The sequence below is a fragment of the Anopheles gambiae genome, chromosome 3 (genome assembly GCF_943734735.2).
Source record: "Anopheles gambiae chromosome 3, idAnoGambNW_F1_1, whole genome shotgun sequence".
Classification (NCBI taxonomy): Eukaryota; Metazoa; Arthropoda; class Insecta; order Diptera; family Culicidae; genus Anopheles; species Anopheles gambiae.
Genome location: NC_064602.1, coordinates 52,921,436 through 53,065,614, shown reverse-complemented (window position 1 = coordinate 53,065,614; position 144,179 = coordinate 52,921,436). Strand labels below are relative to the sequence as shown.

Genomic DNA, 144,179 nt, shown 5'->3' with positions numbered 1-144,179 from the left:
CCGTGATGCTCCAATAAAGTTCGTTCCCCTGTCACTTATAATCTCGAGCGGTGTACCCCTTCGCGCGATGAACCGTCGCATTGCTAGAATACAAGATGATGTAGTTAAGCTGTGTGCAACTTCGATGTGTATACCTCGTGTGGTCATACACGTAAAGAGAACTCCCCAACGCTTCTCTGCGTGACGTCCTACTGTAACGCTTATTGGCCCAAAATAGTCTACACCCGCGTAGGAAAAAGGGCGTTGACAGGCGGCTAATCTAGCACGAGGAAGATTACCCATCGGCGGTGGTTCTGGTTGCGCTTTCCGAATCTTGCAGTGTTGACATTCATGGAGAATACGGCTGTATTCAGCCAACAGATGGGAGGTATAAAAACATGATTTCAGCTCATTTATTGCCGTGCTGTGGTTATGATGACGATACCTTCGATGGAAACTATCCAACAGTAGTTTTACTGCATAATGTCGTCTCGGTAAGATGATCGGTTTTTTGGTATCTTCACCAACCCATGTACACTGATCGATTCTTCCCTGCATTCTTACTATCCCGTTCTCGTCCAATGTCGGGTTAAGCTTGTACAATGGACATGTTTTCGCTAAAATGGACTTATGATGCTTATTTACTTCCGATTTTTCGAGAAGACGTATGTCTTCATGGAATGCTTCTAGCTGAATTTGACGTATCACGGAATTCTCAGCTGCAATAAGTTCGGTTTGGGTGAGTGGACCAGTATCCTTTGATATTCGGCGTGCCTTTCTTTTAAGATTTTCACAAAATCTCCGAACATATGCCATGGCTCTAAGAAGCCGTTCCCAACGCGAAAAACGGTGAAAATTCATGAGGGTTACACTCTGAGAGTGATATTGCAATTGATGGCGTATTTCTTCCAACGTTTCACCTGCTGGTTTATTTTCAAAAGGCCATAATTCTTTCGGATTCCAAAGGAATTCTGGACCCCTAAACCAACGGCTGGTAGGACTGAGGTCTGGTGAACGCTGCCACTTCGTCCCGTCATCATCAACATTTATTTTTGTTGCAATCCAATTCCAATCTCTTAAATCTGTTGTTTCCAGAATCTCACTGACTCTAAATGCTACAAATTGACTGTAGCGTCGATGGTCGGACTTTATCCAACTCATAACATTGCGTGAGTCCGTCCAGATAAACTGTTCTTTTATGTTAATACGATGGGAGCCTCGTATAACATTTGCTAAACGGGCAGCGATCACTGCTGCTTGTAGCTCTAATCGGGGAATTATATTTTAGTGGAGTGGGAGAGATATTTTAGTGGTGCAACACGAGTTTTAGATCCGACTAAGGAACATTCAATAATCCCATTTTCTTCAAAGCGAAGATACGCCACCGCTGCCATGCCTGTTTCGCTAGCATCACAAAACACATGAAGCTCAATTTCGTTGCTACTACTAACTGAGGTGGATGACCGATAACATCTTGGGATACTTATGTCTTGTACTGCAGGAAGAACCGATAGCCAGTACTGCCACTTCTCAGCTAATCTTGTTGATATTACTTCAACCCAGGAACTCCCTTCACGCCAGATTTCTTGCAGAAGGACCTTTAGATACATAAGAAAATTACCTATCAATCCGAGTGGGTCGTATATCGACATGAGGACCTTCAGAACTTCTCTTTTTGTAGGGGTTTTCTTTTCAATCAAGGACGTAAAGTCTTGCCGGGTTGAGATGTTGAAGACGAATGTATCCTTTGCGGTGTTCCACCACATTCCTAGAACCTTCTCTGGGGTTGCCTCGGTTCCTATTGAGACGAGTTTGTTTACAAAATCGCCCTTTAGTAATGCATTCTTCACGTTGTAAGAATTAGTCACCCAGTTTCTTACATTAAATCCTCCTTGTGAGTGTATGAAATGTACCTCTCTGGTCAATCTGATGGCTTCTTCATCGGTTTCAACGCTCGCGAGCATATCGTCAACATAGTGCTCATTCTTAATACATTCCACTGCTCTGGGATATTGGTGCTCGAATCGCTCAGCATTTAAATTTTTAACATAGTGAGCAGTGCTGGGGGAGCACACCGCACCAAAACAATAACTGTTAGAACGTACTGTTGCGGAGGGTCGTCAGGTTCACCATCGTTCCAGAATATTATCTGGCTACGCTGGTCCTGTTGCTTCATTTGTACTTGAAAAAACATTTCCTGAATATCGCCGCAAATTCCAACCTTGAATTCACGAAATTTGTACAATATGGTTTGCAGATTAACTAACAAGTCAGGGCCTGAGACAAGGAACGAGTTTAGGCTCACCCCGTTTGACTTTGCAGCAGCCTCGAATACGATACGTATTTTTCCCGGTTTATTAGGGTTCACCACAGGGAAAATTGGTAAATACCTATCATTTGGATGCCTCTCTAAGGTCTCGTCGGTAGTTAGCTTCCTCAAATAGCCCTTTTGAACGTACTCTCGAAATTTTGTCGTCATTGCAGTGGCTAGTTCTGGGTTTCGCCTCAAATTTTTCACCAGACAGGTATGCCGTTTTAAAGCCATAATTTTACTTTCTGGTAGGTTAATATCATCATACTTCCATAGAAGGCCAGTGTTATATACACCTCCGATATTAAATACACACACATCAAATGTACAGCAACCGGGCTTTACACATCCAAGAGGTACAGCAACCTTGAGTGAAAGATCTAGAGCGGTTGGCGGTCTTGCTATGTGAGAGGAGGAAGAAAAAGGAACAGGGTAGAAGAAAGGCAACGACGAGAAAAGACACACGTGTAAAAACCGAGGAGAAATATATATTAATTAAAAGCTAACTAACAAAGTCACAACATCCAGTTTCAAAGCGAGTGTCTCGTAAGTAAACAGTTTTCTGGAGAATTTTTAGAGCACGCTCTTCCTCAGTTGATCTAACATGTTTAGATGAGTGGTATATTCCGAGCGAGTCCAGTGCAAAGTAATTTTTAAGAGTCTTATCTAGGTCGCCATAACATGAGCAAACGTGGACATTTATATACTCCGGACCATTTCTGCTAGTGGCAATTGATGCTGCACCTGCACAGCTTGGTCCTTACACAACCCAGCCGAGGCGAGTTTTGGATGCTGCTGGTTCGTTTTTATTTCCCTCAACCGTTGAAAGTGATCGCGTTAAATGTGAGTTATCTAAAACCGGTGTGAGTTATCTAAATCGGTATCTAAAACCCATCTTGGATGGATTAAGTGATTGCTCTCATAGTCCAAGACTTTTCACCGTATGTACGTTATTCATCGAATAAATTGTTGAGTTTAAATCCCGTGAAACCCCGATCGCTGCCTTGATTGACTCATCTTCAAACCTACTTTGGTTTCCCGTCCACGATAGACAAAGTGGTTGTGGGGTACCATCGAGCCCTAGTTCTTTGAACAGTTCATGTTCTAAGAAAGTCCCTGATGAACCATCATCAAAGAAGGCAATCACTTCTATAGTTTTCCCTCTACCATGGAGAACCACGGGAACGTACCTAAATAGTACGACTTCGTGTGAGCCTGAGTGAGTATTACAGGTTTCTGCTTGACGTGATACAGGATGATCTATCTCGTCTCGTGACGTCTGAATTTCTTCTTGGTCTTGTGAATTAGGGTGTGTGGTAAGATAGTTAGGGCGATTAATTACCTTGCTTAATGGTGTTGCTGTAGTCTGCGGTGTCCAGTGCAGAAGCGAGTTGTAGCGTCTCGAGCATCGATTGATTCCGCAAAATGTTTTCACATGGCAGTGATGAGTATTTTTCAAAAGGCAGATACGGCAGATTCGGTGGGATTTTATCAGATTCCACCTTGAGTTGACGGACATCTTCAAAAAGTTTGCACACTTCTCTAGCTTCGGACAGTTCCCTTCATATCCTCGACAATTTTCTGTAAAGGTCTCACCTGCACCCGCTTCTTTGGAATCATTATTTGTTAAATGAGCGTTACATTGTTCATACTTGCGGTTATTCTGACGATCGGTACTGCTTTTCTGTTGCCCTTCGTAGCTGTTACGATAATTTTTATTTGGCATGTTGTGACCAGGTTCAACTCCCTTGCAGGCTGCCTTGGTAAGTTTCTTCATCCACTCATTAAACTGGCTCAGGGTTGGTTCTCCTAAGGCTTCACACTGGTAAAACCAAGTTAGTTTCACGTTAGCAGGTAGTTTACCCACTATCTCATCTAGTTAAGCGTCGCCATTGAGATACTCCACCAGTCCAGAAGCACCCATTGCTGCGCACAGGGTCCGCACTGCGTATCCATAATCTGCAAGCGATTCGAAATCGTTCGCCTTCGGAGCTGGCATTGCACGAATCTTACTCATGAGAGCCTTAACTATGAGCGCTGGACGTCCATAGCGTTCACGAAGTATCTCGATGGCTTCAGGAACACTCGATGGGTGATAGAGACAACTCTCGACAGCATCAAATGCCTTGCTCTTTAAACACCGTTGAAGACGCAACATATTCTCCTCATCACTGCACATACCGTTCGAATAGTCATAGCTGGCGATGAATACTGACCACTCTTTAGGGTTGCCGGAGAAGCTAGGCAATTCCCAGCTGGTGCAGTGGTGCGCAGACACCTGGCTTTGATTAATGACTTGTTGACCACTGAAGCCGTGCCATGGATGCATATGTTCCTTATCGAGCCGGGTATCACTCTGCGAGCCCGAAACGGGCCTCGGGTGATGCGTTTGAAGAAAACGACGCCTTTCTTCTTGCCGAAAACGCTCGCACTGTTCCTCCAGCAACAGTCTCTGTTCAATTCGAAACTGTTCCTATCTTTCGTCGATTCGTCGCAGCTCGTTCTGTAGATTACTCGCCGAACGATCCATATGCACATCACGCTGATCTAAAAATAAACGCGAAAATTGTGCTCAGCGTTTGCGGGCCGTTGACACTTTACGCTTTTCGCACGGCCTTTCTCGTGATGCTGCCTACCTGTTGGAATCGTTGCAGTCCGATTTCCGCGATACCTCACGTTCTGTGCAGGCGACATCAGCTGGCTTGCGACTCGAACTTTCCTCTTCACTGGATTGTTTTAGAAACGAGATAGCTTTGATGAAACAGGAATCAGCATCATCAATTCGTTCCGTGAAAGATTTCATCGACTCACTTACTGCTTCTCACTCAATGGAACGCAACTACTCACAGGCTCCACTACTCACAACGCTTGATGAAGTTAAGCATGGCATCAAGGGGCTTGATCTGATGCACCGTGAGTTTCTCACTTCCTTCAACTCACTAATGAACAAGCTCAACTCTCATCTTGCCACGCAAACTACTACATCGAGTGCTCACCATTCCGCGATTCCTGCTACGCACTCAACGACCACGAATCCAATTGCGGCCTCTAAGCTCACCCATCAAGCTGTTGGTGAGAATCCTTCCAAACGTCGATTGATGGATCGCTCTCCCGACTCGTCGCCTACCAATACCGTTACACGCGCTATGCTGTCATCGGGTACAGGGTTGTCCTACAACAATATTACGACCGTTCCTGAACGCCCACCCCGTACTTGGGTCTTTATCTCCCGTATTGCTCCTGATACTCCGATTGAAGCGATCCGTGAAATGGCCTGTTCCAACATAGGGACAGACGACATCTTGGTATACAGCCTTGTACGACGCGACCGGGATCTTTCTACGCTCTCCTACGTATCTTTTAAAATTGGTGTACCGGATTCGCACCGGGCTATTGCTTTGGCTGCTTCAACCTGGCCTCGCGGGATCTCTTTTAAGGAGTTCATCAACCTTAATCCCCGCTCCGTCAATGTTTGGCGACCCACTACTGCAGCATCCCATGCACCTTCTGCGCCTGTTACCCGTGAATCGGATCATCATTCATCGCCACCTTCTATCAACCACACGACACAACTGCGAAACGCTGATTTCACTATTTCGCCCGATCATGGTCCTATGAGCTTGCCTTATACGCAGTACTTTCAGCAAGCGTAAACCGGCTGATCCGGCTGAAGATTTTCATGAACTACCGACTTTACCCGAATTGATGGAAGCTAACCCTGCATCTAATACACACAATCCGTCCGACTCTCTTCCGCCGTTAATAACTTGCAGCGAGAGCACTCCCGGCGTATCTCGCTCTCTCATTCCTTCGATCGATCGACTAAACATCTACTATCAAAACGTAAGAGGATTGCGCACAAAACTAGACGAGTTACGCCTCTCTCTATCCGAGCTTGATATGGATGTGTTGGTGTTAACTGAAACATGGCTCGATGGCTCAATTCCGTCCTCTCTTATCTCGGAGGATGCGTATGTCATCTATCTCTGCGACCGAAACTCTCTCAACAGTAACCGTTGCCGTGGTGGTGGTGTACTCATTGCCTGCTCTTCCGTGCTGAACACGTCAACTTTATCACTGCCGTTCGACTCGCTGGAGTCTGTTTGGACAATTGTTAAGCTTCAAAACCTTGCAATCTATATCGGCGCCGTTTACATCCCACCCGATTTGCGTTCTTCCGAAGTAGTCCTTGACGTTTTACATGAGAGTGTTAGTTTCGTTGCTGGCAAACTTAAACCAAATGATCTTATGGTGTTACTTGGTGATTATAATTCACCATCACTCTCCTGGCAACCGTCGGCATCGTGCGTTAATCACTTCATTCCTACTGGTGTATCTCGTGAAAATGTTTCTCTGCTTGATGGAATGTCGGTGAACGGTTTGCTGCAATTATCCGGCATAAAAAATATACGCGGAAGACAATTAGATCTTCTATTTGCCAATGCTGGCTTCTTGGAATGCTGCTCCCCCGTCATAGCTTCACCTGTTCCACTCGTCGCGCTAGACAATCATCATCCTGCTCTTGAGACAAGCGTGCTCCTTACGCACTCTCGCCCTGCACCCTCCCAACGAATACCTACGGCTCGTATGTTCAATTTTAGGAAATTGGACTACCAAAAGCTTCATCGTATATTAGCCGATACCGATTGGTCCTTTATTAATGCTGACTGTGACATAAATCAAGCTGTAGCAGCGTTTACTAATGTAATCACTTCCGCCTTCCCTTCCTGCTGTCCTCTTCTTAAACCCGCTCCTAATCCTAAGTGGTCGAACAGAGCTTTACGTCTATTAAAATCGGACAAAAACCGCGCTCAACGCGCCTACCGTTTAAATAATACTTTACACAATCTTTGTGTATATAAATATGCGGCTAAGGCTTATCGTCTTCTTAATCGCCATCTGTATCGTCGCTACGTTCGGCGTCTTCAAATGCGCTTCACTATTGATCCTGGGTCATTCTTTCGTTTTGCGAACTCTCGGCGAGGCTCTGCTAGCCTTCCATCCACCCTGTTTCTTGATCTGTCCTCTGCTACGTCCAATCCTGATATATGTAACCTATTTGCCAAACATTTCTCTAGTGTATTTGTCGATCCTAGTACTTTTAAGGTTCCTTTGGACGTAGGCTTGTCTTACACGCCCTCTGATGTGATATCATGTAATTCAGTCGTTGTAAGTGAAAGCCTAGAAAAATCCGCTTTATCCAAACTTAAAACTTCGTTTTCACCAGACCCCGATGGCATCCCTGCCTGTGTTTTGAAAAAATGTGGCAATACCCTCACTCCTATTCTCACTCGTCTTTTTTCTCGCTCGCTTAGTGTAGGGATTTTTCCTAGTCAATGGAAACTAGCTTGGCTTGTTCCCATTTATAAGAAAGGTGACCGCACACTAGCATCAAACTACAGAGGCATTTCTATTATTTGTGCGTGTTCTAAAATCCTCGAGTCAATTGTCCATTTATCTGTAATGCCTTGTGTAAAAAATTATATTTCTACGGAACAACACGGCTTTATGCCCAATCGCTCAGTGTCCACCAACCTAATGTGTTTTTTGTCTTCTCTATATCACTATCTGTCTAGTGGTAAGCAAGTAGACACTATCTATACCGATTTCAAAGCGGCATTTGACAACTCCTATCTTGAGAATCGTTCTTATGCAGTTAAAATCTGTGGCTCATTCTCTGAATGTTTTCTTAGTTCTTCGGGTGTCCCACAAGGTAGTGTCCTTAGTCCCTTACTGTTCATTCTCTTCCTCAATGACTGTAATTCGATCCTTCCTCCTAACGGCTTCTTGCTATATGCGGATGACGTTAAAATTTTTCTTCCTGTATCTTCTACAGCTGATTGTCTAGTCCTTCAATCCTGGCTCTGTAAATTCTCTACATATTGTGCTTCTAACGGTTTAGTCCTGTGTCCTGAAAAATGTTCTGTCTTGTCTTTCTTCCGATCCTCTACAAGTATAACTCATGCTTATAGTGTCTGTGATGCCCTTATTCCCCGTGCGTCCTTGTCTAAGGATCTTGGCGTCTTCTTCGACCCGAATCTTTCTTTCAAGGAGCACACGGACTATGTCATCAACAAGGTCATCAAAAATCTTGGTTATATTTGTCGCATGTCCACTGAAATTCGTGATCCTTTTTGTCTTAAGTCCCTTTATTGTTGTTGGGTCCGTTCCGTACTAGAATATGCCTATGTCATCTGGTCTCCTGTCCAACTATCTCTGCTCCAAAGGATTGATAGGATCCAGAGACGTTTTACTAGAATCGTATTTCGTAGGTCGCTGGGTCATCACTCTATTCCGCTTACTTCGTATGACGATAGATGCACACTATTAGGCCTTACCAAGTTGGAGCACCGCCTCTCAGTCGCTCAGGCTTCCTTCGTTGCTGGCATATTGCTCAATACGATTGATACTCCTTCACTTCTGTCGCGCTTACATTTGTATGCACCTTGTCGCACCTTACGTTATCGTTTTCGTCTCCAGTTACCTATATGTCGTACACGTTTTGCTCGCAATGAGCCTTTTGTAAGAGCTATGTCGTCTTTTAATAGTACTTCTGATCTGTTCGATTTCAACATATCCTATCCTGTCTACCGATCCCGTCTTCGCTCCTTTTCCGTACCATAAACTCCTTCCAACTCCTTCGTGAATAATTGTATACTATAGTCAGTAAGCACTATTGCTGTAACCCAACGTGGCCGAGCAATTAATAAAATAAAAATAAAATAAAAAATAAAATAAAAAATATCGCACCCAGGAATAAAAGCAACAACACAAATGATCTCCGAAAGATTCGTTTGGCCTTCCATGCGCAAAGATTGCAAACATTTCGTCACACACTGTTTAGCATGCCAAAAAACTAAAATCATACGTCACAATCACACTCCGATAAATCATATAAACGTACCAGATCACAGATTTTATCACGTTCATATCGACTTAATATGCTCATTACCACCATCAGCAAGGAATCTTTATTGTCTAACAATGATAGACAAATTCACTCGTTGGCCCGTAGAAATCCCACTTCCTAACATGACTGCAGAAACTGGTGGGGGAGGGGGCGGCAGAGGGTGCAACTGCCACCGCGACTTGGCCAAGGATGGAGGAAGGGGAAGGAGGAACAAACCGGTGAAAAATTCAACCGGAATTGCCACAGGAAAGGGAAGGAATAGAACCTGACTGGTTGTTGGACGTGCCGAACTAACCAGGTCGAGGGAGGGGGAGGAAGCGACTGATCGTTGGACTAAGCCGAACTGATCAGGTCGAGGGTGGGAAAAGGAGAGGAAGCGACTGATCGTTCGCGACTGAACTGATCGAGTCAAGGTGAGAGGATGAGGAGGGGCCAAGGGGGGAGTGAGCAAATTGACCAACTGCGCCAGAGAGCGCCCAAGAGTATCCAGCTGTAGCTACTCGCCAAGGACTACCGAAGGATTCTAGGGCTGTGTCGAGTTGAGGATATGAAATAAATTTCGACTCCGAACAATTTGCCTTTTTCTCTCTAATCTCGTTTGGATTTATTTCTGCGCATCCTATGGACTAAACACAGACATGCGCTTCTAGCGATTGTTACATTTGATTACAAGGTTACAAATTACATCATGGCTCCTTATCGAAGGAACAGTGGTAATCTGCCATGATGTTAATTTTCGCATCGATTGGTAGTCCTGCAGGTTGTATATTTGCAGGCGGATATTTGTTACAAATCCAACATCCTGCCACCTAAAATTTCTAAATTTTACTATCGGTTGGATCTATATGGTCTATTTCAGGAATCAGACATATTTTGGTTATGGGTCTAGTCAGTTCCCTTTCTTTGTTAGTCTTGATAGTAACTACCCGAGTGACACCATCCTTTCCTGGATGGATTTTAGTAATCCTAGCGAGCGGCCATCTAGAAGGTGGAACATTGTCTTCATGAACAATAACTAACTGCCCTTCCCTTATTTCATCATTCCCCTTAACGAACCACTTGCTTCGCGTTTGCAATTGCTGCAAGTATTCGGTATGCCAACGTTTCCAAAAACGTTGAAGTTGTTGTTGGATAAGCTGCCAGTGGTTGAGTCGATTGGATGGAATCTGCGAGACGTCAATCGAAGGTAGCAGCTGCATATGGGACCCAGTCAGGAAGTGCCCCGGGGTCAGAGCTGTCAGGTCGGATGGATTGTCGGACATCGGAGTAATAGGGCGCGAGTTGAGACATCCTTCTACATCCGTCAGTATCGTCATCATATCTTCGAAGGTATACAAAGAGGTGCCCATGGTACGGAGAAGATGGTACTTGGCTGATTTTACGGCTGACTCCCAGAGTCCGCCGAAATGGGGTGCGCGAGGAGGGATAAACGTCCAATCGATGCCACGCTCCAGGGTCCAGGAGTGCATCTTGCGCTGATGTTCATCAGAATGAAGGAGACGATAGAGGTTGTTGAGCTCGTTGGAAGCTCCCTTGAAATTGGTCCCGTTATCCGAATGGAGCTCGGACACCAGACCTCGACGGCCTATCGACGTAAGGCTGCAAGAAAAGCTTCGGTAGTTAAATTGGAGACGAGTTCGATGTGAACTGCCTTTGTTGTAAAACAAATGAAGATAGCTACGAATGCTTTTGTGGGTACCGCTCGACGGTGTGCACCCTTGACAAAAACAGGCCCACAGTAGTCGATGCCGCTTATTGAGAACGGCCTGGAAGCAATCACCCTGGGCGGTGGTAAGTCACCCATGAGTGTGGTAAGCATCTTGGGTTTAGCTCGGAAGCAAGTTAAGCATTAGTGATAAACACGCTTTACCAAATTTCTGCCACCGATGATCCAGTATTGTTGCCGAATTGTATTTAGCATGTGCTGTGGTCCAGCATGGAAATATTTGAGATGATAATAATTGGCTAGCAACACTGAGTAGGGATGTTTGCTTGGTAGAAATATGGGATGTTTTTCGGTTTCGGGGAGAATCAAATGTGTGAGTCGACCTCCGACACGAATGAGGCCATCAGAAGATATGATAGGATTAAACCATTTCATGCAGGACGATGACGATACTGAGAGTCCTGCCTTTAATGCTTTCAGTTCTGCCTTGAAGTGGCTTTCTTGTACTAGACGACATAAATATAAATCAGCTTCTATTATGCTTTGCACTGATAGAAGCTTGCTGGGAGGAATTTGCTTGCGAAGTATTTTGTAATACTGAATCCAGTAGCCAATCATGCGTCTAAGGGTAAATAAAGATGAGTATTTAGTGAATAATTCATGCACTGGTGGCTCAACTGCTACGTGAGCTAGTACGGGTTGCGATCGTCTTTGTTGTTCAGCATCGACGTTTTCTTGTACCGTAGGAATTAATGGCCAAACATTTTCTGAGCATGGTAGCCAGGTTGGACCCTTCCACCATTTTGTGTCGTTGATTAATTTAGAACCAAAGCAACCGCGAGAAACTAAATCTGCCGGATTGTCGCATCCTGGAATGTGTCGCCAGGAAAATCCTTTGGTCACTTTTTGTATATGAGAGACACGATTTGCGACAAAAGTTTTCCAGCTCTGTGGTGGAGATTGTAACCAGTGATAAACGATCATTGAATCGGTCCAAAAGTAAACATTCGAAAATGTTGGAATTGCTTCCTTTACTTTCGCAAATAGATCGCTGCCTAACTTTGCTGCGCACAGCTCTAGTTGGGCAATAGTTAGTTTTTGGCTAAGTGGAGCTATTTTTGACTCAGAAGTCAATAGTTGTGAAGTGACCCGCTGCGCAAATTCGAGCAGTTTCCAGCGCAGAAAATGCACCAAAATCTGCGCTGGCCAGCGCAGATTTGGCCTGGTCTCCCGCGCTGTTCTTCAGCGATTTCTGCGCTGGGTCGCGCAGTTCGGGCAGTTCGGACAGTTCGGACAGTTCGGACCAGTGCTGCAAAATGTCATGACTATCACGAGATTTTCACCAACGAAAACAATCAACATATCCGTGGTAGCTTAATGTTCATTGTTGATAGTCAATAAAAGTGCATCATGACATGCTGAACACGACATGTGAATTATTGAGTCCAACGCGATACTCTGACTGACAAGCTTAGCTTACTGCCCGCATAAGCATAATCATGACTATTGCTGGCTGTGTACTGTGCTGCCAAATATCACTGTTTCAGTCACCAACGCTCATGACTGAAACGAACCTCAAATCAGCTCACGTACACAAGTGCGATGATCAGACGCAAGATGAACATAGTCGTTGTGACGTGTGACCAGATTGGTGACATTGCAGCAACCACCTCTTGGTCGGTCACTTTGACGTGACTTTGTTTGTCTGTGATCAATTTCGAAATGTCACTGGTTCTATCACGAGCACTCGTGATTGAAATGAAATTCATTTCGGTTCACGTACACATGTGCGATGATCAGGGGTAAGACGCACATGGTCGTTGTGACGTCTGATCTGATTGGTGATATTTTGGTAACCAACTCCTGGTTAATCAGTTTGTCGTGATTTTTTGTTATTTTAATACCGCGATAGACTTAGAATATACGTGGCGCGGGCGAGTGGTGTTTTTTTAACCATGTGCATATGATTACAAGCAGTAGTCGGTTCTGCTAGTTGGTTAAATGATCCCGCATCCTACATATATTGCCAGACTCATTTTGCTGATCCAAACATTTATGTATGAACTCTCGTAAGCAGTGCACACGCAAAGATTACCGCTTCATAATGTATTTATTAATTACTCTAGAAAAACACTTGGACCCACAAACAGCCGGCACTGGAATTTCAGGCGATTTGGAAGAAGGGAAGGAAGAGTCAGTACGACTTTTAGCGGACATTACCTAAGTTTCTTGTCCAGATGACCAATTTTACGCTGTTCGATGGTAACGGGAATCCTATGTTAATGATGATCTCCGGGGGCGGATACACGGGCTGTTGTTGGTGGCAGTGGATAGACGCTAGGTGTCAGCATGCCGTGCCCGTTAGAAAATCCGTACCCGTGCGCGGTGTCAATTGCGCCAAAGGTGGATTATGAAAGGTGCAGGAATTTGGTGGCTTTGTCTAGAGTTAGTGCTTTCGGATATGAAAATAATAAAACCAGGATGTAAAACAAAAACTATCTACCTTTTCATCCATCTACAAAACATCTTTTTATATTTGCACTATGGAGAAACTAACAAATTACACGCCTCGTATGCTAAGAATATCATCGATTCGATTAAAATTATTACACTAACAGCACAGTGAATGAGGAGGTGCCGCTGAAGTGAGTTCACACCCGAGGAGCTCTGCTTGATCGTTTTCCAACCGAATTCGAACGCCGACGCAACTACTGGAAAACTGCCTACTTTATCTTTTTGAGTCGACCGGATTCTTAGGCCGGTTCCTTGGCCAGACGCTTTACTTCGTTTTGCCAAAATTCTCGATCGTACCGACCATGACCAAAAGGCAATCTCCGTCAGTTGGTCGAGTTTGCCGTTCATGAGCATGGTGTAAACCTTGATAATGTTCTCTTTGTTCACCAGCTTGCCGGCATAGCCCGTGAACACTTTTGTGACCTGAAACGCCTGTAATTCGAAACGCTAGAAAGGGCGCATCATGCGCTTAGCACATCATATTATGCGCGCATTACAACACAGCGCTTAAAGTACGCGACTGTGCGGAAAGTTTTACGTGGACGTGGAAAAAATGGAGACCAAACCTCAAGTACTCAAAGAGCGGACAGGGCTCAAAAACTCAAAGCGCATAGCACGTTAAGAGCACAAAAAGCGCACCGTTCTCGTAGACCAAACTGTGCGAAAAGGGCTTGCACAATGCACTATGTGCAACACTACGAACAGCTCATTCATTGTCAGGATGGGAATTATTTCCTGGAGCGTCCTGTAGTTCTACAGAATCCGCTGCACGCCACGGTAAATGTTATAATGCTCAGCGTCGGTGATGTATTGGGTTCATTATACGCGATATCGAATCCAGTGGATGCACAGCCAAGTAGATGCTTATCTCGGCGATGGCATGCAACAGCATGGTGACATCAAAGCGAGCAAATGTGGTAGTCAAAACTGGATCGGTCAGAGAATCAGCCGGCACGCCAAATGGCCTGCACCGTCGTAATCGTGGCAATGCACTCCTGTATACATCCAGCGTTGGTTAGTAACCGACAGCGAGCGGGTATCCTTTGAAACTGGCAACACTCGGAGAAACAGCTACATCATACGGTAGAAGCTGTTGAAATGCAATCTAACTAAGCTGGAAAAACTTCACGCGAGCTTATTACATTATAAACCGTTCCTAAAAATAGCAAATAATAATGTTTATCAATTAATCGAGTGAAAGAAAGAAGCAAATTTTACCATGAATTAAGTATGAGTGCTAAGTATGACACCAGCATCCAACGCTGGTGGATGGATCCAAAATATGAAGCCGTTACTTCGATCCCATTCTACGTGTGCTTCGACTTGCTGATATGTTAAATGGTATGAAACACGAACCGTTTGCAATTTTATCTCCTATCTTCGAATAACAAACCAAACCGTTTTCCGCTTGCTATGCCTCTTGAAATGTAAATATTAAACACACATCAACAACAATCGTTCTCCAAGCCCAAGGTGTATGGATACCAGGCTGCTCATAGCCTGTTTTTTAATTTCCAAATTGGTACGACACATCTTAATATTAGTGACTTACACCTGTTCTCACTTTCCTCTGAATCTTTATCCGGTTGCTATGGATCGCAATCCATGAGAATGGATCGCAATCAACTACGTCTGAATCGTTTGCAACTACGTCTGAATCGTTTTCAGCTACGTTTGGATCGCTCTCAGCTACCTTTGGATTTTACGGTAGCTCGCGCAAATTTCGTTTTAGCGCACCGTTTATTTGGTGACCGCGGGACACATTTGCACCCCAAGGAAAGAACTAAACAATTAATGCATTCAATTATAAAATCTTATCGTATTTTTTATATGAAGCTTACATCACCATTCATACGTTTTTGGTTATTAGACCAAGTTTTCCAAACAAACCAGCACAATCTTCTTATTTTTAGCGTAACGACCTACGTGGTCATTTAGTCTTGTTCAGGGTCTTTAGCCGGGTTCAGGGTTCGAGGTATAGCCGGATATTCCATCTTTAGAATGGAGGAAATCTGTTCTGATGCGTAGAAGCAGAAAAATCTGTCAAATGTTGTTCATAGCTCAAAAATGGGGTTTTAACACATATTCTCAATTGGGTTAAAACATAGAACAATACGAAATTGTTGCTTTTCAAATTGTCTGTCATGAGGAGAATCGTGAGGTACGCCGAATGGTCACTAAATAAACTTTGCGCCGCAACGAGATTTACGCGAACTACCGTAAAATCCAAAGGTAGCTGAGAGCGATCCAAACGTTGCTGAAAACGATCCAAACGTAGTTGCAAACGATTCAGACGTAGTTGATTGCGATCCAATCTCATGGATTGCGATCCATAGCAACCGGATAAAGATTCAGAGGAAAGTGAGAACAGGTGTAATACAATGGCATATTATGATTGAAACCCGTAATCGTTTAAATAGACTTAAAGCGACAACGTTTTTTGCGACAATTTCGCTCACGTTTTTGGTGAATTGCATTGATAAATTTGACACCGAGTAGATCAAAGTAGCTCAGTTTACCCAGTCAACCTGCTTGTTTTTTGTTAAAAAAAAACATAAAAAACAAGTTAAATTGTGCTCAATTTTATTTTTCTTTTAGCTTGGCATTAATCTGGCTGGAACAAACTGGATAATTTGATTCTATTTGGTGCAGCAGAATTATTGCGCTAGGCAAGTAGCTCTGTTTGCAAAATTGGGCTACTTTCTGTCACACTGCTTCTAGACGACCTACAAAATCTTCCGCGACAATTTTTTGCGAGATCTTTGTTCTAAAACAACTTCTCAGTTTTAGAACTAAATCAGAGGCAACCGTGATTGTCGCGGGTTTGTGAATTTTTCACAAAAAGGCAACGCTCGCGGCATCCTTGCATGTGCACTGCTTACGAGAGTTCATACATAAACGTTTGGATCAGCAAAATGAGTCTGGCAATATATGTAGGATGCGGGATCATTTAACCAGCTAGCAGAACCGACTACTGCTTGTAATCATATGCACATGGTTAAAAAAACACCACTCGCCCGCGCCACGTATATTCTAAGTCTATCGCGATAATAAAATACCAAAAAATCACGACAAACTGATTGACCAGGAGTTGGTTACCAAAATATCACCAATCAGATCAGACGTCACAACGACCATGTGTGTTCTTACCCCTGATCATCGCACATGTGTACGTGAACCGAAATGAATTTCATTTCAATCACGAGTGCTCGTGATAGAACCAGTGACATTTCGAAATTGATCACAGACAAACAAAGTCACGTCAAAGTGACCGACCAAGAGGTGGTTGCTGCAATGTCACCAATCTGGTCACACGTCACAACGACTATGTTCATCTTGCGTCTGATCATCGCACTTGTGTACGTGAGCTGATTTGAGGTTCGTTTCAGTCATGAGCGTTGGTGACTGAAACAGTGATATTTTACAGTGCTGCTCCTGGTCCAGAAAATTTCATAACAGTGATTGACTAAAAGTTTATTCCCAAATTGTCACCAATCATATCAATCGTTACAACCACTTGAGAATTTCACCTGTGATAATCGCAATGGAGTACGTGACGCTGACAAGGTTTTTGATTCACTCAGTTTTTTTTGTGATATTGATGGTGACATTTTGCAGCACTGGTTCGGACAGTTCGGGCGGCGGAGCAAAAAAAAAACGGTCAAAAAAATTTAAAAAAATTGGCGCCCATTTTTTCGTCCGCTTCTTCTCCCTCCCTCGCCCTGCCTTGCCTTACTTGCGCTTCAGCCCGTGCCTTCCGCCGCCAGCTGATTGGCTGTTGCGGTGTATGCGTTGATACTCATATGTGCATTGCGGTTGTGTATTATTATTGGTGGGTGTTAGCATTTATTAATTTGTGTGTGACCTTGAGACGCTGTGGGAGAAGCTGGATTAGGATTCAAAGTGTTATCGGTGTATTGATGGTTTATTTTATTTCGTGCCGCTGCTGATGAGACCATTCGATGCCCCTGCCAATTGAGGGTGAAGAAGCCTATTTAAAACAAGCGTAGGAGAACGTCTAACACTAATCTAATATTTTTTTAATTTGAACATGTTTGATGCTTCAACGACCTTCTAAGCATCATGTAGCACAGTGTATAGTGGCAATGAAATTTGTTTTTAATGTGCTGAAATCCGTCTCGAGTTTTTGGGTCTCGTCACACACACACACACAGCGCGGGGAAAGTGACCATTCATTCTATCATGTCGCGATCCCCCACCCCGCCCGGCGCTAGGGATGAGGATGCTACAAGAAAGCTGAACCAACCGTTCTACCGATAAAGTAGCCGTAATCGATCATGCGTGGAGGGGGGGGGGGTGGTCTAGTGGGGGGAGGGGGAGTGCGTGCTTGCGCGACTTCGGGGGTGCGTGCTCGCGAGCGCGCTTGCGTGGGTGCGTGCTGGCGTGCGCGCTTTCATGCTCGCGGGCGCGCGTACGTGCGTGTGTGTGTGCGTGCGTGCGTGATGGCGTGCGCGCGTTCATGCATGTGTGTGTGTGTGTGTGTGTGTGTGTGTGTGTGTGTTTGTGTGTGTGTGTGTTTGTGTGTGAGTTTGCGCGCGCGTGTTTGTGTGTTTGTGTGTGTGCGTGCGTTTGGAAACCCCAAAACTATTTGATTCTGATGCGTACATTTTCATCCGCTGCGGCTACAAAGTCTATGCATTTTCGATCTCGCTACCTGAGAGACAACACAACCATTGGCATTGGCATCTTTGCGATCGGCTCTGCTTTTGGGGGTATTAAAAAGACACACGATCAAAGCAAACGTGCGTGTGATATGTTGCACATTTCTCTCCAATTCAGCTAGCGGACGCAAGTGGAAACAACATTTTGAATTGAATTCATACAAAAGATGATTCTGGATTTGTTTATTACGGTGCGCGTATGGTGCTGCACCTGTCCGTCCAGAATCTGATGGCTTGTTGGTTTGGAGTAGTTATCATGACGCCGATTGACCGGCAATGCCTTGGAGTGGGTTCGGATCGGTAGGTTCATGTTTTGGTCGAGTGCATTCCGTGCATTTGTCGCGCCACAGCGGTAGCCCGGCAGCAACAAAGTCTAGACAAACTCTTCCCCGGGTGTGAACTGTTATGCTAAGTTCTTTTTATTATTATTATTATTTTTATTATTATTGGCGTAATAGCCAACGCGATCATGCCGGCCTTTTTAGGACTTGAGTACCACGTAGTCGGAGCCGGTGACTAACCCCTTGCAACGGCGAACGGTACATACGCGATTAGAACCCACGACGGCATGCAGATGTGCGGAATGATGGCGGTGCCACGGGCCCGCTCCTATCCAGTGTGCAACTTGCAAACTGCCACACTGTCTCCTGCCCGGTGCATACGCAGCAGGCAGGGGGAAGGATGCACCTCCACGATAAAAAAAACACCGTCATGAACCAGCGGTGGATCTAATGGTAGGCGGACTAGGCGGTCACCGAAGATCTCTAGTCTGTGATATTTATTTATTTATTTATTTATTTATTTATTTAAATCAAAGTTATCGGGCAGTATGCCTAAATAACTTAATGCTTACAGTGTACAAGTTTAAATTATGGCCCTAGAACTAACTTGAATATGCTGACGCAGCTGACTAACGGATTGATTGAAATCTGCTGATAACCCTAACCTATTATACACATCAATCATTTTGAGCAGTGGATCATTGGCACCAAAACCAGTCGATCTAAAAGGGCTTCTTAGTAGCTCTCTACTTCTAAGACCTCTAGAGGGAGTAGAAAAGCAAATAAAATTTAAAATGTCAGGTGCATCAAAATCTCCAATTAATAATTTATGCATGAAAGTTATCTGAGCCGTAGTTCTCCTATGCTGTAAAGTCTCTAAGCCAAATAGTAAACACCGAACATTATACGAAGGACGTGGAATTTGGTTTGACCAGGGAAGACGATGAAACATAACACGTGTGATTTTTTTCTGAATTTTTTCAATTTTATCTATGTATGTGATTTGATGGGGACACCAAACTACACTGGCAAATTCCAGGATGGGACGGACTAGAGAACAGTATAATGTTTTTAAACTGAAAGGATCTTTAAAGTCGGCCGAGACACGTAAGACAAATCCTAACAGTTTAAGAGCTTTAGTGACGATAGTTTGATAATGGCTAGATAAACTAAGCTTACTGTCTAAAATAACTCCTAAGTCCCGAACCTGAGAAAAACGTGGAACGCTGTCTTCATTGATTTTGTAGTTATAAATAATAGGATTTTTTTTCTTTGAGAATGTTATACAACTACATTTGCTAACATTAAGTAACATTTCATTATTAAAACACCATGCAGAAAAATAGTTTAACGAGTCTTGTAACATTTCACAGTCGTCAGAATATTTAACAGGTAGGAACATTTTTAGATCGTCAGCATATAATAACAATTTAACATGAGGAATAGCAAACACGACATCGTTAATAAATATAATAAATAGTAAAGGTCCTAATATACTCCCTTGAGGAACACCAGATAAATTATGGAATGTGGCAGATAAACTAGTTCCTATCTTAACGTTAATGCAACGATCAGTTAAATAACTTCTTAACCACTCAACAACATTTGTGTGAACACCATACTTTGATAATTTAGATAGCAATAGAAAGTGGTTGACCTTGTCAAAAGCAGCGCAGAAGTCAGTATAAATGACGTCAACCTGTAAGCCCTTGTCAATATAGGAGTGGCAAAAGTTAAGTAAGTATATTAGATTGGTCTCAATCGATCGTTTCGGCATAAAGCCATGTTGAACATTAGAAATTAATGGTGAAAAGGCTTGGAGCATATGACGAGACATTATCTTTTCAAACAGTTTACTGCACGCACATAACATAGAAATTCCTCTATAATTGCACACATTACTTTTGTCAGATTTTTTATAAACAGGAAACATCCACGATGATTTCCAAAGACGCGGGAAGCATTTCGATTGCAAGGATTTGTTGAATAGTTTGGTCAGTATGGGAATGAGAGCAGCCTTGCAATTAATGAGAATTGCGCTGGGAATATTGTCAGGCCCAGGTGCGTAGGAAAGCTTCAACAACGAAATAGCAGATTCCACCTCATCATCGTTGATTAGTGGTGTGCATAAATTAACCTCATCATTTATGAAGGATAAAGCCGATGTTGAGTTAGACGGAACCGAGGAATTGTTGGTGTACACAGAAGAGAAATATGAGGCAAATGCATTGCAAAACTCTTCATCTCCGGTAATGGTGTTTCCCTCAAATATGCCGTATGTCTACAAGTATTAGCGACAAAGGCCCCCGGAAAGATGATCGGGTGGTCCCATGGCCACCCCCCCTCCCCCCCTCCATCCGCCGGCAATTTAAGTATACCGTTCAATCTTCCAACAGCTGTGTGCCAGTACCCCCTGCTCCCGGTCATCAGTTACCATTGACAGGGGCCTCAATTCGTCTTTCCGCTTTTCATGAACACCTTCGTTTCTTTGACCGATGGATCATAACATTCCGGAAGAAAACACATTTGGCGACAGTTGTGCACACACACGCACACTCACAACCATGCGCAGGATGCTTAGCATATCTATTTAATCCACAACAGACGAAAGCAAAAGCTTAGTGTAACAAAGTTATGTTTAATGCTTAACACGTTCAGATCAATAGCAGGCCCCAGGAACTGCCAGTGAACTTTCCAGCCTGCGTTCTAGGTGCTGGTGGAAAGGAAAGTTAATGAAAATCAGCGCCGGGATGAACGTGTTAATGCGAATTAGGGTTCAGCGCGTTGCACAGCAAACCCTCCAGCGTAAACTAGCGATTCCTTAGTCATTTTTACATTGCAGCAATTGAACTTATTGCGCTTTTTTGGTTTGATTTGTGAAAATACAACTTCATCGCCGCAATGTTTGTTAACGGCAATTTTAGGCGCCACAACAGCTCGCGAGCATTGACCACACGCGAGAAAGAGATAGCGCTATGGAGGGAAAAAGCACGGACGACGGCTGACAGCGATTGGCCGTCTGACGCACCAACACATCCAAACCTTCGGCAACGCGCTCAGGCGAGGGGTATGAGGCGGTGCCAGGGACGGGCAGCTCGACGAGCTGCTTGACAAATTTGCCGTTGGAGAGAAAAAGATGGCATGATAAAATTCTCAGAACTCCATGATTTCTTCCGTCGCTTTGCGCAGCGGGGATGTTTTCTTCATCATTGTCGTCACGGATGTAACAACAGGCGCCATACCCCTTTTCTGAAGCGTCACAAAAAACATGTAATTGCACATTATGAATGGATGTATGGACAGCTGCTCGAGGAATCTGAAGGTTACGAAGAGGTTCAAAGTGTTGTTGAAAGTAAACCCAAGCTTCTTGTAGATCCGACGGAAGTTCATCATCCCAATCCCAGTTCTTCCCATCTGTTTTCTTTAGCTCCCAAATCTGCTGCATTATTTGTTTCGCCAATGCCTTTACAGGATCGATGAGGCCTAATGGGTCATAAATTTTAGCAATTGAAGAAAGAACGAATCGTTTTGACAGGTTGTGAATGGTTTCAGGAATGTTCACCTTTATGCTAAAAGTGTCCGCACGGGGTCGCCAAATAAGTCCTAGGGTAGTCACATGTCCATTGACGTCGTCCGCAGGCATTGCGACATTTTTGATGTTGCCGATTTCAATCAGCGCTTCAGGATCGTTTGAACACCATTTTCTGAGGGTGAACCCTCCCTTTGCCAACAGTGTTGTTACTTCAGTGTACAATTGTTGTGCATCAGTAATCGAATCAGCTCCGGAAATAAAATCGTCCACATAGAAGTCGTCCATTCTTTCTGCCGCTTTTGGAAATTCTTTCCCATGATCAATTATAATCTGTTTCAAAGCTCTTACAGCAAGGAATGGAGCTGATGCTGTTCCGTAGGTGACGGTGTTCAGTTGAAAAGTTCGAATTGGCTGATTTGGAGAATCTCTCCAAAATATACGTTGCAGTGGGCGATCTTCAGGGTGTACCCACACTTGCCTGTACATTTTTTCTACATCAGCGATGGCTGCAATGATATGGGAACGAAAACGTAGTAAGATTGTAAACGATTCCTGTTGAATGGTTGGTCCAACCATTAACGCATCATTTAGAGAATATCCAGAGGTGGTTTTGGCAGACGCATCGAACACTACTCTGCATTTCGTTGTCGTGCTTTCAGCTTTGAACACTGGATGATGTGGGATGTAATATTCCACCTGGTGTGATACAGCTTCATGTTCGACAAGACTCATATCACCAAGTTGTCCGTATTCGGTCATAAATTCGGTAAGCTGCTCGTGTCTCTGGTTCGCGCTGCAATCTACGTTCAAGGGAAAGAAATCTACGAAGGGCCATCGATTTTGAGTCACCCAAAGCATGCGCTATGTCTGACTTTACTGGTAGTCGAACAACATAGCGACCTTGTTCGTCACGCGTTGTGGTATCCAAAAACGAAGTCTCGCAATGTGTTTCTTCTTCACTCCAGCCGGAGCTGGTTGCCGATAGTTCTTCTACTTCAAAGAATCTTGCCGTAAGCTGTTCTATGGGTGTTATGCATACTGCACTCATAATAGGTGTGGACACATTTGTTGATGCCACCTTTCCGCTAACCAACCATCCTAGTTCGGACTCTTGAAGGGAAGGAAGTACGTCGTTGATTTTCAAGCGACCACCCTTAATGATTTCTGCGAAATGCTCGGCACCCAGTATAATATCAATTTTTCCTGAACAATAGAAATTAGGTTCTGCAAGCGTGATGGCTGATGGTAATAGATTCTGATTGAAATTAACATTGTTACAAGGTAGATTAGCAGCGGTTTTTTTAGCACTAAAAGTTCTGTTGTTGTTTTATAATTAGTGCAACGGGAGTGTATTGTAGTGCGGACTTTGCTTCGCACAAAGCTATCGATGCTGCCTCCTATACCAATCACTGGTATTTCTACTGATGTTTTTTTTTAATGTTTAATAATTGAGCCAAATGGCTCGAAATGAAATTAGATTGCGAACCGCTATCTAAAAGTGCTCTAGCTGGATGTGTTTTTCCTGTTTTGTCTTCTACATAAACAACAGCAGTGGCGAGCAAAACAGTTGGCTGTGTTGTGGTGTTTTGCATGCTGATCGTTGTAGATGTAGTTGGATGTACAGGCTCTTTATGCAACAGAGTGTGATGCCTTTGCTTGCATTTGCGACATGTATATTTCGACTTGCATCTGTTTGCCGCGTGATTTTTTCCAAGGAAATTTTCGCACCGTGCTAATTGTTGAACACGATTTTATTTTTTCGTGAACAGATAGCCCAATAAATACTGGACATTTATCCAGCCAATGGCGTTCTGAGCATAGCTCACATGAGAAGAAGGCTGAAGATACTGGTGTGTGTTGCGCTGGTACGGCAACGTGTGCCCGAGTCTTTATTGCTTTTGCAGTGGCTCTCAGGTTTGCACCTTTCCAGCACTTCACATTGAGTGGTGAAGGGAGGAAGTGTTCTTTCCCATAATTTGCGCGTTTCAGGATCAAATCGTGATGTTAACAGATAGTTAATTATCAGCTTGCTTAGTGTATCAGGTGCCTTGTTCATATTTTTCAACCCATTAATATAGTGTGTGCACATTTTAAGGAGACTGCGTAATTCCTTTGCAGATTCACTGCGAACGTGTGGCATGTTGAGCAGTCCCTTAATGAGTTCGTCCACTATTACTCTTGGGTTGTCAAATCGGGCTTCGACAAATTTCCAAGCTTGATCGAATGTAATAGCTGTTGTTAAATGTGCATTTAATGTGTGTTGTGTATGCACACCAGCGGTGTATTCAATGTTTGATGGGCACACCTGCCAAACTATATACACCGATGTACAGGCGCACCAGCCGTACATACACCTCGATCATCATCCAAGCCGCCGGAGACGCAACGAGCTTGCGACGACATCGGGTATTCGCTTCGAGACAGCTAACTGAGGAACTATGTCGTTTTATTGAGCTAAATAAATAAAAGGAATTATTTGTGAACAAGAAATAAAACAATGTGCCTGCTGCTTGGCCCACTAGCGCTTTATCTAAATGATGGATCTTAACAGCATCACTGTCACTGCTTATTTTTATTATATCAAGAAACATTGCCTTGACTTTTGGCCAGGCTTCATAATTCCCGTTAAAAGAAGGAAGCGATGCAGGAAGCGGATATTGCTGCACTATAACTGAAGCTGGTTGAACTTCTGCTATAGATGGAGAAGGTTTATTATTTATTTCGCAAATAGCCTCTTCCAATGCATTGGTTAATTTTCTATGTAGTGAGTTGTATTTTCGCTCGCGTTGCTTGTCTTCATTAGTATAATTTTTGCTATCATACAACTGTTCTTGAAGACCATTGTATTTCTCTGCCATTGTGTTTACTCTAAGTTTCACGGCAGGAACAATTGATGCAGACGGTTTTGTGACGAATTCGTTTAGTTCGTCTTCGAGTTGTTCGATCACCATTTGCATTTTTGTTCTTGCAGTGTCGAACTGCATTAAAGTGGTTTTCGATAGCACGTCATCGACGAAGCCGGCAAACTCATCCACATCGTCCTCATGTTCTCCCTTCCTACTCGGTTGCGGTAATGGAGTGACTGGCATTGTGGTGGTTGTTAAAAATTGCTTCACTTGTCCCTACACCCTTGCTTACCTGTGACTTTCTATACTCACCAACCGAAGGGATGCTGACGTCTTGATGATCCGCTTCCCGGAATCGAGCAGGAACACAGCTAATACAGGAACGGGCCGTAATGCACTAACAGCATCCGACAGCACCAAGCAGGAACACAGGAACAAGCAGGAACAAGCAGGAGTAAACAGGATCAGGCAGAAACAACAGGAACAAGCAGGAACAAGCACTAACCAACTTTTCAAGAACTATTGCTTTAATGTTAATGTTCACTCGCGGAGTAGGGTTGTACACTGAATTCGAGCGCAGTTTTCACTAATTGTTTCTCGGAAGGCAATTCGCGTTCACGGTGGCGGGTATGAAAAGAAACGTTCTTTGCAACTTGCAAATGTTAATAATGGTAAATTAGTACAAGCTGATACGCACTTGTACTCGCGAACTACCTACACTTGCACTTCACAGCACTGATATTCGTAGGATCGTGTAAGCTGATGTGCACTTACACATGCGCACGGAAATTCACTTAGGCTGATACGCACCTAAGTAAAGTAGCGGAATTTGGGGCAAGTGTGCCATACGGGGCAAGAGTGCCACCAAGCATTTTTCCTTAAAAACTTTAGTTTGATGATCAATTGTGTATACAGTTGGTTCCTTTCCAATGACTAGGTATACTGAGCCGAATTTCATATAGATCAATCGATATTTCCCATTGTTTTGAACTGATTTATATTGAGTTTAAAAAATTGAGCAGAATATTATAATTTTTTAATCCAACCAAATAAGCTCTCAAAAATCATGCGAACAATCAACCGAGAAAATTTTTACACCACCGTATAGCTGAGGAAACGTGAATTTTTTTGTGGGGTTAGTTGAAAAAAACTTTCTTTTTGTCACTGAAAAATTCAATTTCAAAAAAGTTACAACTTTTGGGGCAAGTGTGCCATCTCTGTTTGGGGCAAGTGTGCCACCATCTTTCATAGGCGCGAGCTGTCAAAAATGTAAACATTGTTGTAGCGTGCTGCGGAATGGTGCGCTATTGTGAGCGGATTCCACGCCAGAAAAACAGAACAGTAAAAAAACCATATTGTGGTACAATTGGTGGTCAAAAAGGGTTCATTGGTGACTAAATACATGTAGGAATACATACACTAGTGGTACAAACGTAATAATTTCCAATTATCTAAGAAATACGGTTATTTTAACCAGGTGGCCGTCTTGCCCCATACGAGTGGCACTCTTGCCCCTTAGCCCAAAAAACAACGTCTTTTTGGACCCTTTTTAAAACGCTTCAAAAACTATGTTGTTTGCACTTTTTTCAAGCGAAAATCATTTATAAGTGAGGAAATAGATGTAAAATGGTTATGAGATTTAAATCGGCTTTTGAAAAACACGTTTTAGTGAGTTATAACTTGAAATGCTTAAGGTGGCACACTTGCCCCAAGTTCCGCTAAACGTAATTTGCAAAGCACTCTACACACACGCGAATTGTCTGCTTTACCCGAGCTTGCACTGCACTGCTCTTTGGTTGGATCGTGTAAGCTGATAGGCACTTACACACGCACGCGAAGAAAGCTACCTAGGATGATACGCACTTAGGTATTGTGTGAGTTGATACGCACTACACACACGCGACGCAGAAACACTGTTCTAACCCGAGCGGATGATCGTGAAAGCAGATAAGCACTTGTATGCGCGATGCACAACACTATTGTCTTGGATCGTGTAAGCTGATGCGCACTTACACACGTACGTGGAAGATGTCCCTTAAGTGGATACGCACTAAGGCACTACACACGCGACGTAGACACACGGTTCTGACCCGAACGGAGATCGTGCAAGCTGATACGCACTTGCACACGCACGCGGAGAACTTTCCTTAAGAAGGTACGGACCTTAAGGAACGTGAGCTGATACGCACTCACACACGCGACGTAGAACCACTGTCCTGATCCGGTTCGAAGGACCAAATGGTGGGGGAGGGGGCGGCAGAGGGTGCAACTGCCACCGCGACTTGGCCAAGGATGGAGGAAGGGGAAGGAGGAACAAACCGGTGAAAAATTCGACCGGAATTGCCACAGGAAAGGGAAGGAATAGAACCTGACTGGTTGTTGGACGTGCCGAACTAACCAGGTCGAGGGAGGGGGAGGAAGCGACTGATCGGTGGACTAAGCCGAACTGATCAGGTCGAGGGTGGGAAAAGGAGAGGAAGCGACTGATCGTTCGCGACTGAACTGATCGAGTCAAGGTGAGAGGATGAGGAGGGGCCAAGGGGGGAGTGAGCAAATTGACCAACTGCGCCAGAGAGCGCCCAAGAGTGTCCAGCTGTAGCTACCCTTCAAGGACTACCGAAGGATTCTAGGGCTGTGTCGAGTTGAGGATATGAAATAAATTTCGACTCCGAACAATTTGCCTTTTTCTCTCTAATCTCGTTTGGATTTATTTCTGCGCATCCTATGGACTAAACACAGACATGCGCTTCTAGCGATTGTTACATTTGATTACAAGGTTACAAATTACATCATGGCTCCTTATCAAAGGAACAGTGGAAATCTGCCATGATGTTAATTTTCGCATCGATTAGTAGTCCTGCAGGTTGCATATCTGCAGGCGGATATTTGTTACAAATCCAACAGAAACTGTAACAAAAGCGTTCGTAAATCAACAGATCAAGGCAGACAATTCGAGTCGGAGCTCTTTAAACAAATATTTGTAGCACTGGGCATAGATCACTTACGAACAACACCTTATCACCCGCAAGCTAATGGTCAGATCGAACGAGTTCACCGACAGTTAAAATCCGCAATAATGTGCCACGACCGCACACGATGGACTGAGGTATTGCCAATCGTATTTTTGGGTTTACGGTCAACAATAACAAAAGATATCAGCGCAACTGTAGCAGAGCTTACGTACGAAACAACGCTTCGTTTACCCGGAGAGTTTTATGATATTGGTAAATCTCACGTAAACGCGACCCCGGAATACGTTGACAAGCTAAAAAAATAATGAGCCATGTAAAAGCAACACAAACTCAGCACCATAACAAATCCCAACCATACGTTCAAACAGAGTTGAAATCGTGCACGCATGTGTGGCTTCGTATTGATGCCGTTAGACCGACACCAACACCTCCGTACGACGGACCCTTTAGGATCATTAGTAAAAAAGAGAAAACGTTCGTCATATGCGTTAGAGGCCGAAACGTCGAAATATCGATAGATCGTGTAAAGGCAGCACACATAGACACACATGAACAACCAATCGCTCAAGAAGATCCTCTCTCGGAAACAAACACGACAGGGCATGATAAAAAACGTACACTACACGATTCGGCCGTTCGATCACAATACCGCAGCGCTATTAATTTTTAAAAGGGGAAGTGATGTAGGGAAGTATGTTAAGAAACTGCTCGACAGCAAGATTAGGAAACTGCTCGATAGCAGCATTAGGAAACTGCTCGATAGCAGCATTATAATATAATCGCCCAAATCGTGGGCGTAAACAAGGCTCATACAGGGTTTCTCACGATTTATTGGTCAAGTCAATTCCCATTATTTTTTGGTGGGTTCCCATCAATGTTCGGTGGGTTCTCATAGATTTTTGGTTCGTTCCTATAATTTATAATTATTTTACGATTGGATATCAGTACAATTGGACCAAAACATTCTGGGAAACGGCCAAAAAACCTGGGAACGCCATCTATTGATCAAACCAATAGCTGTGGAGCTTTTGTTTTTTTCTATGGATATTCAATTTTCCAGTCGTTTAAGCTTAATCTGTGGCGCTTGGGACGTCACGTCTTTATTACAACAGAGTTCATTCTCTCTATCGCCGATATAATAGATCCTGTCACCGAAGTTATTTGAAACAAACTGCACGTTCCCTCTGCAAGTACCCTAGGCGCTTTTGGAGTTATATGGACAAAAAACGAAAATATGCTGGGCTACCAAGCATTATACGTTATGACGGTGACAGTGCCTGTTCCCTGCCAGAAATGTGTAAATTGTTTGCCTTGCGCTTCAAGGACAACTTCGCTTCTCAAACTACTGGTCCAGAAGATGTGGCCGATGCTCTCTCTAACACACCTGTTGGTGCACTGCTCCCTATGCTACCAGTCATCACTGTCGATACGATCATCTCTGCCATCAAACGTGTCAAATCCTCATATACCCCTGGCCCAGATGGTATACCGGCCGTTATCCTAAAGTGGTGTGCTTCTGCGCTTGCTCCCTCGCTGATGAAGATTTTTAAGGAGTCCCTGAGATGTGGAACCTTTCCTGCCACTTGGAAATCTTCCTGGACGACACCCATCTACAAGAAGGGCTGTAAGGATGATGCTGTAAACTATCGTGGCATAACCTCACTCAGCGTGTGTGCAAAGGTGTTCGAAATGCTTATCTACGAGCCATTGTTGGCCTCGGCCTGCAACTATATTGGTGTGAATCAACATGGTTTTGTACCCAGGCGATTTACAACGACTAATCTGCTAGAATTTGTTAGCAAATGCCATAAATCTATCGATAACGGTTTACAACTAGATGCTATTTATACGGATATCAAGGCAGCATTCGACAGTGTATCGCACTCCATATTGCTAGCGAAACTCGACTTACTTGGTCTCCCAAACCCTATGATAATGTGGCTTAGATCGTACCTTACAGATCGTCAATATTCTGTGAAGTTAGGCCCGTACATGTCAAGTCCAGTGCATGCATCTTCTGGAGTCCCGCAGGGCAGCAACCTGGGTCCTTTGCTGTTCCTTCTTTTCATCAACGACGCGACATTGATCCTTCCGGCTGATAATCATCTACTGTACGCAGATGACGCGAAAATTTTTCGTGTTATTCGTGAACCAGAAGACCACGCCCGACTGCAAACTTCCTTGCATGAGTTCCAGTGTTGGTGCAACCGTAATGCTTTATCCCTATGCACACATAAATGTGAAGCCATCACTTTCAGTCGTTCTCGCTGCCCATCATTGTATGAATATGCGCTTGATGGACAGTCCTTGGCGCGAAAACAATGTGTTAAGGATCTAGGTGTTTTGCTCGATACAAAACTATCATTTAAGGATCAGCTGGATCACGTAGTAGCCACCAGCAATAGAATGCTAGGACTAGTTATCAATATGACTCGCGAGCTTGTGGTGTTCGGCACCACTGCACAATGGGCAGTTTAGAACAAATTGCGGGATAAAATTATTTTTGCAGAAATGGTTTGTTTTTATCGTTTGTAGTAAAGTATTATGATAGTAAATAACATTTTATTTGTAGTTCGCATCCATACCACCAGGTGGCGCTACATAAAATAGTGTTTTAAGGGATCTTTGTTTAGTGTTATTAAATTTGTGTGTTTTTTTTCTTGTATTATTTGTTGCTAATAGTATAAACCATTTTAAAATATACTGTAATGTTCCATAATGAAGATTAAATAAATAATAATAATAATAATAATATATAAACAAAACATAATAATTTTGAATAAGATAATTTTTTCTGCATTGTATAGGACAATTGTAGCTAATTCTCGTCACTTTTACTCAAAGGTAGTACAAATATTAAAAATTTACACACACAACTTAGGTAGATGCTATTACAAGCTCCTGACGTCTAGTTCACTTTTCTAAAGACATGAATAAAGGCATTTAAATAATTGGATAGAGCAGGTGCATTGAAATAAAGTACTTCCCATATTCGTAATGAAAAGCAGCACATATTGTTTGTCTTTGAATATTGATCCAATACCTTTCCAAGTGCTGTACTGCCTTCAGAAGGGGTAATAAAACTACAAATTTCTTCTTGGTTTTACAACTATCTGAAAAAATCAAAATTGTACGATAGCTACAAACTAAGTATTTACTTCATTTGTAAAGTTAAACCCTGTCTTTGTTTTAGTGCGTGTAGCTACTGATATTGAACTGGTTAACGAATCAGAGGAATACAGCTCATTATACAAAATGTCCTTCTGGATGCATTTTCTTTCTTGCAAAATATTCTTTGTAGCATCTCCCCTCTATCCTTATATTTAGTTTGTCATGAGTTTTGGGAGTTTCTTCTCCCAAAACGCCAATAGATGCTACTGCATTCATAACGTTTTCCTGTTATGCGTATAATTTAAGAATTATTTTCCTTATCTTCTTCTTCTTCTTTGGCTCAACAACCGTTGTCGGTCAAGGCCTGCCTTTACCTCTTGTGGGTTTGGCTTTCAGTGACTAATTATTGATTTCCCACCATAGCAGGATAGTCAATCCTACGTATGGCGGCACGGTCTATTTGGGGCTTGAACCCATGATGGGCATGTTGTTAAGTCGTACGAGTTGCGAGTATTTTCCTTATATCCTTATATATAATCTGCAGTAGGACCAAAAGGTATTTGGTTCTGATTTGCTTCATTATATTTAATGATAAAGTTAGGTTAGAATAGAAATTTACATATTAGATAAGTACATGAGCTGAAACTAAGATACACAGGTTCGTAATTGAAATGAAAGTTGATCAAAAGCACGTAGAATATATTTTTGTAGAATACACGAAATACGCTACACTAGGCACCTATGGAGCCGCCTAGTTACGCATGTGTCTGTTTTTAGAAAAAGTTGATGTGAAAAAACTTCAATAAAATTCGCGTTCGCAAACTTTCGCAGAATATTTCTTCACAGATTGATAGTATATATATTACACTATGATGTGACATATATGAGACAACGCCACTCTACGCCACTTTTATAATGGCATCAAGTCAAAAGTTAAAATGATGAAAATTTTCAGGAGGTTTCTTCAGTTATTATCGTATATTTTTGCATAAAATTAACTTAGCTCAAAATTGTTTCATGTGTTTATAAAGCTGACTAAATATCCTTTATAAAATGTCTAAACTTATCAAAATCGGTTCATATTTGAAAAAGTTACAAAGGTTCAAAGTTTTCCAAAAAAGTGAAAATTTTTCTGCGTTTTTTTTAACAAATCTCGACTTTGAGATGTGTTTTCTAGAGAACCAGAACAGATAAAGAGCTCATATTTGGTATTTTTCTTAGTTTAACCCTTAGTATTAAAACCTATTATTTGGAATTGCGCTATTACAAAGTTGATTTTTTTAATTTCATCCCGGCAAATGCCCATTGTGCACTGGTGGTGTTGCGCTCCTGGCTGCGTTTCCGAATTCACCACTTTCGAGCGTCACACTGTGGTAAGATTAAGTTAGTGTAGGTAGGTAGCGATGTAATACGAAGTATAGGACACGAAGTATAAGATACGAAGGATAGGACACGAAGGATAGGACACGAATAGGAGCGATCGGATGCGCCGATCGTGGTCCTCGAGCTTGCGAGCGATCGGATGCGCCGATCGTCACTCTCTTATCTTTCGACCGCCGACCAATACAGTTCACTCATCGCAATTGTCACGTTAAATAAAATAAATTGTATCGCGCAAGCCCTACAAGCTTAATGATATACCTTACACCAAGACGCTCTATTGCTCACTTATCCGGTCGTTGATGGAATATGCAAATATCGTATGGTGGCCAACTGCAGCGCGTCCGTTAGCCCGATTGGAATCAATCCAGCGCAAAATTTCACGATTTGCACTTCGCTCATGGAACCAAAGGCTCGATTACCGGACTAGGTGTTTACTACTCGGGCTACCCACCCTAAGTGAGCGAATACGAAAAGCCAGGTTGTCGTTCATCACGGGACTTCTCGACGGCCGTATTGACTCTCCGTCACTACTGGCTGCCATCAACCTGTACGTTCCGGCCAGACCGCTTCGGACTCGGGCAATGTTGGCCCTCGACGACCGTAGAACGCAATTTGGCTCCTCTGACCCATTCCTACTTATGTGCCGTGCTTTCAACGCAGTCAGCGACGCTTTTGAGCCGAGGATTTTGCCAACTGAGTTTAATGATCGTGTTTCTGTGTTAAATTTGGTTCCATAGTGCACATTTTTATGTTCTATGTTATTGTAATCCATTGTAAATAACTCATTGTAAAACATTGCTAAAATGGTTCGAGAGGGCATTATTGTCCATCGATAGACAAATAAACATAAACATAAACATAATACACGATGCGCAGTCTCAGATTGCGCATATATTCGTTTTATCAAAACATATGTCATTTCGCGTAGCCAACCCTGAGCTATAAACGTCATTTCCATACAATTTCAGATTGCGCCAAGATTGCGCATAAATTTTCAAGATTATATGTAAAGGTGTTTTCAAACCAAAATCATTAAGGGAACGATCAGAACCTCGTCGCATGCGATTTTGCCGCATGCGGCAAGAAATGAGTTTTCTCAATTTTCTAGCTTTTAAAGGTTTTATTATGATATTTTGTTGTTTCTTTATAAAGATAATCATTGTTTTATATGATTTTACATTTGACATCTGGTATAAAATCGCATGCGGCGATGCGGCAATATAAAATAATTTTGATGTCGCATCGCTGCATGCGGCAGATTCGCAAGTGCTGTCATTAACGTCAAATCCCATATAAAAGCTTGCGACAGAATCGCATGCGGCGAGATTCTGACCGTTCCCTAAGCAGTACAGATAGTGTTTTTGAAAATTCTGGTTTTGGTTTGGGCTCGTTATAAAACTTCGAGGTGTTTACAAAACCGCTTTTGGCCCGATCAGACGATTGATCGAGTCCGTTGCCAACGCGCTGGCAGTATCACCTTTTAAAGACGAGGAAAAAAAGAACTTCCGACACTGACACACCGATCTTTTCCGTTTGAGATCTAAATAGCAAGTGTTTATTAACAATTCAAAAAGTCCTTATAATCTATTTTACATTCTAGGTTAACCCGATTTTCCGGGGTACGCTTTTCTCTTATCTTTGCCTAGATCGCTTGTCTCGTTCTTTTTACGCGAGGACCGAGGATGTACATGTCCGGCCGCCTTATCCTTCGTTTCGCATGGAGTTTTTTACCGCGATCCCTTTTTGGCTCGCTTGGCCTGTTTTGTTGCTTTACCCTATCTAATGTTCGCCATGTGCGGGCGTGGGTTGTTTATGTTATTCGCCGTGAATGGGTGCATGGATCGCTCTCGTATCTAGCCTGTTGTTTTATTGCACCGAGTTGTGCGCATCCCTAAATATGTTTTGCTAGTCTGAACTTATTTATGATACGCATGTTAGTACAGCGTTTCCTGTCTGTGTTTTATTATTTTGGGAAAATACGAAAGAACGGCTTGCGACGTATGTTGATTTTACGAAATCTAGCCTCATCTTTCTTAACGTTCCCTTCTACCTTAAATTCGAAAATGACCGTTAAGTTTGAAAAATGTGATCGTCGTGGCGATCGCTCGTAAAGCGAAATTCATTTGAATAAAATTTATAAAATTAAGGGCGTTGTTAAAGTTAAAGATAAATGGAAAATGTAATCGAGAAATGCTCGGTAAAGAAAATCATTTAAATTTGAATTTGAATATCGCCGTTGGCGGATAATTTTTTTTTTAAATGTTCATTAAAAATTATTAATTACATTTAAATTGTCGTTGTTGTGGGCAGCCGTGCGTGCCGACCCCTGAACTTGCCGTGGCAGTTGCGCTGCCACCGGTCAATGTCCAGGGGGACGACAGTGTGTACACGCACACTGTTGCACACACTAAGCGCACAAGGCTTAGTGTGTGCCGAGCGCCGGCAGAGTGTGCACGAAGGCTGATCGAACAGGAGCTCTCGACAGGGGCGCTCGGTACAGCTGGCGTGCGGCAGAGTATATATAGTGTGTATTGTGCTTGTTATTAATTATGATGTGTACTGTTATATTAGTGTTTTAATAAAGTACCTGAATTCAAGCCAAAGACGCAACAGTCGTGTTCTCAACAATCGTACTAACTGTTGTTTTTCTTGAAGGAAAACGTTGCCGATTTTCTCCATCAGAAACTCCTGTCAGTAGGAAGCAGCACTGACAGGAGTTTCTGCGATATACCTTGACATTAACAGCATCGCCCTGTTGATAACATCGTTTCACTTCAAAATTCGGCTTCCTTCATTTTGTTCCTCGGCTCAACTTCTCCATGCTCGCTTGAGGAGTGATAATATAGTTCGTAATGGCTTAGAACAGCGGTCGGCAAACTTTTGAGGCAAAGGGCCAACTTTAGTAAATGATCGAGTGCCGCGGGCCAGGAGAATGCCTTTTTTTGCACTTAAATTATTACATTTTAATCTTTTAGAAACATTTTAGGTATTATTGTTGTTTTTCTGTATTTATATCATTCAAGCATAGTTCAAGTTGTTCATTGTGTCTTTTATTTATCATTGTTCGTTTATAAGTGTTTGGAATAAAATCAGAAGTGTCAAACACAACACTGAACTTGCTTCTCTTGGCGCGATGGTAGAAAGAGGCCGATTTTCGTCTTCGTGTCCGTTTTAAAACTTCGCGCAAACCCGATTGCGGTCATTCCACTTAACTTGCGCAGGTTCATCCGTTGCACGCGAAGCTCCTTCGCGATGAACCATTCCTATTCTCTCTAGTCCCTCTCTCTCATTTCACCACAGCGCAACTGTCTAACTAGAACCGCTGTTGATAAACAACAGGGATTAATATCGTACCTTGAAGACTCCATCTTCCCACGCCGTAAAAAATATTGAAGATATTCCGGGGAAGATACAAAAGTCTGAACGACTGAAAAATTATCGAAGCAAACGTGTTTAGGGAAATTATACGTTTCCCTAACACTAGCACAGGGGCTTCGGATGAGCTTTAGAAAGGCGTCTTACTCGGTTGAGGTTCAGGATACAAGAGAGCGTTTATTCGCTATCGTCACATCGAGGCGCATACGGACAAGTATCTTACAGGGTTTCCCACGGTTTATTGGTTGGTACTCATAAATTTTTGGTGGGTTACCATATTTTTTTAGTGCGTTCCCAGGTTTTTTTGGCCGTTTCCCAGAATGTTTTGGTCCAATTGTACTGATATCCAATCGTAAAATAATTATAAATTATAGGAACGAACCAACAATCTATGAGAACCCACCAAACATTGATGGGAACCCACCAAAAATTTATGAGTACCAACCAATAAACCGTGGGAAACCCTGTAAGATACTTGTCCGTATGCGCCTCGATGTGACGATAGCGAATAAACGCTCTCTTGTATCCTGAACCTCAACCGAGTAAGACGCCTTTCTAAAGCTCATCCGAAGCCCCTGTGCTAGTGTTAGGGAACCGTATAATTTCCCTAAACACGTTTGCTTCGATAATTTTTCAGTCGTTCAGACTTTTGTATCTTCCCCGGAATATCTTCAATATTTTTTACGGCGTGGGAAGATGGAGTCTTCAAGGTACGATATTAATCCCTGTTGTTTATCAACAGCGGTTCTAGTTTGACAGTTGCGCTGTGGTGAAATGAGAGAGAGGGACTAGAGAGAATAGGAATGGTTCATCGCGAAGGAGCTTCGCGTGCAACGGATGAACCTGCGCAAGTTAAGTGGAATGACCGCAATCGGGTTTGCGCGAAGTTTTAAAACGGACACGAAGACGAAAATCGGCCTCTTTCTACCATCGCGCCAAGAGAAGCAAGTTCAGTGTTGTGTTTGACACTTCTGATTTTATTCCAAACACTTATAAACGAACAATGATAAATAAAAGACACAATGAACAACTTGAACTATGCTTGAATGATATAAATACAGAAAAACAACAATAATACCTAAAATGTTTCTAAAAGATTAAAATGTAATAATTTAAGTGCAAAAAAAGGCATTCTCCTGGCCCGCGGCACTCGATCATTTACTAAAGTTGGCCCTTTGCCTCAAAAGTTTGCCGACCGCTGTTCTAAGCCATTACGAACTATATCATCACTCCTCAAGCGAGCACGGAGAAGTTGAGCCGAGGAACAAAATGAAGGAAGCCGAATTTTGAAGTGAAACGATGTTATCAACAGGGCGATGCTGTTAATGTCAAGGTATATCGCAGAAACTCCTGTCAGTGCTGCTTCCTACTGACAGGAGTTTCTGATGGAGAAAATCGGCAACGTTTTCCTTCAAGAAAAACAACAGTTAGTACGATTGTTGAGAACACGACTGTTGCGTCTTTGGCTTGAATTCAGGTACTTTATTAAAACACTAATATAACAGTACACATCATAATTAATAACAAGCACAATACACACTATATATACTCTGCCGCACGCCAGCTGTACCGAGCGCCCCTGTCGAGAGCTCCTGTTCGATCAGCCTTCGTGCACACTCTGCCGGCGCTCGGTACACACTAAGCCTTGTGCGCTTAGTGTGTGCAACAGTGTGCGTGTACACACTGTCGTCCCCCTGGACATTGACCGGTGGCAGCGCAACTGCCACGGCAAGTCCAGGGGTCGGCACGCACGGCTGCCCACAACAACGACAATTTAAATGTAATTAATAATTTTTAATGAACATTTAAAAAAAAAAAATTATCCGCCAACGGCGATATTCAAATTTAAATTTAAATGATTTTCTTTAACGAGCATTTCTCGATTACATTTTCCATTTATCTTTAACTTTAACAACGCCCTTAATTTTATAAATTTTATTCAAATGAATTTCGCTTTACGAGCGATCGCCACGACGATCACATTTTTCAAACTTAACGGTCATTTTCGAATTTAAGGTAGAAGGGAACGTTAAGAAAGATGAGGCTAGATTTCGTAAAATCAACATACGTCGCAAGCCGTTCTTTCGTATTTTCCCAAAATAATAAAACACAGACAGGAAACGCTGTACTAACATGCGTATCATAAATAAGTTCAGACTAGCAAAACATATTTAGGGATGCGCACAACTCGGTGCAATAAAACAACAGGCTAGATACGAGAGCGATCCATGCACCCATTCACGGCGAATAACATAAACAACCCACGCCCGCACATGGCGAACATTAGATAGGGTAAAGCAACAAAACAGGCCAAGCGAGCCAAAAAGGGATCGCGGTAAAAAACTCCATGCGAAACGAAGGATAAGGCGGCCGGACATGTACATCCTCGGTCCTCGCGTAAAAAGAACGAGACAAGCGATCTAGGCAAAGATAAGAGAAAAGCGTACCCCGGAAAATCGGGTTAACCTAGAATGTAAAATAGATTATAAGGACTTTTTGAATTGTTAATAAACACTTGCTATTTAGATCTCAAACGGAAAAGATCGGTGTGTCAGTGTCGGAAGTTCTTTTTTTCCTCGTCTTTAAAAGGTGATACTGCCAGCGCGTTGGCAACGGACTCGATCAATCGTCTGATCGGGCCAAAAGCGGTTTTGTAAACACCTCGAAGTTTTATAACGAGCCCAAACCAAAACCAGAATTTTCAAAAACACTATCTGTACTGCTTAGGGAACGGTCAGAATCTCGCCGCATGCGATTCTGTCGCAAGCTTTTATATGGGATTTGACGTTAATGACAGCACTTGCGAATCTGCCGCATGCAGCGATGCGACATCAAAATTATTTTATATTGCCGCATCGCCGCATGCGATTTTATACCAGATGTCAAATGTAAAATCATATAAAACAATGATTATCTTTATAAAGAAACAACAAAATATCATAATAAAACCTTTAAAAGCTAGAAAATTGAGAAAACTCATTTCTTGCCGCATGCGGCAAAATCGCATGCGACGAGGTTCTGATCGTTCCCTTAATGATTTTGGTTTGAAAACACCTTTACATATAATCTTGAAAATTTATGCGCAATCTTGGCGCAATCTGAAATTGTATGGAAATGACGTTTATAGCTCAGGGTTGGCTACGCGAAATGACATATGTTTTGATAAAACGAATATATGCGCAATCTGAGACTGCGCATCGTGTATTATGTTTATGTTTATGTTTATTTGTCTATCGATGGACAATAATGCCCTCTCGAACCATTTTAGCAATGTTTTACAATGAGTTATTTACAATGGATTACAATAACATAGAACATAAAAATGTGCACTATGGAACCAAATTTAACACAGAAACACGATCATTAAACTCAGTTGGCAAAATCCTCGGCTCAAAAGCGTCGCTGACTGCGTTGAAAGCACGGCACATAAGTAGGAACGGGTCAGAGGAGCCAAATTGCGTTCTACGGTCGTCGAGGGCCAACATTGCCCGAGTCCGAAGCGGTCTGGCCGGAACGTACAGGTTGATGGCAGCCAGTAGTGACGGAGAGTCAATACGGCCGTCGAGAAGTCCCGTGATGAACGACAACCTGGCTTTTCGTATTCGCTCACTTAGGGTGGGTAGCCCGAGTAGTAAACACCTAGTCCGGTAATCGAGCCTTTGGTTCCATGAGCGAAGTGCAAATCGTGAAATTTTGCGCTGGATTGATTCCAATCGGGCTAACGGACGCGCTGCAGTTGGCCACCATACGATATTTGCATATTCCATCAACGACCGGATAAGTGAGCAATAGAGCGTCTTGGTGTAAGGTATATCATTAAGCTTGTAGGGCTTGCGCGATACAATTTATTTTATTTAACGTGACAATTGCGATGAGTGAACTGTATTGGTCGGCGGTCGAAAGATAAGAGAGCGACGATCGGCGCATCCGATCGCTCGCAAGCTCGAGGACCACGATCGGCGCATCCGATCGCTCCTATTCGTGTCCTATCCTTCGTGTCCTATCCTTCGTATCTTATACTTCGTGTCCTATACTTCGTATTACATCGCTACCTACCTACACTAACTTAATCTTACCACAGTGTGACGCTCGAAAGTGGTGAATTCGGAAACGCAGCCAGGAGCGCAACACCACCAGTGGTGCCGAACACCACAAGCTCGCGAGTCATATTGATAACTAGTCCTAGCATTCTATTGCTGGTGGCTACTACGTGATCCAGCTGATCCTTAAATGATAGTTTTGTATCGAGCAAAACACCTAGATCCTTAACAAATTGTTTTCGCGCCAAGGACTGTCCATGAAGCGCATATTCATACAATGATGGGCAGCGAGAACGACTGAAAGTGATGGCTTCACATTTATGTGTGCATAGGGATAAAGCATTACGGTTGCACCAACACTGGAACTCATGCAAGGAAGTTTGCAGTCGGGCGTGGTCTTCTGGTTCACGAATAACACGAAAAATTTTCGCGTCATCTGCGTACAGTAGATGATTATCAGCCGGAAGGATCAATGTCGCGTCGTTGATGAAAAGAAGGAACAGCAAAGGACCCAGGTTGCTGCCCTGCGGGACTCCAGAAGATGCATGCACTGGACTTGACATGTACGGGCCTAACTTCACAGAATATTGACGATCTGTAAGGTACGATCTAAGCCACATTATCATAGGGTTTGGGAGACCAAGTAAGTCGAGTTTCGCTAGCAATATGGAGTGCGATACACTGTCGAATGCTGCCTTGATATCCGTATAAATAGCATCTAGTTGTAAACCGTTATCGATAGATTTATGGCATTTGCTAACAAATTCTAGCAGATTAGTCGTTGTAAATCGCCTGGGTACAAAACCATGTTGATTCACACTAGTGTTGGGCATTGTGCGCGAGTGCGCACTGTGCGCTCAACACACCTCATTGTGCGCACTGCACAGCACACTTTGTACTGTGCGAGCACACTTCGCACAGTGCGCGCACTTCGCACTTTTCGCACAGTGCGCGCACTTCGCTCTTTTCGCACAGTGCGTGCACTTCGCACTTTTCGCACACTTCGCACAGTGCGGGCACTTTTCGCACACTCCGCACAGTGCGCGCACTTTTCGCACAGAGTGAGCACACTTCATACTGTGCGAGCACACTCCGCACAGTGCGCGCAAGCCTGCGACGCGAATAACAGTTTTCGCGTGAAACCAGCTGTCTGTTTTATTGCACAATCGCAAAGCGGTGGCTCCGAGTACAAGCACAGACACGTCTCATCTCAGCCAAATTCAAGAGAAACCTCAACCCACTGGAGCGTCGTTTACCTACGACATTCACAGTTCATAGTAGTTTTAAAGAGACGCGTGCTTGGTGTCAGCCGATTTTTGCTGATAATTTCTCCGGCTACGAACCGCTGTGTTGATATTGTGTTTCGGGGCCTTTAAATTTTTGTCTGGGTGTGTTGTATCCTTGTGTTTGTGTTACGGGTTTTCAATGGTGGTCAAGCGCAGCATTCTGTGCATTCGATTCTCGCAGCAAATGTCTCCGCGCGGTTTCGGTGTCTCGTGCACCGGCCAGCCACATTTGCAAAGAAATATGTTGTTTCTCGCTCTACCCAATGCCTTGGGCCAACGATGATTAAATTGTATCGATTTCAGCAGTGCGCGCGTGTTTCAGCGTTCTGCGCTTTTGCCATGCGTAAAAGGGTGGAAAAGAAGAGCGTGGAATGAAGTGCAGCTCGTGGAATGAAATGGCCCTCAACATAGTTATTTTTGAAGCAATGCGGCCAGCGAGTTGAATAGTTTGGAGGCCCCTGCTTTAAAGGATTGTATGTCACATGTATGTAGGTGTATGTGAAATCGATGGGGTTTCCAATATTTGCATGGATCTACACATGCTTTCTGTTGGGACCAATAATAGCCATCGTGGATGGGCGGGGGGGGGGGGGCTTGAAGAGGTCAGGTGTCCGCCAAGTTCATCCACTGTTAGACGAACCCGATTGCTGAGTAAATGAACTCTAAGAGAAAAAGCTGACACTGGTCGTGTTTTCGTGGTCTTTGTGTACCTACCACCATGGTACGAAGTGTGCTCGCACAGTGCAAAGTGAAGCAAGTGAAGCTTGCACTGTGCGAAGTGTGCGAAAAGTCCGGACTGTGCTCGCACTGTGCGGAGTGTGCGAAAAGTGCGCGCACCGTGCGAAAAGTGCGGAGTGCACGCACAGTGCGTAGAGCGCGCACAGTGCGAAATGTGCACCGCACACTGAGATGTGCGTGCGTGTGCGCACAGCACACCCAATTGTGCTCTTTTTCCCAACACTAATTCACACCAATATAGTTGCAGGCCGAGGCCAACAATGGCTCGTAGATAAGCATTTCGAACACCTTTGCACACACGCTGAGTGAGGTTATGCCACGATAGTTTACAGCATCATTCTTACAGCCCTTCTTGTAGATGGGTGTCGTCCAGGAAGATTTCCAAGTGGCAGGAAAGGTTCCACATCTCAGGGACTCCTTAAAAATCTTCATCAGCGAGGGAGCAAGCGCAGAAGCACACCACTTTAGGATAACGGCCGGTATACCATCTGGGCCAGGGGTATATGAGGATTTGACACGTTTGATGGCAGAGATGATCGTATCGATAGTGATGACTGGTAGCATAGGGAGCAGTGCACCAACAGGTGTGTTAGAGAGAGCATCGGCCACATCTTCTGGACCAGTAGTTTGAGAAGCGAAGTTGTCCTTGAAGCGCAAGGCAAACAATTTACACATTTCTGGCAGGGAACAGGCACTGTCACCGTCATAACGTATAATGCTTGGTAGCCCAGCATATTTTCGTTTTTTGTCCATATAACTCCAAAAGCGCCTAGGGTACTTGCAGAGGGAACGTGCAGTTTGTTTCAAATAACTTCGGTGACAGGATCTATTATATCGGCGATAGAGAGAATGAACTCTGTTGTAATAAAGACGTGACGTCCCAAGCGCCACAGATTAAGCTTAAACGACTGGAAAATTGAATATCCATAGAAAAAAACAAAAGCTCCACAGCTATTGGTTTGATGAATAGATGGCGTATTACAACTCATCATTATTTATTTATTTATTTATTTTTCATACACAACCGACGGACCATCGTGTCTAATCGGCAACCTTATAATTAAATTAAGATATATATGACAATGATCATTTATAACATATAAATAGACCTCTAGCTAACATTAAATGTGACGTAGACGCAATTTCTCCTTGAACGTAGAAGTAGACATACTAAAATCGAACAAATCTAACACTTCATTGAACTCGAGGGACATACGTATAATGGGGTGTCCATGGCTATGGTTGTTGCGGGTACGCGGTACACGGAGATGGAAATTGGATCTAAGAATCCGACAGGGCGCGAACAAATTGATGCTGGCTAGTAATGCCGGGGAATCGATCTCTCCGTTAAGGAGCCGGAATATGAAAAGGCATTGGGCGTTTTTACGTCGAGAGCAGAGTGGTTCAAGTCCGAGAAGCAGACACCGCTGATGGTAGGTGGGCCGAGCGTGGTGGGATTGCCATGGAAGGAGTCGAACCGCGTACCTGGTGAGTCTCCGTTGAATGGCTTCAAGGCGATTGATGTCACCAACACCAAGCGGGCACCAGATCGGACAGCAGTACTCCAGGCACGACCTTACGATGGCACAGAAGATAGACTTGACGCACATGGGATCGGTGAACTCGCTACAGGTCCGCGTAATTAAACCAAGTAGCTGATTTCCCTTCGCAACAACGCTATCAATGTGAGGGCGAAATGACATCTTCTGATCGAGTAGCACCCCCAGATCACGGATACATGTCGTGCGAGCCAAAGCCGTGTTGAGCATAGTGTATGTAAACGTGATGGGGTGACGGGCTCTGCTGAATGATATACACTGGCATTTATCAGCACACACTTGGAGGGCGTTTCTGCTGCACCAGCTATCCAGATTCTCAAGGATCGTTTGAAGGCGTACACAGTCACTGTCGTTTCTAACTGGAGCGAATATTTTTACATCGTCGGCGTACATTAGGTGTTGGCCTGGCGGTAAAACGAAAGATAGATCATTTATATAGATGAGGAAGAGTAGCGGTCCCAAATTACTCCCTTGAGGCACACCGGAGGAGCTGGTGAAGGAGTGAGAACGATGAGATCCTATGCTTATGTAGTACGAACGACCAGTTAAATAAGAACGCAGCCAGGTGATGTGCCAGTCGAGGAAACCGAGTTTTTTTAGCTTCGAGAGTAGAATATCATGAGAGATACTATCGAACGCAGCCCTGAAGTCGATATATACTGCATCAACTTGAGTACCACGATCCATGTTGTCGAAGCAGTAACTAACAAATTCAGCAAGATTTGTGGTGGAAGATCTCCTTGGGAGAAATCCGTGCTGACGACTAGGGCTCATATAGTTTTGAACTGCTGTGAGTAGCGGATTGTATAGAATGAGCTCAAACACCTTTGCACAAGCGCATAGGGAAACAATGCCACGATAATTACTAGCATGAAGTCGACTGCCTTTTTTATGGATAGGAATCATTCGCGCGTGTTTCCAGGACTCAGGATACGTGCCACGCATAAGGGAATCATTAAATATTTTGGCAAGAATGGGTGCGAGTGATTGACGGCAGTGCTTCAATATGTATGCGGGAATATTGTCAGGTCCAGATGATGTAGATGGTTTTATATCGTTAAGTGTGCGCGCAATTAATGCTTCGTCAATTGTGGGTATAATAAAATCGATAGCATCCGATGGAGTATTGCAAGTGGCCTCTGCTAGTGTGTTAGGATTGTGAACAGGAAGGGTGAATGCATCAGCGAAACGATTGGCGAAAGTGTTGCAAATATCGGATGTATCGATACTAGTTTGGCCATTGTAGCTCATTGACGGAGGGATACTTCTTATATTGCGCCGTTTGTTCCAGAAGCTCCAGAACCGTGTCGGCTTAGAAAACAGCTGTCTTTCAGTACGGCGAATGAAGGAGCGGTAGAGCACACGATTATGTCGACGATAATTGTTCAGTGCATCGAAAAAAATTCTCCTATGCAGCGATGATCTCGTTCTGCTGTAATCCGCGTAGGCTTTTGATTTTATTTTTTTCAACCGTCTTAAAGATGCATTAGACCAATCGGGGCCAGACTTTCGTTGAGCAACAGGAACGCAGGAATTAATCGCTGAGCGCATAAAAACGCTAAAGCTATCGGTGGCTTCGTCGATAGTGGAAAAGTTGGAGCAGTCAAAATTGCGGTCAAACGACACAATAAGGGCATTCATACGTTCCACATTCGTTTTGAAGAAATTTCTATTGACTGTACTGCGAGTGTGACTGTTGGTGGTGTGGGATAGCTGTACGGGATAATAAATCATCATATCCAATGAAGGATGATGAAAGTCCTCACTGAGAAGTGGAATACTACAGTGTGTTACGTATGGGAGGAAGTTCTCTAGAGCCGAAGTACCATTCACAGAGTGCAGAGGTGTGATTGAGTCGCACAAAATATTGGTTGCGGCAAGGTTTGCGAAGACCAGATCCAATTGACGCCCAGATTGATTTGCAATACCACTCAACTGAAATAATCCGGTACTATGCAACCCATCAACGAAATCGGTATTAGCCACGGAATTGCATAAAGGTGCATAATGCATGACAGAATAACATGGAGAGCAATCGGTGGCTTCTGATGTATTAGTCAGCTCCCATCTGATATCAGATTTATTGAAATCTCCGAAGACATACAATAAATCGCTCTCTTTAATGCGGCTTGAAATTTCACGTACACTATCATGTAAAGCGTTCATCACTGCCGGGTCATTCGCATGACTTGGCGGAATGTAAACAACGCCGATGTAAACAGAGACACTTGGCAGCAATGTTTTGATCCAAAGTTGTTCCAGTATGGTATTAGGCGATGCGATTTCACATGTCGGTATTGAAGAGGAACATGCAATTAAAACACCCCCACCGCGTGAGAGGGCACTGTTGGAAAGATTCCTATCGCACCTGTAGATATGATAGTGATCGTCAGTGAGGAGCGAAGAAGGTATGGACTGAGTAAGCCAAGTCTCGGTGAGAATGATAAAATCATATTCTGATTCTGATAGCGCCAGGCGAAGATTTGTAGTTTTCGTTCGTAGACCACGTACATTTTGGTAGTAGATAGAGAGACTGGGTTGAGCTGAGCGAGGTGCATCGCCGGATGCAGTGCAAGATTGCTATTCATCCGATGGGCCAGCGTCAGCAGAATCATCAGTCCGTTTAGCGTTTCGCTTCGGTCGTTTTTTAGGAGCGGCTAAGCATTCGGGAGGTGACCTGGTAGGTGTGGTGGAAACAAGCATTCGCTCATTAAGGTCAAGATGTGGTTCGTTTGTAAACAAAGCTGTGTCTGTAGTGGTCATGGCAGGTGAGGAAATCGTAACGGGCTGTGCGAGCGTATCTGTTGTAGTTGTTGTTGTAGTATCTGTTGAAGTAGTTGGCATCGCGGCACTCCCTCCAGAATGTGAGAGAGGATTATGATAAGTGTCGGTAGCGAGAGTAACGTTTTGATCGAGCATCAAATTTGTTTCAGTTGTTGCACAGGTATTAGTGTTATAATTATTGGTCCGATAGTCACGGAACTCACGGTACGTTAGAGCGGAGGGCCATGTCTCAGGTGAGAGAGCCTTGCTGCGTAGAGTGACTGGTATGCCCACCTTAAATGAGACAAATGAGAGTGTACTGGTGTCAGCGCCAAATTTCGTCAGACGGTGAACGAACACATCCCGCTTGTCGAGTGCTAGACGTACTTGCACCATGTGTGAGATTTGCTCAGTGGTGACCGATGGGGCAAAGCGTGTGAAGAATAGCCACATTCGCGTGTCAGTGTGTGGAATGATATCCAATGAATCCGAGTCAAGTGGCGATCCGGATCCTCTAAGTAGTGGTGATTATATTGCTATCCTTTTCTTGCAATGTGTTTCGACAAGTTTCATCTTATCATGGCCCAAACAGCCTTATAACTTTTCGAGCAAAAATCTACATGAATGGTCGTGTGGTCAGATACGTGGGTATCAACACCAACGACCATTACTCAAATCTCACTTGCTTCAGTACTGGTGATTTCGGTTGGAGTTTAGTATTTAAACAATCGTATCGCCGTTCTAGTTCTAGTGATGCATAACTTCAATGCGAAACCATACAACAGTACAGAGGAAATGAGAAAGCTCTCCTCCAAGCGATGAAGCTCAACTGGTTGGGGTATCCCACCAACAGTGAGCGCCACCAGCTTTTTTGCCATTTTTAGAATGCATGAGTCGTTTGCCGTCTGCTAAACGAAGTCTTTCTATATTCCGTTTAGGTAGAGTGCTTGAGTCGTTTAGAAGCGTTTAGTGGTCGTTTAGTGTATTTGTGGCACTTGGGGTGCTGTTTCGTTCTGCTCGTTGATCAGAATAGGCTTTTCTTTTTTCTTTTTTTAATGCATTTAGTGTGCGATCAGCCCATGGTGGTCCACGACGAGGAATTTTAACAGGAGTGCATTTACATATAGCAGATCTCATGAACTCACGTGGCCCGTGTCTGTGCTCCATCGCATGCGATTTTATCACACGTGCTGTCAAACGCTTTTTCGTATAGTATTGCGATTAATTGGATGATTTGAATAATATAACGATTATGAAAAATTAATTTGAGATTGTTCCTACAAAACACCACACATTTAGTTTGACAGATAAAATCGGATGCGGCGTCCGACGAAATCAAAATTTTTTGATTCCGTCGTACGTCGAAATCGCACGTCCGACGTTATCTGTCAAATCCAAGGTGTTATAAATGACAAGGTGAAGTCAGAGCAAAATGACATTTCTCGACTTGACATTTCTCTTCCGGGGGCTCCAGTATAAAAATCGGGGAGGGGTGGTGCGGGGTAATGAAATTTGTATGCAGAGAGTGACAGATGTCCCCCACAATGTCGCCCAGCAAAAGCGATAAAAATCAACCTTCTAAATACATTATCCTTGGTCAAATCCCATATAAAATTTTGACAGGCCATCCGATAAATTCGCATCCGATGGAGCACAGACACGGGCCTTAATACGGTCATACGAAGCCATAATGAGAGTTTAACCATCTGTTTATAGGAGGGGGATTCAGATCCATTCTCCTTTTCTGTGTTCTCTTCTTTGGTTTACAGGTTATGGCTGTCTTCTTGTGACTTTTGAGTTTTCCGTTATATTTATATTAGTTTTTTTTTCGTTGTATCGGTTTGGTTTATGTATTAGTTTTATTTGTTTTTTCGTTTATTCATATATTCATTTTAATTGTTATGTAGAGTTTTTGTTTTGTGATTGAGTTTATTTTAAATATTTATGGTGAAAACTTTTTTGTACTTCCCAAGTGCCACAAATACACTAAACGACCATTAAACGGGTTCTAAACCACTCTAGCTTTTAATATTAACGGAACATAGAAAGACTTCGTTTTACAAACGGCAAAAAACTCATGCATTCTAAAAATAGCAAAAAGCTGGTGGCGCCATCTGTTGGTGGGATACCCAACCAGTGGAGCTTCCTTGCTTGGAGGAGAGCTTTCTCATTCCCTTTGTATTGTTGTATGGTTTCGCATTGAAGTTATGCATCGCTAGAACTAGAACGGCGATACGATTGTTTAAATACTTAACTCCAATTCAAATTTATGTAAAAGAGCAAGTGAAATTTGAATAATGGTGTTGATACCCTTGTATCTGACCACACGACCATTCATAAAGATTTTTGCTCGGAAAGTTAGAAGGCTATATAGGTCATGATAAGATGAAATTTGTCGAAACACATTGTTTTATATTTTGAACTTTTTACACCTTTATTACACATATTAAATAATACAAAACACAATATATTGTATGGGGCCGCGCGCACGAGCCGCACCGTGAGCCCTGCCGGGAGCCCTGCTCGACCGGTAGCCTGTTACACACTCCTGCGTTAGGTGCGCTCTGCACACAGTTAGCGCGCATCGCTAAGTGCGGAGTGGTAGTGTGCGTGAGCGCAGTGTCGATTCCTGGATGTCGACCAGCAGCAGCGCAACTGCTACGGCGAATTCAAGGCTCGGCACGTCTATCCACAACACATTGCAAGAAAAGGACAGCAAGAAAGTGATGAGTTGTAATACGCCATACAGTCTGTTCCCGAGTTACACGGTTCTCGACTCACGTGGATTCGGAGATACGCGGTTTTCTAAATTTGACAGATTAAATGTCAAATCAGTACAATTTGCTTCAAGTTCGGTATAAATTGCACTTTTGCTAACAAATTGAAACCGCTTAACCCTGTCACTGGCAACCAAAAATACATCATATTCCAGGCAACCGGGCTACCCGGGTAGCCAGCGACTTTGGAGGCTTATAACTTTTGAATGCGTAATCCAATATTGGTGCAATATTCTGATGAAAATTAAACAAACTAATGCAGTTTCTATAACTGTGCATAGATTGGTTCAACTCGCTAGCGTTTTTTAGTTATAGTTTTTCAAAGTTTACAGGATTTTTTTGAAAATAATTACAAAATGTGAAAATTATTTTTTTCAGTACTTTACAAAATTTTCACAGCAAAATGGCTCCAAAAGCTTTGAAAACTGTATGTTACACGTATTGTATACATTTTTCAGAATTTTTCTATGAGCGATAAAAAAGATACAGGAGTTTTGATTTGAATAAAAACCGTTACAATACAGTGGGCATAATAATTTTATAAAATGCACATCTGCGACAAATGCAAAAACTTGATAAAATGGTCTCTATTGGTAAGTTATGTTGATTATATATTGTAAAGACATTGAAATAAAACTATTAGTGTGAAGTTTATTTGATGTTGGTGTCTTTCTACCAGCAAGGGTCATAATGTAACGGTTTCAAATCAAAACTCCTTTATCTTTTTTATGGCTCATAGAAAAATTCTGAAAAATGTATACAATACGTGTAACATACAGTTCTCAAAGCTTTTGGAGCCATTTTGCTGTGAAAATTTTGTAAAGTACTGAAAAAAATAATTTTCACATTTTGTAATTATTTTCTAAAAAATCCTGCCAACTTTGAAAGCTATAACTAAAAAACGGTAGCGAGTTGAACCAATCTATGCACAGTTATAGAAACTGCATTAGTTTGTTTAATTTTCATCAGAATATTGCATCAATATTGGATTACCCATTCAAAAGTTATAAGCTTCCAAAGTTGCTGGCTACCCGGGTAGCCCGGTTGCCTGGAATAGGGGTATTGAAAAATTTAATTCTAAAAAACAGGTTAATTATACTCTAAAAATTCTACGAAAAATTCCAGTTAAAGATGGCTGTAGATTACACACAAATTCCAAATTTCAAGTCAATCGGATTCCTAGAATCAGAGAAATGAGCAATCAAAATCGATTTGGCTACCCGGGTAGCCGGTTGCCTGGAATAGGGTTAAAAGCCAGAAATATTAGAATTTTCTGCACAAATCATATCACATAAATGATAAAGTGTATAAAAGTATTAATTTAAATCGAAAACTGCGAGTAATAAATAGTATTTTAGTTAAAAAACGTGAAATCCGACTTACGCGGATATTCGAGTTACGCGGATTCGTCGGGAACGCAGAAACCGCGTAACTCGGGAACAGACTGTATATTGAATTGAGCAAACCTATGGAAGCTGTGGAGCTTTCGTTGTTTATGGATATTCGATTATCCAGTCGTTTAAGCTTAATCTGTGGCGCTTGGAAACCCTGTCCACTCATGAGCGATGAATGAGTTCCCTGATACAGCTGAGTCTAGGTGGATGAATAATATAGAATTACAAAATAAATTCACGAAATAATAAAATAATAATATTCACTTTAATCTATGTTTTAATGTTCAATGAGAACTCGCAAAGCTCAAAATATATTTTTAAAGTATATTTAATCGAAAAAATAAGGTAGATAAATTATACTATCAAATTAAAAATGTAAACAACGTTTGAATGAAATACAGTAGAACGTCGATTATCGTGGCGAATATTTAAAGCGGTAGTAAAGTTCGTAAACGTTATTTTTGTGCAGCTACCTAGTGTCTAGTACTATTATCGAACTTCATGAATAGCTGTTAAACCTACTTAAACCAGTTAGTTGATGATGAAATTATATTTTAATATGGATTAATCGAATGAATCATAGTAAATTGTTGGAAATACCACTGAATTTTATAACTTTTATATGAATTTGACATTTAGGGAACTGGGGGTAGTTTCGACACCTTAAGGTTTTCCTCTGATTGCAATACTTTTGCTAATGTAAACTTACTAGTAGACATCGAAAAAGCTTTTTTGGTGTATTACACTCTTAAAAAATTTTGCCGAATCTCGGTTAATTTTTACCGAGATCTGCACAACTGAGATCTCGGCAAAGATCTCGGTTAAATTTCTGTTGCCGACATCTCGGTTAATGTCATTTTGTTTTGACGTTTACGTTTAACCGAGATTTTCGGTTAGAGCAAATCGAGATTTCAGCTAAATATAAAAACATTTTATTTTTATTTTAGTGATTTTATTTACGTATCAAATGGGTTTTTTTGATGTGATGGAAAGCGTTGGGACAGGCGCCGATTCAACCGCCGGATGGGGCACAGCGTTTGGATGTGGTACCGGTACAGGAAAATGAGCCGGACAAGGAGCGGGCACTGGTACAGGCACGGTTCTGTAAAGCGGGCAGAGTGAAACAAGTCTGAGTGAACCCTTTTTAGATTTCTTGTGATCGAGTGTTGATACTTACCTCGTGTAGGTGACCGGAAATGAATCCTGGAAGTCTGAACGGTCTGGCAAAGGTTGATCCAACCGGATTAGCTTCCACATCTGATCCTTAAATAGGGACTGCTCCGAGCGACGCTCTGAAGAGCACCGGTTGCGTGCGCTGATGGAGTTTCCTAGCCCCAACCCTGCTCTATACCTGTGCTCGATCGCACGCTACTGATTCTCGTTTTTTTCACGCTGAAAGACTCATTTTCACTTTTTTTTACATTTTTTATTTTACAGCACTACATCACTCCGAAAGGTTTTCGTTTCATTAGCACGAGATTAACAGAATGGCGAATGACAGATAGAATACCGAGCCTCGGCTAATCCAAATAGTAAAGCTGAAATCTCGGTTATTTTGACGGATGAGCTCGTTGACAGCTGTGTTAATGTATGTGCTTGGCATGTTGTGTTGCCGAGTTTCGGTTCAAATTTTTATTTAACTGATATTTCAGTTTTAAATGGTACTGATTTTCGGCTACTGGGTTTTTTCAACTGACATATCAGCTAGAATCGAAAGAGCCGACGGATTTCGGCAGTTTTTTTAACCGAGGTCGTGAAATATTTTTAAGTGTGTATGTACCATCTTACGAGAAACTACGGTTACTGGATTGATTTTGATAACATTTTGATAAAAACTAGTTAAAATGGCCCGGTTACTGGGCTACGCAACGTTTATCGGAGGGCATATAAAAATTGCACTTCAATTAACCATTTTGTTTTTGGATCCTTTGTGAATGATTTTTTTCTGTGTGCTTATATTATTTATAACATATATTGCAGTATATTGATGCATGATTTTTAAATTTTCTTTTACTTAATATTTTATTAACTAATAAATTGTGGATCGTGTACCCCTTGAAATAGATAATTTATGTTTCAAAATTCACATTGTTTGCGATAAATTTACGTAATCTTTCGGATCAGATGTTCCAGGTACTATAAAGTTCCGTGGTATCTTGGCATATGCCTTACCGAACCCCGGGAATGTCTCATGCCGTATGTCGTATGACTCTCGCCGATACAGAGCAGAAATTCTACGAACTCTTTCCGCTCTTCAGCATCTCGAATAGTCTAGCTTTCTGCACACGCATGTTTTCCCGCAAATGCAATACCCTAAATTTGCCCCAAATCATGCTCCGCCGAATACACTGCTTCAGACCTTTACTGTACACGGATATTATAGGAACTGTGAGCGTCCAGGATGAGCGATAGCTTGAATGTAGAGTGTAGCGTGCTTTCCATGGTCAGCAGCAGAGTAGCAATTCCACTCGAAGCCACTGCGATTGTAATTTTCGATTAAATGCAAGAATAGTTTCGAGCATAAACGGATTTCCGATGCCACCAGGTCAATCAAGGAAAAAACCTGTCCATTGGGTGTCTCCTCTGGATTGTTCTGTCAAATCGTAGCTGTCCACTGCTGCGGTAATTTCATCGCACCCCGTTCATTGTTCGTTGTTCAATCGGTTCACGTATACTAATATGTTGTATAGCTCATCGATAGCAAAAGAGTGTTCCGCATCCACCAGGGAAAATATTTCGGCTGCGGATAAGGCGCATTGTAGAAAGTCTGACAATATCTGCACAAAGTCGTCTAAATGCAGCATGGTCGGAAATATCGTAGCGCCTTCCGCGGCGTCATTTCTCACAGATACTAATCAATGATTCGCAGCGCTTTGAGGTTCTCGAAACCTCGCAGTATCTGATTCTGTTCCGAGTCTTCGATGGTGTACTGATCTTGATTTTGCGAGTGTAAATCTTCACAAAAGTGGTTCACGTTTCACGTTCACAATAAGAGAGGATAATGCGACATTTCCTCCACCAATATTAGGGCAAACAGGAGACGCAGATGATTGAACATTTGAAATGAGATTGATGCCTGTAGAGTCCTGGATATTTTGGTGTCGTTCTGCAGCAATCCAGACATCAACAGTACACTATGCGGCCAATAACGATCAGCCAATCAGTCTGGCGGTGGCCCGCGATCCACTGGTTATCCGTACCAACATACCACGGAAGCTGCTGCAATTAATTTTAAGCTTAACTGTACTTTTTGAATCTTTATGCTGTTTAGATCACTTCATAAATATTATACGGACGTCACATGAAGCGTAAACTTTGGTGTAAACTGGATTTCAGCCATACAACCCTTAAATCTTTTGACAGGAAGTTTACGCTCTCCCATACAAATCAAGCGTAAACTTTTTGATTTTACGACTCGTGTGACGTCCGTATTACACAATTTCACATACGTGAGGGCGATATTCGTCTGTTCGTTTGACGAAAATATCCTTGTCGTCTTTCGTCCAACGCCTACATCGATGAATCGCTATATCGGTGTAAAGTGTGCAAGAAAACCAACACGGTACAAAAATCATCCAAGCTATCCGCACCTTCCATCAACTCACTAACCAACTTCGTCTCACTATAGGAGTGAAAAAGTAACGCTCTATAGTGAGAGATTGAAAATGAGAACCTTTTTGTAAAATTTGTTATAGGATAAAAAAGTGTGTTTTTTGTTGCGTCACGACTGCAGTGCGGGTAAGTTCGACACCATGATGGGGTAAAATCGACACCTTGGGGGTAATTTCGACACATTGGTTTTAGCGTTCAAAATAGTAAACTCTGATGGCCTGTAGTTTTCATTGAAGTTCAACAAAGTATTTCGTACCAATTTTACGAAAAATTAACACAAAACAGTATTGAAATATACGAAAAAATGAAGATACAAGCAAGAACAAAAATTTCATTTCAAATAGCATCGGACCAGACTCCATATAGTAGAAGCTGCGGCGATAGCATCTGGTTTACGGAATAATTGGTTAAGATTCCTTTGAAAAAATAACCTGGCCATCTTCCAGTAATCTTTTTCTTTTTTTATAAAATCGAAGGGTGTTCAATTTTATTTTTCTCTGCCAACTCGAAAACCAAAAGGTGAACATCGGTCAATGTGATTCCAAACCAGCGACTATTTTTTCTTCAGTTAAGCCTACCCGTCCTAAAGTAAGCCTAAAATACGGTCAAAGCCATAACAATATTAATTTTCATAAGCCTAAACCATATACAAAGTACATGTTTTGAGTCCGAGTTTGGCAAACGTTCTGTGAGAGAATAATAGCTAAATTCCATAATTATAACTTCCTAGGTTTGTTGACATCTTGAATTTTAAAGCTTCTACGGTATTTTTATTTGCGTGTTTGTTCAGCTTGATTATTACGTTTGTCGTACATCGTTACGGGACATCTTTATAAAATACAGGCACTTTCAAATTACGATATAAACAAAGTTAACATGCTACAAATAAGCATTACACTACTACCAAGTGGGGTGTCGAATTTACCCCCATTGGCCGCACAAGTTTTAGTGACATTTTATATTATATAGATTAATGTAAAAATTACGCCTTGTGATACAGAACTAATCAATAGTATTTATATATCAATACTATTAACATGGAAACTATAATTTTGTTGAAATAACGCCACAATTCCTTAAGTCCCAGAAGTAAAAACTTACATCGGCTGTCAATCAGCACCACCATGTGTTTATTTTGTTGTTTTTTGACAATTGACAGGTTTCTGATCAGTGAAATGTGACTCAAATATTCGAAACAGTTGACATAAATAATATGTATAAGTGTTTTGTCTTCAAAAAGTTCTATAAATACAAAAACGGCAAGGTGTCGAACTTACCCGCAGTGTCGAACCAACCCCGACTTCTCCTAATGGATTATTATCCGTGGATATCGATTAACCGGCAACCGTTCGGTTCCGAGCTGCCCGTATAATCGACGTTCTACTGTAAATCAAGGTGGATTTAAAAATATCAGGTGGTGGACTCTAGTGCATTTTGACAATTTGTCACTTGACGTAAGGTCCCCAGGATTCAAACTTTGTTTCTTCTTCTTCTTCTTTGGCTCAATGTAAACTTTGTTTACATTTATTAAATTTGTTCATATAATTTATCTACCCCATTTTTTCGATTAAATATTCTTTAAAAATATATTTTGGACTTTGCGAGTTCTTATTTAACATTAAAACGTACATTAAAGTATGTTATTTAGTGTCATTCCGTGAATTTATTCCATATTTCCTTGTGTATTCGACATTTTTGAATATAAAAACTAAGAAATCTTTTTGTTTTAATTTTCACATTAATTCCTCATTATCTACAAGCCGCATGGACAATTTACGTGAGATAAGAACTCTTACTCACATGATTTTAAATTTCGTGCATAAAATAATCAAATCTTTTGTTAATATATCTCATTTTTTTCGATAAAATCAATAGACACACAAAAATGCACGTAATAACAAAGAAATCTGTTTTTATTGCCTTGCTTTGTGTGCAAGGCCATTATCCACCACCTGATATTTTTAATCCACCTTGCTGTAAATAAATACAGGTGTCCCCCGAGATACGACTGTATTTGGGACCGAAAAAATGTCCCAAAGCAAGGCGTAAGTTGAAGAAGTCGTATGTCGAATATATATGAATTTAAAGATTACAACCGAAGTCCCAAATAACCAAATCGGCATTAACCCACTGTAAAACCACTTCGAACCCACGTGGGTTAGTGGTGGTCGATTCAGTCGTTAACCCACCAAATTTTAGAACAATCGGAGCTGTCAGTTCTAATAAGATGTATTGACCTTGCCCACGCTTGGCCCACCTTTTCCAAACATGTTGACGATAAAAAGATGGAGCAAGTGCGAGCTAAGGTCAATATGCCGAACACGAATTTAACACATTGATTACTTTAACTCATTCACTTACATCACAACATAACTTCGGCAATATTATAAATCTATAAACTATGCACTGGCCAGCGAAATGAAAGAGTCCATTTGCAAGTAAACAAACACACGCATCCACATCTTACACAAACATGTTTCACAACAAATGAACTTAAACACACAAGTTTCATTACTTCCTTTACACAATTACACATTTTGGGGTGATATATGTCGAGCAAATGAATTACGCGTGCATAAAAAAACTGATTTTAACAAACATTGAAGTGGCTGCTTCTGGAGATGTGTGGTTTAACCCACCAATCTGACAGTTTTTTGGCTTTGTTCGATACAACTGGATTTTTAGTACAGGAAATTGGTGGCGTTTTCGGTATCTTGGTTATTTGGGGTTGAAGTGTTGGAATTTATGATATCGTGTATTTTATTTGAAATAATGTTCGATAATGTAATAGTTATATTTTAAAAACCGTAAACAATATAGATATTCAAGATAGGGTAGTTGTGGAATCTTTGCAAATGTATGTATAACGGTTATCAGCCCAGATATTCAAAAAAATACATCAATTTCTTGTCAATGACAACTTTTAACTGTCAAAATCAAAATCGTCGTATCTGCGAATCGTCGTAACTCGAGGGGGTCGTATCTCGGGGGACGCCTGTAAATCCTGAGGACCTGGCGTCAAGTGACGTGTTGTCAGAATGCTCTAGATTCCAGCACCTGATATTTTTAATCCACTGAGTATTTTCCTCCGTCTAATAAGGCCTTTACAGGGTTTTCAATGATATTATTGACGTGTTCAGCGAGTTGTTGATTCGTTCGGGCATATAATTGACACTTTCAGCGAGATACAGGGTTTTCATTGATATTATTGACGTGTTCAGCGAGTTGTTGATTCGTTCGGGCATATAATTGACACTTTCAGCGAGATATTGAATTGTTCGGAAGCAGGCGTTGACATGTTCGGCGATACTATAGAGCTGTCACTTTCGTACCCATTGGACTGCAGCTTGGATCATTCTCATCAGAAGGTAAACAAACGATTTTCGTAAAAATATGTTTGTTTTAACTAATTCATGTATTAAACAGCTTGGGGAATGATTATAAGCTACTTTTAGGACTTTTAAAAATGAAAAATTGAACCCTGCGGCACAGTGTGTAAACAAAACAAATGACAGCACTACAGAATCGCTGAACATGTCAACGCCTGCTTCCGAACAATTCAATATCTCGCTGAAAGTGTCAATTATATGCCCGAACGAATCAACAACTCGCTGAACATGTCAATACAGGGTTTTCAATGATATTATTGACGTGTTCAGCGAGTTGTTGATCCGTTCGGGCATATAATTGACACTTTCAGCGAGATATTGAATTGTTCGGAAGCAGGCGTTGACAAGCAGTGTGGCCAGATTATTTTGGCGGTTTTCGGTAGGCGCATCAAAATTTTATCGGTAGTTTTCGGTAGGTTAAAACTCGAAACTTAAAAGAAGTAAAAGCGAAAGAAGTGTTTAGCTTGATGGGGAAGGGGAGGGGGGAGCTAATGCGTAAAATGAAAGTTCCATCTCACGAGAATATGCATCCTTTATCTGGGATATGGATTAGATTTGGTTCAGCGGTTACACAAATGAAGATTTTTCTGAAGTGTCGATCTGAAAATTGGAATTCTAAGCCAATTCTAAGATGCACATTCTTTCTCAGTGGTGACATGTTCTTTTTCTCGAGGCTCCACGCGACCGCATAGGGCCGCAGCAGTGCTCCATTGGATACGATTTAATCGTACGTGCTGTCATTTGATTTTTGCTGGATTATTTAGACTAATTTGATTGTTTGGCTGAGTTTTATAGTTCAATGATTAAAAAATTGAGATTTTTTCCTTCAAACCCTAGATATATATAGATACCCAAGATACCCTAGATATATATAGATATATATATAGATATATATATATATATATATATATATATATATATATATATATATATATATATATATATATATATATATATATATATATATATATATATATATATATATATATATATATATATATATATATATATATATATATATATATATATATATACATCGCCCACAGGGCAAGGCGAGCGTTTTGGCGGCCACCGTTTGGCGACGGTTGTTGACCTTTCGAGCGAGCTTTTGCCCTGCGAGCCAGTGTAGCCAGATTATATTGGCAGATTTCGGCAGGAGCACTGTTGAGAACGCAACCATTTAACCTTCGTTTCTAAGACCAAAAATACACCCTCAATTCTATGATCACCTACCCGGGTAGGTTATACATTTTGTATGGGAGTTTGCATTTCTGGATGGTAAATTGATCATGTCTTCTGTTTTAATTATTGAAATAACTTCAAATTTTCAGGAAAGCTGCATAAAACTTTGTTCTTTCCAGTATAAAAAATAGGAATTTTCCAAATTATTTTTCATATACAGGCGGTCCCCAAGATACAGGCGGTCCCCGAGATACACCCCAAGCGCCACAGATTAAGCTTAAACGACTGGAAAATTGAATATCCATAGAAAAAAATGAAAGCTCCACATCTTCATTGGTTTGATCAATAGATGGGGTACTCATCATTATATTGCCATCCTTTTCTTACAATGTGTTTCGACAAGTTTCATCTTATCATGACCTATATAGCCTTCTAACTTTCTGAGCAAAAATCTATATGAATGGTCGTGTAGTCAGATACGTGGGTATCAACACCAACGACCATTACTCAAATCTCACTTGCTTCAATACTGGTGGTTTCCTTTGGAGTTTAGTATTTAAACTATCGTATCGCCGTTCTAGTTCTAGCGATGCATAACTTCAATGCGAAACCATACAACAGTACAGAGGAAATGAGAAAGCTCTCCTCCAAGCGATGAAGCTCAACTGGTTGGGGTATCCCACCAACAGAGAGCGCCACCAGCTTTTTCGCTATTTTTAGAATGCATGAGTCGTTTGCCGTCTGCTAAACGAAGTCTTTCTATATTCCGTTTAGGTAGAGAACTTGAGTCGTTTAGAAGCCGTTTAGTGGTCGTTTAGTGGATTTGTGGCACTTGGGACGGTACCTCTTATACGCGGATTCGGAGATATGCGGTTTTCTAAATTTGACAGTTCTTTGAGCAAATTGTACTGATTTGACACATCAATTGTAAATTACCAAATAATTTCCGTTTCGATGGAATGTTAAAAACTATTTCAAAAGGTTTTGAACTGTTATATTCAGTCAGAATCATATCAAATAATTCATAAAGTGACTAAAATCGCCCCCTACTTGCAAAACTATACGAAAATTAGTGATATTTTAGCTGGAAATCACGAGATTCGACTTACGCGGAAATTCGAGATACGCGGTATTTTGCGGCCGTTTTCGGTCCCCATTAACCGTGTATCTCGGGGACCGCCTGTACACCTGACTTCAAGCTTCCTTGAAAATTTGAAGTGACAGGGTTTTCCATTCCAATTAACAACTGTCCACAGTCAACTAGCAATCCTCGATTTGAAAAATACGATTGTCTACCACTTACAAACAAGTCAAGCCGTTTTTGGTACACTGTCCATTTCAATTTCACAATTGTCGTCTTCGAAAACACACGTCAGCGCGATACAGCGAGATTCAAATTCAAATTTAAATGATTTTCTTTGATGAGCAATTCTTGGAATCCACGCAACTGACATTTTCTTCTTATTATGAACATTAAATTTTAACCTTTAAGTTGGCAACCGGATACCCGGGTATTTTTTTCAACTTTAAACTGCCATAACTTTTGATTCATTGCTTTTATTGACCTGAAATTTGCCGTAGCCTCCCAACTTTTAATTTATGATTTTTTGGTGCATAAGTTGTAATTTTAAACATCCTGTAAGTATTTTATTTTGAATTTTTTTTAACTTTACCACGTAAGTTGGCAACCAGCATACCCGGGTATTCCATACATTTTGTATGGAGAATGACGTTTCTCTTCTTCCTCATTTCGTATTGTGCTTATTTTCGAGTCAAATTCAAGCGATTCCAAATTTCAATATGACCGTTATTTTTATATTAAAATGAAAAAAACTTAATGAATAAATGAAATAGAAGATAATATATGGTCGGCATTACTTGCTTACAGCATTAAAATATAGAAAGCATTGTTTACCTATGAAAATCGTTAATTTTTTGCATCAAAACGTGTGGAATACCCGGGTATGCCGGTTGCCAACTTACGTGTGTAAATCTGGTTGCCAACTCTACGGTTAACGGATAAAAATAAAAAGTGCCAGGCAAACAAACGTGCATCAGCGCGATTAGTAACAAATGAGGTTAGCAATCCTTGAAACAGCATCGCAAGCGCCACAAATTAAGCTTAAACGACTGAAAAATCAAATATCTGTGATTTTCGGTAGGATAAATGGAAAATCGGTAGTTTTAGGGCGGTCATCTGTGAATCGGTAGGCATATCAAAAATCGGTAGGAAAACAGATAAATCGGTATTTCTGGTCACTCTGTTGACAAGTTCGGCGATACTATAGAGCTGTCACTTTCGTACCCCTTGGACTGCAGCTTGGATCATTCTCATCAGAAGGTAAACAAACGGTTTTCGTAAAAATATGTTTGTTTTAACTAATTCATGTATTAAACAGCTTGGGGAATGATTATTAGCTACTTTTAGGACTTCTAAGAATAGAAAATTGAACCCTGCGGCACAGTGTGTAAACAAAACAAATGACAGCACTACAGAATCGCTGAACATGTCAACGCCTGCTTACGAACAATTCAATATCTCACTGAAAGTGTCAATTATATGCCCGAACGAATCAACAACTCGCTGAACATGTCAATAATATCATTGAAAACCCTGTAATATCATTGAAAACCCTGTATTGAATTGTTCGGAAGCAGGCGTTGACAAGTTCGGCGATACTATAGAGCTGTCACTTTCGTACCCCTTGGACTGCAAGTTGGATCATTCTCATCAGAAGGTAAACAAACGGTTTTCGTAAAAATATGTTTGTTTCAACTAATTCATGAATTAAACAGCTTGGGGAATGATTATTAGCTACTTTTAGGACTTTTCAGAATGGAAAATTGAACCCTGCGGCACAGTGTGTAAACAAAACAAATGACAACACTACAGAATTGCTGAACTTGTCAACGCCTGCTTCCGAACAATTCAATATCTCGCTGAAAGTGTCAATTATATGCCCGAACGAATCAACAACTCGCTGAACATGTCAATAATATCATTGAAAACCCTGTATATGCGGATTCGAAGATACGCCATTTTTTAAATTTGATAATTCCTTGGGCAAATTGTACTGATTTGACACATCAATTGTAAAATGCCAAATAATTTTTCTTTTGATTGAATGTAAAAAATCATTTCAAAAGGATTAAATTGGTTAAATTCAGTCAGAAACACATAAAAATATTAATTAGGTGGCTAAGACCCCCTCTCTACTTGTAAATTATACGAAAATTAGTGATATTTTGGCTGGAAATCACAAGATTCGACTTACGCGTAAATTCGAGATACGCGGTATTTTACGGCCGTTTTCGGTCCCCGTTAACAGTTTTCTCGGGGACCTCCCGTATTACTTTATTTTTATTCCCGTATTATATCTTATCTTCGCAGGGTGTGCAATACCCTTCAATAGAATTCTCCGATGAGAGTGAGCCTTTGTAGAAAGGGTTGTGATCGACACGTGAGCAATCCGTTAAGTATTTTCTCTTTGTTATAAGATGGTGAAGACATCCCCGAAATGTTAAAATTTCCACTTTCATCATTCAATAAGCGATTATTCACTACTTGTTGATAGAAATTTTCAAGGTCGAATACAGATCGTTTTTGGGCAAGGTTGGCAGTGGTATGAAACATGCTTTGTACAAGTTTAAGCATCGTTGCCATCGGTGTGTCCTCCTCGTTTCCATTCTTGTCTTTAGTTGAAGCGGAGTATCCTGTGGTACTATAAGATTGTACTGTTACAGGTGTAAATTCTTCCTCCGATTTTTTCATCAACAATATTTCCGACACTTTTTTTGTACTGCTGCTCTTCGCTTTATTCGAAGAGGCAGCGTTCGTTGTAGCTTTATCCACAGGCAAAAGCGAAAAAGCGGTTGCATGATTGATTTCGTCTTTGAATGACTGTGAAAATTGTTCTTTGATTGACTTCATATGATTCGAATTTGATATAGATTCGCTTGAGTACATATTTTTTGTTTTAATTCCTCTCGAAACGCTCTCAGTTTCCTTTATTTCTCGATTTATCGTGTTAATAGGTAATTTTGTGGTAGCCATCTTTTCTCCGCCTTTTAATTCAATCTTAACATCAGTCATTTTAGGTGGCTCTTTAGGTTCTGTAATCATCCATTCATTTTTTTTATCTTGTCTATTCTTTGTGTTGGACAAGTATTGTTGACCTTTTGCAAAAAGCAGTTTGCCTCTACGTTCTTTTTTATTCATTTGATTTTCGACAAGCGCGTTAGCAAAAATATTGATATGTCTTGCTTCACAACAGCGAAGGGCAGTAGGATCCATTGGATGGGCTTCCGTGTTGAAAATGTATCCCCCGGCACCTACCACACATTTGTGTTCCTTTGTGACGCCATCGTTCAATATTGTTTTTACGACATTACCAATGCTTCCATCATTATGCAAAACATTATTCGGATCGAATAGTAGGTAAAGATATTTTGTGGTTTCTGCTAAAAAGAACGATTCCATTCGATCCTCCTGTTGATGGGTCAGAACGTTCCGTATAGTCGCATAGCCGCAAGGCGTCTTCGCACTATGCTCTATACTTTCCAGTATATTTTCACCTACCTGTAGTAAAAATGGATCGCTTGTTGCGCGATAAAGATACATAACAGATTCGATTAACTCTGGTCGCAAAGGATAATTTTCCCGATTTGCACCTGCTTCTCCTGTAGGAATATTGTAAAACTCTGGAAGAAACCCATACTGCCGCCACACAGTTTGGTAGTTGTGTAGTACCTTTAGGGCTTCCTTAGTATTGCCATACAAAGTCAATAAGCCTGGCCAGTATGCCTCTAGCGATTGAAACACAGGTAAGGTGAGCTGACCTTTGCTCATACTCACCCAAACATACCAATCCTCTCGTTTAAGGTAACGATCAATCGATGCCTTACTTTCGAAAAAAGTCGCCATCAAAGCAGGGTTTTCCAATAAAATTGAGCCCTTGACCAAATATTCGAAATAAGAGTCCACTCCAGCTCCAATACCTGCATCCTGTGCTATCCACCGACCTGTTTGTACATCGATATGATTTCCGTATAGTCCTATCGGTGATCGGTGTTTGTACAATGCAGACAAAGCATTCATAGCCACGTCTTCATAGACAGGATTCCCCGTAAGTCTGCTGAGGGTTCCAAATTCCAGTATAAATGTTCCGATGCCGGCTGTGCATGTAACGGTTGTTTCTCCATACGGTACACCGTGTCGTAGATTTACTGTCCCATACGGCATACCTGTAGCGGTATCAAATGCAGGAAGCAAACGTTGGGCAACTTCCTCAGCGATGTCTAGGAGAGGTCCTTGGCAAGGCCATCCAGGTTCCACGAGCCCCATTGATTTTAAATCGGCGTGATTAGAAAGCAGGTGGGCAGAAAGCAGACCCCCAATAATACGAATATTGGTCTCGAATACCGAAACGTTAATATCTGCATCAAATGATCGACCTTGCAGCATCTGTACCACGCGTCCAAATTCTGTGTAATTACCCATGACTGCTAATGTATCCAGAGCATCGATCAATGTCAATGAATAACTACCCCAAGTGTCGATACCATCGCATGATAATGGACGCAATTCGTCGTACGGGGCAGCGTATTGTAGATAGCCGTCGTAGGCATGCTGAAACATTTGGCGAACTTTTTCTCTGAAAAAGGATACAATGATTTCGAGTGTTTTCTTCCAGTTAATTATCCACTTTTTAAAACAAGAAAATCTTACCGCATGCGGTACATATCCGACGATGAAAACTTTCGTAATCCATGTGCTTCGGAGACTAATCGGAAAATTAAACCAGTTGTACAACACCACACCAAAACCACCAGTGCCCGCGGAGGACGCTTAGAACAAATTATTTTTCGAGTAATTTTTTTTTCTTCTGGTAGTTGCATTTCATTCAATAACGAGGAAGAACCAATTTACAAGAAACTATAAATAATGTAAAAAATCGTGATCAACCAATGTACAAATATACCTATTTGTTTACATTAATCAGGGCCCTTTGACAGCCTGGTTATACCGACGTCACAGGAGGCGTAAACTCAAAAAGCGAAAGGCCACGTGAGTGACAAAATGCTGACAAATTTTTCAAAATGTGAGCTTTTGTCACTTTTTTGAGCTTTTGTCAAAATTTTGAGACCTGGAGCAGCCAGGAAAAAAGATTGACATAAGTTGACAAAATTTGACGTTCGTGAAAAAGCGTAAACAAACAGCTATTTGGCGCAGTTGTGACCCATTGTTATGATAATAATGCAAAAATGCATGATTCTAATTGATGTATGTACCTAGTTAGTGCTTCTTAAACAAAATATCGATGATATTCAGATGTTGGAGCTTTTTTTCGCTCTTGTGTATGTTTTTGGTGCGGCCAAGAGAAAAGCTCTTTTTTGCAGTTGACAAGCAATTTTGACAAAGTTGAAATTGTTTTCAACATTTTTTCAGCTCCGTGGCCATGCGCTATAAAAGTTTACGTTTGATATAGCGCGTGGCCACGGAGCTGAAAAAATGTTGAAAAATTTTCTCTTTTTTGCAGTTGACAAGCAATTTTGACAAAGTTGAAATTGTTTTCAACATTTTTTCAGCTCCGTGGCCATGCGCTATAAAAGTTTACGTTTGATATAGCGCGTGGCCACGGAGCTGAAAAAATGTTGAAAAATTTTTCAACTTTGTCAAAATTGCTTGTCAACTGCAAAAAAGAGCTTTTCTCGTGGCCGCACCAAAAACATACACAAGAGCGACAAAAAGCTCCAACATCTGAATATCATCGATATTTTGTTTAAGAAGCACTAACTAGGTACATACATCAATTAGAATCATGCATTTTAACATTATTATCATAACAATGGGTCACAACTGCGCCAAATAGCTGTTTGTTTACGCTTTTTCACGAACGTCAAATTTTGTCAACTTTTGTCAACTTTTTTTCCTGGCTGCTCCAGGTCACAAAATTTTGACAAAAGCTCAAAAAAGTGACAAAAGCTCACATTTTGAAAAATTTGTCAGCATTTTGTCACTCCCGTGGCCTTTCGCTTATACGGACGTCACACGAAGCGTAAACTTTGGCGTAACCGTAGCAATAGACGATGCGCAATCTCAGATTGCGCATATATTTATCTGTCAAATGGGTCGGTTTGATATATTTATCTGTCAAAAAAAAATTATATATCTCGGACATATAATCTTGAAAATTTATGCGCAATCTTGGCGCAATCTGAAAATGTATGGAAATGACGTTTATAGCTCAGAGTTGGCTGCGCGAAATGACTTATGTTTTGATAAAACGAATATATGCGCAATCTGAGATTGCGCATCGTGTATTAATACGGTAAGGCCCGTGGCAACGCTCATCGGATGCGATTTTATCGGACGAGATTTGTATGGGATTTGACAAATAACGTCGGACGTGCGATTTCGTCGTCCGACGTTATCTGTCAAATCCCATACAAAAATTTGACAGGCCGTCCGATGAAATCGCATGGGAAAAAGGGGTTGCCACCGCTCTAAACTGGATTTCAGCCATACAACCCTGAAATCTTTTATTTATTTTTTTACAGTGGAGCGCCGTTTATCCGGGCTTCTCGGGACTTGGCTTCGCCCGGATAAGCGAATAACACGGATAATGAGTCAAATCATATATTTTATCACCAATTCCTGGTTATTTTTTGGAAATTTTTCTTATTTTTTGATAAAATAACCCAGTTTTTATTTACTTCATGTTTTTCGAAAGAAAATTTTTCAAATTTGCCATGAATTATAGTGTTTTTTGTTATGACAATGTGCTCTTATAACCGCTTTTTCAAATATCCTCCTCATAACCCAATGTCATTTTTGTATTGAACTGCCATTTCTCAACAGCACGGATAAACGGAAAGCCGGATAAAAGGTACCCGGATAAACGGCGCTCCACTGTATTTATTTATTTGAATCAGACAGGAAGTTTACGCTCTCCCATACAAATCAAGCGTAAACTTTTTGAGTTTATGCCTCGTGTGACGTCCGTATGACTTGTATGACAGAGCGTAAATTTTCTGTCATAAGATTAAAGGGTTGCAAGGTGTTTTACTGTCCAAATAGACATACAGCGTCAGGCCCGTGTCTATGCTCCATCGGATGCGATTTTATCGGAAGGCCTGTCAAAATTTTATACGAGATTTGACAGATAACGTCGGACGTGCGATTTCGTCGTACGACGGAATCAATTTTTTTTTGTATAGTGTTTTGTAGGAACAATCTCAACTTAATTTTTCATAATCGTTATATTATTAAAATCATCCAAATAATCGCAATATGATACGAAAAAGCGTTTGACAGCACGTGCGCTAAAATCGCATGCGATGGAGCACAGACACGTGCCTCAACGTCGCGCGCGACAAAAAGTAGCCCAATTTTGCAAACAGAGCTACTCGTCTCGCGTGACATTTTTGCTTCATCCGAAACAATCGAATTATCTACTTTGTTTACAAGCCAGATTAATGCCAAACGCAAAAAAATAGATTTGAACACATTTTAACTTATTTTTGTGTGTTTTCAAATAAAAAACAAGTTGTTTGCCTTAGTCAAATGAGCTACTTTGATATACACGGAATGAAATTTTGAGCAATTTTTCATCGCTTGTGACGTTGCCGCTCTATGTCTATTTGAACGGTTAAGAGCGTATGTCGGGGAATACCTGTATATGTGTCCGCCGATCAGCTGTCGTTGGTATTTTGTTTGTTATTAAGTGTTGATAAGTTCAGCGTGTGATTTTTGTTTTTTTAGTTCGTAGAATATTTCCATTGCTTTGAAGAATGATATAATCGTAAGGCATCAACAAGTGCACGAAAATTAGCAACTTAACACGGTATTTAAGTTCGTCGGCAAATGTTATGCCAAATTATAACACTGTGGTGTTTTTCTTAATTGCCGTCGTTGCGTGACTGGTATTTTGCTGATATCAGGGTAGTATAGATAAGGGTAGGATTTCTGTGGTTTGCTGTAGTAGTTGTTTAAAATAATGAGCCTCAACGAGCCCTCTTCGTTTGAATCTGCACGAAATGCTGAAGCAGTGAATAAATCAGCAAGCCAAACATCCTCGGCAACTACAACTCCGAATTCAAGCAACAGTTTAATAGAACCATCAGAAGATTCTTCCTTGAACAACGCCTCAAGTTTATTTTACGGAGGAGAGTGTGTCACACTTACAACTGAAACGGTAAGCAGTATGCGTATCGAAATTTAATGTCATAATTTATTATCGTTATGTATCCTCAACTTTAACAATAATAAAATGTTTGGCAAGAAACAATAATAAATAAACTAACATTTTAGAGTGCGTCCGGAACCCATGCGGAAATTTTAGGATGATAACTCACATGCTTTCATAGATTCACAATCAGTAATAAATGTATGTTTGTTTCTTTTATTTGCCAATTCGCTCTGCAAGCCGAAGGAATTATTTATTCTTCTTCGTCTCTTAAGGGGGTTGTATCGGGGTTCGGCTTCAGAGTCTAGCTTCCTGGGCACTCTAAAACTAGTCCGCAAATGGTGTTGTAGATAAAAGAAGAAACCGCCTATCTTGAATTTCTGCGTAAGTCAAACACACTTAAAATACCGACCGCGGTTAACACGTTCAGCAGGCTGCCAGGCCCTGGGACGTGCCTTTGATCATTTGCTAGGGAAACACAAACATTGTGCACAACTGTACTCTACCCACCCACGGTTGAAAAAAAAAAAACTCATCCTGCACACAACTGTATTGATGAACAGAGTAGTTTTGAAATTATAGCGAAAAAACTCAATTTTTCTACATGTATTTCTGGTTCTAAGTCTTCTGGTTGCGTTCAAGATGCCGGCGGAACGGAAAGTGTGTGAAAATCAGCGCCGGGGTGAACGTGTTCAGGGCAGTGGCAACGCTTTTTCGCATGCGATCCAAGTACCACAAATCTACTAAACGACCACTAAACGGGTTCTAAACGGCTCAAGCTCTCAACCTAAACGGAATATAGAAAGACTTCATTTAGCCGACGGCAAACGACTCATGCATTCTAAAAATAGCAAAAAGCTGGTGGCGCCATCTGTTTGTGGGATATCCAACCAGTGCACAATGGGCAGTTTAGAACAAATTTCGGCATAAAATTATTTTTGCAGAAATTGTTAGTTTTTATCATATTCAATGTCAAGTTTTATGATATTAAATAACCTTAAATTAAATTATTATTTTATATGTAGTTCGCATCCATACCACCAGGTGGCGCTACATAAAATTTTGTTTTAATGGTACTTTGAATAGTTTTATTAATTTTGAATGTGTTTTTCTTTTATTTGTTGTTTGTAAAGTATAAACTATTTTAAAATATAGTGTAATGTTTCTGTAATGTGATCGAACGTACGCGGGGGCCGTCGAGTTCTATGTTTGCGAGAAGTCAGTTTTTACTGACATGAGACGAGGTGGAGCGAACTGTTCAAAGCGGACTGGTTGTCTGCGTACAAACGGCGCCCACGGGCCTGCCTACGCCCGAATGAATACAGAGCCGATTGCATACGATTCTATCTTTACCACTAACATGAGAGGGACAGCCCAACCAACCAAACCGAGCTCTTTCGAAGCAAATCCTTCGTGATGAGCGAGAAAGCATGTCACGCATCTCACGTGTTGCCATGCGAACAGCTGCGCGTGTAGATGTGTGAGTGCGCGGAGAAAATTGATCGATGACGAATGGAGGAAGGGGAGGAGCTTCACTCTGTCGAAGCATCTGAAGTGGGGCCGAACGCTCTCTACACATTTTGCGAAGAATCAGTTTAACTCAAACGCTTGGCAAAGAGGATATACTACTTTGAGGCACTAAATATTTCAGGCAATGGAGTCGTGGTCTATTAGTATTAGTATAAATTATTTCCCTTTCCCCATTTATGAATTAATTTTTGGCTACCTCGTGGGTAGACCACTTTTTTATTTGGATTCCCAAGATGTCACAAAATACAATTTTTTACAATGTTTTTTATCACGGGTTACGTAGTTACGGGAGCACGTCCACTAGCGGGTGAGAACGAAAAGAGAACGCGTGGTGGGAACGACGGCTTTTATAATCTTTTAACGAGAAATAGTTTAGTCTGGCTAAGTTGGTAACTATTGCTCGAATTAGGGTGCTCGAATAAGGTTGCTCGAATTAGGGTGCTTGAATTAGGGTGTTCGAATTAGAGTGCCCGATATTTTGAATTGACGGTTGACGTCAGCTCCGGACTGTGGTGAGGCTATAACGTGGTCGCCACAAATTTAAAGGAATAAACATTAATAAACAAAGGAACAAACAACACGCGAGGTCCAAAACAGCCGAAGTCATACAAAATCATGAAAAAGTCTGCGCCCTTTTGTTCCGGCGTCCTCGTGAAGTTTACCGAACCGAACCGAATAGTTGTGTTCGATAAACATGTGTGCGTATCAGGTAGCAGCATTTGTACTGCTTACCTGCCGTATGCCGCTGTGATACCGAGTGAGACGCATAGACAACGCATCAAAAGGACATGTGTAGCCGTGAGTAAATTTTTCTTTGTCTCTTTTGCCTTGTCCTTACCTTTAGATCCTGATGAGTGAAGCATGCATACCTTTCGGGTACGTTCGGGGTATAAGCTCTGTCCCTCTCATGTTAATGGTGAAGATAGAATCGTATGCCATCGGCTCTGCATTCGGGCGTGGGCAGACCTGTGGACGCCGTCTGTTCGCACGCATTCTACCCTCTGCGCTAGGATATCCTCGACTGGTGCTGCGCGTGTTCAGCCGGCGCCTGTCTGGAAATGACGTCACGGACTGGTGCTGCGCATGTTTAGCTGTATCCTAGGCGTCCTTGAAGTGCGCTCTTCTACGAAAGAGCTGTAATGAAATCTGTTGATGAAAATTAACCAATAATTAATCCATGTTTTTTATAACAAACTAAACAATATTTTGCACATAGGATTATAGCAACGCTTACCTTTATATTTTAAAACCGGACACCGATTTCCTTCCGTCGATCGTTTTGCGGGATATTGGCAACCGTCGATTAACATGCGCGTGCACTGTAACTTTTTAGACGACAAGCGTTAGTTGAATGTATCCATTGAAGCACACACGAGGATAAGAAACTTACCTTAGACATTTACAAGGATAAATCATTCCATAATTGAAGAAGAAGGAACACGGCAGCAAAGTACGGGGCACAAGAAATCACACATCACTCCAACACATCCTTCCACAGTGAAAGTTCTGGACAGACTGAGGATGCCTAAGACCCGGATGAGCGCGATAGCAGAAAAATCATGGGAGATCGAGAGAGATGTGTAGTCTCGGTTCAGCGGAACACGCATGCAGATGCATGCGTGTGTGTCACTCGAAGGATATCGGTTTCCCCTTCTCCCGTTTTTCGTTCATAGACCACACGATCGGCGTTGTGCCGTCCAAAATCTAGAGAAAAAAGACATGCTCTCTCGCTTTGGCACACAGGAAAGTTTTCCAATAGCTTCGGTTTTGCTGGTTGGGTTGAACCCGGCATTTGATCGTCCAGGCGATCAACTCCAAAGGGGTTTCCCTTAATTGAAACTCGAAATAATTTGGGTAGGCGAAGATTTTTAGGAAGTGTAACGTCCTCTCTTGGCAGTCTGAACGAATCTGAACCGCCGTGATTATTTATCGATAAAATATATTCGTTCGGTGCAATTTCTTACAATTTGGGTCGCTGTTTTGTTTTGTTTGCTGTTTGTGGCAATTACTTGTTTTTGTTTTGTATTTTACTAAGTGAGGTGTTTCTATGATGTTTTAATTTATAATGTGTCTGGAAGGGTGTGAGGTGTTTTTGTCGCTGCGCGCTTATGCTGCAGTTTTGATGTATTGCGCCAGAAGGTTTCAAAAGGGTGTTTTCGTCACCACGCTTGTACGTACGCCATGTGTTCTCGGTGACGATTGCTTATGCTTATGTTCCATGTTTCGGTTGTTTTTGTATGGAATGTGTGGCCTGAACTCTTCGGGTTTGTTGCCCTGGTCTGATTTGCTGAATGTGTTATAAATGTGTTACAATAGTGTGATTTGTTACCATGTGTCTTATAGCTGATAGTGTGGTTGATAATAATGTAGTTTATAATATAGTAGTAGTATAGTATACAAGTTTTTATTGATTTGAAATTTGTGTACAGTGTACAATGGATACTCTTGTAGATTTATAATGGGTCCGAATTCGTTTTCTTTCCTCATTGTTTGAACAGTTTAGCTAGCCCTGCCAAGTTGAATTTTTAAACTTTTTTTTTGTGTTTAGGATTGTCGTTGTTGGAAAAATTAGAAAAAAACCCCGAGCAAAAAATTTTTTTTAATGAAACTAATCCTAACTAACCTATTTTAATCCTACATTAATCCTACGACCTAAGCTATATATTAATGATGAATCATTCATTAGGATTAAAATGATTTTATGTTTGATAGAACTATAGTGCAAGAATTTATTTTCTTTTTTTTTATTTCAAGTACCAAAGAATTTTCGTTCATTTGATGTATTGCCTGGATATTTTGTTGATATAATCTTTTACTTTAGATGTTTTTGTTCTTGAGTGCAAATCGCTAGTTCTGTACCAAGGTGGGACGTTGAGTATTATTTTAAGTAATTTGTTTTGACAAACTTGTAGTTTTTTTTATATGAGTTTTGACACGGTTTTTCCAAACTGGAGTTGCATACGTTAGCAATGGTCTGAAGCAAGCATAATAAAGCAGTGTCTTGTTATGTGTGTTTAAATTTGATTTTCTATGCATGAATGGATACAAGGTTTTCAGGGTTTTTTCTACTTTATGAATGGATTTTTGTATGTGGGTTTTACTACAGAATTTACTATACTTCCTAAGTCCCATGTTTAAAGATCTGACTATTGCTTTAGGTTGTTTGCTAGGAAGATGCTGTAAGGGCGAAATCATCAGCGTAAAGGTATTGTTTGCAATTTTTCATGAAGGGTATGAAGGGTAGTTGTTAGATATTAGTTTGAACAGTAAACCCTGATGCCAAATAGTATCAAAGGCTTTTTCACCATCAAATAATACTAGGCCGGTTGATTTCCTTGTCGATCGATTTTTTAGAAGCTGTTGTTTTAATCTATCTATTTGATATGTAGTTGACATGGAAGGCCGAAAGCCGAATTGGTATTTAGGGATGATGTTATGTTCATCAGTAAACGAGCGAAGCCGTGATGATACTATTTTTTCGAATATCTTTCCTGTGCAGTTGAGTAAACTGATTGGTCTATAGTTTTCTGGTTTTGTTGAATCTTTACCGGGTTTAGGTATTGCCATTATTTTCGATTTGTTCCATATTTCTGGGAAATATCCAAGCCTCAGACAGCTATTAAAAATTATTGTCAAATAAACAATTGCTTTGTTAGGTAACCTTTTTAATGTACCTTTTAATGTTTAATGTAACCTTTTTTTTTGGTTCTGAGTATTTTAAGTAACCGTTTGATTTCAATGGGTTTTACCAAGCTGTCATGAGTGAGATTATTTATGTTTTGCCTATTTAAAAAAGTTTGATTTACTGATAGCACTTTTCGTTCTATCGGGCTATTCAAGTTGAAAGTAATTTTATGGGCGTTTTAATATTTCTCTTTTAGTGCTTCGCATTTCTCTTGCGCACTCGTTAGTGTTTTGTTTTCTAACTGTAGTGAAGAGATGGAATATTTTTTGTTTTTTATAATTCTAACAAATTTCCACAACCTATTTTTATCTTTATATCTGTTGATTTCAATTAAATTCTTATTCCAATTAGAATTCCGTAGGTTATTAAGTTTAAGTTTAATTAAATTGCATAGGCCATAATAAATTCTTTTAAATTCTCTATTTCTTCTATGTCTTTGCCATTTTTGACGATACATGTTACGAATTTTGATTAATTTTAGAATGTCTTCGGGAATAATCAAGTTGTATTGACCTGGAATAATAGTAGGGACAGCCAAATTGTGTGCTTTAATTAAGGTTACGTTTAGTTTAGTAATCATATTGTCTATTTGCCTATGATTAACTCTAGAATTATGATTGATATAAGGCAGATTTAATTTATCATTTATATGATTTTTAAATGTTACCCAATTTGCTGCTGCATAATAATAAACACTGTGTGGTGGCTTAAAGCATGGTGCACTTTTTTTAATTTTGAAAATTGTTGGTAGGTGATCGTAGGTTAAGTTAGTTAAGGTTTTAGGAGTCGAGATGTCATGAGATTATTAGAGAGAATCAAATCCAAAGTAGACGGTAGTCGTTTCGAATCGGAAGGATAGAACGTAGGTGAGTCAGGGTAATGCACGGAAAAGGAACATTTTTGCATCAGATCAAAAAGGATTTTTCCTGAAGAGTTTGTTTTGCAGCAATTCCAAAATCTATGATTTTATTGCGATTTGCACTGCTTCCATTACTCTAAGCACAGGCGTGATTACTCTATGGTGATCGATATCTTTTCTAACTAAAATTGTAACCCCTCCTTTTGCACTGGTAGTTCTATCAGCTCTATGTATAGCATAATTATTGACACAAAAATTAATCTCTGGTTTTAAAAATTTTTCTGTAACGGTCATGATGTGAATGTTGTTCAACTTTAAAAAATTGGCTAGCTCTGTATTTTTTTTTTTATTAAGAATGCTATTTGCATTCCAGTTTACGAATCTAATCTACTCACTTGAATCAATCATCGGGAGAAACAAAATTTGCTGACTACTTCGAAGATCGCTGTGATAACGTCTTGTTTTGATTTACATTTTTGTAATCGGTTAAACACTTCTCCCACCATTGGGGCTATTTCGTTCGGTGCAAACAGGTCATTGCTACTTGCTGTATTTCCATTGTACCCATTAAATGGTGTTTGTGTGGGACGGTTTGGTGCTGTCTTGTAACCCGCTACATTATTGGTTTGTTGCAAAACTAGATGTGTGATTCCCATCACAATTGGCACATTTTAGTTTGTGATCAGGAATTTTGCCATCACCTGTTGACGAACTCGCAGTGAGCGGGCAGTTACGCGATTCATGCTCACCGGCACATTTATTGCATTTCGCCCCATGATTACAGTTATCTGCTCCACCCGTCCGGCAAAATGAGTGTATTTTTTGAGTGATTTGAGTACCGTCCCCCGTTAGCAGTTACTCTTGGAGGAATGAGTTACACCCCCGCGCGAGCCCTCCCCCTCCCCAACCGTAACGCACGGTGTGCTCTGCAGTTCTCAATGGGTTTTGTGTTCTTTCCAGTCATGCTACGAACACATCTAAAGATAGTTGTTTCTTTCGTTTCTCGTTTTCTTTCATGCATAGACACGATCGCAAGTACGCACTTATTCTAACAACAAACACAAACACGGTCATCTTTTATTTAATTAAACACTTTATTGAAACATAAAGAACACTTTCACAACACATTCAGAATCTATCATACTCACGAATGGCGTCATACTGCAAAGCAAAGTACCGGGTCGAGCCAGGCTGCGAGAAACTTGTCGACAATCTGCGTTGCCTCTGTTCAGCAAATTCTTACCTGTCGATGCACGCACTGCATGTGCGTCTGTACACACTGTTCACTTCACACTTCATCAAAACACACCAGCGCACGAGACTTTGACGAAATGCGCATCAACGCACAAACACTGCGCGCGGGACTTAGAACGAAACGCGTACAACCATCTCCGACAAAGCGTCGCGCTGTGCTGGTGGTTTTGTACGCGTAGGAGGGGGGACGTACGGAGCGATGGTTCGATGCTGTAGTGTAAGCGAGACAACACGATGTGACGAGCAGCTCGAAGTTGTTGAGCTCGCTGAAAGAAGACACACACATTCACAGACGGCTCGTCAAAGCACGGTATTTGTATTGGTGTTAGTGAAGCGCGCGTGTAAAACAGAATGCGAACTCTCATCGCAGCGCGTTTCTCCTTACTTCCTCAAGCTTCCTCATACCCCTCGGCCAGAATCACTAAAAATTTGGGGTCTCATTGTTTGCGTGGTTACCTCGTGTAGGTGGCCGGAAATGAATCCTGGAAGTCTGAACGGTCTGGTAAAAGTTGAACCAATCCGATTAGCTTCCACATCTGATCCTTGAATACCCACCGGTCACCAGCACTCAGAGATCCCTTGAATAAGCGTTTGAATAAGAACTTGAATTGGCGAAATTATTCAAGTGATCCGTCGGGTCCCGAAGCCGAAGCAAACCCGAAGCCGAAGCAAAACCCGAACGGGGGTCTGCACGAATAGTCGTTTTAATAGCCCCCTCCCCTTTTTCGCAGATTTTCTTTCTGAAATTACACTGTGCACACAATTACATCAACACAATTCGATTTATTGAAAATAATATTAAACTAACAAAAATCAAAATCACTTTCACTACAAACTTTGAACTTAATTCCAAATCAACGCACATTATGAAAAAAAAACACTTTTAACACTCGCACAACGAATAAAATCACAAAATTGCCATTTACTGCTCTTCCTCACTGTTGCTCCTGGCTCCTCTCGCTGCACTCTACGGGCCACCATCTCCAACACCACGACACAGCCACAGGTTTTGTTGTCTTCGTTCGCCGTGAAACACACATGAAATGGAAGAAAAATGATATTAATTAGAAGGGGGGATATTGGTTGATTATTTTAATCACTTTTACTTACCTTAAATAAGATCTCCAACACGCGACACCCGTAATCTGGTGCGATACCGGCTTTCAGTGGCGCAGTACACACATGCACACATTTGGCCACACCTGTGGCTCTGTTCTAGCTCTGTTCTGGCTCTGTTCTAGTGCAGGTAGTTTTCTGCAGTCCACGGTGATACTACACACAGCCACGCACTTGGCGATACACGCTGTGCGGTGCGGTGCGGTGGACGTTCAGAATTCAGTGGTGCAAATACACACATGCATACACTTGGCGACACACGCTCTGCTGTGCGGTGAGATTTGTGTTCTGTGTCCAGTGGTGCAAATATACACACACGCACTTGGCTACACACGTAGTACGGCGCGGTTGGCTTGGCAGAAGCGCATACACACATTCACGCAGTAGGCTTCACTTTCAGTCCAGTGAGGTTGGTGCTTGTGTGGTGTTTCAGCGCTTGGCGGATAAACCCCGTAAAAAATGGAGTTTTGTTTAATTTGAGGTAAGTAAAAGTGATTAAAATGATCAACCAACATCCCCCCTTCTAATTAATATAATTTTTCTTCCATTTCATGTGTGTTTCACGGCGAACGGAGACAACAAAAACCTGTGGCTGTGATGTGCAAATGTTGGTGCAAATGACGGGTACAGTGGAAAGATGACAACCATGATCAACAGCGGTGGAGTGCAGAAAGTACTGTGAAAATGTTGCGTTTTATTCACGGAACAGTTGATAAAAGTGTTTTTAATATAATGTGCCATAATTTGTGTAATTTTCGAAGTGTTGACCGTGTGTGAATAGTTGTTAGTGCTTCTCATTAAACCGATTTATTTGCTTAAATAAATCAAATTTTTCTACTACATGTGTGTGACACTGTTTCATTTTGGAAAGAAAATCTGGCAAAAAGGGGGAGGGGGCTATTTTAACGAAGGGTCGTGCTGAACCCCGTTCGGGTTTTGCTTCGGCTTCGGGTTTGCTTCGGCTTCGGGACCCGACGGATCGCTTGAATAATTTCGCCAACTCAAGTTCTTTTTCAAGCGCGTATTCAAGGGATCTCTGAGTGCTGGTGCCCGGTGGGTACCCAACAGTCAAAAGCCGAAGATTTTATATTGACCTTTCACTTTTTCTATCTGTCTCTCGCTCTAATTTGAGCGATTTTCCCCTGATGAGTGTCCCCGAGCCTCCTCGTGTGGTTGTTGTTGTTGGAAGTTGAAGCCGAAACCCCCTCGTGCGCTGCCAAAATCAGCGAAGAACGAAATCGAGTGGCTCAAGCGAAAGAACGAAAAAAATGACGAACGAGTGTGCTGTGAAAATAACACACACACACGCACAAGGCGACACCCGAAATCTGGTGCGATACCGGCTTTCAGTGGAGCAAGTACACACATGCACACATTTGGCCACACCAGCGCTCTGTTCTAGTGCAGGTTGTTTTCTGCAGTCCACGGTGATACTACACACAGCCACGCACTTGGCGATACACGCTGTGTGGTGGACGTTCAGAATTCAGTGGTGCAAATACACACATGCATACACTTGGCGACACACGCTCTGCTGTGCGGTGAGATTTGTGTTCTGTGTCCAGTGGTGCAAATATACACACACACGCACTTGGCTACACACGCAGTACGGCGCGGTTGGCTTGGCAGAAGCGCATACACACATTCACGCAGTAGGCTTTACTTTCAGTCCAGTGAGGTTGGTGCTTGTGTGGTGTTTCAGCGCTTGGTTGTCAGCGGATAAACCCCGTAAAAAATGGAGTTTTGTTTAATTTGAGGTAAGTAAAAGTGATTAAAATGATCAACCAACATCCCCCCTTCTAATTAATATAATTTTTTTCCATTTCATGTGTGTTTCACGGCGAACGGAGACAACCGGGGCGACTATAGGCTTCGAACGACGAGATCCGTTCGCCGCGGTTGTCAGAAGGCGCTCACTTGGCGCTCAATTTTAAAATAACGTACCATTGAGAGACCGTAAGAAGCGCGCGAAAGAATGAGTTCTACCTGCCGGGGTCGAACGTTCCCGTTTGTATGGGGAGAAATCCGCGAGGTTTTGCGCTGCGGATTTGGAACGAATGTTGTTTTCAATGTAACGTTTTGCTTTAAATTTTGCTTTAAATGATTGAAGTGATTTGAACTTAGAGGTATGTAACATTTTGAAAATGTTTTGTTATCTATTTCCAATAAAAAAAAGTTTTCATCAGTTTTGAAAATGTATATAAAAAACATAAAATATATCGGAATATAAATATACATATATATATATATATATATATATATATATATATATATATATATATATATATATATATATATATATATATATATATATATATATATATGTATATATATATATATATATATATATATATATATATATATATATATATATATATATATATATATATATAAATATATATATATATATATTTGAATATTTATATATATGTCAAATTTTATGTTTTTAAATTTGTTACACTGCTGAAAATTTTATAGAAAAATCACAAAACATTTTCACCATGTAAATAACGCTTATAATTCTTGTAATAAAATCAATCAGTATTGTTATACATTTTTATTAAGTAAATCCAATCCTGTCTTTCCTCCTAAATTTTAACTAAGTTTAATTCAAATTTCAAGAAAGTGAGTAAAGCTACCTTATAATTGATAACAAATCATCCAATAATGATGTAACAAATGAAATCCAATACCAACGGCAAAAAAGATCAAAATTCAAAACTTTACCATCCTTGAATCGTAGAAATAAACGTCTTTTAATGCTTGACAGTTGTATCTCATGGTTCTCATTCTCTCATGAGCGTCGAACGGATTTCGTCGTTCGAAGCCGGTACTCGCCCCGAACAAAACCTGTGGCTGTGTCGTAGTGTTGGAGCAGTGGCCCGTAGAGTGCAGCGAGATAACTACCCACCAGTCACCAGCACTCAGAGATCCGCTGAGACTGAAGCTGACTTTGAAGCTGAGTTGGCGAAATTATTCAAGTGATCCGTCGGGTCCCGAAGCCGAAGTAAACACGAAGCCGAAGCAAAACCCGAACGGGGTTCAGCACGACCCTTCGTTAAAATAGCCCCCTCCCCCTTTTTGCCAGATTTTCTTTCCAAAATGAAACAGTGTCACACACATGTAGTAGAAAAATTTGATTTATTTAAGCAAATAAATCGGTTTAATGAGAAGCACTAACAACTATTCACACACGGTCAACACTTCGAAAATTACACAAATTATGGCACATTATATTAAAAACACTTTTATCAACTGTTCCGTGAATAAAACGCAACATTTTCACCGTACTTTCTGCACTCCACCGCTGTTGATCATGGTTGTCATCTTTCCAATGTACCCGTCATTTGCACCAACATTTGCACATCACAAACACAGGTTTTGTTGTGTCCGTTCGCCGTGAAACACACATGAAATGGAAGAAAAATTATATTAATTAGAAGGGGGGATGTTGGTTGATAATTTTAATCACTTTTACTTACCTCAAATTAAACAAAACTCCATTTTTCACGGGGTTTATCCGCCAAGCGCTGAAACACCACACAAGCACCAACCTCACTGGACTGAAAGTGAAGCCTACTGCGTTAGTGTGTGTATGCGCTTCTGCCAAGCCAACCGCGCCGTACTGCGTGTGTGTATATTTGCATCACTGGACACAGAACACAAATCTCACCGCACAGCAGAGCGTGTGTCGCCAAGTGTATGCATGTGTGTATTTGCACCACTGAATTCTGAACGTCCACCGCACCGCACCACACAGCGTGTATCGCCAAGTGCGTGGCTGTGTGTAGTATCACCGTGGACTGCAGAAAACTACCTGCACTAGAACAGAGCGCTGGTGTGGCCAAATGTGTGCATGTGTGTACTTGCTCCACTGAAAGCCGGTATCGCACCAGATTTTGGGTGTCGCCTTGTGCGTGCGTGTGTTTTTTCGCTTGAGCCACTCGATTTCGTTCTTCGCTGATTTTGGCAGCGCACGAAGGGGGTTCGGTTTCAACTTCCAACAACAACAACCACACGAGGGAGCTCGTGGATACTCACGAAGGGAAAATCACTCAAATTAGAGCGAGAGACAGATAGAAAAAGTGAAAGGTCAATATAAAATCTTCGGCTTTTGACTGTTGGGTACCCACCGGGCACCAGCACTCAGAGATCGCTTGAATACGCGCTTGAAAAAGAACTTGAGTTGGCGAAATTATTCAAGTGATCCGTCGGGTCCCGAAGCCGAAGCAAACCCGAAGCCGAAGCAAAAGCCAAACGGGGTTCGGCACGACCCTTCGTTTAATTAGTCCCCTCCCCCTTTTTTGCCAGGATTTCTTTCCAAAATGAAACAGTGTCACACACATGTAGTAGAACAATTTGATTTATTTAAGCAAATAAATCGGGTAATGAGACGCACTAACAACTTTTTCACACACGGTCAACACTTCGCAAATTACACAAATTATGGCACATTATATTAAAAACACTTTTATCAACTGTTCCGTGAATAAAACGCAACATTTTCACCGTACTTTCTGCACTCCACCGCTGTTGATCATGGTTGTCATCTTTCCACTGTACCCGTCATTTGCACCAACATTTGCACATCACAAACACAGGTTTTGTTGTGTCCGTTCGCCGTGAAAAACACATGAAATGGAAGAAAAATTATATTAATTAGAAGGGGGGATGTTGGTTGATCATTTTAATCACTTTTACTTACCTCAAATTAAACAAAACTCCATTTTTTACGGGGTTTATCCGCCAAGCGCTGAAACACCACACAAGCACCAACCTCACTGGACTGAAAGTGAAGCCTACTGCGTGAATGTGTGTATGCGCTTCTGCCAAGCCAACCGCGCCGTACTGCGTGTGTAGCCAAGTGCGTGTGTGTGTATATTTGCACCACTGGACACAGAACACAAATCTCACCGCACAGCAGAGCGTGTGTCGCCAAGTGTATGCATGTGTGTATTTGCACCACTGAATTCTGAACGTCCACCACACAGCGTGTATCGCCAAGTGCGTGGCTGTGTGTAGTATCACCGTGGACTGCAGAAAACAACCTGCACTAGAACAGAGCGCTGGTGTGGCCAAATGTGTGCATGTGTGTACTTGCTCCACTGAAAGCCGGTATCGCACCAGATTTTGGGTGTCGCCTTGTGCGCGTGTGTGTGTGTGTTATTGTCACAGCACAGTCGCTCATCATTTTTTTCGTTCTTTCGCTTGAGCCACTCGATTTCGTTCTTCGCTGATTTTGGCAGCGCACGAGGGGGTTTCGGCTTCAACTTCCAACAACAACAACCACACTAGGAGGCTCGGGGACACTCATCAGGGGAAAATCGCTCAAATTAGAGCGAGAGACAGATAGAAAAAGTGAAAGGTCAATATAAAATCTTCGGCTTTTGACTGTTGGGTACCCACCGGGCACCAGCACTCAGAGATCCCTTGAATACGCGCTTGAAAAAGAACTTGAGTTGGCGAAATTATTCAAGCGATCCGTCGGGTCCCGAAGCCGAAGCAAACCCGAAGCCGAAGCAAAACCTGAACGGGGGTCTGCACGAACCTTCGTTTAATTAGTCCCCTCCCCCTTTTTTGCCAGGATTTCTTTCCGAAATGATACAGTGCACACCATTATACTATCGTAATTCGATTTATTGAATATCTAACCAACATAGAATACAAAAACACACAACACTTGCACAATAATCACTGCACTTAATTCTAAATCAACGCACATAATTTAAAAAAAAACCCTTTTAACACTCGCACAGTGAAAAAAAAACAAATTCAGCACATACTTTCTGCTCCTCATCGCTGTTGCTCCTGGTTTTTCTCGCTGCACTGTACGGGCCACTGCTCCAACACTACGACACAGCCACAGGTTTTTGTTGTCTCCGTTCGCCGTGAAACACACATGAAATGGAAGAAAAATTATATTAATTAGAAGGGGGGATGTTGGTTGATCATTTTAATCACTTTTACTTACCTCAAATTAAACAAAACTCCATTTTTCACGGGGTTTATCCGCCAAGCGCTGAAACACCACACAAGCACCAACCTCACTGGACTAAAAGTAAAGCCTACTACGTGAATGTGTGTATGCGCTTCTGCCAAGCCAACCGCGCCGTACTGCGTGTGTAGCCAAGTGCGTGTGTGTGTATATTTGCACCACTGGACACAGAACACAAATCTCACCGCACAGCAGAGCGTGTGTCGCCAAGTGTATGCATGTGTGTATTTGCACCACTGAATTCTGAACGTCCACCACACAGCGTGTATCGCCAAGTGCGTGGCTGTGTGTAGTATCACCGTGGACTGCAGAAAACTACCTGCACTAGAACAGAGCGCTGGTGTGGCCAAATGTGTGCATGTGTGTACTTGCTCCACTGAAAGCCGGTATCGCACCAGATTTCGGGTGTCGCCTTGTGCGTGTGTGTGTGTTATTTTCACAGCACACTCGTTCGTCATTTTTTTTCGTTTTTTCGCTTGAGCCACTCGATTTCGTTCTTCGCTGATTTTGGCAGCGCACGAGGGGGTTTCGGCTTCAACTTCCAACAACAACAACCACACGAGGAGGCTCGGGGACACTCACGAAGGGAGAATCACTCAAATTACCCAACCAACCAAACCGAGCTCTTTCGAAGCAAATCCTTCGTGATGAGCGAGAAAGCATGTCACGCATCTCACGTGTTGCCATGCGAACAGCTGCGCGTGTAGATGTGTGAGTGCGCGGAGAAAAATTGATGGATGACGAATGGAGGAAGGGGAGGAGCTTCACTCTGTCGAAGCATCTGAAGGGGGGCAGAACGCTCTCTTCACATTTTGCGAAGAATCAGTTTAACTCAAACGCTTGGCAAAGAGGATATACTACTTTGAGGCACTAAATATTTCAGGCAATGGAGTCGTGGTCTATTAGTATTAGTATAAATTATTTCCCTTGCCCCATTTATGAATTAATTTAAAGGAATAAACATTAATCTGAGTAAAATTTCAAAAGTTACTTTTAGCGAAAAACTTTTTCCAAATGTGTTTTGAAATTCTGAATCGATCTTGTAAAGACGGTTTTTTCATACAATACGTACTTTTTAAGATATTTGAAAAAGTACGGTTCATAGGGTGCGCGGATGATATAATAGCAATGCTATTACAATGAAATGCTATTCCGCTCTATCAAATTTCCAGCTGAGCGATTTTGTCTGTTTACGTTAGAACCGCTCCATTATTATTGCGCCTTTTACGTCCTCACGCGCGAATTCACAAATAGTTAAAGTGTTAGGCCCGCTTGTGATGAACAGTAGATCCACCTACTACCATGTTTCAATTCTCTGATTAAATCGCACGTAATAAATAAATCGAATATCTCTCCTTCCAATTTCAATTAAAAACACATAACCACTGCACATAAGGTAGGAAGATAGATGAGAGGAGGAGGAGGAGGAGGAGGGGCTATAAACACGTACGTAAATAAAAGGGGGCAGGGCGCGCGTGTGAGCGAGAACGCGGCAGCATACGAGAGATTTTTTTCTTTCTCTTTTGTAGCATTTCGGCTAAACACCCGAGCCTAACTTCGGTAGGAACTGCCTATCAAAGTTGATACACCTTCGGTAGAGAACTTCTGTCGAAGCTATATCGAAGCAAATTTACTTCGAAAGAGCACGGTTTGGTTGGTTGGGTTAGAGCGAGAGACAGTTAGAAAAAACGAAAGGTCAATATAAAATCTTCGGCTTTTGACCGTTGGGTAGGGACTGCTCCGAGCGACGCTCGGCTGCGTGCGCTGATGGAGCTTCCCAACCCCAACCCCGCTCCATACCCGTGCTCGATCGCACGCTACTGATGCTCGGTTTTTTCGCGCTGAAAGACTCATTTTCACTTATTTTTTTACACTTTTAATTTTACATCCCAACATCATTCCGAAAAGATTTCTTTTCATTAGCACGAGATTAACAGAATGGCGAATGACAGGTAGAATACCGAGCCTCGGCTAATCCAAATAGTAAAGCTGAAATCTCGGTTATTTTGACGGATGAGCTCGTTGACAGCTGTGTTAACGTATGTTCTGGGCATGTTATGTTGCCGAGTTTCGGTTCAAATATTTATTTAACTGATATTTCAGTTTTAAATGTACTAATTTTCGGCTACTGGGATTTTTCAACTGACATATCAGCAAGAATCGAAAGAGCCGACGGATTTTGGCAGTTTTTTTTTAAACCGAGGTCGTGAAATATTTTTAAGTGTGCATGTTTTAGGATCGTTAGTAGAAAATAGTAGTTAATCCGCGTAACAAATTTATTCGGACTAACTATTCACTATGTAACGGGTCATTGACCGTGGAACATCCATGAAATAGGATTTAGCATAATTATTGCAGAACAATTGCAGCTTAATTATTGCAGAATCATTAGCAGCAACACACGCAAATGACAAGCAAACGTTTCGATTCAAGTACCTTGCACACTAATACAAACACTCCTCCTTCACCACATCATTACACAAATGCATACAAAGAAAATTACACCTTTCAGCGTAAGCTCTATTTTTGAATATTAGTGTGAATATTTGTTCCACTACAATAATCACACTAACAGTAACCTACTTTGGCACAGATGACTGTCTACAACGAAACAAATAACGCGCTTTAACCATACCAAAAGCACAAATAAGATGGGAGCTAAGCAACACACACTTCACACTTCAACACACAACAGCATCTTGTTCAGCGAACATTTCGTGCGGAAGACCTCTCTCTCTCTCTCTCTCTCTCTCTCTCTCTCTCTCTCTCTGTCTCTCTCTCTCTCTTTCTCCTCCATACTCCTTGCTAAAAACACACCGTCTAAGATGGTCTGGAGGATGCGTCACTTAAACATGCCCAGAGCGTTTTCATCCTCCGCTTGGATAATCCAGGACTCGTGTCCATAGAGGGCCACTGGGCGAATCAATGTGCGATATATCTCACATTTCGTGCGGACTCGAAGTCTTCTGGATGTCAGCAGTCGGTGAAGCCCATAGTATGCAAGATTCCCCTGCACAGTGCGTCTCCGGATTTCGTTGCTGATGTAATTGTTAGAGGTAACGACCGTCCCGAGATAGCAGAACTCCTTTACTACCTCGAGGTTGCCGCCGACAACTAATACACTGCTTCCCAGATGATCTGAGTCCCCGGCAAGCAGGTACTACGTCTTCGTCGCATTGATTCTAAATCCAATTCTTGCCGTTTCGCGTTTGAGTCAGGTACGCCTCACACATCTTCGCTATTGTCCTGCCAATGATGTCATCCGTGAAGCCAAGAAATTGGAGAGACCGGTAGAGGATCGTGCCACGGATGTCGTTGTCTAGCCCCGCGCTTCCAATCACACCTTCCAGACAGAGATGTACCAAATCGGTTATATTAAATTTCGGAAAAGAAAATTTACGTGTAAAACCAAGCATATGGATGCACGAATTTCAAGTGATTCCAGTATAACATATATTAAATGTAGAACATAGAAAACATTAAAGTTACAACTCCTAGCATAAAGCGCTTAAGCACTTGTATTACTGATGGGTGGGTCAATTCAAACTTACAGGGCCGGAGCCATCCGTAAGCGACCCGGAGTCGTACGAGTCGACCCGAAAGATACATTAGGTTCAGTTGGTGTAACGATTCCGGTAGGTGCAAGACACCATAAACGACTTCAACCCAACGATGCACCAAACGTTTTCGGATGGGGTCGGGCAAAGGTAGGATCAGTCCGACCATTGGGTCCAGCTAGTTTGGGTTGACTCGAATTATCAGTAGGTGCGAGAAGTAGGTTGAATACCCTACCCGAACTCGCACTCGATGAAAATGAATATGTTAAGACTGTGTATCATTTATAACTTCTCTTGCAAAGAAATGAAAAATCAATCGTCGGTCGCATCAAATTGCAATGTCAACGTCCGGTTTGGCCAGTATAAAACAACTTGCCAACATAATTGCCAAGTTGCTTTCCAAATGCTTCCATTTCTTCCATTCCACACCCCCTCTCCTGAAACCCTAAATTTCTCAAGCCTATTATCCACGAAAACGTAACAATCCTGAAGTTATTAAATATTGCCAAAATCATATTGCATTGCCCTGTAACCGGGGCAAACTAAATAGTCACTTAACAAGAGTATCTGCCATGGGTTGCATGATTATCATATATATGTTTATATGTTTATATGTTTATTGATTAATCCATCGGGATCTTGAAGATCCTACATGAATGTACTTAAATTAGTGCTTATAGACTATGTAAGGTACATAAATTGATCTGGGAGAACAGGTGCACAAGAATAGAAAATGTATTTTGAAAATAAAATTATTACGTAAGTTGTGTCCTGAGTCTATCTCTAAAAACATTCTGTGGCATGTTGAAATCAAATAAATCAAAGTTATTTATGAAAGTTCGACACATAGCTGACATAGGATCAGACTGGCCAAAACGAGTTCTATAACGAGGGACGGATATGAATTGACGTGTACGTAGATTCCTAGATGGCGCGTTAAATTCTATCGTAGCTAATAGAGTAGGAGCATCAATGTGGAGGTTAAGTAGTCCTGATATAAAAAGGCATTTACCTATCTCACGGCGCTTTTTCAACGACTGAATCCCTAAAAGCAGACACCGGGAATGGTATGACGGTAACACATCGCCCTGTCGCCATGGTAAGAGTCTTACAGCATATCTAGTCGCTTTTCTTTGGATGGCCTCGATTCGGTTATTCCATTGTTCGGTACAGGGGTCACTAACAATACTGCCATATTCTAACACAGATTGAACGTAGGCACAGTAGATGGTTTTTATGGTCATAGGATTACGGAAACCTTGCGTTGATCGAATAATCCAACCCAGTAGTTGGTTCCCTCTAGACACTATATTTTCTAGGTGATCGTTAAATGTTAAACGTGTGTCGAGAATGATCCCAAGGTCACGGAATGTATCGGTGCGTTCAACGGATATGTTATCGATCTGGTAGTTAAATCGTGTGCAAGACCGAGAACGGTAAAAAGACAAAACACAACATTTTTCGATACATAGCACCATTGCATTATCACGGCACCATATGCTAAACAGGTTGATGGCGTGTTGAAGATTGATGCGGTCATTGGTATCGTTGATAGGAGCGAACGGCTTAACGTCATCGGCAAACAGAAGAAAACGGTGTTTAGCTAGCAATTGCCCTACATCGTGTATATAAAGAATGAAGAGCAGCGGGCCCAAATTGCTGCCTTGAGACACCCCTGAGGTGCCAAGCACCTCTCTAGATGTATGATCGTTTACCTTGATCTTGTATGAGCGTTCTGTGAGGTAGGAATGCAAACACTTAACTATTTGTTCCGAAAACCCTAACTTCTGCAATTTGGCGATTAAAATGTCGTGTGAGATGAGGTCGAAAGCAGCTTTGAGATCGGTGTAAATAGCATCCACTTGACCTCCGGAGTCGAGATTACGTTTGCAGAAACTAACGAATTCAGTGAGGTTCGTTAATGTAGAACGTTTTGGTACGAACCCGTGTTGGTTATCCATAATGTAATTCGATGTAGCGGAGAGCATAGGGCCGTAAAGCAGAAGCTCAAAAGCTTTTGACACCGCACAAAGTGATGTGATACCGTAATAGTTTGAAGCACTTGAGCGATCCCCTTATTTAAATATTGGTACCATCCACGAGGTCTTCCATAAGCGTGGGAAAATACCGGAACTCAGTGACGTGTTGTATATGTTTGTTAATACAGGTGCTAGAGACTGATAGCATTTACAGATGATGAAACTCGGAATGCCATCGGGACCAGGAGCTGTAGAGGGTTTAAGGCTTTTGAGGCACTTTTCTACTGTGCGTATATCAAACGTAGGAATGGTGTAATCAATCATGTTTAGAGGTGTGTAAGATGTGGCCCTTGAGATCACCGTTTGATCTACAATTGGGGTGGAGAAGGCATCGGAAAATCATTCAGCAAAAATGTTGCAAATATCTTCGGGTGACGTGCCCACGAAATCATTATATTTGATTGTGCTTGGAATTACGTTTGAGCGTCGTCTGCTGTCAATGAAGCGCCAAAATTTTCGGGGATGTCGGAGAAGGTACCTTTCGATTGAAGATATATATTGCTTATATCTTGATCGGTTATACTGACGGTATGCATGTATCGCGTTGTTACGATTTTCCCTAGTGATATTACTTCTCATAAAACGGTGTCGACTAATGGCATTGTTTTTGGCTCGTTTGAGGATGATAAGCCTGTTATTACTCCATGCTGGAGAGCGTTTCTGGTCCATAATTGGTGTACAGGATTGTAGAGCATCTTTCATGAAAATCGTGAAGGCATGAACAGCGTCGTCAACAGATGGAAAGTTGGAGCAGTTAAAAGTAGAACCGAATAGAATTATTCTTTCCTCCAGTTCCACGATATTAGCCTTTGAATAATTTAATCGTTACTGATGTGTGTTGCTTGGATGGGAGCTAGACGCATGAGGATCATAGTGACGTATTGACCATTCGAGTGCAGGATGATAATTGTCGAGCTTGAGCAGGGCCGGTTCGGATTTAGACACGGCAGAACAGATCTCATCGGCGTTGGAGTTAGCAAAAATTATATCGAGTTGTCGGTCCATGGAGTTTCTAACGTTGCTAAATTCATAAAGGCCGTTTGCTGCCATACCATCGATGAAAATATGATTATTTCGAGACTTAGATGACGGTTTATAGTGCATGAAAGTGGAGCGCAATGGTACATCCTCGACATCGGCTGGATTGAGTTTGGACCACGTAATGTCCCATTTTTTTTTAAATCTCCAGCGACAAGCAGAAGATCATTATCTCTCATGCGTGAGGAAATTTCGCGTATACTTTCCAGATGTTTGTTAACAATTATGTCGTTATATGCGTTGTACAGTCGGTCTCGTAGTACAGTCGTCAACTCGTACGACTTAACAACATGCCCGTCATGGGTTCGATCCCCAAATAGACCGTGCCGCCATACGTAGGATTGAATATCCTGCTATGGGGGGAAATCAATTAGTCACTGAAAGCCAAATCCCACTAGTGGTACAGGCAGGCCTTGACCGACATCGGTTGTTGAGCCAAAGAAGAAGAAGAAGAAGATGCGTTGTACGGTGGAATATACATGGCACCGATATAAACAAAAATATTGCCCAATCAAATTTTGACCCATAACGAATTTTGTTCTATAGTTCGATCCGTCGGTGGAATTTCGCAAGATGAAAGAGAGCGAGAGCAGGCTATTAGAACACCACCACCGATGGAGAAAGTGCTGTTGGTGGTGGTTCTATCGCATCGGTAAATAGAATAGCGATCGTCGTTGAATAACTCATTGTTTATGTTATTGTTCAACCAGGTTTCAGTTAATATTACGATTTTGTATTCAGTTTCGGAAAGTACTAGTCTTAGATCATTCAGTTTTTTACGCAAGGCTCGAACATTTTGGTAGTACATCGGTAGGTATGTTGTTGTTGTGTTGTTGATATTCAATTGCTATTCATCTGACGGACCGGCTTCCGCAGAATTATCAGTCCGTTTAGTGTTAACTCGTCGCGGTCTTTTTTTAGGAGCGGCTAAGCATTCTGGAGGAGATCTGGTAGGTGTAGTGATGACAAGCATTCGCTCGTTGAGATCCTGCTGTGGTTCAGTTGTAAACAAACCTGCATCTGTAGTGGTCATAGCAGGAGAGGAAATCGTACCAGGCTGCGAGTGCATATCTGTAGTGGTGGTTGATATCGGAGCGCTTATTCCGGACCGTGAGAGTGGATTGTGATTGTGATTAGCTGTCTACAGCGAGAGTGGCAGGGTGATCGTGTGTGAGTTGATGTATCGAGTTAGTATCGATGACGGAGCGTGTGTTGGGATTATTATTGTTGTTGTTCCGGTAGTCACGAAACTCGGTAAGTTAGAGCGGAGGGCCATGTCTCAGGTGATAGAGCCTTACTGCGTAAAGTGGCCGGTATGCCCACTTTGAATGAGATGAATGAGAGTGTACTAGTGTTAGCGCCGAATTTCGTCAGGCGGTGAACAAACACATCCCGCTTGTCAAGCGCTAATCGTACCTGCACCATATGAGACATTTGCTCAGTGGTAACTGTTGGGGCGAAACGTGTAAAGAATAGCCACATACGCGTATCAGTGTGTGGAATGATATCCAGTGCATCTGAAGCAAGCGGTGATCCCGATCCTCTTAGTAGTGGTGTTTGCAGGTTGTTAAGTGGTGTTTTGTTGATGTAGGATGACGGTTTGATTGCACTTACACTAAGTGAGGCCGCCAAAGATGGGAACTGTGTTTGTGTTGGTGTAATGGTATCGGGAACATTGTTAATTACTGAGTTAAACATTTCGGGTTATGATGTTGCTGGATTGCGAGGAATGGGTTGTTGAGCGGGTAAATCGGTTAAGGTGTGTGATGAAAGCAAACAGGAACGCATCTCATCCTTCAGCACTTCGAGGAGATCGCATTTAATAACGGCAGTGATTTGTTTTGGCAGCTCACTATGGAGGCTCGCTTTAAGGTCGGCAATGCTGGACGATAAGTCGACAGTGGTGTGGGTGTCAGGGGTAGACGACCTAAGCACAGCCGAACGCGGGTCTCTATGAAACTTTACACAAGCCTTACATGCCCAAAAAAGTTGTGCACAGGACTCTATAATAGCGGACAGTTCGTCAGAGAGTCCACTGCATGTGAAATGAAACTCGGCATTGCACCTACCCTGGCATTTCACAATTCGATCAGCAGGTACGATGTCGTTGGCACAAGCGGCGCAGATACCGGCCATTGTAAAATGGTACAGCAATAGTTGAAATGGGGTATTGATTGTAGAGCAGGAAAAATGATTGTAGGTGATTGCAGATGAGCAATTTCCGACTGTTAATGAAAACCAGGTCTTGAGGCAGTCAGCACAAGCAAGCAAGTTGCGTTAGGGATAAGTTTTCACTGAATAATTTTATAAAATATCGGAGCGCAAAGAATCATCGACCAGTCACTATGACGTTTGACGTTTGAGGCTGATGATGATGAAATGGGCCACAACAACTGTGCTTAGGTAATGGTCTATTGCATTTGCGCACGTTTCGTTACATTTATTTTCGTCCTATATTTTGTTTTGCTTGTCAGAAAAGACCTTAAAATTCTTCCAAAAATATGTTATCAAAATTGAAACAGTTTTTACACGTTTAAATCTACAAAATCGAATCTTTTGAAGCTGTGATTGTTATCATTATTGAGGCGACAAATACAACACCTTAGCCTTACCAAGCGCCGTATGTGAAAAGCATCTGCCCATTTTGCCCCAAGCGTAACTGCCCATTTTGCCCAACCTGAAGCATTTTTGTATTTTTTTGTTATATTAGTAAAAATACGCATTCAATCGTCTTGCTTTCTTCAGACAAATTGTAAAGAAATATCATATCTTTAAAAATATATCATGGAAAACTTCAACGCATCCCTGTGACACTGGTTTAAGCTTATTTTCATAGTGGCAAAAATTACATCAATATGCTACTACTAAACCTTACTTTGCATTTTTCTTGGTTATTTGTTATGTAAGGGTTATGAAACTTACATGGTGTTCATAGAACACTCTAATGAATACATTTTGAGCATTGGAAAGTATCTTTGTAGTCAATTAATCCTTAAATAGATTGTGCCCATTTTGCCTCACATGCCCATTTTGCCCCGCTTTCCCCTAACTTGATTTGCAAAAAAAAAAAAAATGTATTGGTCCATAATTTATCCCGATGCCATCAAAACAAATATTTTTTTTTGAAATAAGAACAAAATCAAATAACATGAATTTGCAAAAAAAAAAAATATTGCAATAAAATGATCAGCGAAGAAACGATTCTGGGAAATCTAAACGTATGTTAATATTGGGGAAAGCAAATGTTTAGTTGCGATTTTACAATGTTACAATTGTACAATGGCTCGAAAACGATCTTATACTAAATAACCATGATTATTTGTTTAATGTTAGTTGTGTTAGTTATTTAAATAGTTTGCCGTTTTTAAGCAAATTAATGTATTTATAATAACGTTTTTACTCAGTGAACAAAAATTGCAAATTGAATAAGAATAAAGTTGTAGTTTTGGCACTTACAGCCGTTGTTGATTATTTCCAGACTAATTTCAGCTTTCGAGAATTATGGGCGTTTACAGGCCCCGGCTTCTTGATGTCTATTGCTTATCTGGATCCGGGAAACATCGAGTCAGATTTACAGAGTGGAATTGTGGCAAAATTCAGCTTGCTATGGGTGCTACTTGGAGCTACGCTGCTTGGCTTAGCAATGCAACGATTAGCAGTGAAGTGAGTAGACCTGCTTATGCCATACACAATATGACCTCACTGGTTCCGTTACGATTGCGAGCCAACTAGTTTGCATTCCCATTCGATAGTTGGGTTGTTTGACATACCGCGAATGTGATGAATAAATTAAAACGAAACAAAAAAAAAGGTTCATAAGGCCGCTGGCAGACACACCGAACAGTCATCGTACCGAAAAAGTCTGACAATCGAAAATAACGCTTGTTATTGTAAACAAACAAAATATGAGTTTTTTTTGTCCTTAACTATGTTGAAAATAACAGGAATACATAAGTTACTACAGGAATAGGAATACATACATTACTTATGTTAAAATGTTGTTTTGTGCTGCAGAAGTATACTAACAGCAATTTCGATAGGATTTCGCTCAAGGACGGGTGGACTGAAATCGATCGAATGAAAATATGAGGGTTATAATGCGTTATATTTCATCTGTGATTTTTTTCGTTACGGTGGATTTTTGGTGTGTCTGGCAGCGGCCTAAAACTTTGTGAACTAAACTGAAATTCATCGCAACGGCTATGCTTCATCAAAACACCATGACAACACCATGACCATGACATGCCGATGTTTTTTTTAAATCCACCTTGGATGACATCCAAAATATTGAAGTGCCATCTTGAAAACAACTCAACTAAAAAGTCAGTGAGGTTATACCACCGACAAACCGACGTGACACTTCGAACAAAATGAGCTTCAAAAGTTGTCTCCTTATTACAAATGAAAATACGTTAAACACTAGCGCCATCTCTATAATGATTCGCTTACTACACTGACACAGAAAAGAAACTGCTAAATCCCCTTTTTGTTTTTCTTCGCAAATTCCAATGTGTATTGTTTTATGTACTTCTCACATCTTTTGCATTGATTTGGAAACTTACAAAATGATTTTCCTTGGTGTTTTGTCCAATAATTCTCACAAAATCGTGCCTCACACTTCCTTCGCAATTTGTATTTAGAAAAGTTGTTTACATCGAAGCAGCAGTGAACAGAGCTTACTTTGACAGAAGTGATCGCCTCACTGGCAAATGACAGTACTTTCGTGTGGGACACTTTTGTAACGCCAGTGTCACGTCGGTTTGTCGGTGGTTATACTGCATATATTAATCCTTTTTTTATTAAGAAAGATCGGCTTTGGCCGTATTGTTTATATTAATCCAAGTTTTTTTTATTCAGTAGGAACGGTCCGAGGAAGGCCATGTTGCTTAATATATTAATCTTTTAAAAGCTAAAACATTTTGTTTTTTAGAATTGGTGTTGTAACCGGATTGGACCTAGCTGAGATGTGCTGTAAGCAATACAAAACAGTCCCACGTTTGATACTTTGGCTGATGGTGGAAGTTGCTATTATTGGATCTGATATGCAAGAAGTAATTGGAACTGCAATCGCAATCTACCTTCTCTCGTCTAAACGGTAATTTTAATACGATTACGACGCATAGTTTTGCTTCACATAATGCAAATATGTTTTTATATACATATATATCTATACCATTTCATATTGTTGAGGACTCGAAATCTTCCTAATTTTAATACTGGAGCTCAGTATTAGGTGTACAACTTAAAAACCGGAATTTTACAGCGAAATTTTATGCTTTATTGTGGAAAAATCTGACAATATAATTTATTCGACGTATTGCCCGTCAGATGCTATAGCATTTTCACATCTTTCAGGCAATTAATGAATTCCATCCCAAAAAAAATTCAATTCAACATTTTCAATTTTTGGCTTGCCGGCCAAAAACGAATCGATCCAATTTCGGATGCCTTGCTCTGAAGTGAAGCGTATTTCGGTGAGGGCGTTTTGCATCGAGCGAAATAAATGAAAGTCAGCCGGAGCAAGGTCCAGACTATAAGGCGGGTGGGTCAAAACATCCCATCCACTATTTTCCAAATAGTTTTTCACGGGTCTTGCAACATGCAGCCGAGCGTTGTACCTTCCAAATGATATATATATATATATATATATATATATATATATATATATATATATATATATATATATATATATATATATATATATATATATATATATATATATATATATATATATATATATATATATACAACTCGGCTATCCTGAACATAAATTGCCCTCAATTTGTTATGTCGATTGTACGCATTGTAGTGTTGCATTAGGTGAATCCTCAACGGGGTCTGAATCGGGAGAGGACCAATTCCTGAGTTTATCAGCCTCAAGAACCCCATCGTAAGGAATCTGTGTCTGCTGACATCCCTCGATATCGCGAATTACATATCGATCGTTCGGCAAACACTTGTGGACAACGTATGGACCTTTAAATTTAGCTATTAGTTTCTTATTTGTGTTTGGACTATTATCAACGTTACGAATCATAACAATGTCACCTTCATGAAATACATCAGCTGGATGATGGCTCTTAGCAAATTGTTCTTCATTTACTCTTTGAGATCTGGTTATATTTTCGGAAGCCTGGTTTCTAATGAATTCAAAATCCCTTTGGATGTGTTCCTGTTTTTCTTCCAGAAATTCAGTTAATTCATCAACAATAGGGCCACGCTGATTGGTACCGAATAATAACATTGACGGGGTGAACTGTGTGGAAGAATGTACACTATTGTTTAAAGCATGTTCAATGTAATACAATTTAGAACTCCAATTCGAATGGTCATCGTTTGTTGTTTTGCTTAACATTGGTCGCAACACCCTGTTTACCCTTTCCACTTGTCCATTGGCCTGGGATGAGGAGGTAGCCGTAAGAACATGAGTGATTCCGCGATCGGATAGAAATTCACGGAATTCATTAGACGTGAAGCATGTAGCTCTATCATTGACGATCCTTTTAGGGCGACTATAGTACGCAAAATATTGCTCCAATGCAATGCATACACTTCGACTACTGGTTGAAGTGGCTGCATAAAGTTTAGTGAATTTTGCGAATGAATCTATTACTACAAGAATAATTTTTTTTTTGTGATTTTATCGATGGTAATGGGCCTAAATGATCAATATGTAAAGTATCAAATGGAACAGTAACCGTTGGAATACTATGCAAATTGCGTAAATTTTTTCGTGCTGGTGCATAATAAACAATGCATTTCAAACAATTGCGTACAAAATTGTGTACGCGCATTTTCATCTGAGGAAACCAATATTGACTGCTTATAGAACAACAGCATTTCTTCACTCCTAAATGACCTAGCTTTTCATGAGCATTTCGAATAATATTATTTATCAATTCATTGAGTACAAAAACTAGTTTTTTACCTGAAGGTGAAATTTTATAAATCACGCCGTTTTCCAATACGAATCCTTCAACTGGTTCTAATTTCAGTTTCATTTTCAGCTCCTCTACAATAGGGTCTCGGGATTGAGCAATCCTCAATTGTCGGTCAATATCGATATCGTCTGTGATAGCACCTACTTGTTTTCGGCTCAAGGCATCTACATAGCTCATTGAGCTGCCTGGGCGATGGGATATTGAATAATTGTAATCTTCTAAGAACAAAGACCATCGGGCTATTTTAGCAGAAGAGTTGCGGTTCTTTAAAGTCTCTACCAAAGAATTACAATCAGTTATAATTTTGAAAGGAATACCATGTAAATATGTGTGGAATCGTTTTAAGGCATAAATTATTGAGAGTGTTTCCAACTCATAACTATGAAGTTTAGCTTCATCTGAAGAAGCAGTCTTCGAAAAATATGCTATCGGATGCAGTTTACCATCTTCTTGTTTTTGAAGTAGGACTGAGCCAAAACCTACCGCACTCGCATCGCAATGGAGTTCTGTTTCACGAGACGGATTATAAATTGCTAGAACAGGGGAGTTAATCAGCTTGTCTCTCAAAATATTGAATGCACGTAGACAAAAATCATTAAATACGAATATTGCTTTATCCTTTAACAAATTACTAAGTGGTTTAGCTATGGTTGAAAACGAAGACACAAATCTACGGAAATAAGAGAAAAGGCCCAAACAACGCTGAACTTCCTTTATGTTCCTAGGTACAGGATAATTTTGAATGGCCTGAATATGTTGATCACTTGGACGAATACCTTTTGGATTGGCACGATATCCTAGATAGTCTAACTCCTCATATACAAATTTACATTTATCCATTCGAAGTTCAAGACCATTATTTCGCAATGTTCTTAATACGTCACCAAGTATGCACAAATGATCCTCTAGGTCGACAGATGCAATAATAATGTCATCCAAATATACCACAAGCTGTCCACTGGCTATAAACGTATGCAACACATGATTTATAAATCGCTGAAATTGGGCTGGAGCGTTTTTCAGTCCGAAAGGCATTTTAACATATTCGAACTGTCCGTCTGGGGTTACAAAAGACGTAAACTTTATCGAATCCTCATGCATATCTATCTGGTGAAATCCATTCTTCAAATCCATCAAGGTGAAAAATCGCTTACTGCCTAAGTGTTCAAGACACGTATCAATAAGAGGCAGAGGGTAATTATCTCTAACAGTTATTTTGTTTAAGGGCCGATAATCTACACATTTTCGGATTTCACCGTTCTTCTTCCGGACTAAGACAAGTGCGGAGGCATAGGGAGAGCTGCTGGGACGGATTATACCTTTTTGTAAAAGATCATCAACTATATATCTAACTTGGTTTCGTTCGGCGATGGATAGTCTTCTCGGTTTGCTATAAATGGGAGTGTCGTGAATCAAACTTATTTTCATCGCATGACCTGTTTGTTCAATTTTACTACAAGGATAAAGACTACTATTTCAATTTCAATTTCATGTGGCTTTAGATGTGAACTAATGTTTAGCTTGTCGTTAGGTTCTACCATGCAAATAACACACATTTCTTCAAATGTTGTGTTCAAGTCTTCGTAACTACTAGACTGCCGACGATTACCGATTTCTTTCGAGAGAGTATTGTTGCGCAGCGACCACATCAAAGGTGGCTGTTTGAATTTATAATTAAATAATTTATATTTTGTTCTTAGTAGGCTATGATAGCTTGTAATTTAGAGTATAAAAGGAGGAAATAGTTATAATAAATTAGTCTTAAGGCCGGGCTACATTGATCGTACTCGCAAGTGTAATTTCGATTTTCACTAGCGCATCTGGTGGCGGCTAACTGAAGCGTTTTGCCAAACAATTTGAGGCTGTTCCAGAAAATACGTTAATTTTCCATGTTTTTTACTTTAACTGGACTGGAAACGCTTTGTAATTGAGAGATAAATATGTTGTGCAAGTATTTCAGCAGTTTTCGCATCAAAAAACGGTGAAAAAACTACTTAATTTTGAGATCCAACACGACCATTCCCCCGACGACCAAAAAAAGCTTCCACCAGCCGCCGCCAGATGCACTAGTGAAAATCGAAATTACGCTTGCGAGTACGATCAATGTAGCCCGGCCTTTACACCAGCATTTCAAGAGTGCGTTTCTCTATTTGGTGTTAAGATTCTCCCGGGTGAAACCAGGGCGAATACGATTGCCTTCTCGACGGCGCTTTACGAAATCAGTAGCGGCGCTTCCACGGCATAGACCTCCCAATTTAATTTGGAAAAGAGGTAACTAGCCTGGTAGGCCAATACTGAAATTAGTTTGGTGAAATAGAGTTGGACCGTTGACGCTCCTGAAACCCTTTTGCCCGGGACGTTCTGTTCCGTGGCAGCAGACGGTTATCAAGCGCTCCAGAACGACCGAAACCTTCGCGGTCGGCTTGGCCGTCGGGCCCGGAACATTGGTGGCTCCAGAGAGGAACCTCACGGAGAGTTCCATTACATCAATCTTGCTTGAAGCAATCGAAGCAATCTCACGAACTCTATTTTACTGTTGAACGATATCGAATAAACCAGCAATCCGCATATTTTTTTGAATAACGACGAGAGGAGGAATTTGTTTGCTGTCGAACATGGCGACAAGGAAGAAGTTTTTTGTAGAAAATAAGAATGGCGCATGCAGATTGTGCAATGAACCAGATCTGTCGGATAATATGGTTCAATGCGATGACTGTGACAGGTGGTTCCATTTGAATTGTGCGAAGCTGACTCGCGAACCGGGACCAGATGAACCATGGCTCTGCATCAAGTGTTCCTCGAGAAATGTTCCTGAACCATCATCGAAAACATCCGATACAGCCGAAAAATCGCTGATTCAGGAGTTAATAAATGTACTGAAGGGAATGACTACTAAGACTGAAGAAACAAAAATGACGGACGAGACCACGAACTCTGCGATACGGCGTGATACGCTAGTTCCATTACCCTATTTTGATGGCAAACCTAAGGAATGGCCTTTATTCAAGAAAACATTAGACGAAACAACTAAGGATGCAAAATTTTCGAATTTCGAGAATTTGCGAAGAATTCAACAATACGTGAAAGGAGAAGCAGAGCGAAGCATACGACCGCTGTTAATGGACCCAAAAAACGTTCCGGATATCATCGAACGTTTGGATGAGACTTACGGTAGACCAGATCTTGTATACAAGGATTTGCTAAAGGACATTTTGAAAGTCCGAGTTAACAGGCATTCGCAGATTCCGGAACTTTCAGAATCCGTGGAAAATCTGGTAATTAATATGACTAATTTAAACCATGGCGAATATTTGAACGATCCGCGATTGGTTAACGAGATCGTTGAAAAACTGCCGATGGTATTCCAGTACCAATGGTTGGAATATAACCAAGAGAACGGCGACCAAATAGTCAATTTGAAAGATCTAAATGAATGGCTGAAACCTATTGCAAAAACCATCAGAAGAGTTGGAATACAAGATTCACGAAACCGTCCAGAACCGAGAAATCAGATGATCGAACAACATAATACTGTTCAAAGGCAATGGAATCAACCTCATAATAATGAAAACAACGTGTCAAGAAATCCGATATTAAATCACCATCAATTGTGGCCTTGTACACAAAAACTGTATTATCAAGTTGTTCCAGTTATTTTAAGAAATGGATCGGAGAAAATAACGACCTTTGCCTTTTTGGACCCTGGATCATCTTTAACTCTGATGGAAGAAAATATGGCAGAGCAATTGAAATTGAAAGGTGTAAGAGACCCGTTAACAATGAAGTGGACAAATGACATCGAAAATACGGAGTCCAACAGCCAAAGAGTTCGCGTGACAATTTCGGGAAAAAATAATAAAGAATACGAACTGAACGATGTAAGGACGATACGAAATTTGGATTTACCAGTTCAAAGCCTAGATGTGGAACAAATGAAGGCAGAATATCCGTACTTGAGTAATATCGAGATGGACAGCTATCGAAATATTCGCCCTTCTATATTAATAGGTTTGAACCATAGTCATCTAATAGTACCGATAAATCGAAAAATGCGTAAAGCAGATGAGCCAATCGCTATTTACACGAAGCTGGGTTGGATAATTTTCGGTTTGGGCAAAGCAACCTATGACTGCGAATCTAGTCATCTGATGGTTCATAAAGGAGACGAGTGCATGGACGAGATGACGCGAAATTATTTTTCAACGGAAGATTTCGGAGTGAAGGCAACAAAGATGGTGAAATCTAGAGGCCGGGCTACATTAGCCGTACTCGCAAGTGTAATTACGATTTTCACTAGCGCATCTAGTGGCGGCTGGTGGAAGCTTTTTTTGGTCGTCGGGGGAATGGTCGTGCCGGATCTCAAAATTAATTAGTTGTATCAATTACAAAGCTTTCCCAGTCCAGTTAAAGTGAAAAACATGGAAAAATAACGTATTTTCTGGAGCATCTCCAAATTGTTTGGCAAAATGCTTCGGTCAGCCGCCGCCAGATGCGCTAGTGAAAATCGAAATTACACTTGCGAGTACGATCAATGTAGCCCGGCCTTAGTGCAGAAGAAAGAGCGAATTCCATCATAGAAAAAACTTTGAAGAGAACGGGAGAGCGGTTTGAAATTGGTCTATTGTGGAAAAGTGACGATCCGAAATTTCCGAACAGCTATAACAACGCTTTAACGCGGTTGAAATGTATGGAGAAGCAATTAATTCGAAATCCTGCGTTGATGGAGTGGGCGAATAAAACGTTTGAGGAGTATGAAGCCAAAGGATATATCAGAAAATTAACGCCGGTTGAAGTTTCGAAGCATACGCCCAGGACACAGGATGCATCAGATCAGGCATTTGCGGCATGTGTATATCTTCGATCCTGCTTCAAAGAACATTACGTGGTACGACTGATCTCTGGAAAAGCTCGTGTGGCACCAATACGAACATTATCGATACCTCGGATGGAGCTGCAAGCGGCCGTGTTGGGTATTCGTCTAACTGAAGCAATAGCAAAGGAATTACGTCTGCAGATTCAGAAAACAACGTACTGGAGTGATTCACAAACGGTTTTGTCGTGGATAAATAATCAACACCGAAAATATCATTCGTTTGTGGCCCATCGAATCAGTGAAATTTTCGAGGTATCAAGTGCCAACCAATGGCGATGGGTTCCATCAAAAGAAAATCCCGCTGATATTGCTACTAAGATAATCAAAGATACGCGACTTTGGTTCAATGGACCCGATTTTCTCGTAGAGAAGGAGCAGTTTTGGCCGAAAAAAGAAAAGATCGTTGAGACAGATGAAGAAAAGAAATTTGTAGCCATGCATCAAATCGTCGATTTGATTCCGGAAAACAACTATTCATCATGGAGTAAATTGTTGAAACATACAACCATTTTGAAGAAATTCGTCGATTTTTTGAAAGATCGGGAGAAATTTTCGAAAAAAATTGATCCTGAGGATGTCGATGTCGCAAGAAGGGCTTTGATACGCAAAGCTCAAATCGAAGGATTTCCGGATGAATATCACGCTCTTTGTAAAGGAAAAGTAGTAGAGAAACAGAGTCCAATACATAAGCTAATGCCGTTTTTGGACGAACATAAAATACTACGATCCAGAAGTCGCTTAGAAAACATTGCCGCTATTTCCATGACAACAAGATTACCGATGTTATTGCCTCAGAAACCTCGCATAGTAAAGCTGTTAGTACGAAACTTTCATGAGCAATACCTTCATCAAGCAGACAACGTAGTAATAGGAGCTTTGCGGCAGATCTATTGGATAATCAATCTTCGAGTAGTACTAAAAAATGTGAAAGCATGCTGCCAAACGTGTATATTGAAAAATGCTACACCGAAAGAACCGTTGATGGCACCTCTACCGCATTTTCGAGCACATCCATATGTACCACCATTCACTCATACTGGAGTGGACTATTTTGGACCGATAGAAGTTGCAGTGAAGCGATCCGTGGAAAAGCGATGGGGAGCGTTATTTACATGCATGTCAACACGAGCGATTCATCTCGAACTTGCTGAAAAACTCGACACAGATAGTTTTCTGGTATGTTTGAAAAATTTCCAACATCGCAGAGGAAAAGTCCAGCACCTCTACAGCGATAACGGAACAAATTTTGTTGGAGCTGAGAAGGAACTTCAACAATTAGTAAATGAAATTGATCATCGTATGGGGCAAGAAGCAGCGTTGAAATTCGACATCAAGTGGACTTTCAATCCACCTGCAGCTCCACACTTTGGCGGATCTTGGGAGCGTTTGATACAAACCGTAAAAAAGGCGTTGCGGCATCTCTTCTATCAATGGAACGAAAGAAAACCTACTCCGGAAACACTACGGGCAACGCTGATACAAATAGAGCCAATGGTAAATTCAAGACCATTGACAGATATACCAGTTAGCTGCGAAGACGACGAAATTTTAACACCTTATCATTTTTTGATCGGAAGAAGCTTCGAGTGTGCACCTCCAGAAATATCTGAGACCAATCCTGTAGATAGGAAACAATGGAAACTTGTTCAGCATCACGCCAAGATCTATTGGGATAGATGGAAAAAAGAATATCTACCAACGCTTATCAAACGAAACAAATGGACGACCCGAATAGAACCGTTGAAGGAAGGGGATATAGTTGTATTAGTGGATGAAAATGGATGAAAGGGCGAGTAGTGCAAGTAAATCTAGCAAAAGATAATCAAGTACGATCAGTAGAGGTTAAAATAGGAAATATTATTATAAAACGACCGGCGGTAAAGGTAGCAGTAGTAGATGTCGAGCAAAAAGAACATCTTTTGAAGCATTCTAGCCATCATCTTAAACGGAATCTTATTGATGCTACGAGCGAAAATACTTCGAATGCCAAAATACTTCGTCCCTCATAACTCTTGACTGGCTTTGCTTATTTATTGTAAATAGGATTATTTACGGGTCGGAGAATGTTGCGCAGCGACCACATCAAAGGTGGCTGTTTGAATTTATAATTAAATAATTTATATTTTGTTCTTAGTAGGCTATGATAGCTTGTAATTTAGAGTATAAAAGGAGGAAATAGTTATAATAAATTAGTCTTACACCAGCATTTCAAGAATGCGTTTCTCTATTTGGTGTTAAGATTCTCCCGGGTGAAACCAGGGCGAATACGATTGCCTTCTCGACGGCGCTTTACGAAATCAGTAGCGGCGCTTCCACGGCATAGACCTCCCAATTTAATTTGGAAAAGAGGTAACTAGCCTGGTAGGCCAATACTGAAATTAGTTTGGTGAAATAGAGTTGGACCGTTGACGCTCCTGAAACCCTTTCGCCCGGGACGTTCTGTTCCGTGGCAGCAGACGGTTATCAAGCGCTCCAGAACGACCGAAACCTTCGCGGTCGGCTTGGCCGTCGGGCCCGGAACAAGTATCCTGTCCGCAAATGTCCGTTTGAAATAGATTCACCGAAGTTTTCGAGGGAACGTCATCAGAGGACACAGCATTCATTACAACGGGACAATCTTTATGTTCAACCCAATTCGTTGAGGAATCTTTAAAAATATGAAATGAGCGCAGCCGTGAAATCACAAGTGGTTCTGGTCTGATTTGTGTTTTTATGTTTATTTTCATTAATGCCTTGGCAGAATATTGATATGGTAATTCACACAAATACACATTTAATTTTTCCAATAAATCTCTACCTGCAATTATTGGCCATGCAATTTCTTCTTCTGGTAAAATAATGAGGGTATGTATTACTGTTTTGTTTCGGAACCTTAGACGGCATTTTTCTTGGCCAAGCGATGTTAAATGTGTATTTCCTAGTCCTCTATATCCAGAATTACATGCTCGATCAAGAAACATCATTGGTACTATCGATTTGCTAATAAAGCTCCTCGGGCTGCCGGTATCAAAAAGAGAACACACTTGTGAAACACTACTCTGATGCTCATTATCAATATCAAATGCAACACTTACCTCTTGTTCTGAATTTACAATTTCCCTGTCCTGTGTAGTGATAGCAGCAGAAGTGTTCTTCACCCGATTAAGGCAGTTCTGATAACTGTGACCCATTTGATGGCACAAAAAACAGGATCCTGCAGGTCGACGAGGAGAAGGGCAGGAACTTTGGTAGTGACCGATTTTGGAGCAATTGTAGCAACGGATTTCTTCTATGGCGTTCTTGTTCTTGGCCACAGAAACATTACGGGGGGATGTCGACGATGAAGCGATGTTCACTCGTTGTACTGAGTTCTGTTGAGGGCGTATCATCTCGTATTTTTTCAGCATTTGTTGAAGTTCTTCGACGGATTTGGCTGAATAACGTATAGCAGCGGTGTTTATGGGATCACCAATGCCATCAATTATTATGTTGACAATTCTTCCTCGACGATTTTATCTCCGGCTGTTTGTTTCATTTCTAAAACATATCTTGCTACTGACTCATTGCGGGAAAGCCGACGTGTTCTCAATTGCCGGTACACGTTTTCAATTGACGGAGTTTTAGCGAAGGTTTTAAGAAGCTCCTCATTAAGCTCAGCGTATGTTTCCACATCGATTGTTTTTACGAACAATGCTGCAGTACCCGTCAGCAACCGACGAGCATTGTAGAATTTGGTGATTTCATTCATTTTGTAAGGAAGAAACGCTCTTTCCAATTCACGTAGCCATTGCTCAATTTGGTCTGAATTGTCACCACTAAATTTATCGATAAATTCTTCGAATTTAATTATCATTGGTGATTGTGTAACAGGCTCATTACTGCGTGTTTCTAACTGCTTGATTTTTTCTCGGAGCTCGAGAATTTCAAGTCGCTTTCGTAGGGAAGCCACTTCATCTTCGGGAGTTACACAATGTGATTCGTTCTGTGAGCCTTGGTCGATTTCAATATTTGTTGCGTTGTCTCCACCCATTTCGGCAAGTGCACGTTTAACATCAACCTCCGGAGGAGCAGGAGCACTGATGTTTTCAGCATGTTTTCCACGTGTATCGGCCATCGTACTCTTAACCTCAATCTCTGCCGGGACAGAAGCACCACCAACAACGCTGGTGTATAGCTGGCGAATTTCGCGAATGGTGGCAGCGGGACGTATCGAAATTCCAGCATTTTCAAGGGTGCAAATCATTGTATCTTTTGTTTCCATTTCTGATCAATTTTCCACGGTTGGATCCCACTTCTGAGATGTAAAATTACATAAGTCTTAAAACACGTTTTGTCTCTCTGAATCTTCAACGTAGATTGGCTTTTCTTTTTTCTTTTTTGACAGTTCATGTGACATTTTATGTCAAGGTTGTTAGAGCGAGCAGGTTGTTATATATATATATATATATATATATATATATATATATATATATATATATATATATATATATATATATATAGAAATATTTCATATCCATATATATATATATATATATATATATATATATATATATATATATATATATATATATATATATATATATATATACAGTGGCGATTTTAACGGTAAGCAAAGTAAGCAATTGCGGGGGGCCCCGTCAATGAGGGGCCCCGCGAATCTTTAGTCCACTATCTATAACAGTTGATAGAACATGGCACAGTATTAGCAAGAAGGGCCCCGTGTGTGATGGACGTTGGAGCCCCGTGCTAGACGAATCCTTAGCACCTCCCCAGCAAAAAATTAAAGTTGAAATGTTACATAATCCAAGATGTATGCCGGGTACAGTATCGGACATTAAGATAGGACCCTGGTTTTTTCAACGCACCGAGCACTTGTTTTACCACGTTACTTGTGTTTGTGTGTGTGTATGTGTGTGTATGTGTTTGTGTGTGTGTGTGAGTGTGTGTGTATGTGTGTGTGTGTGTGAGTGTGTGTGTATGTGTGTGTGTGTGTGTGAGTGTGTGTAGTAGAAAGAGAGTGTGCTTTTTAATGTGTATTTGCAAGTGCGCGGGTTTTTGTCTGAAAAACGTAGCTTGCCATTATGTCATATTGCGTTGAAAGTATTCTGATAATGTGTGTTATCATGTGAAACAGCGTGCGTTTGCACTTGGATAAAAGCTAAAGTTTGCATCGACAGCAGCGCTTGTTCCTCGGACGAAAACGCCGGTGTGCTGATTGATAAATGTGCATGTGCAGCGATGCAAAATGGACACGCGCACAATAGCAATGAACTCGGCATTCCCTCACAGGTGTTTCTCCAGTGTAGACAAGGGCAAAATGAATCAGAACTGAATGATTTATTCCAATCTTTACACTGAGTGAACGAGTACCGCACCGCCAGATAAATGGAAATGATTCTTCCGCACGCTAGCGGTGCGGTATTGATTCTCCGAGCGGACGCTCTCCCTGTCGATTATGAAAGTGTGCGATACATCTCCGCACGCTAGCGGTGCGGTATTGATTCTTTGTGCGGACGTTCTCCGCGCCGACTATGAATGTGTGCGATACATCTCCGCACGCTAGCGGTGCGGTATTGATTCTTTGTGCGGACGTTCTCCGCGCCGACTATAAATGTGTGCGATACATCTCCGCACGCTAGCGGTGCGGTATTGATTCTCCGTGCGGAAACTCTCCCGGAAATATACCGATCATGAAAGTGTGCAACAAACCACCGCACGCGGTGCGGAGTTCATTCTCCTACTCAGAAAATCAGCATGCTTTATCGATCTGATAGTGTGTTGACTAGAACGAGAAAGCTTCTGTTATCCATGTCTTCTTTGCCGTTCAGCAAAATAGCGATACACTCTCGCTCTAGTAGTTTTTTTTCCACTGCACTGCAACTGCAAACTGCAGGTAATTTTCCATATGTTAGAAGCACCCCATGTCGGCTTTGAATATATGAAAAAGATTCTCCTCATGGACTATAGTTAACCACAGTTTTTTTAACTGTACGATTAATTGAATGAATGTTATCAATCCGTTGTTTTAAACGGCGATAAATTTACATTTTTATAAAAAATACTTTAAACGAGTAGAAAACAAAATAAATTTTGATATAAGAAAATTAAACAAATCGTGATAAATTTAAAGTTTAGTTGAGCATTAAAACAACTTTGATTTCCTTTTTCTCTGCTTGTAAATGTAACTGTACAAAAATAAAAAAATAAAATAGGGTGTACATTCTTGCAGCATAAAAAATATTCTTAAAAAAATGCTGCACCTCGGGCGTGCGAAAGAATCACCGCACGCGTTCAGTTCATTTCACTGAGCGAACTGGACCGCACCTGATCTTTAAAAAGAATCATTTTTCCCATGACTACTCCAGTGCACGCCATTGAAAGGCCTGCGTGCATATCTGCGTTGAACGTTGTGTGCGCATGGAAAACTTGGTGCGTGCATTGAGCTGGTGCGCAGTTGTTCTTTTCAATGGGCGTTTTGTTTCATGAGCGCGGCATTATTCTGTTCTCGATTTTGAAGGGAAGACGCTTACTCGCGTACTCGTTGATAGTTTTATCCATGCGATGTTTTCGCTGCTCGACAACGATGTAATTCATCGCGTATAGAAGTAGAACGCAGGCAGAGCACGGGATCAGCCGTGTCCAAGTTTTTAACCAGCGCGTTCTTGACGGTCCAAGCAAGCAATGTTAGTAACAATGGGTCGAGGTAAACATTGTACCGATTATCAGCGCCATATGATAAAGCGAATGGCGGCTGCTGGCATTAAGCGCAAAACGATCGAGTTCGTAATGGAACGATCGCGCACTTTTGTGGCATACGCGCTTCGGACAACCGAAACGTGCTTAGACAACCGAAACGCACTTGGACAACCGAAACGCGACAACCGAAAAGTCAACCGGACGTTCTCAGAAGACCACGGCGAAAGAAGACCGTAAAATTGTTAATATATCAAAAACACACTGATCGCGAGGGCGGAGGTCCTGCTTATAACATCAAAAACCTAACCCAAAACACAAAAAACTACTAACAAATCTATCCAAAACGACCTACTTGTGAAACAAACACACACACACCAATACAAATTCAAACATACATACACACACACATGCACACACACACACATGCACACACACACCAACACAAACACACAAACCACACATAAACCTGTCCCAACGGGTGCATGCTGCTTTGAAAACACTAGGGTCCTATCATTCTGTCCGATACTGTACCCCCCGGTAATCATATACAGAGGGCCTCAAAAATTCTTACTGCTTAGGGCCCCCGATACTGTAAACTTGCCACTGTATATATATATATATATATATATATATATATATATATATATATATATATATATATATATATATATATATATACAGTATCGGACAGAAAGATAGGGCATTGGGTTTTTAACGCACCGTGCACCCGTTGGGCCAAGTTTATGTGTGGTTTGTATGTGTTTGTGTTTGTGTGTGTGTGTGTATGTGAGTGTATGTGTGTGTGTGTATGTGTGTGTGCATGTGTGTGTGTGTGTGTGTGGATGTATGTTTGAATAGGTAGGTAGGTCGTTTCGGATAGATTTGTAAGTAGCTTTTTTGTGTTTTGGGTTAGGTTTTTGGTGTGATAAGCAGGACCACCGCCCTCGCGATCAGTGTGTTTTCGATATATTAACAATGTTACGGTCTTCTTTCGCCGTGGTCTTCTGAGGACGTCCGGTTGACTTGCGCGTTTCGGTTGTCCAAGCGCGTTTCAGTTGTCTAAGCACGTTTCGGTTGTCCGAAGCGCGTTTGCCACAAAAGTGCGCGATCGTTCCATTACGAACTCGATCCTTTTGCGCTTAATGCCAGCAGCAGCCATTCGCTTTTACATATGGCGCTGATAATCGGTACAACGTTTACCTCGACCCATTGTTACTAACATTGCTTGCTTGGACCGTCAAGAACGCGCTGGTTAAAAAGTTGGACACGGCTGATCCCGTGCTCTGCCTGCGTTCTACTTCTATACGCGATGAATTACATCATTTTGGAGCAGCAAAAACATCGCATGGATAAAAACTATCAACGAGTACGCGAGTAAGCGTCTTCCCTTCAAAATCGAGAAAAGAATACTGCCGCGCTCATGAAACAAAACGCCCATTGAAAAGAACAACTGCGCACCAGCTCAATGCACGCACAAAGTTTACCATTCGCACACAACGTGCAAAGCAGAGATGCACGAAGGTTTTTCACTGGCGTGCACTGGAGAAACACCTGTGAGGGAATGCCGAGTTCATTGCTATTGTGCGCGTGTCCATTTCGCACCGGTGTCGCATTCACATTAATGAAACAGCACACCTGCGGTTTCGTCCGAGGAACAAGCGCTGCTGTCGATGCAAACTTTAGTTTTTATCCAAGTGCAAACGCACAATGTTTCACATGATAACACACATAATAAGAATAATTTCAACGCCACATGACATCATGGCAAGCTATGTTTTTCAGACACAAACCCGCGCACTTGCAAATACACATTAAAAAGCACACTCTCTTTCTACTACTACACACACACACACACATGCACACACACACACATACACACACACATACATACACACACACTCACACACACACATACACACACACATACACACATACACACACACAAACACAAGTAACGTGGCAAAACAAGTGCACGGTGCATTGAAAAAAAAGGGTCCTATCTTAATGTCCGATACTGTATATATATATATATATATATATATATATATATATATATATATATATATATATATATATATATATATATATATATATATATATATATATATATGTATATACACACATATATATATATATATACCTACTGTTATTACGACCGATAAGAAGAATCGAAGCTTTGGTATAAAATCATAGAAATCATAGTAATCGTTGTTTTGTACTCCTTGGATTGCAAATTCTTCTATTTTTAATTAAAACGAGACATTAATTTTATCCCGCGGTGTGAAACCGGGTAAATCAGCTAGTATACATATATATATATATATATATATATATATATATATATATATATATATATATATATATATATATATATATATATATATATATATATATATATATATATATATATATATATATATATATATATATATATATATATATATATATATATATATATATATATATATATATATACTAGCTGGCCCCACAAACTGAGTCACCAAATGTCAAAGTGCTGTTACAACACAACAACAATCCTGCTCTTTGTATGGCAGTTAGAAAATCATTATTAACTTATGTTAAGTGTAACACCTGAACGATTTTTAAGTCTAAAAACCTATTCTCATACCACCATAAGGTGTGTGCTAAGTGACACCGTGACACGAGATTTATATATACATATAGATATATGTATAATCCAAATTCAAAAAAATTTCAACTTTTGGGGCAAAAGAGCCACCTCACGAAAAACAGACCAACAACAAATCATATTACTATACAGTTTTTGATGAAAAAGGGTTCATGGGTGACTCAAGACATACAGGAATACTAGCGCCACAAACGTAACAAATTCCAATTATCTAAGAAATAACTTTATTTTAACCAGTTGGCCGTCTTGCCCCATACGAGTGGTACTCTTAGGAAAAAGACGTAAAATGGTTATGAGATTTAAATCGGCTTTTGACAAACACGTTTTAGTGAGTTATAACATGAAATAAATGCTTAAGGTGGCACACTTGCCCCAAATTCCGCTACAATTTAGAAAACAGTGTATCTCCGAATCCGCGTATAAGAGCTACCGTGTATCTCGGGGACTACCTAACAGTAACTAAGTAACTGTATCATGTATCGGCAATGTACAATAAATGTTCGCTAACTGGGATGCTTTTACTCTCTAGTTAGCGGACGATGTTCGTTACTGGAATGAAATTGATGGTAATAAAACCAACTTCATCTATTTGGCGTAACGTCCTAAACATGCCGGCCTATACAGATACAGGCTTCCGAGACTTAATTCATTACCACGGAGCCGTATAGTCAATCCTTGCTACGGGGGGACGGTCCATTCTGGGCTTGAACCCAAGAATGGCCAAACATTGATTTGTCGGTTTGATTGTTTTGCTACGGGGGGACGGTCCATTCTGGGCTTGAACCCAAGAATGGCCAAACATTGATTTGTCGGTTTGATTGTTTTATTTGAATGCCACGGCTATCATATATGATAGCAAACTTAATGTTAAGTTCGATTTGGGTTGCGAAGGGATAGACCAGCGGTGCTGGCGAATTTAACATCACTCGCGGGGTCGATTTGTCAGTACGAAGCAGAGTTTCATATGATTACTAGAAGCCATCGGGGCTTCAGGTAACGAGTTGACACCAATAAATTAACTTAAATACATTTGTATTATTCATACGAATTAAGATTAGACCAACACGGCTCGTCTGAACTGTACGATCGTACTCATTCGAATGAGTGCGTAGAGCGTATGTACTTGAGTGCGTGAGTTGTCTTATCTTGCATCTTTATTTATACGATGTATTTCTATTCGGTTCGATTTTGCGTCTACTTTCGCTTTCTAGTTTCTGTCAATTATGAAGATCAGTTCTTGGGTTTACATATTATTAAGTTATTTATTTGTGTATATATAAATATGAGTCCACCGAATGTTGGTTAAACTCTCTTAAAAATAGAAACAAACACAAATGGCCGAAACTTGCGGACATATTTGATGTACTAGCTATTGGACAAAGCGTAGACGCTTCCTAAAAATATTGATATTCTCGTGAAACTCGCAATGTTCGAACAAGCTGTTCAAGGCGCTGGTTCATGCCTTTATTGGCTCGAAAGATCCGTATCCTATGTACCTACATTGCGGTCTTAAAAAGTATCTGTACCGTTTTGTAGCCTATGGACGCTTATATTCAGTTTTTGGAGAATTGCGGGCATCAATGTTGCCATGAAGCACTCCAGCGGTGAACAGCACTTGCGCATTGCTTCTCCTTATCGCGAGTGTCTCTAACCCGAGAAGTAAGTAACGTGACTCGTAGGGCGGTAGTGTGCCTGCTACGGCAAAAGCCGAAAAGCGTAGCGAGTAAGTTTTCTATGCACAGACTCGAACCTGTTCTTCCAAATCTCCGTGTGTGAACATGACACAATACTACAATACTGCAAGATTGGCCTGACGAATGCAGAATACAGGCGGTCCCCGAGATACACGGTTAATGGGGACCGAAAACGGCCGCAAAATACCGCGTATCTCGAATTTCCGCGTAAGTCGAATCTCGTGATTTCCAGCTGAAATATCACTAATTTTCGTGTAATTTTGCAAGTAAGGGGTGGTTTTAGTCACTTTATGAATTATTTGATATTATTCTGACTGAATATAACTGTTTTAAACCTTTTGAAATAGTTTTTCACATTCGATCAAAACGGAAATTATTTGGCAATTTGCAATTGATGTGTCAAATCAGTACAATTTGCTCAAAGAATTGTCAAATTTAGAAAACCGCGTATCTCCGAATCCGCGTATAAGAGGTACCGTGTATCTCGGGGACCGCCTGTACAACGTTTTAATACACATAGGATCGTCGAATTCTCTCGTAATTTTAAAAATTAATCCTAGGGTTCTGTTTGGCCGTCTAATGATCCCCTCGTAGTGTTGTGTGAAACAAAGCTTGTCGTCAAGCATTATACCAAGAATACTTATTGCAGAACTGCAGGGCTGTTACAGCTAGCGCGGATTTTGCGTTTCGCGCGGATCTCGCGCGTTTTTACTCTTCATCGGTGCGGATTTTGCGGGAATAAAAAAAAAATGTACAAAATCGTCATTATTTGGTAAAAACTCGAGAAGGTTTCCGAAACGGAGGTATTCTCGAAAAAGAGGTTATTTGGACCATACACGCAGTAATGAAGAATGAATCGTTCAACTCTGCTGAAAAGGACACCAAGGTGTTACGCGCGATAGCGCCAAATGATTTGAAGGAGTTCAGTTTGTATCGGCAGAAAATGACCGATATGGTCAATTACGCTATCGGACCATTCTTCAGGGACCTTTTCTTGAAGGATGTGCGGGGAGAGTATTATTTGCAGTTGTTCGATGAGACCGAAGGAAACAACAGACTCAAGGAAATGGAAGTGAACGTGAAATATTTTTCGAGCCACCTGACGAAGCTGATGTTCTTCCATCTGAATTCCGCTTTTCTCGGTAAAGCTGATATTCTTCTGGGCAAAATTCTCGAAGGACTGGAAGCTGCTAAACTCCCTTTAGACCACCTTGACCATGATAAGCCGGGATGGCCCAAAGAAAGAGGATTCCAGCTAGTTGACACAGGATCATGCCCAGCCCATATCATACACAATGCTGTTAAGTATGCCTTGAAAGAGTTTGGGATTGAGGTGTTTGAGTTGGCGAAGGTAGTTTACTACTATTTTGACGTACAGTATCGGACAGAAAGATAGGGCATTGGTTTTTTAACGCACCGTGCACCCGTTGGGCCAAGTTTATGTGTGGTTTGTATGTGTTTGTGTTTGTGTGTGTGTGTGTATGTGTGTGTGTGTGTGTGTGTGTGTGTGTGTGTGTGTGTGTGTGTGTGTGTGTGTGTGTGTATGTGTGTGTGTGTGTGTATGTGTGTGTGTGTGTGTGTGTGTGTGTGTGTGTGTGTGTGGATGTATGTGTGCATGTGTGTGTGTGTGTGTGTGTGGATGTATGTTTGAATGTGTATTGATGTGTGTGTTTGTTTCACAAGTAGGTCGTTTCGGATAGATTTGTAAGTAGTTTTTTTGTGTTTTGGGTTAGGTTTTTGGTGTGATAAGCAGGACCACCGCCCTCGCGATCAGTGTGTTTTCGATATATTAACAATGTTACTGTCTTCTTTCGCCGTGGTCTTCTGAGGACGTCCGGTTGACTTGCGCGTTTCGGTTGTCCAAGCGCGTTTCAGTTGTCTAAGCACGTTTCGGTTGTCCGAAGCGCGTTTGCCACAAAAGTGCGCGATCGTTCCATTACGAACTCGATCCTTTTGCGCTTAATGCCAGCAGCAGCCATTCGCTTTTACATATGGCGCTGATAATCAGTACAACGTTTACCTCGACCCATTGTTACTAACATTGCTTGCTTGGACCGTCAAGAACGCGCTGGTTAAAAACTTGGACACGGCTGATCCCGTGCTCTGCCTGCGTTCTACTTCTATACGCGATGAATTACATCGTTTTGGAGCAGCGAAAACATCGCATGGATAAAACTATCAACGAGTACGCGAGTAAGCGTCTTCCCTTCAAAATCGAGAAAAGAATACTGCCGCGCTCATGAAACAAAACGCCCATTGAAAAGAATAACTGCGCGCCTGCTCAATGCACGCACAAAGTTTACCATTCGCACACAACGTGCAACGCAGAGATGCACGAAAGCCTTTCAATGGCGTGCACTGGAGAAACACCTGTGAGGGAATGCCGAGTTCATTGCTATTGTGCGCGTGTCCATTTCGCACCGGTGTCGCATTCACATTCATAAAACAGCACACCTGCGTTTTCGTCCGAGGAACAAGCGCTGCTGTCGATGCAAACTTTAGTTTTTATCCAAGTGTAAACGCACAATGTTTCACATGATAACACACATAATAAGAATAATTTCAACGCAATATGACATCATGGCAAGCTATGTTTTTCAGACACAAACCCGCGCACTTGCAAATACACATTAAAAAGCACACTCTCTTTCTACTACTACTACTACTACACACACACACACACACACACACACACACACACACACACACACACACACACACACACACACACACACACACACACACACACACACACACACACACACACACACACACACACACACACACACACACACACACACACACACACACACACACACACACACACACACACACACACACACACACACACACACACACACACACACACACACACACACACACACACACACACACACACACACACACACTCACACACACACACATACACACACATACACACATACACACACATACACACATACACACACAAACACAAGTAACGTGGCGAAACAAGTGCACGGTGCATTGAAAAAAAGGGTCCTATCTTAATGTCCGATACTGTACAAGCCAAACTTGTTTCCACGTAGAAGGATAAGACGAAGAACAAATGAATAAACGAAATAGTTTTACAAGCAACGGAGCAAATGTGTGACGACATTTTTTTAGTCATGAGGCCGGAATACCGTCGGGACCAGGTTTATGTGAAAATTTTAAAGCGTTTAGAGCACTAAGGACCGATTCCAAATCAATAGAATTTAGAAAAAAAGGCCGTACTAGTGGCAGAAGATGAATGCGAATATAATGGTAATGATAAATTCGTATGACTAATAGGCACAGAAAAATTACTCGAGAAGTGTTTACCAAAAAGCGAACAGATATCGGCTTCCGAGTTAGCGTTGGCTGCTCCGAGTGTCATTATACAAGGATAAAGGGAGCATTTTCTGCAACTATTTACATAGGATCAGAATGATTTTGGATAGAAATGAAGTAAGAGTGGAAGTCTGCCAAGGTATAGATTATATTACGCACGGTTGTAGACACGGAAGGCCTTTGCCGCATATTTGAATACTCTGCGATGAAAAACAGAGCGCGTGCGTCGGTGATTACTGGGCGCTCAGGACCTGTCTCTTTGCAGGGGGTCACTGCATAAAAACATCTCCTTCATTCGTTTCTGTACATCATGTATAGCACTAAAAAGCAAATCGAGAGTGTCAGTATCGGTTCTAATGCCGGGGGGTAAATAGATAACACCGACATAGAGGGAATAGCTTTCAAGTTGAATTTGGATCCACACTGACTCAAGTGAGGAATGTGAAATATGTAATCTGGAGGATCTAAGATTAGTACTATAAGTACCCCAACTTCGCAAGTGAACGTACTATTAACGGATGAAAGATCACAGCGATATATAGAATATTTGTCGTCCGCGAAGAGCGAGGAAGGTATGGTTCGTCTAACCACGTTTCAGTGAGTATTATAATGTCGTGAGAGGCAATGGAAAGAAAGAGTTTCAAATCTGTAAGCTTCGTTCTAACATCGCGACGCCAATTTGTTCTTTGACGGGAGTCAAAACATCCGATACAGTAGCAGACGACCGACAGCGCGATAGATGCAGCCAGAATTTTGACGTTTCGGGAGGCAGGAACAAAGCGGCCTGAGATGGTGTTGCGATGGGTAGTGTACCAGAGAGAAGTGGAGAGGATGTTGCGTTAGACGGGGGAGAGCGGTCGACTAAGCGACGTTTCGCTGGATTGGTGAGTTCAGCTATAGGAGTATTTGTTGACGATGGTGTGTGTGATGTTCGAAGGTTGACCCAAGATGAATGTGTGTTGGTGCGAACATCTTTAACTTGATCGAACGGTGAAATTAGAGCCCGTTTCATTGATTCAGATGCTGCTTCAAGGCGAGAGGCAATCTCTGAAATCAGTTGGGCCTTAAGGTCATCCCGCGCTGTTGTCATATCCATGATCGCTACGGAACTGCAGTCGCGACGATGAGCGGAGCACTGTGAACACAAACACAGGAACTGCGATCCTTCCTTAGTGAGATCCTTCACCACTACTTCGGTCACAGCTAGACACGAACTATGGACCCATCGCTTGCAGAAGCTGTCATATATGTAGACGGGATCTTCGGAAGCGGCGGTACGCACACAAGATAGACACAGGTCTGCCATGACAACGCACTCCGAGTCAATGAGGCCCTTTCTGACCAACGATCGATGATGATCGATAGTTGAGTTATAATGACTCTGAATGAAAATGAATTTCAACGGTCCCCCAGTGGACAAACTTTGGCTAAAAATGAACCAAAAACCTTCATCGTTGAATCATTGCACAGAATGAACTATCGGTCGTCATCGATCGGTCATTGGAAACCGCCTCAATAACTGCGTAAATACGATGCACAATTCACTTGAAAGTGATGCAGTGATCCACGTAAGAATATCGGGTAGAGCGTGAAACGAGCTTAACGTATGTGTTCTGATTCAGAATGATAGCATTCGATCGCGATAACCAAGTATTTAACTAGGTGAAATGAGGAGTGGCGAAAACGTGCCTTACTGTGGGAAGGTGTGAATGTTGGCCTTGAATTTAGACAACGTAAATTGCACTGTATTGGTATCGATGTTAAACAATGGTAAATCAATACAGGGTTTTTCTAGCCAGCTCAACATTGGAAACGAAAAATTAAATTCCGTAAAATACATTTCAACAATAACAAAGGAAATTCAAATGATCTGTCATTGGTTGCTCGGAATATGCACGACATTCATTTGACAATGTTGAATAGGAGTTTTACGGTTTGGTAATGAAGCTTACAATGTTGAGCTGGCTAGTGAAACACTGTAATATTACAGGTAGTGTTGCAAATTGCTTCTTCTATTCTGGTCTGATCATATTTACGAGGTTGCAAGGCATCGCGAAAAAAAGTTGCGTAAATTTCACTGAAGCCCTGTTTTGTAGTTGCTGTAGTATCATTTTAAGATATTTCTCTAATCTGTAGAATATACAAAATCACATCTGTATAATATGCCCAGCTAGGCAGAGATCATACCTTTAGTTTAAGTACCATCTTAAAATATTACCGTTTCGTTCGAACAACCTTGATGTAAAATGTCATATGAACTGTCAAAAAAGTAAAATAAAGAAAAGCTGATCTACATTGAAGATTCGGATAGAAAACACTTGGGAACTTGTGACCTATGAAATTAACAAATCGTTTGCTTGTTTTTCTGTTTTGTTTTTACATAAGCCCAAAATGATTTAGGGCTCCTTCTGAGACTGGATTGAACTCGTAACGCAACTCAATTATCGTGAAGCATTCAGTTATCAGTTCGGTAACGTCGGGAAGCAGTGTGATATGAATTGCGATTAGCCTTGTTTTTTCATCGTTGATACCGTTGTAGCGCTGTTTTTTCATGTCTTTTCATCTGCCTAAGTAAACGATTTGCCCAGGGAGGTTTTCGTGCTACGGCTTTTCTCAGTACTGTATGTTCAAGAATATGATTCATAAGAATATGTATGTTTCGGTAAGAACTACTATATTGTAGCTATTTTCCATAAGTACCATAAGGAAACTGTTTGTCTTTGATTTCAAATCACTAACGTTTAGATACAGGGTTTCTCAAGCCAGCTTAACATCGTAACACTATTTTTCGAACACGTTAAACGATTGTCAACATCGTACATACAATTCGAATACGTAAACTCTTTTCGATTTGGTAACACTAGGTTTTGAACTCGTACAATCCCAACTCGAATCTGGAAAATGTATGTTAGCTGTCTTGTCACCCATTATGAATTATGAATCTATTATGAATCCATTTTTTGTATGTCGAAATATACCTTGTTTTTTAACACCAACTGTTTATCAGCGGCTCTACAGCCTAGCTTGCGAGTGCACTGCCTGCCCAAAATCCATGCAGAAAAAACTGCCCAGCTCGCGAGCGACCTACTGCTTAAAATCCATACAGGAAAAAACAGCCTAGCTCGCGAGCGCAACCCATATAACCAAGATACCGAAAACGCCACCAATTTCTTGTACTAAAAATCCAGTTCCATCAAACAAAGCTAAAAAACTATCAGTTTGGTGGGTTAAGTCACACGGCCACAGAAGCAGCCACTTCGATGTTGTTGATGTCAGTTTTTTATGCACGGGCAATTTATTTGCTCAACATGTTTCACTTGTGTTAAAATGTTATTTAATTGTGAAAAGGAAGCAATTAAACGTGTGTGTTTAAGTTGGTTTGTTGTAAAACATTCATGTGTAATACAGGGTGTTCGAGATAAATTTGACAGTTTCTGAGGGAATAGGAAAGGAATTTTTATCAAATTTATGTTAAATATTAAAAAAAAATTCTACAAAGTTTAGCTTACCATGTTTGCCGCATTTTTTAATCGAAGTACCCCCTCTCCGCGTCGATGGCCGCCTGCACCCACTTCCAGAACCGCGCGCAAGCCCGGACAATCATGTCTCTGGGGATGGCCGCTAACACGGCGTTTATTCTGGCCACAATCATTGAGCCACTATCACAATCGTTGTCAATCATTGGTAATAGTAAGGCTCAGCCCTCTACGTTACATTGGAGAAGCGTTACATCCCTTAAAATATTCCCAAGCAGCATTTTTACTACAGTTTTGTCATTCAGGCGACTGGCCAGTGTACATTATTTGAATAAAAAATATTTGAAATTGCGATGAAAAAAAATTAATTGCTTTAGGATGAATCGATTTTTACGAGATTTAATTTTTAAATAACAAGTATATCACAGGTTTAATATTTTTCATTGTTGCATTATGATTTATGAAAAATTTTCTGAAAGATGGAAGTTCATAAACATTCCAAAAGCCGTCAATTGGAGTAACATTTGCTATGATTAGAAAATAAAAAATATTAAAAATATTCATAAATAATTGTATATATGAAATATAATTATAACCTATTCAATCTATGTTTTCGGTCACTTTGAATAAACATTAATTTAGGTGCGAGGACTCGTTTTTAAAGTTAGGTTCATGAAGTTAATAAATACTTGTATGTATTGCATTATCCTGCTTTATCAATGGCTGGGAAAACAAATAAATAATCTTTTTTTATAAGTCACCCTTTCTTATGTATAAGATTTTTATTAATTATAATACTTGAAGTTGTTACAACTCTGATTGCTGTTAAAAATGATAGCCTAATAGTAATAATATAATTTATTTATACTCATGAATTATCAATGAGTTTTATCTTTATTAGAGATTGCTGTTCTTTTTTATGTTTATTCAAAAATTGTTTGCTTGTCTAATTTTCATGTAAAAATAAGCAATATTAAGACATGATGATCTATTAATTTGCTCATCCACGGCGGTTAAAACAGGTGTTCAAAAATACTGCTTGGGTTTGTGATAAACAGGCGTTACGCGTAACGCTAGCGTAACGTAGAGGGCTGAGCCTTACTTTTACCCAATCATTTCGATACGTCAACTCAACCCTGAGATATAAACCCAAAGGCAAAGTGTCAAATTTATCTCGAACACCCTGTATGTGTATATGTGTGTTTGTTTAGTTGCGATCGAACTCTTCCATTTCGCTGGTCAGTGCATAGTTTATAGACTAATAATATTGCGGAAGTTTAAGTGCAGTGATGTAAGTGAATGAATGTTATCAATCGAAGAGTTAAAATCCTGTTCAGCATATTGACCTTAGCCAACCCTTGACCAAACTTTTCCTCAAAGCATTTTTGGAAAAGGTGGGTTAAGGGTGGGCAATATAAATACATCGGATCGGAACTGGCAGCTCCGATTGTTCTAAAATTTGGTGGGTTAACGACTGAATCAACCACCACAAACCCACGTGGGTTTGAAGTGGTTTTACAGTGGGTTAAGGACGATTTGGTTATTTATGTTTATTTTTATGTTTATTTGTCTATCGATGGACAATAATGCCCTCTCGAACCATTTTAGCAATGTTTTACAATGAGTTCTTTACAATGGATTACAATAACATAGAACATAAAAATGTGCACTATGAAACCAAATTTAACACAGAAACACGATCATTAAACTCAGTTGGCAAAATCCTCGGCTCAAAAGCGTCGCTGACTGCGTTGAAAGCACGGCACATAAGTAGGAACGGGTCAGAGGAGCCAAATTGCGTTCTACGGTCGTCGAGGGCCAACATTGCCCGAGTCCGGAGCGGCCTGGCCGGAACGTACAGGTTGATGGCAGCCAGTAGTGACGGAGAGTCAATACGGCCGTCGAGAAGTCCCGTGATGAACGACAACCTGGCTTTTCGTATTCGCTCTCTTAGGGTGGGTAGCCCGAGTAGTAAACACCTAGTCCGGTAATCGAGCCTTTGGTTCCATGAGCGAAGTGCAAATCGTGAAATTTTGCGCTGGATTGATTCCAATCGAGCTAACGGACGCGCTGCAGTTGGCCACCATACGATATTTGCATATTCCATCAACGACCGGATAAGTGAGCAATAGAGCGCCTTGGTGCAAGGTATATCATTAAGCTCGCGAGTCATATTGATAACTAGTCCTAGCATTCTATTGCTGGTGGCTACTACATGATCCAGCTGATCCTTAAATGATAGTTTTGTATCGAGCAAAACACCTAGATCCTTAACACATAGTTTTCGCACCAAGGACTGTCCATCAAGCGCATATTCATACAATGATGGGCAGCGAGAACGACTGAAAGTGATGACTTCACATTTATGTGTGCATAGGGATAAAGCATTACGGTTGCACCAACACTGGAACTCATGCAAGGAAGTTTGCAGTCGGGCGTGGTCTTCTGGTTCACGAATAACACGAAAAAATTTCGCGTCATCTGCGTACAGTAGATGATTATCAGCCGGAAGGATCAATGTCGCGTCGTTGATGAAAAGAAGGAACAGCAAAGGACCCAGGTTGCTGCCCTGCGGGACTCCAGAAGATGCATGCACTGGACTTGACATGTACGGGCCTAACTTCACAGAATATTGACGATCTGTAAGGTACGATCTAAGCCACATTATCATAGGGTTTGGGAGACCAAGTAAGTCAAGTTTCGCTAGCAAGATGGAGTGCGATACACTGTCGAATGCTGCCTTGATATCCGTATAAATAGCATCTAGTTGTAAACCGTTATCGATAGATTTATGGCATTTGCTAACAAATTATAGTAGATTAGTCGTTGTAGATCGCCTGGGTACAAAACCATGTTGATTCACACTAATATAGTTGCAGGCCGAGGCCAACAATGGCTCGTAGATTAGCATTTCGAACACCTTTGCACACACGCTGAGTGAGGTTATGCCACGATAGTTTACAGCATCATTCTTACAGCCCTTCTTGTAGATGGGTGTCATCCAGGAAGATTTCCAAGTGGCAGGAAAGGTTCCACATCTCAGGGACTCCTGAAAAATCTTCATCAGCGAGGGAGCAAACGCAGAAGCACACCACTTTAGGATAACGGCCGGTATACCATCTGGGCCAGGGGTATATGAGGATTTGACACGTTTGATGGCAGAGATGATCGTATCGACAGTGATGACTGGTAGCATAGGGAGCAGTGCACCAACAGGTGTGTTAGAGAGAGCATCAGCCACATCTTCTGGACCAGTAGTTTGAGAAGCGAAGTTGTCCTTGAAGCGCAAGGCAATCAATTTACACATTTCTGGCAGGGAACAGGCACTGTCACCGTCATAACGTATAATGCCCAGCAGATTTTCGTTTTTTGTCCATATAACTCCAAAAGCGCCTAGGGTACTTGCAGAGGGAACGTGCAGTTTGTTTCAAATAACTTCGGTGACAGGATCTATGATATCGGCGATAGAGAGAATGAACTCTGTTGTAATAAAGACGTGACGTGCTGTTTCGTTCTGCTCGTTGATCAGAATAGGCTTTTCTTTTTTCTTTTTTTAATGCATTTAGTGTGCGATCAGCCCATGGTGGTCCACGACGAGGAATTTTAACAGGAGTGCATTCACATATAGCAGATCTCATGAACTCACAAAAAGCCTCTGTGGCATCGTCAATGGTTGAATAGTCCGAACAGTTAAAAGAATTGTCAAAAGATAAAATCAATTGCTCCAATTTTGGAAGCTCAACACGAGCATAATTCAGCCTTTTATCAGCATCAATGGCTGTAGCGATCGTAACTGGGGCTACGTTGTCCAAATCAAAGTCAAGCGGAGGGTGGTGTTCGTCAATAGTAGTAAGGGGATATTCACAGACACGTATTGAAGAACATGTAGATGTAGCTGGCCAATTTGCGTAAATTAGGTCAAGTATTCGCCCCGATGAGTTAGTATTGAAGTTAAGCTGGTATAGTCCACTCTGATGCAAACCATCAACGAACTGGACACTGCGCGCGGAGCGTGCATGAGGCTCATAGAAATCAAAAGCAGCTCCATTTTCCTCTGACGCCGATGTCCAGGATAGCGTAGACTGGTTGAAATCACCAATAAGCATGAACCTGTCTCTCGGACCAAGAGTAGTGCAGATATTAGCAAACGAAGTCGATCAATGCACTTATTTTCTCCTCATTCATGCTATGGTTAGGAGGCAGGTAGGCAGCGGCAATAAACAAACGGTGGTCGCATAACTGAATACATACGCAAGTGAGTTCTAACAGTTGCGGCAACGTAGGAAGCACATAAGAGAGAAGAGAAACGTTGCATGCAATTAAAACACCACCCCCACGAGAGTGAGAGCTGTTAGTGGCATCCCGGTCGCATCGGTAAACACGATACTCATCTCCTAGAAGGAGAGCGGTGGGAATACAGGGATCGAGCCTAGTTTCAGTGAGTACCAATACATCGTATTCCGTCTCAAGAACCGACAAACGGAACTCATCGGCTTTAGAACACAGGCCACGCACATTCTGATAGTACACAGTGATACAAGCCGCTCGATCAGTGGGTGCTTGTTGCATAGTGTTAGTAGGCGCTGTGGTGTTGCAATTGAGCGAGCTTATCGTAGAAGGTGAGTGTTACGGCAAGCGTAATGGTAACGCGTCACCCTTAGTACGCCTAGCGTAAGGTAGAGGGCGCTTTCAAGAAATTTACCTACGTGTAAATTTTACTTAATCATAATTCTATTACGCAGTGCAAATTTCTGTAGATCGGTATCGTGCAGCTCGAATTCCCGCAAGTGCAGCTCGAATTACCGCAAGTGCAGCTCGAATTCCCGAATTCTGCCGTATATAAGCGAGTGTTTTTCCTGAATAAATTTAGTCAAGTTCCAGAGTTCAAATCAACAACATCGTGTCTTTATCATCATCTTCAAACTTCCTCTTCATCATTAACATTTGGTCCTTCGAACCGGATTAGTGTGCGAGTGATCCACAGTTCGCGTTTAGGGAAGTTTGTGAAAAGTAAAGTTTGTGTTAGAAAGTAACTATGCCCGTTGACCATTCTCCCGCCAAAGAAGTGGTTCCAGCGGCCAACAACATGGAGGAAAGCCAAAGTTCCACCGTCAGAGAATTTGGCTCCGTTCCAGACGTCACCAAATTGGACCGTCAACGCACTCACCTGGAGTGGCAGCTTGACCGTCTAGAACAGATGTTCGTCAAACACAGCACCGACGTTCACTCGCTGAAAACCATAGCAGACCGAGTGAAGATGCTTGCTTTGGACTACAAACAATGGTACGACTCGATCTTGGACGTTGTGAGCGACGACCAGGCTCAGGAGGCAATCGAGCGATATGGCGTGTTCGACGACAAAGTATTCGAGTTAAGCAAAAACATCGAATACCAGTTGGCATCGCAGATCCCATTGCCTACAACACCAAACCCATTTTTCGGCAGTGAGCAGAAACCCACGACAGTCCCGGTGCGTGCAAGACTTCCCGAAATCGTGCTACTACATTTCGACGGAAATATTCGCGACTGGCCTGCCTTCCGTGACGCGTTTCAATCACTGATTCATTCGTCAGAACAGCTGACCGAATGTGACAAACTACATTACCTTGCTGCGTCGCTGACGAAGGACGCACGCGCGGTGATCGACGCGTTGGAAATTACATCTAAAAACTACGACGTAGCCTGGAAGCTGTTGTCCGAGCGCTACGAGAACAAGTACCTCATCGTCAAAACCACCGTTGAGGCGTTATTCAGCATATCACCGCTGAGGAGAGAATGTGCAGATTCTCTAAGCCGACTCGTCGACGATTTTGAGCGTAACCTTCGAATGCTCGAAAAGGAAGGCGAGAAACCAGATGCATGGAGCACGCTACTGGTGTTCAGGCTAAGCTCGCTGCTGGATCCAACAACCCTGCGTCATTGGGAGCTTCACCGGAAGTCCACGACCATCCCAACGTACAAAGACTTAGTGCAATTCGTCCGCAACCATTGCCATGTACTGAAGTCTTTCTCCAAGCCAGCCAGCGGAGCCAGAACCGGAGACACCATGCGCAGCAACCCTTGAGTGCAAACCATCCATGCTGCGACCAGTGCTGTGAATAGTGTTGCGTACAACGAAAAGTGCAAACTGTGCGGTGTTTCAAAACATTCAGTGTTCCGGTGTGAATTAATGAACAATATGAGTGTTGCAGACAGAAAGCAACTAGTGCAGTTGAAAGGATTATGCTTCAACTGCCTTTCTCCAGCTCATCGGTTACGACAGTGCACATCAAGCGGATGCTAGATCTGCCAACAACGGCATCATACGTTGCTGCACGAAGCAGCGCCAGAAACTGAGGCGTCGGATGCTCCATCCACGAGTTCTACCTGTCCTCCTCAGTCCCTTACCCACTGTTCCATCCAGATCGAAAACAGTGTTGTGTTGCTGCAAACCGTGCTGGTCCAGGTAGAGGACAATCACGGACGATGTCATCTAGCACGTGCCTTGCTGGATTCCGGAGCACAACTCAACATCATCACCGAGCGCCTTACTCAACGGCTGGGTGTGGCGAAACGGCTAGAGAATCATCGCATCGGAGGAATCGGAGAAGTTTCCGTGACGTCACAACATTCGGCTGTGTTAAGGATCCATTCTTTAGACAGCGAATACACAGCGTCTGGAAAGTTCCACGTACTCAGCAAGTTCACTCGTGAGCTCCCATCAAGCCGTATCAACACAAGTAGCTGGCAGATACCTCGTCAAGTTCAGCTGGCCGATCCTTCGTTTCACAGTCCTGGCCCGATCGACCTCATCATGGGAGCAGAGCTGTACTACGACGTCGTTAAAGAGGGACTCATCAAGCTAGCCCACGAAAGAGTGACACTCCAAAACACTGCTTTTGGTTGGGTGATAGCAGGTAGAGTCAATCTTCATGCACCACCACCCCCTTCATCCATCGTTGGACACGTCTGCAGTACGAGCATCGAAGAGCAGCTGAACAAATTCTGGGAGCTGGAGTCATGCCGAGCCACCAGTACATTATCCGTCGAGGAGAGCAACTGTGAGAAACAGTTCGCAGCCACCACCACCAGAGACACCGATGGTCGATTCATCGTGCAGCTACCGAAGCGAGAAGAGAAGCTGGCTCTTCTTGGGGACTCGAAAGGGATAGCCACACGTCGTTTCCTTGCCTTGGAACGTCGGCTCTCCTCGAATGCCTCATTGAAGACAGCTTACACACAGTTCATCGAGGAGTACGCAGAACTTCAGCACATGACAGAAGTAACCGAGAGCGATGTTACAACTTCATCACCATCATACTATCTTCCACATCACTGCATCGTGCGACCAGATAGTACCACCACTAAACTCCGAGTGGTGTTCGACGCTTCGTGTGCATCAGACACCGGAACATCTTTAAACGATGCACTGATGATCGGACCCACTATCCAAGACGACCTGATGTCCATTCTATTACGGTTTAGAATGTCGAAATTTGCCCTGGTAGCAGACATCGAGAAGATGTACCGGCAAATCAACATAGCTGCCATCGATCGTCCGCTGCAACGAATTCTGTGGCGAAATTCTCCAACCGAGCCGATACGGACGTTCCAGCTCAACACCGTCACCTACGGCACATCATGTGCTCCGTATTTGGCCACCAAAACCCTGCAAGTGCTATCTCAGGTCGGAGCTAGCACCCATCCCGAAGCGGCAACCATCCTCGGCCGAGATTTCTACATGGACGACATGCTGACTGGCGTAAACAGCATTCCCGAGGGTCAACGAGTATGTCATCAACTTATCGACCTCCTGGCTTCTGGTGGATTCTGCTTGCGGAAATGGGCCACCAACAACAGGCAGATCTTCAAACATCTGCCCCAGCATCTGCAAGATGGACGATTCTCAACTTGGATGCGAAGTCACCGATCATCAAGACACTCGGACTGAAGTGGAACGTTTCCACCGACGCTTTTGTATTCAACATCCCGCGCTGGAACGCAGACAACATCATCACCAAACGAAACGCGCTTTCGGGTGTCGCGAAACTGTTCGACCCAATCGGACTGGTTGGACCAGTTATCATCCAAGCCAAGCTGTTCCTTCAAGAGCTGTGGAGATGTCAGATCGCCTGGGACGAGCCGTTAACACCAGCACTACAAAACCGATGGCTTTTGTTTCGCGAGAAGTTGGCCATGCTGCAAACGATCCACATTCCACGCTGGCTCTTAACCGATCAACGAGCAACGAATCTACAAATGCATTGCTTTTGTGATGCATCCGAGAAGGCGTACGGAGCGGCGATTTACTTGCGTTCGACCAACACCGATGGACGTGTGACAACCAACCTCATCACTGCAAAATCCAAGGTGGCACCACTAGCAGACTCCCGTAAACAAAAGCGTGTTTGCTTACCCCGGCTGGAGCTTTCTGCAGCACTGCTACTGGCACACTCGTACGAGAAGGTGTCAGACGCCTTGAAGCTTCAGGTCGAGACCATCTTTTGGTCTGACTCAACCATCGTCCTGCATTGGTTGTCTGCAACTCCGTCACGCTGGAAAACCTTCATCGCTAACCGGGTGTCCGAGATCCAACACATCACTCACGGCAAGGAGTGGAGACACGTACCCGGAACGGACAATCCTGCGGACATCATCTCCCGAGGAATGGATGCGGATCAGCTGGAAAATTCAACCCTTTGGTGGCACGGACCAGACTGGCTGGCGCAACCATCAGAGGAATGGCCGAACACTCATCAACCTCGACAGGAAGAATTCACCACGGACGAATTGGAGGAGCGACCAATCTGCATGGCTGTACAATCCGTGGCTCCGAACGAACTTTTTAGCCTCCGTTCAACGTTCACCGGACTGCAACGTCTGGTTGCGTGGCTAAGAAGATTCCGACACAATACGAATCCTGCTAATCATCAACAACGCAGATTGGATCATCATCTCAGCTTGGAGGAACTAGCCGAATCTACACTGTGTCTAGTTCGCCTAGCTCAAGCTGAATCATTCCCAGAAGACATCAAACATCTATCGAAAGGCGATTCGGTCGGCAACAACTCACCTTTAAAACTACTAGCACCGTTTTTACAAGATGGCCTGCTACGAGTGGGCGGAAGATTGCGACATGCACCAATCCCGTTCGACCGAAAGCATCCATACATCTTACCCGCCAACCATCCGCTGACGAATCAGATCTCTGTATCATCGGACCTATCAACATGCAACTCCACAACTGCTAATAGCGAGCTTGCGAGAACGATTCTGGCCACTGCGAGCAAAAAACCTGGCCAGAAGAATCGTTCACTCCTGCTACAAATGCTACCGTTGCCGCCCCACACCTGCACAACAACTCATGGGCGACCTTCCAGCAGAGAGAGTTACACCAACGTCAACTTTCTTACACACCGGAGTCGACTTGTGTGGACCGATCCACTATCGACACACATCTCGGAAGGCGCAACTCATCAAGGGCTACGTAGCGATTTTCGTCTGTATAGCAGTGAAGGCTGTACACATCGAATTGGTCGCAGACCTGTCTACCAACGCCTTCCTTGCGGCACTTCGACGATTCATCGGACGACGCGGGAAACCGGCTATCATCGAATGCGACAACGCTAGGAATTTCTTGGGCGCCTCCCGAGAAATTGCCTCCTTGTCCAAGCAATTCAACCACCAGTGGCAAACATCAGTGATTAAGTCCTGCATCGACGAGGGCATCCAGTTCAAGTTCATCCCACCTCGCTCACCCAACTTTGGAGGTCTTTGGGAGGCGGCAGTGAAGTCTTTCAAAACACACTTCAAGCCAACCGTTGGGAACGCCATCCTCACGAGCGACGAACTCAACACGCTACTGATCCAGATTGAAGGATGCCTCAACTCTAGACCACTTACACCACTCTCCAATGATCCATCTGATCTGGAAGTGCTGACTCCAGGTCACTTCCTCATTCATCGCCCCATCGTATCCCTGGCCGAACCATCGCTGGAAAAGCTGCTGTTCAACCGTCTCGATCGCTGGCAAAAGGTGCAGGAGTTTGTCCGTCGGCTATGGAAACGTTGGTCAACAGACTACTTGTCCGGACTACAGCAGAGAACCAAGTGGACCAAGCAGAAGGACAACGTGAAGCTGGATACCATGGTGCTGCTGAAGGAGGACGGGCTACCTCCATCGAAATGGTGTCTTGGCCGCGTCACGCAGATCATCAAGGGAGCTGACAACATCCGAGTGGTCATCGTCAAGACGAAAGATGGAGACTTCAAGCGTTCCATCTCTAAAATCTGCGTTCTTCCCACCGACGAGCCATCCAGTTCATCCTAGTTGAATTAGATAATTCAACGCGGGGGAGTATGTTACGGCAAGCGTAATGGTAACGCGTCACCCTTAGTACGCCTAGCGTAAGGTAGAGGGCGCTTTCAAGAAATTTACCTACGTGTAAATTTTACTTAATCATAATTCTATTACGCAGTGCAAATTTCTGTAGATCGGTATCGTGCAGCTCGAATTCCCGCAAGTGCAGCTCGAATTACCGCAAGTGCAGCTCGAATTCCCGAATTCTGCCGTATATAAGCGAGTGTTTTTCCTGAATAAATTTAGTCAAGTTCCAGAGTTCAAATCAACAACATCGTGTCTTTATCATCATCTTCAAACTTCCTCTTCATCATTAACAGTGAGTGTATTGTGTTTGTTGTCGAAGGATTTGCTCGAGCCGTATGCGCAAAATATGGGTGCGCTGCTGTAGTGCGGTTACTTCGGAAAAAATTGAACCAGTGTAGTTTGAAGTGTTTTTGAACGTGACGTGGACGGAAAAGTGGGTGAAGCGAGAGTGCAGTTCATATCGGTTGGTGATTGTTCGGTTTGTGTTCGTGCGGGTTCATGGATATGTGCAGGTGAGTATGGATTATTGTGGGAATTATTGTGTTGGGTACAAGGCTACTGTGGTGCCGGTGAGTGTTGAGTGCGAGGCTGTAGTGGTGCCGGTGTCTGCTGAGTACGGGGTTGTTGCGGTATTGGTGTGTAAGTGTTCGTGTGTTGTGTTCGTGAATGTAGAGATCGCGGTGGGAGCGAGATGAACTCACGCACACCGAGCCCGACCGGCCAGGAGGCTGCGTTAAGTGCCTTACTACGAAGGGCAGCAGGGATTCTGACCTTGAACGATACAGCACTCAATGGGCTAGGAACCGTTCCTGCTTTTTGCAGACTAAAAGCAATTGCGTCTGCAGTGTCCAACTGCAAACACACCAACGAGACAACTTGCTCTATGGTGACGGACGCAGCCAACCTTGAAAGATGCAGCCATAAATAATCGATTCTTGGTGTCTGTGAAACAGTTGGTATTGAAGCGGAGGTTGTATTAGTACCTGTGATTATTGGTGGTAGTGAAGGACGATCGATCCGGTGAGTGTTGTTTGTATTTGTGACGTTTGAGATTGCTGCACTGTCAACAAACACGGCATCTGAGGATTCTCGATGGCGTTAGTACACCCAATGCAACTCCAGTGCAGGGAAGCCATCCGTTTCACTTCGTCGATGACCGATATAGGCACCTTAGTGCACGCCAGATGGTATGTACCCTCACAATATAGGCACGTAATTGACCCTTCAACCGGCCCCAGTGCTTCAGAACATGCATAACACACATCCTCCATTTTAGATGCCGCTTCAGATGAACGTCGAAGGGGCCACAAATAAAAGCCAAATATATCGCGAACACGGTGGTTTTCGTCAGGAACACGATGGCAGGGTCACGAGACTACACTTATGGACACACTAAAACTTGTGTTGATTATAGCAAAACCAGATTACACCAATAAAATAGCGGATAAATGCGGAGCGATAGCAGTAGACACGCTATGTTGACAACTGTCAAAGCTGAGCTGAGCTGATTTGGGAATGCCTATCCAAAATTCATGCAGAAAAAAAAACATACTGGCTCGCGAGTGCCAACTTGCATAGTGAGAGGATCAAGTTAGCTCGCTCGCGTCGCGTATACCTGTTGTTGTCTTTCTCTTACAAGTGGATGTCATACAAATTGATTCTGGCGCCAATGACTGTTCGCGGTTGGCGGATTCAAATGTGTGCGTTAGGATACAAGCTCGTGTGACAAAATTTAAACAAAATTGGCGTTTGATGCAATTTGACCCGGGAAATGTTATCCAAAACTAGTATTACTAGAAAACCTAGTTTTACCCAACATAGTATTAGATGACGATTTAGTATCATAAATTGTAAATATAGGTGGTTGAGTTAACATTACTTTCTATGTGTTAATATTATTGACGTTTATGTGTTCATATCATTGACGTACCCCATACAGTGTTTTGCCCTGGGCTGTAAATTTGTTCTCTATTTCGATTCAATCGTCGCGTAGGGGGAAGGGGAAGGGAAATAAAACAATGATAATTACACATTTTGCACATAATCTTTTGTAAAGCAACGGTTTACAGAATGGACCAAAATTATTTTCTTTTATTAACTTAAATTGATCTCTAATACAAATCTCGTGCAGTGGACCGCCGTTTATCCGGATACCTTTTATCCGGCTCTTCGTTTATTCGTACTGTTGAAAAGTGACAGTTCAATACAAAAGTGACATTGAGTGCTGAGGAAGATATTTGAAAAACACAGATTTAAGAGCATATTGTCATAGCAAAAATCGCTCTAATTCATAACACATTTTAAATATTCTTTTTAGAAAAGCATGAAGTTCATAAAAGCTGGCTAGTTTTTACCAAACAAAAATACAAATTAAAAAAAAAACTCCAGAATTTGTAATAAAAAATATACTTTGATTTACTATCCATGTTATTCGAGTACCCGGGCGAGGTCGGGTCCCTAAAAACCCGGCAAAACGGCGCTCCTCTGTATATATAAATAGAATAGCATAGAATAGATACAGTATATGCCAGACAGACCGTAAAAAACACCGTAACGAAAAATGTCGTTAACACTTGCAAGCTGAACGGAAAACTTCAGTAAACAAAAATGTGAGCTGTATCTTATATTACTATTATCTAAGCAAGCATATGTGCTTGTTTTGGAACGTAAATCTGCAAATTTGCCAAAGCGAAATTGCATATCGGTTTTAGTATTCATTATTATTAATATTAAATAATTAAAGTATACCATATTGAAACATCAACTGATATTTGCCATAATCCTGATTGCCGTAACAGAGCTGCCAACATCATCTGTTTGACAGATAAACAATGCGGTGTGACGCGCCTAAAGTGCGCATCATTATCTTCTTCCTTTTTTCTCTCACTTGCTTTGAACTATCATCAGCTTTAAGACGTGAATAAACTCGATCCTATTATTTTGTATTGTGAACGCTCTGTAATTATTCACTTATTGTGCAAATACCTCTGCCCAACATACCATCTCTGCTTTGTCACTTGGGATGTTTGTGACAGCATCGTACACCGAAAGGCTTTCAGCTGAACATGACGAGGTTTGCGAAAAGTATGTCCGTCCTGCTCGACATTTATTTTACTTTAAGCTTTTTTATTTTTTTATTTAAAGAATCTTTTTTCTTTACAGTGATTCGTTGAAATGATTACTAACATCCTCTTTGCATTTGCAAGAAAAAATATATCATTTTAAGTCTCCAACAAGTTATAATTTGCGCTGTAAGAAATGTTTGTGGGATGCTCTAATTCTAACTGCTAAAACTATGGCCGAAAAAGTGCTTATCCTTAAAACCCGCTTTCATCCGTGGTCACTGGCGCTATAAAGCTATTGCGATTGCGAGGCCTCATGCGAGATCGTAAACTGCTCGAATTTGTTATATGGATATTCAACGCTAGTGTAAACCGCACTTAACACCGCCCGCACTACAAAATCGATCAGTTTTTGAACTCGGTTTTTAGTTCGCTTTCCGCCGAAACCGATCGAATAAGCGAGCAGGAACGTCCCCACTACCTGCTGCGCAAATTCATGCAGTTTCCTGCGCAAGAAATGGGGAAAAATCTGCGCAGGTTTGGCATCTTTTTTTGGCGAAAAGGACGAACTATTTTAGGCGGCGGAGCAAAAAACGGTAACTTTTTTTTAAATATAGGCGCCCATTTTTTCGTCCGCTTCTTCTTCCTACCTCACCCTGCCTTGCCTTACTTGCGCTTCAGCTTCAGCCCGTGCCTTCCGTCGCCAGCTGATTGGTTGTTGTGGTGTATGCGTTGATACTTATATGTGCATTGCGGTTGTGTATTGTTATTGGTGGGTGTTAGCATTTATTACTTTGTGTGTGACCTTGAGACGCTGTGGGAGAAGCTGGATTGGGATTCAAAGTGTTATCGGTGTATTGATGGTTTATTTTATTTTGTGCCGCTGCTGATGAGACCATTCGATGCGTGTGTGTGTGTGTGTGTGTGTGTGTGTGTGTGTGTGTGTGTGTGTGTGTGTGTGTGTGTGTGTGTGTGTGTGTGTGTGTGTGTGTGTGTGTGTGTGTGTGTGTGTGTGTGTGTGTGTGTGTGTGTGTGTGTGTGTGTGTGTGTGTGTGTGTGTGTGTGTGTGTGTGTGTGTGTGTGTGTGTGTGTGTGTGTGTGTGTGTGTGTGTGTGTGTGTGTGTGTGTGTGGGTGTGTGGGTGTGGGTGTGTGTGTCTTCGAGCTACAAAGTCCATGCATTTTCGATCTCGCTACCTGTGAGACAACACAACCATTGGCACTACCATTTTTGCGACCGGCTCTGATGCTGGGGGTATTAAAAAGACACACGATCGAAGCAAAAGTACGTGTGATATGTTGCACATTTATTTCTAATTCAGCTAGCGGACGCAAGAGGAAACACAACCTAAATTGAATACATACTAAAGAGGATTCTGGATTTGTTTATTACGGTGCGCGTATGGTGCTGCACCTGTCCGTCCAGAATCTGGCGGCTTGTTGGCTTAGTGTCGGTATCATGACGCCGTGCGACCGGCAATGCCTTGGAATGGGTACAGCTCGGTAGGTTCATGTCCTTTGGTCAAGTGTATTCCGTGCATTTGTCACGCCACGGCGGTAGACCCAGCAGCAACAAAGTCAAGATAAAGTCGTCCCCGATACGGATGGCACTTCAAGTTTCTTTGCTTATTATTATTCTTGTCATTACGGCCTACGCGACCGTGCAGGTCTTTTCAGGACTTGAGTACCAGGTTGCCGGATAGTCAGCCCTTGCTACGTCAGACGGTTCATACGCGGTTAGAACCCATGACGGGCATGCAGATGCGAGGAATGATGACGGTGCCGCGGAACCGCTCCTATCCAACGTGCAACTTGCATACTGCCAAACTGTCTCGATGCATACGCAGGCAGGGGGAAGGATGCACCTCCACGTTAAAAAAAAAAAACACCGTCATCAACAAGCGGCGGACCTAACGGTAGGCAGACTAGGCGATCGCCGAAGATCTCTAGTCTGTAGTATGCCGTATGTCTACAATTGGACAGAGTATTAGCGACAACGGCCCCCGGAAAGATGTTCGTTAGGGTCCCGTGGCTGGAGAACCATTTGCCCCCCCCCCCCACCCTCCTCATGCCGGCAATAGTTTTAGGGCCTGTGACCGATGATCGTAGGGATCCCATGGCCGAAGCCCACCCCACCTCCCTCCCTCCGCTGACAATTTAAGTATACTGTTCAATCTCCCAACAGCTGTGTGCCAGTATCCTTTCCTCCCGGTCATCAGCTACCATTTACAGGGGCCTCAACTCGTCTTTCCTCCTAGGTCCCCCGATTCCCCCAATCCACCACTGTCATGAACACCTTCCTTTCTTTGACCGATGGATCATAACATGCCGGAAGAAAACACTTTGGCGAAAGTGTTGCACACACACGCACACTCACACCCATGCGCAGAAGGCTCAGCATATCTGTGTAATCTACTACATATACAGCAAAAGCTTAGTCATTTGTACTACTGTTAGGAGATAAAGGATTCTGAAGATTCGAAGATTCAATCCCTAGAAAGATGCGATCGGATCAGATCCCGTTTGTAGGATTTGAATCCCTAAAAGATTCCTTAGCAATTGGGATTTAATTGCAATTCGATTGGGATTGGGATTCGTTTGGGATTCGATTGGGATTCTGATTAGGATTGGGATTGCGATTCGATTTCGACTGGGATTCGTTTGGGATTCGATTGGGATTGTGATTGGGATTCGTTTGTGATTCGATTGGGATACTGATTCTGATTGCGATTGCGATTGGGATTCTTATTGCGATTGAAATTAGAGGCGGTCCCCCTAGCGATTCAAAACGCTACGTTGGTTGCTTAGAGTCAGAAAAATGTAGAACATGTGGGTTCCAGAAAAGAGCAAAAAAAAATGAGTTATCGAGAGTGTACAACACACACTCACACACGCGACGACTCACTCACGCTTACGTTCTGTTCTACGCCCCCCCCCCTCTAACTCGATGTCGGCGGTCGATGTGACGATGTGTGTCGTCGCGTGTATGTTGTCGATTTGGTCAGAAAAACTTTTTCTTCACACCACGTCTGTGACTTGGAGTGTCGGTGTTCCGATTGAACCATCGCGACTTTGATCAGTGTGCGCAGTTAAAACGACCTTTTGTATTGTTGGAACCTTTTCGCAAGGGACCCAACGACCTGTCGTAAACGTGCGTTTTGAAATATGTAAAATATCGGTTCGGGTTTCAACCGATCACGTTCGGTTCGGCAAGCAAGGGATAAAAAGGCCGACAGGACACGGAGAAGGTCTCCAAACCAAAACCGGGAATCGAAGACTAATTTTTTGGCAAACGTAGAACATATAAGAACATATAACACATATAACGAATCATATAAGGGAATAGTTCAATCACTAAGGGGAATGTTGCAAATCGGTAGGGGAATATTGCATGCAAGCTGTGGATGTTTGCAATCACTTAGGGGAGTTTTGCAATCGATTAGGGGAATGTTGCAAGCGTACTGGGGAGCTGTCATCAGACGGTGGGTGCCGGTGTAAAAAGCTTCGAATTGATAACGATGATGTTTTTTTAAAAACATAGTTTGGAGTTGTTTTCGTGTGGGAGTCTGCTGTACACATGATAAACTAAAGAAATCCTGCTGCGGAGCCATAATTAAACATGATAAGTTAGTTAGATTGACGAAAATATTTTAAGGTATTTACAGCGGCACCCACAGTCTGATGACAGCTCCACAGTACGCTTGCAACATTCCCCTAATCGATTGCAAAACTCCCCTAAGTGATTGCAAACATCCACAGCTTGCTTGCAACATTCCCCTACCGATTTGCAACATTCCCCTAAGTGGTTGAACTATTCCCTTATATGATTCGAAACCCTGTAATAAATGTGTCAGATCAGTACAATTTGCTCAAAGAACTGTCAAATTTGGAAATCCGCGTATCTCCGAATCCGCGTATAAGAGGTACCGTGTATCTCGGGGAACGCCTGTATCTCTAATTTCGGAAGTCGAATCACGCAGTTTTGAATCAAAATATAGAAAATGTTCGTGTAATGTAACATTTAATGAGAAGTTATAGTCACTAAATAAATTATTTTATTTGATATTGAATAAAGATCCACGTATCTCAGGGACCTGTACTAATTATGGTGTAAGTACTGAAAAGTTAAATAATTTGTAATAAAACAGAACGACCTTTTATTCCAGCTTTATCTAATTCGTAGAGACCCCCGCTGCAAACTAGAATAAACCGCTATACGATATTGGGATTGGGATTGGGATTCGAAGATTCGAATCCCATCGAAGATTGGGATTCGAATCCCTTCTGAGATTCATTTTTCCCATCACTTATTTGTACGTGAAAATGCAACTTCATCGCCGCAATGTTTGTTAACGGTCTTTTTAAGCGCCGCAGCAACTCAAGAGCGACCACACGTGAGAAAGAGATAGCGCTATGGAGGGAAAAAGCACGGACGACGGCTGACAGGGATTCATGACAAGGTGAATTTGTTCAGAGCAAAATTACATTTCACTACTTGACATAACTGTTCTGAGGGCTCCGGTATAAAAATCGGGGAGGGCTGGTGCGGGGTAATGAAATTTGTATGTAGAGAGTGACATATGTCTCCCACAATGTCGCCCAGCAAAAGCGATAAAAATCAACCTTCAAACTACATTATCCTTGGTCTGACGCCCCAACACATCGATACCTATCACAGCACGCTTAGGCGAAGGGTATGAAGCGGAGCCAGGGACGGGTAGCTCGACGAGCTGCTTGACAAATTTGCCGTAGGAGGGAAAAAGAAGGCATGAGAAAATTCTCCGAACACCATGATTTCTTCCGTCGCACAACGGGCAGCGATGGCGAACGTGTGTTCGGTGTGAGTACGATGCTGTGCTTTACGTTAGGGGACGCCCAGTGAGGTTAAAAATCTAGTTTGCTTCTGCGTTCACTATTTCGGGGTGATTTCCTCTGTTAACCTTCGTTTCTATGACCAAAAATACACCCTCATCTTTATGACCACCTACCCGGGTAGGTAATACATTATATAAGGGAATTTGTATTTTTATTAGTAAAAAAATGTCTTATTTAACGTATTCTATGCAGCTATAATAACAATACTTCTTTTTAGTTTATAAATTTATGAAGTATGGCTTTTAGTTACATAAATTGAATGCATAGCAATTAGTTCAACTGACACTAATACACCGCCATGTCTTCCCGACTGTCGGGGCAATCATTTCAATCTATGTGACTTTTGAAGAACATTAAGAGCTAGAAAACTTTTTGAATAGATTCTATAAATATAACTACATGCATTGCTATACATATCATTACAAAATTAGCGACTAATCGAAACCAAAATCCTTTATTGTATGTATTACCTACCCGGGTAGGTGGTTATAGAAGTAAGGGGTAAAAGTTGATTTTATTTTTTAAAGCACATTTTAAAAAATTGAAAAATTCTGAATTTTTTACCACTTTTGTAAAACATGTTTCTCTAGGCATTCTATTTTTTTTTGCATCGATTCGATAATCCAATAAAAAGTTATCATAAAAAGAATAAGCAAAACATACCCGGGTAGGTGGTTATAGAAATGAAGGTTAAGCTGCACTTTGCACTTACACACTTTTTACGCGAAATCACGTCGAGGACACCAATGTAATACTCCAGGTATAGTTGAGAATTTAAATTGTATTTATTCAGATCCTCGCGTCCGTTCAGCCTGGCACTCATATACACTTTCAGTAACTTATAGTAACGCTATAACGTAGCCTAATATAGTTAGGTGAATTATTGAACTATGGCGTTTCACATGTAGATGGCGCTGAGCACCACATCTTAATCGAACTTAACATGGAGAACAGTTACTATCAAGTAGAGTCATGAGGATCAATCATCTACCTCACCACTCAATTTATCCATGCAACCCATCCGCCCAAGGGCTTGTGTTTCCCCGTATACTCAAGTTTGGATAATTGAGCGACATATTAGCGTTCTGTACGACGGAGTCGTATTGAGTAGGAGTAGGGGATGGAGAGCCTAGGTAACCTTCTAGATGATTCGGATCCACCCTGTATCGGCGAACCATTGCTATAACACTTCCAACAGAACTAGTACGCCGCTACGCTATTCCTCGAAATGTAACAACATGTAGTTGTAAGAACAACATGTCCGTCAAGGGTTCAAGCAACGAATATACCGTGTCCCCATACGTAGGACTGACTATTCTGCTATGGTAACAAAAAGTCACTGAAAGCCAAGCCCACTTCACTCGTGGGCACAGGCAGGCCTTGACCGGCATCAATTATAGTGCCGAAGAAGAAGAGAAGAACAACAATTGTAAACCTCTAACGATAAACTATTGATAATTATCAAATAAAATAATAATAACAAATTTTGTTTTTTTTCCTAGAATACCATTATACATAGGGGTTTTGATAACTGTATTAGATACACTTTCCTTCTTGTTTTTGGATAAGTACAAACTGAGACGCCTGGAACTATTGTTTGGATTTTTGATCACTACAATGGCTGTATCGTTTGGTTATCAGGTAATCATTTTTCAAAACGTATAAAAGAAAATGGAACATACGTAAAACGTAAATCACATGATTTTTTTTTGTGCCATAGTACATCGTTACTGATATACCGCAAATCAATGTAATTGAAGGAATGTTCCTTCCTTGGTCTTCTGATTACCGCCCCGGTACACTGCTGCAGGCTGTGGGTATAATCGGTGCCGTTATCATGCCGCACAACTTATATTTACATTCAGCGCTTGTAAAGGTAAAACATATAGATTCAGTGCTGCCCGACCAAAGATTTGAAATAATGGTAGAGTTTTTTCTTTTCTTTTTAGTCTCGTACAATTAATCGAAACAATGTTAAAGAAGTGAAAAAGGCAAATCGTTATTACTTTATAGAAGCATCGATTGCCCTTGCTGTATCCTTTGTCATTAACGTGTTTGTTGTGTCCGTGTTCGCTCATGATGTGTATGGAAAGACTAATCAAGACGTGGTAAGTAGACTGCTACTAAACTTTCAAAAGGCGAGTGCTTTAAAACTTAGTAAAAAATATAAGCAGTAGTACCCACTACATGATGCAGTTATAAAATTTCAAATAACTTTATAGATTGACGCTTGCAGTAATTCATCATTTGCGGATGACATTATATCTGCATTTATAGCAAATAATTATACAGCCGATATCAACATTTATAAAGGCGGATTAGTACTTGGATGTTTTTATGGTGGACTATCGATGTACGTGTGGGCTATTGGTATACTAGCAGCTGGACAAAGTTCTACTATGACTGGCACATACGCAGGACAATTTGCTATGGAGGTAAACTTGGTGATCGTACAAAGAATTTATTAATCTGACACGACATTATTTTACAGGGTTTTCTTAACCTGCAATGGGCACGTTGGAAGCGTGTATTGTTCACCAGAACAGTGGCAATCATGCCTGCGTTTTATGTTGCTTTCTTCAGTAGATTGGAAGATTTAACTAAAATGAACGATATATTGAATGCCGTGATGGCTTTACAGCTTCCATTCGCTGCGATACCTACAGTCGCCTTTTCTTCAAGTTTAGGTATGTTGTTTTATGAATAATATTTTCCAAATATGTAATAGTTATGGGTCCGTTTTTTTAGGAGTCGAATTGATCCGATTCCGGGCTTAGTCGAATTGATCCGATTCGAAGTGACTCTGGCTATTTTGAGTGGGGAGAGGTTTGGGCATGCATCGGACTCATTGAGTCCACGATAAAACGTCGATTGAGCTCGTATGAGAAATTTTTTATAACATAAATATCGGGGGAGGGGGGACTGATCGGGAAGGAAGATTCCAGATCGGAGACAATCGGACACAATCGGATTCTGTATCTTTGTTGCGGAATCAAATTCGATTTTGATACGGAGTCGCACTCTGTTTTTTCCACGATTCCACTACGAATTATCCGTCTCGAACATGTAATATATCTTTACTTAATGATTGCTATCTCTTTTCTATATATCAATAGCATTGATGAAAGCAGACTTTGTGAATGGCAGGTAAGCTTATATATTACACCTTATGTTGTTAATTATGATATAACATATTTGTATACCTTTCCCTTTTGCAGACTTGAAAAAATTATCTCTATCACACTCAGTTTTACTGTTATTGGTATAAACCTTTATTTTATTGTGGCCAATTTAGAGCAAGTAAATTTAACACCTTTGATGATATTTGGCGTTGGTAAGTTAATCAATGCTTGAATGATTTAACATTAACACAGACATATTAACACAGACAAATTTCTTGCGTTTGTTCCAGTTTTGTTCGGTATGTTTTACATAGCTTTTAATTTGTATCTTCTATTGCATATGATGGTAAATTTAGGAAATAAAGCAGTAGCTTCAAATTGGGTAAGTTTCATTATTTCGTGATATATTGTATAAGATATACTTCCTCCTGAAATAAAAAAGAAAAACTTTTTCTTTCTTTTTTAGGTTATAAAGCGGTTTGTTTTGGATAATAGCCATTTGTTTTCAAATCTGAATGGCAATGGAATATAAAGCGTAATAATAAAGAAATGATTTTTTTGCAATAAACAGAATGTACTAGATGTGAGTAGAAACCGTACTGATGTGAGATATTGCGCCTAAGTAGTTACAATTATGATTTTTTTTTCGTGTTATATTTTTTAATGGATTCATAACGTATATTCTTCTTCTCTGGCACAACAACCGTTGTCGGTCAAGGCCTGCCTGTACCCACTAGTGACATGAGCTTGGTTTTCAGTGACTTCTTGTTACCATAGCAGGATAGTCAGTCCTACGCATGGGGGCACGGTCTATTCGGGGCTTGAACCCATGACAGGCATGTTGTTAAGGCGTACGAATTGACAACTGTACCACCAGACCGGCCCTAACGTACAGCAACTGAAAGTAAAACGTATTGGGTTATCTATTCAAATAAATTAGTTTTGAATTATAAACTGTTAATGAAATAAAACATAATTTTACGTTTCCATCGTTCATCAACTGTAGTTGTCCTTTACCCAATCAACAAAAGGAAGTTATTGGAAAACTTTCCTATGTGCCAAAACGAGAGAGCATGTCTTTTCAACTAGATTTTGGACGGCAAAACGCCGCTTGTGTAGCATGACAAAAAATTAATGCATAACGAAATACAGGTGAAGAGGAAACCTGTATCTTTCAACACGCTCACATGCATTTTCATGTGGATTCCGCTGGTCCATCTACCCATCGATCTCGATCTGCCCTATTTTTTTTGTTATCCCGCTCATCCGGGTGTAAGGGATAGTCAGTTTGTCCAGAAGTTTCTCTACTCAAAGATATGCTGGAGTGATGTGTCATTTTTTATGTCCTCCTTCTTTCCTCGACTACGTATCCTTCGCGCAATTTTCCTTCTGCTTCACTTGTGATTTATCCTCGTATTTTTTTAAGGTAAGTTTGTTATCCTCGTGAGTGCTTCAATAGGTACATTCAACTAACTGTAATTGTAATTGTAATTGTAATTATTAATTTCTCGTTTAATGAAATGAATGTTCCTCGATTCAAGGAATGATTGTTTTTTGTTTTTTGTTTTTTGTTTTTTGTTTTTTGTTTTTTGTTTTTTGTTTTTTTGTTTTTTGTTTTTTTGTTTTTTTGTTTTTTGTTTTTTGTTTTTTGTTTTTTGTTTTTTGTTTTTTGTTTTTTGTTTTTTGTTTTTTGTTTTTTGTTTTTTGTTTTTTGTTTTTTGTTTTTTTGTTTTTTGTTTTTTGTTTTTTGTTTTTTGTTTTTTTGTTTTTTGTTTTTTGTTTTTTGTTTTTTGTTTTTTGTTTTTTGTTTTTTGTTTTTTGTTTTTTGTTTTTTGTTTTTTGTTTTTTGTTTTTTGTTTTTTGTTTTTTGTTTTGTTGGGATGAATTTTCGCTAACCGCCTTTGACACGGTCCTGAAACTATATTTCAAACATATTATAATCTACACGATCACGTTTGATTTCACTTTTTCACTTACTTTTCTCGTCCCTTTACTTATCTGAATATTAACGCTTACTTATTAATCCGTGTTACTCTTACGGCTTTGTATCTGCTCCTTACTCCTCGCTGGTTGGATAGCTTCTCCCGTTTGGAGAAGACTTTCGTCTCGTCAGGGGTGTTCAAACGCCAAGGGTGTCGAACGGTTTCGTCTCAACATACCCCCTCCCGTGAACTCTCCCTACTGATGCGAAGGAGCTTTTATTGGTTGGGTTCACCTACTGCAAGACATCCAAAACAGTAAGCCTGCTCGCTGATCGTCGTTGTAGACCGTTCGACGTGCGCACTAAAGCCTCTCTAACTATCCCATCTTTTCCTGGTGTGAACTTTACTATTTTCCCTCTGGTCCATTGGTCTTTTGGTGTAGTTCCTATTATGATCACAAGATCTCCTATCTTCAAATTTTCGACTTCTTTGAACCATTTACTTCTTTTTTTTAATGACCGGGAGGTATTCCTTAAGCCACCTTTGCCAAAACTGTTCGGTAATATACCTCGCTAGTTTCCAACTACTCCTGATTGTTGCTTTCTGCTCTACTTCAGGTGAAAGTTTTTTTTTTTGTTCCGTTCGAGTTGCCTAACAGGAAGTGGTTTGGTGTTAACGCCTCTTCATCGGCTGATTCAAGCGGAATATACGTTAAGGGTCTGGCGTTTATGATTGCTTCAGCTTCTAACAATATTGTTTCTAACGTTTCATCATCTGGCTTCCGCGTTTGTCTATTACTGTACTGATTGCCGTTTTGACTGACCTAACGATTCTTTCCCAAGCGCCACCCATGTGTGGTGTTGCAGGTGGTATAAATATCCAGTTAGTTGTTTGGCTTATAAATGTAACTGCAAGTGCGCTACTGATCCCTTCTTTAATTTCGTTGCTAGTTCCTTGAAAGCAAGTCGCGTTGTCAGACCAAAACTCTATGGGCGTGCGTCTTCTAGCAATGAATCGCTTTACTGCCAGAATACACATTATTCTGTACTCAGAAAATAAACTACTTCTAAGTGCACTGCCCTCACTGTTAAGCACGTGAAGAGTGCTATCCAACGATTTGTATTATCTCGACCAACACGCACTAGTACTGGACCGAAATAATCCACTCCGGTGTAGGTAAACGGGTTGGTGAAGGCTGCCAGGCGCATTTTTGGGAGGGAAGCCATCGGTGGCGGCTTCGAATACCTTCTCATCACTCGGCAGTACGGGCATGCATCGGCCACCTTCTTTACTAATGCTCGTAGATTGAGGATGTCAAAGCATTGGCGTATTTCGTTCACTACTGTCTCTCTGTTTGCATGTCGATACTGGTAGTGGTACCAACCTACAATAAGGAACGTAAGGTGATTATATTTGGGAAGTAAAACTGGGTACTTAGCTGCAAAGGTAGCGTAGATTGATGCACCAATCCGTCCTCTCATCCTTAGTACACCTTCTTCGTCCATGAAGGGCCACTTTTTATAGATAGGACTGGATTTGCAGACATTCCCGTGCCGTTCGTCCGAGCCTCCAAGTGTCTTGCACAGTACCGTCACCTCATCTGGGAAGGCTTCGTGTTGCTTCCATAGCGCCAATTCTGCTTTACGCAGCTTGTCCTGCTTGAGTATTCCAACTAGACATGGGCAAGAAGAGCGGGAATCATAAGGTTCGCTCGCTCCCATTAGAGAGCGGGCGCTCGCCGCTCTTCATTTCAGAAAAATATGATTCGCCCGCTCGCATAGAAAAATATAAAAAAAAACTAGTTGCCCCGAGAAAAAAAAAATCAAAATCTATAATACTGTTGGGCTTATACGGAATGTAAATAGTCGCATGTAAAAAAAATCAAATATTTTTATTGTGGTTAAAGCTAATACTCAAATTAACGTTTTTATTAAAAAAAAAAAAAAAAAAAAAAAAAAAAAAAAAAAAAAAAAAAAAAAAAAAAAAAAAAAAAAAAACATCACGAGCTACTGTCGTCGACCCACACTGCCTATTCAAAACACACATATAAAACATCGTAGAGCGCGAGCGCATCGTATGTGCAAAACACACAGAAAAAAACAGCCTGGCTTGCAAGCGCACTGCTTGTCCAAAATACGTAGCGAGAAGATCAGTGTAGCTCGCGAGCGCACTGCCTATCCAAAATCCATGCAGAAAAAAACTGCCTAGCTCGCGAGCGCACTGCCTATCCAAAATCCATGCAGAAAAGAACAGGATAGCTCGCGAGCGCCCTGCTCATCCAAAATACGTAGCGAGAAACACAGGGTAGCTCGCGCGAGCGCACTGCCTATCCAAAATCCATGCAGAAAAAACCCGTCCGGCAAAATGAGTGTATTTTTTGAGTGATTTGAGTAACGCTGTTCGACGCAAACAATGAGACCCCAAATTTTGAGTTATTCAGGCCGAGGGGTATGAGGAAGCTTGAGGAAGCAAGGAGAAACGCGCTGCGATGAGAGTTCGCATTCTGTTTTACACGCGCGCTTCACTAACACCAATACAAATACCGTGCTTTGACGAGCCGTCTGTGAATGTGTGTGTCTTCTTTCAGCGAGCTCAACAACTTCGAGCTGCT

General features: G+C 41.6%; 2 protein-coding genes and 1 long non-coding RNA gene across 7 annotated transcripts; 1 reads left to right on the top strand and 2 right to left on the bottom strand.

Annotated features, from left to right (window-relative positions):
• Window positions 1–61,600: 61,600 nt before the first annotated feature.
• LOC133392943 (ER degradation-enhancing alpha-mannosidase-like protein 2) lies at window positions 61,601–64,344 on the bottom strand. The gene is made up of 2 exons (XM_061655575.1): window positions 64,031–64,344; window positions 61,601–63,956 (listed from the first exon to the last, which is right to left on the bottom strand). The coding sequence occupies exons 1-2, from the start codon at window positions 64,198–64,200 to the stop codon at window positions 61,709–61,711; spliced, it is 2,418 nt and encodes an 805-aa protein (XP_061511559.1). The 5' UTR covers window positions 64,201–64,344; the 3' UTR covers window positions 61,601–61,708.
• A 2,629-nt stretch (window positions 64,345–66,973) lies between these two features.
• LOC1275957 (protein Malvolio) lies at window positions 66,974–140,642 on the top strand. Of its 5 annotated transcripts, XR_009765908.1 has the most exons (13): window positions 66,974–67,499; window positions 92,042–92,226; window positions 93,494–93,658; window positions 138,027–138,165; window positions 138,245–138,400; window positions 138,474–138,632; window positions 138,747–138,959; window positions 139,016–139,211; window positions 139,641–139,671; window positions 139,743–139,858; window positions 139,937–140,028; window positions 140,113–140,229; window positions 140,365–140,642. XR_009765908.1 is itself a non-coding variant. In XM_061655580.1 (12 exons), exons 1-12 carry the CDS (start codon window positions 67,302–67,304, stop codon window positions 140,176–140,178), a joined length of 1,716 nt encoding a protein of 571 aa, XP_061511564.1. In that variant the 5' UTR covers window positions 66,974–67,301; the 3' UTR covers window positions 140,179–140,642. The 5 variants fall into 5 exon arrangements, 4 of the variants coding, with proteins under 4 accessions (XP_061511564.1, XP_061511567.1, XP_061511565.1 ...); XM_061655580.1 differs by having other exon boundaries at window positions 140,113–140,642; XM_061655581.1 differs by having other exon boundaries at window positions 67,359–67,499; window positions 92,022–92,226; window positions 140,113–140,642.
• Window positions 69,543–70,481, bottom strand: LOC133392953 (uncharacterized). Its single transcript, XR_009765918.1, has 3 exons — window positions 70,411–70,481; window positions 70,255–70,345; window positions 69,543–70,166 (listed from the first exon to the last, which is right to left on the bottom strand). It is a non-coding gene; the product is annotated as an uncharacterized LOC133392953 (long non-coding RNA).
• Window positions 140,643–144,179: the final 3,537 nt, after the last annotated feature.

What these genes read in the sequence shown, in the direction of transcription:
- LOC133392943 (XM_061655575.1), bottom strand. Translation starts at nt 64,200, where the DNA reads ATGCAACTACCAGAAGAAAAAAAAATTACTCGAAAAATAATTTGTTCT. An exon ending in TCGGATATGTACCGCATGCG is followed by an intron (nt 63,957 to 64,030) that starts GTAAGATTTTCT and finishes ATCCTTTTTCAG; the next exon opens with AGAAAAAGTTCGCCAAATGT.
- LOC1275957 (XM_061655580.1), top strand. Translation starts at nt 67,302, where the DNA reads ATGAGCCTCAACGAGCCCTCTTCGTTTGAATCTGCACGAAATGCTGAA. An exon ending in TTTGATGATATTTGGCGTTG is followed by an intron (nt 139,859 to 139,936) that starts GTAAGTTAATCA and finishes CGTTTGTTCCAG; the next exon opens with TTTTGTTCGGTATGTTTTAC. An exon ending in AAGCAGTAGCTTCAAATTGG is followed by an intron (nt 140,029 to 140,112) that starts GTAAGTTTCATT and finishes TTTCTTTTTTAG; the next exon opens with GTTATAAAGCGGTTTGTTTT.